Source organism: Contarinia nasturtii, unplaced genomic scaffold, assembly GCF_009176525.2.
Source record: "Contarinia nasturtii isolate CC-2019 unplaced genomic scaffold, AAFC_CNas_1.1 Cnas_scaffold_1037, whole genome shotgun sequence".
In the NCBI taxonomy this organism is placed as follows: Eukaryota; Metazoa; Arthropoda; class Insecta; order Diptera; family Cecidomyiidae; genus Contarinia; species Contarinia nasturtii.
In genome coordinates this window covers 6,038,140-6,160,035 of record NW_022198383.1, presented here as the reverse complement: position 1 = coordinate 6,160,035, position 121,896 = coordinate 6,038,140, and the positions used below count along the sequence as shown (strand labels likewise).

Genomic DNA, 121,896 nt, shown 5'->3' with positions numbered 1-121,896 from the left:
TTTGGTAAATGAGTGTTTTTTTATTGAGAAATCATTTCAATTAGCTCAGCGATCCGTACATAATTTCGGTCTTTCGATTTGTTTGCTTACTGAATTACATTGTTACTGGTCGAGTTCCTTCGGAGTTTTCCCCTCAAATGATTCATCGATTATTTATGTATATATCATTTCAATTAGCCGGGGCTCGTGTTCGATTAGTCTCTAAGTGATAATTAATCATTGTGTGGTTTTTATGTATTATTCTTTTTTCTTGTTTTCGTTACGAAGTTGAAAATAATATTTTTCAATGATTTGCAATAAAAGTTAACATTTGATAAACATCGATTTTTTTTTAGAATAAGCGAATCAAAACAAAAAATTGGTTTAATTATTTTTTTCATTTCGATTTTGTTTCAATTGAATAAAAATAAATGTAGAACGTTTTCAAAATTAATCTCCCTTTCGCTCACCTAACAAGCCCTGGAAATATACGTTAATTCTATTTGATACATATACTTTTGATTATTTTAACTAACTTTTCCATTTCTTTTAAATATATTATTTTTTTTTTGCACTACAAAACAAATCAAAAACGTCAAAGAATCAAAAACAAAATCGCTATTTACATAGATCTCTCAAAAGTTATTTTTCATTTCACGCGCCCAAATTCACAATAAAAGCAGTTTTTATTTCGAAACACACACTTGCCTTTTCTTTGAGAATATCGATTTAAAATGTGGTGCAAAAGGAAACCTGGGCTTCGACTGTTGGCGCTTTTTTTATTCGAATATTTTGATTTTTGAGAATGAAGTGATCTGTTAACTTACCTGAGCAAATATATTTGGATCTTTTATACTATTTAATGTGTGCATTTCAGATCTTGCTTCTTTAAGCTTGTGACGGCCCCGATTGCGGAGCGGACCGCCACCAAACAGAAATCGTACAAGATTAACAATTGGCAATTTCTTTTCTTTGGCAATTGGATTCAGTATTTGATAACATCATTTCTTTTTTTGGTTGGTGACTATTTTATCTTATAAACCTAAACACAGTGTGGTTGTTGTGGTTATTATTTCGTTACTTGTGCATGCCATCTAGAAATTGTATTATTTGTTTAACTACATTCCGCTACATGAGTTAACTTCTTATTTACAATACATAAAATAGGGTTTTGTTTTGCATAAATATTTGTTAGTTGGTAATTGTGTGTGTTTATTGTGTGAGCTCATTTATGCGTGTGTGTTCATTTTAGGCTAATAACAAAGAAATTAATGATTATGTCATTGCAATTGTTAAAATACTTAAAATTATCAGAATTCGGAATTTTTCGAAGGTGCTGATTGATTGCGACACTCTTTGCACGCCATTAATAACCGAGGCGCCACCTTCAGAAATTGAAAAAAGAAAAACCAACGATGTTTTAAACCAAAATATTGAAAAGGAAGCAAATCGTTGATAAATTGCGAATAAAAAAGAATTTAATCTGAAAATATTGTAGTATAGTTTGAAAAAAAAAAAAAAAAAAAAAACAAAATTGATCACTCACTGTCAACATTTGCTTCATCTTTTGAAGGCCATTCGAATACTTTACTCGAACTGTCCACTTGTGACTTTTGTTCGGATTTATCGATTTCGTTAAGATTCGATTGATATTTTAAACCTGTTAATGAATATAAAACGATGGAATACGGATTTTTTTTGTGTCAAAAAAATGTCGAATTACAAATCTAGCGTAATTACGATTAATCATGAATAATGAAACATGACCGCGGTAAAATTGTTTTATAATGGTTACCTTTGTCGGTGAATTGAATGGTATTGTTATCCCTATCCCTTTGGCGGAAAATCGGCGCTTCGAAAATATTTTTCGGTTGATTTTCGTGCAATGGCCGCTCTGATGTGGTAGTTGACGGTGGTGCCATTGTGGTCGGCGGACTCGATGCTATCATACAGAATTAAAATACAACAACAATAAAAAATTATAGAATACAACTCAATTACTAACAAATCATTTGTTTCAATTAGCTTTCGCCACGATGGTTCACCTCCACTTCGTTCATTGGTCATAGGTAAATCGATTGAAATTACAATGTGCAGACAAATAATATTTGTTGTTCTTTTTTTTCAATCAAAATCATTTTGGCTTATTAGTCGATAATGTGTGATTGAGGGGACACGGGTGCGCATCAAAATCATTCAATATTTATTCGACTTCGATTTGTTGACGCATTAATGTAATTACATATTGTTTTGGCTGAGAAAAAATACATTCCAACCTTGTGTTTGTTTGCTTGATTTTTGTTGGCCTTCTTTTCGTTGAGCATTTTTACAAACATCTTATGTTGTTTATACATTTGAAAAAGGACATTTCTTCTTTCGGGATTTTGTTGAAATTAAAGATAAATACGGCTTTTGAGCCCAGAATTCTCTTGCTGATTTTTTACATACGTATTGGTTCTCGATGTATACATCCAAATGGGATTCCAACATCAACCAACGATAACAAACTTTAAATTCTCGGTTAAACAAATCCCGATCCAATTTTAAACATGAGCCCAAATCGACGGGAGCAAAAAAATAGCAGAAGATTTTACAAAGCACGTCATTTCCAAACATATGTCATGGAGTATATGTAGATTTAACTCGCGTTGAATTTGTATACGGAAGTATCTTTACATTTGAAATCAATTGCTTAAACATGTTTATTTTTCATATGATGGATTTCGGATTCAATCGATATTTTGCGTTATTTGAAGAATCAAAATGATAAAAGAAAGAAGACAAAATAAAGGATATGGATATTAATTATAACACACATCAATCAACAAGCTGTTATGCATAACATGGAAACAGTAGGAGCTTGCAAGAAATCGGATTCATTTTTTTTATTTGATCAAACAAAAATAAAATTTGCCCGAAGAATGATTCGTCAACTTTAAAATAAATAAAGAAAAGCATCATTTTGAATAAAAAAAGAACTTTGTTCAAGAGAGATACAGAGAGTTAGAATGGTTTGGAAAAGGAGCATTGAATACGTAGTGTCAAGGTAGGTGATAATCTTGGCTTATTCGGTTGTCAAATCCATGGATAATAACAGGGATTTCAAGACATACACATATGTTGGCTGTTTTTGGGTGAATTCACAACAGAAAATTTACAATAGAAAATTCATTCAATGAATGCAAAATGATTTTGTATTTTCTGACAAATTTCATTAACCCTCAAACGCACACGTGGGGTCTCTTAGGCCCTAAGAGTTAGTTTTTTGAAAAAATCACAAAAATATAAAAAAAAATTGGAAAATTTCGCTGAGCGTTTTCTTTTTTAATATCATATCTATGTGATAAAATCAAAGATTTCAATGTTTGGTGCATAGATGAAGTTTTGGGAAGTCTTATACAAAATACTAACGTAAAAGCACAACGGGGTCTTTTGGACCCCAAATTATTTTGTATGGGAAATGATGTATTCTGTATGGGCCAATATGAAACTCATGGAGATTTGTTGACACAACAATTTACATTTCATCAAACAACAACACAGTAAATTGTTTTGTCCGTGACGTATACTGTTCATCGCAAATCAAATGGCATTTGCCATTATATTATATATTCATACATTGTTTTTTTTTGGATAGGATAGATCCGTAAGATCTCCACAAGAGCTTGATCTAAGCGTGCATACGCCGCCGCATGATATATCCGTTCGTTTTTCTGTGTTGCTTCGACGCGCAAATCAAAGCAGGCGTGCCAATCAAAGTATGTATCATGCGGCGGCCTACGCACGCTTAGATCCAGCTCTTGCGGAGATCTTACGGATCTATCCTATCCAAAACACAAAGTATGGGCATATTTCGTGAATTTGGTGAACGTTGCTGGTGTGGCAGGGTTTGCCTTGTTGCGAACGTCTAACAACATGTTTGCCAAGTATGGAGGAAGAACGGAAGCAGCGCAATCTCATGCGATCGCCCTTCGGGAAGCATTCTCTATATCGATCTCACATATCGAGAGGTAGTTCGGCGCAGTACACGAAGCACATAACCTGGCCAACGACTGTCGATTAGCGATATTAGTGAAAGACACGACTGTCTGAAAGTCGTACATATCAATAACTACCAAGAATTTTGGCTATAATTGATTTTTTTTTCCATAAAAATCAATATTAAATTGTGATGCTGTATTGGAAAGTAAGGAATAAGCTATGTTTTAACTATAAAATGACATATTTTACTCATTGGATACCATTTTGCATAAGTTTTGTATGAAATTTCTCATGGGTCCAAAAAGACCCCACCTGTGCGCTTACGTTACTGTTTTAGCCTGTGCGGTTAAGGGTTAAAAGAGAGTCCCTAGTTGAATTTTATTTATTCAAAACGCACGTAAATAATGAATACTCACAATAAAGACGAATTGTGCCATCTGTTTCACCACGCGGATTTTTCGCAACACCTGAAAAAATACCAAGTATTTTTGTATAGTTGTATTTTTTTATGAAATAAATTTTTTATAAATAGATTTATATAGATGGAAATAGTACATCTATCAGTAGATGTGATGAAGAAAACACTCACATTTGTACATTCCATAGTCATCCTTTTTAACATTGGTGATAGTTAGGCGCATCGTTGACTTGTACGATGGCCGATTGATAACGGTTTCAGTTCTGCGAAGTGAGAAAATTAAAAATACCATTATAATGAAAAGTGGAACATGTACAAAATTCAACTTTAATCGAATTGTATGTGCCAAACAAAAAAAAATTCATTGAAAACTATTACATGAAATATTTTCGGAAATATGAGCACTCCTAAGATTAGGTTAGCAATGTAAATAATATGGGAGAAAATTGGCCTAATTTGGCTGAACACTTACTTGTACTTGCTGGAATCGTGTATCATATCGCTGTCATCCTTTGACCAATAATTTAACGATATTGGATATGCTTCAATGAAACATTCAAGCGAAATGTTGTATCCAACGGGTGTCCCGACGAGTTGCTGTGGGAAATCAAAAATATCTATCATCCTCTTTCAACATTTTCTTTGACAATTCACAGTATTCATGTGTGCGCTAAAACTTACTTGGGGAATCCACACCATCGGCGGAACTAAAATGAAAATGGAAAGGGTAAAAAAGAGTATATGTAAAATTGATATTGAAATAAAAAAATGATCGGATGGCATGGAGCCAAAGAGTCATTGCACATATACATATTGCATACTTACAATCGACGCTTAACTTTATACGTTTGGAAACGCTTGGCGGTACCCCGTTACTTGCAATACACAGATACGCACTCATGTCGAGACGCGATATTCGAGCTATTTCCAAAACTTCACCTTCCCATTCGGTCACTGTAAATACAAACATATACACGCACACGACATTTATCATCATGTGAAAGTGGATGCATAAAAGTTTGGGACGATAAATTGATACTTTTATGTGAAATATGATAATGCGAATAGGGTAATCGATACTCACCACTTAAGCCTTTGCTAATTGATATTTTATTGTTGTCGTCTCTCTTCCATTTTATCATTGGTTCAGGACTGCCCGATGCTTTACGAAAAAACAAACAAAAAACGACAAATAAACCAAGAGAACGAGAGAGCGAGAGAATCGAATACGTACCTTTGCATTTTAGAGTCACATTCGACCCTTCCCGGGCTACAACATCGGTTGATGTAAGTGAATCTTCGATATTTGGCGGCACTGCAATAAAAACGAAGAGCATATTTTCAACATCTTCTGGAATTGCTTATTAGACATTGTGTTAGTTATTTTTGTGTCAAACAAACAAAAAAACTTTCATAAATCCTAATTTTTTGGAGCAAAAAGTTTGGTATTCGTACATTTTGGTATGCCAAAAAAAACATGCTCATTTTTATGTGCACCAACTGAACAAATAATCATAATTTTTGATTTCATATAATGTACGATGATTCGTAATGTAAATAACCAATGTCATCCCAAAAAAGCACCAAATGTTTAGGAACAAAGAACGACAATCATAGTCCGAAAGCATTGAACATTGTGTACGAAATTTTTGCCATTGGCGATGTTTGAGCTCATTCCCATAAATTTTCATAATCGAAATCAATAAATAAAATAGAACGAAGAGTTGAATTATTCTTCGACTAGCGTTGGTAGACAAGCGTTTGCTCTCAACACCAATCGAGTGTACGAGTTTTTTCTCGTTATTTCTCATTCTCTATCTGTCTCTGCCTCTCTCATCTGTCTCAACAAAGCGGCAAAATCGATTGTTCACCAAATCAAATGGCACCATTAATGTTTTCATTGCATGTGTTTTGTTTTACACTCTAGTGTTGCAAATTCAGGGAATTTCGTACAAAATAACACAATCGATTGGTTGACAGTCATCCGAAAACTACCAATCGTCTAACCTACTAACTGAACAATCGAAAAAAATAAACTTTTTTAATAGAAAAGTTTGATTAAACTAATGTAATTTTGAAAATTATTATGCTGTCAAATGTCGAACGAGTCGCGGCGACACAATGACTTTTTTTGGTTTGTCCAGTCGGTCGGTTGGTCGTTTGGTGCACATAACACTTCCTCATTTTCAATGCTGTGCTGTATGTGTGTATGGAAAACATTTGGAATTTTCGTCGTATGTCGATTTCTCTCCGTGTGCACTATTTTTTTTTGAAAATGTTCGACGGCTTTGAATACACATGAACATTGGGTTAAATTGAATTCTGCCAGTAATTTCTCTTTTGGGTCTGGTGAAAGTTTCGGAGTCTTGGTCCGTTTCCATAAATTTGTATCAGCGCGCGACACACAGAACATACAAGCAAGAAAAAAGCACAACGACCGAAACTGATGCGAGAGTGTGTTCCATTGTATTGAAACAACAAATCTCCGTTTTGTTGAATTCGAAATCATCGAGCGGGAGAGACAAACAGAGTACAAAAACGAAACGCCATGGGACCAAATGCAGTACGTGCAATTCGACATTGATGGCCATTAGTTATTAAACGTAAGTTAGTCATTGTGTTTTGCACTTGGTGACAGTCAGTTTTGGTCACAAAACCACGATTTATCGAGATTAGTTTTCCATTATTTCCACAATTATGCATTGTTTTTGCTGACACGCTCATCGACTCGATCGCTATTTCACCGAATAATTCAATTAGTTTTTGCCCTTTTTTTCTATCTTTTTTCTACATTGTGCATGTCAACACGTTTGCAAATTTTAACGTTCAGAGAGAGAAAAAATCGAATTTTTCCCCTACAAAGGAAGATGGTTAGTTTTAAATCATTATAATGCGAAAAAAACGAACGACGACAAGAGTCATCACTTGTTTAATTGAGGAGACGTTTATACTCATCGGAATTTTCTCTCTCTTCAACCTGACTTCATTAACTCGATGCGCCGAGAAATTGCATTTTTTGTATTCACATTTTTTTGTTCGGTTTTGTTTTCATTCCCATTCACTCTCGCTCCATAAACTTCATTGAATGAAAACAACTTTGTATGAAAAATACAGCTGAGCGAAAAAAAGAGGTTTTTCTTCTCTGACGCTTCGTAGAGTGCGATGGTGAATGAAAAATATGCCGTGTTTCAGCGATGATAAATGATAATTGCGACATTGAGTCCACAAAAATGTAATTTATTTATATTAAAATGGTTTTCCATACGCCGCGATGAAACATGGAAAGAAAAGCACGACACTGTTAAGATTTTATGTTGTATAATGTATACAATGATGGTGATATTACTCGATTACACCAGCGGAGTCACCAAAGCAGCGACACAACCACACACACATTGACAAGAAAATGGAGAAACAGAAGTTGCAGAAGCAGAAAGAAAAACAAAACAACAACCTGACCCAATAAAAGGTCTGTTTGTCCTGAGTGAGAGCGAGTGAATGAAAAATATGTTTATTGGTAAAAGTTTTTTGAGCAGAGTGAATGTTTGTTGTAAGTCGTTTTCTTTCATTTCAATTGACTCTCTCTCTCTCTCTGCATGCGTACTTTTTTTTTGTTATTTTTGTTATGCACATAATTCATTTCGGAGTTTTTGATGGAGTTGAACGTTGTAAAAATGAGTTTATGCACAAAGATGTTGCTTGAGCACCTATTAAACAAATTATCATCTTCATCGGTGAAAATGCGATGACAAGAGCGAGAGCGACCCGAAAATGTGGAAAATCGTGCATTTTAACGCTGCATGGAATGTGAAGTGAGAGATGATGCGCCACGGTGTAGCGTGAATTGCATGGTACAACAATCATAATAACAAAACTGTAATAACGTAATGCTTTCAGAGCGACGTGTCTACCGCGACTGTGGTGCTGCTTTTAATCACAACAATACATGTTGGTCGTGCTTTGTCTTTTGTGTCTCATTTCGGCATTTGGATCCCATTTTCATTTCGCCATTTTGATTCTCCGTCATTTTCTCGTTTAATAGAACAAGCAGTATTTTTTATTGAGTTTTGAGTGTTGGCAGTTTTTTTGTTCAGAAGTGCTTTTTGGCTTTGTTTTAAAATTTATTAAAAATTAATTAGCAGCCAAATTATGGAAGAGTAAAATGCAGCTTTCGACGTAAGTAGCTTTCAAAATTGAACAAGTATTTATTCGAATTACAGTACGATTAACAGTAATTTGAAAGGAAAGTTGCAGAAAAATGTGAAACGAATGAGCTAGAATAAAGACCCCACTTTAAATAAAAATTTAAACACTGCCATAGGTTATGACGAGGGTTCCTAGGGGTTGGATGACCCCCCCTAAAATATTTTTAGGAACCCTCAACAATTTTGGAAATGAGGACCTTTTTTTTGCTCTTCACTTTTTTTGGCCGAGAAAATTCTTCCGATTTGCTAGGGATTTTCGTCTCCAAAAGTGACTTCCAAAAAAAAAACGATTTTATCCTCATTTTGTACAAATTGTTGACATCGTCAGGGACCCCCCATGGATTTTTCCATCACCCCCCCCTAAAAAATTTTACGTCATCATCTATGAAACACAGCAGTTTTTAAATGTCATTTTTTCAAGTCTACTTTTTATTCTAACCGAATCAAATCATTTAATTAGTCTACAGTAGAATTATGTTCATTTTGTTTTGATAAAAAAAAAACATGAACAAATCCGGTTTGCAGACAGAAAAATTATCAAACAATAAAAACACTCAAACTGTACATTTTTTTTGTAAAAATGTTATGGTATTGGTTTCGCTTTTTTTTGTCCTTGTTAACTAATAAATTGGTATAGCCGCTGCCGACAAAAGCGGATACACTAAAAGTGGAGTTTATTTTCTAAATGGCTTTGTAAGTTTTGCAATGGCGTTGCATTTTGTCGAGTCAGTTTTTTTCGATTTGTACAAAAAGATTGCAATTGTTGGTTGGAATTGTGCGGAAGAGGAAAAGCTTGAGTATCCGGTTGCATACCAGTGGTTGGCAATGTATATTTCTGAATACTTTTTATTTCGCCTTTATTCCAAATAAAAAGATACGCTTCATTTCGACTGAAGCGACCACGTCTCGGCCACAAATCTATTGACGCATAGAAAATGATTTGTAACAAGATACCGACTGAAAAGGGGTTGCTCTTCGCTATGGTAATACGAATAAAAGAAACAAATGACCACATACCTACAACATGAACGAAGCCGAATTGCGTCTTCGCTGTTACGGTGTTTATTTGGCACTGCAAATAAAATAAGAAGAAAAGATTTTCAGCGTCAGATTGTATTGCTTGTTAGTTATGTTATCAAACCATGTATCGGCCGTGATCCTCCTCTTTGACATTGTTTATGTGTAAAAACCATGTACGATGCTTATCGTGTTTATCATGCGTCACACTGATCCGTGGATTTCGGGTGATTACATGGTTGTGTACTGTCAAAATAGCCTAAATGCAAAAAAATTAGAAGGACAGAGAAACAGTTGTGTTTGATTGTGAATTGGAAATGCCGACTTGCAGATGTCAATATTGAGATGGCATACCGATTGTTCAAAGTGGATCCATGCGACCTAGGTACAGAGAGAGAGAAAGAGAAAGAGAGTAAATAATTTGTATTAAAAATAAAAATCGATTTATCTTTGGATTTTATCAACTACATATCGTTCTACATAATGACGATGATTTGATGGGGGATGGTGATGAAATTCGATATATGCATGAGAAAATGCGTCAAATAAAGTGGGAACTTGTTATTCGAAGCAGCATTTGAATGCGATAACACATTCACGATATTGTATGCATGTGGAAAAACCACATAAAAGTGGATACACCTGGTCAAATTTTGTAACAAGAGCATTAAATATCCATCAGTATCGTTTAGTTAGGTCGTTTGGTTGGAACGTCCCGAATTTTAACCAAATAAACGGGTATACTAAATTTGTAATATGATTGGAATTACCAAACCGATTTGTCAATATATGTGTATGTGCGCTGTACACAGCACCAATTCATGAAGCCGCCTGTCCTTTCTGCACGTTTCTGTTCATCTTTATCGAGCATGAAATCACACGTTCAATCTCAAACACATACACATACAAATCCTTCGCTCATTTTGCCATGTTAAGAAGATCGAAAAAGCAAACTGTTTAAATTCCGAGCAATTTTGGCTTTTCGATGTAACTGTGTGCTTTTACACCTCTCTCTCTCTCTCTATCTATCTCTCTCTTTCTTTCTCATTCGAATTGAGTTGAAATGTGTTCGTCGTTCATCGTCAATAATTTATCATGCTTACGGTGCACGTGAATAGTATTTATTCAACATGCAGTTCGTCTTTCTATTCATCGAGTGAAACGGTGTCGGTTTATTTGTGTGTAGGTGTATATTTGCGCCCATTCTTCAAGCCATTCATCATTATCTGCTTTTCGAAGGAAATACAGCCGACAATCTCTTTTTCTCTTAAAACGAAATAAGAACTCCACTGTTATGCTTTTCATTACGGTAGAAAGACGTGTTACCACTTGTGACATATTGATTTTCATTTTCAACGACAAGAACATTGGAAACAATTCGCATTCGGCCGATTTGTTGTTATTGCAAATGCTTTTCGACATTTTTATGCACACAAAAAAAAGAAGAAGGATAAACGAAAAAGAATCGAATGAATAAAAAGAAATGGAACAATGGAAAAGAAATCTTATCAAGTTCAATGTACACTTGTGTATGTTTCATCCTTTGAATCATCGTGATCCAGAGCACACACATCCACATACATATAACAATCTGTTGACAACAGTAGTATTAGTAGCGACAGCAGCAGTAGCAATAACAAACGGTGAAAATGCAAATTTGCATCTTTATTCATACTAAACAGTGAAATGAAGATAAATCGAAATCGTATTCAAAATAGTTGTGCATATTTTAGTTGTGAGTGTGTTTTTTGTGTCTCTGTCGTCTATTTTCGTCGAAGCACGTTTACCATTTCGACAGGAGTTTTGACAAATCGCTGTTGCGTTGAATGTACACTCAACCATCATGTCATCACTGTTTCCACATTCACATCAACACACAACAATCCGAAAATCCGGATTTTTCGGTCGATTGTTTGGATTTCATCATTTTCAATTATTATGGACTCAGTCCAATGTTAATCGGCCAGATGCGCTTCACTTGCTTCATCTCGTTGAATGCATTGAACTTGAAGGAGATTTCTCGAAAAATCGTTCGTCTTAAAGTTATCATCGTTCGAGTATATTTATATAAATTGTCCATCAAATCACAGTTTGTACAGCTTTTCAACAGTCGATGCATGTGTGTTGACGTTTCCAAAATAACTCAAACGAGAGAGAGAGCGAGAGAGAGAGAGAACGAGAGAGAGAGAGAGAGAGAGAGAGAAAAGAATTTGTGTTAAACGTAACGAAAATCCCTAATTTGAATGTTTTATTCGGTGAGATAATAATGGAAGCGCAATTTTGCAACTAAAAATGTTCTCTCTTTCTCGCAATGTGTACACATCGAACTCGTTAAAACGGCGAACCTGCTCTATCTCGCCCGGCAATCGGCTTAAATATTTTGTGTATATATGTGAACTCGTGCAACAGAATACATTTAACTTCATTTGAAAAGCATATTTTTCGGTGGTGAGACCGTCGCGTGTGTACACATGCACATACAATGAGAGACAAATCGCAATGATGATTGCAAAAATGAGTAGTTTCTTCGGGGCAGGCATTCGGTACGAGAAATGCTTGAGCTTGAATATGAGAAATTGCACCACATTTTCATAAGCAAAAAACACACAAAACCTTAGAAACACCCGAAGCCAATTTGAGAGGCGAGACACCAGGACCAACAAACAAACCTTTAAAAACCAAAGTAGATTTTTAAAACGACACAAAGTAGAGAGTGAAAGAGAGACACTCAGACATAAAGAGAGATAGAGAAAGAGACACATTTTTGATGCGAAAAAACTCCGAATACGAACAACAAATGATGAACCGAAGTAATGATGTTTCAGAGGCGAGTGTATGATTAGCATAACAAAGTATCTATAATGTGACTTTTGTACACATAATGTTACGCGAGAAAAGAAGAGAGACAGAGAGCGACAGTGACTTTGTGAGTACGCGAAACAGTATCATTACATTATATCTGAGCTGGGTGCGCGTCTCGTGCATGACGAGAGTGAGATGCATCTCGCTCGCTCGTGTCCCAAAACACTATATTGTTGAAATTGCAAAAAAAGAAAATCAAGCAAAATCCCGCAGTACGAAGAAGAAAAAAAAGTTAAAATAAACCGACATTTTTCAACAATAGATGAATTGCGAAAAATTACATTGTGAAAGCGTCAGCGCGGAGTGGCGCGGCTCACAATGAACCACCAGAGTCAACCACGATGACGTTTACTTTGCGACACACGAATTATATCAACACAAACGACAAAAAGGAAAATTAATGAAGTTCATTTTTTTTCTCTGCTTGCTTCAACAATATTGTTCCATGGTGTCTCTCTTTTTTACCATCGTTTCATCAATTCACTTTGTTCGCAATTTTTTTTTTTTCGTGTACCGAATTTTTCCTGTCATTTATTTTCCATTCGTTGTCTCGTGAATGTTTCTACACTCTTTTTCGGGCATTTTTTCCCTTAAATTCCAATGTTGACATTTCTCAGGTGCTGTATGGTGTATGTGATTTGAACATGTTGTTTCTTTCTTTTTTCCCGTGAAAATAAAAAAAATGCGCACCCGAATTTGGGCTACAATAATGATGCTGCTACTGGTACTATTCCACTCTTTGTGTTATAACTTGTATGCATAATAACTTTTGCTTTTACTTGATTTTCCCACAAAATTCGCTTCATTTGCAGGTAAATTTTTTTGGCGAAGAGAGATGAATAGCAGCGGTTGTGACACCAAAGTGATAAAATGAAGTATACATTTCGCATCCATCTCTTGTTTGTCGTCGACTAACAACACATACACACACACACAGTTTATTTAGCCGAAAATCTACTCGAAAGAGGAAGACAGGAATGAAAAGAGACAGAGACAGAGAGATGGAAGAAGACAATGTATGCGGCGTTCATCGACCGCACTCACAGAAGACGTCAGTTGTAATATTTGTGAACTCTGGTAGTAATTTACTAAATTACCACCATTACAATGTGCGGCATGGTGATTTTTGTATGTATTGTATTTGCTTTGCTGTGACAGCGCTGTACAGTATTACAACCAACACTGCGTTGAGCGATAGTAATATTGCTCAGCAAAGCACATACAATACATACAAAAATCACCATGCCACACATTGTAATGGTGGTAATTTAGTAAATCACCACCAGAGTTCGCAAATATTACAATTGACGTCTTCTGTGAGCATGTATGTGTGTACAAAATGGGATAATTTTTATTCTATTGTAGCTGCTGTGTCATGTCATAATATGTTCTTAATGATTATGAATCATCCATTGTCATTTTTTGGCTCGCGCACACACTGAAATTTTTAATGAAATGAGGGACACGCACGAAGACTTATTATTGTGTAGAAAGTGAAAATGAGTTTTTGTGTGCTTGACTTCCAGTAAAATCGATGGTTTTTTTGTCTTCCGAAAAAAATGCTGCTTACACGTTCGATTTTTGTTATTGTTTTTTTTTTTGTTTTCTTTTAGACTTCTAATCGAATTCAGTTCACATTCACCCCACACAGATTAAAAGTCTTTTCATTTAGCATCATGTACATGATCTCCGCGTGTACACACTCGACATGCATTTGAATGAGCGAACATTGTTTGCATGGAGATGAAATCAACACGAAAACAAACGAAAACGACGAGCAAACAAACAATCTGCTTTTTTTTCGTTCACAGTTTTGCTGCCAAAATATATAGGTGTCGAAAGAAAGAAATGCAGGAAGTGAAATATCGAGAGAAAAAAGTAGCATATTTGTCGTGTGTAAGTAATATTAAATGCTGACACCGTAAGGATCGTTGTCTTTGTTTGTAATTGGCTTGGGTGCGAGAGTGGCAACATGTCAAACATTCAAAATGCGCCTTTTTAAATATTTAATGATGATTCTGTTTCATAAGCGCTTGCACACGCTTTTTTAACATCAATTCATCAAGTGGAGCTATCAATTTATCGTTGCCGCAAACCGAGCAAAACTAAACAATATTGATTGACTGGCGGCTGGCAATTCACACCACAAAAATGACATGTTAAATTAGTTGGTTGATTGGCTCACTTATTTTTATGGTGGTAAACGAACGTGACTTCTCGTCACATATACATCATGATACCGTTCATTTTTTCCACCACAAGTGCTAATATTATGCATATTATCCACGAATTTATGGGACTTTAAATGAAATTGCTGTGATTTATATACTTGTCAGATTCAAGATATGTTGTGGTAAAACGATTTCAGACAGAAAACTAAAGGAACAAATCGATGGATGTTTCACAAAAACTCGGTTGGTATAACAAATTTTCAATTCTCTGTGCTGTGATTTGGATCCTCGGTTGAAACTCAAATATTTCAACACATACTCTGGGAAAATGTTCATATAAACTGTTAAGCTTTACAAACATCTACCTTTTTAATACCGAAAATAGTCAAGAGAGGGTGAAGAAAAAAACCTTGAAACCATTTGGGATGTCTGATGTAAACCGGTGAACAAAATCCGTTTTACACACACACACATAACCGCACATGGTGGAAAAAGGTGTCTGGCTTAAAATATTAAAACAATTTTAGAGAATCATAAAGACAAAACCGTCGCCCGAAAAATGCGTCAACTTCGGATGTTATTTGTTTGTATTTTTTTCCAAAAGTTAATTGGATTTCAATACATCGAAGCATTTGGCAACAGTTCGATGCTTCCCAGATACACTGATCTGAATTGAAAATGCAAATGACTCGGGGGTTGATGGGTGGCAATGTATATGTAACTGTACGCATCTACCATTTTCAACCACAATGATTGATTAAAGTAAATAATAGCGGATGCTTTGCAGCCGTTGATCATTTCCCATTTTTTGATCTCGATTCGTTCCGAATGAAGTAGAAAATTGTTCAATTCCTAAATGAAAATTACGTATTCATATCATGATTCCTGCATCCTTTGATTCGGGGCCACGGCTACAGGCTAGACGATGCATATGTGTACCTGTTTTAACTCTGCTGCCAATTTGCTCTCCGTACAATATGTACAAAAGTATATATTTGAGTTCGAAGTCGATGGTTTTTGCAATGCTCTTTTATTAATTCCAACATCGACCCTGATATATATAACAATAACAAAACACTGTCAAGAATTCCTGTGGCAGAAGATGTTTGCAAACATGTGCCAGTTTCCATTGGCAAAATGAAATCACACACGAGAATGAATGAAAACGACTGCCGGTGTATGTACAAAGGCAACAAAAAACGAAGCGTGTGTGTTTTCTTCTCGTACGCACGCACACACACACATACTATTCTCGTGTATACACATCCCCATTCGGTTAATCTATTTATCTGCCATATTTTTATGATTAGATGATTGCGGTAGCTCGTGATGATTTTGGCGTTTGGATTTAATTTCATTTTTTTTTTTTCATGTGAGTCGGTTTTGTTTTTAATTCACTTTTGTTATTATGGAAACATTGTGTGATATGAAAGGAAGAATGAAGTTATTTAATTTCTCTGTGTTTGAAGTTTGCAGCGAGCGGGTTAACATGTGTCGAATTTGGGGTTGAGTGAGTGAATGAATGAGTGAAACTTTGTTCATTTGAAGTAATGATGATAATAATAATGAAATAATTTTCTATCTTTTCTTTTCTAAAATAAGACCGAATAGATGAAGTGAATGCTCATTTGAACAACGCAACAACAAACTTTGCATTGTTTGATGCGGTTCGAGAAAACTCCTCAAGTTTTGAGTTCTTTATTTTTTCTTCTGCGATGCGCTTTGGGCCAATTTTGGCAAATATTCGATGTGAATTCGATAAGGAATATGGCAAACACAATTTTCCACCTTACTTTTTTTCCTATGCTCTGCTCATGATGAGCATTGAATAACCAATCGATGTCGTTGGCCGCTCAGATCTCGATACGAAGAACTTCGAATGTATTGTTGTCGTTTAGCTTAAATAGTTAAGATAAAATAGTAGTGAAAAAACAGGGAGGCAGGGGTTGTTCGGCAACGACAACAAACTTACAATATAAAAATCCAAACAAGGGATTGACAATGAAAATCGAATCGGTTGGGAATCGTGATAAAAACAATTGCTAAAGACTGGTTTGAATATTGTGTTTTTGACTTTGACATTTTATGCGAAAGAAGACTTCGTGTGCTTGTCAGAATTGGAGAGTGAGAAAGGAAAGGAGTGATTGCAAAATGAAAATCAGAGATCTAATCAAAACTCGAGACCGAAATCATGATAATAAAAACGCAGCATCACGTCGTTTTCGATTGGTTGCCGCTGTTGTTAAGCGCCAATAAGATTTTAACAAATAACTTGCACACACACACATAATTCTAATGAAAGTCTTAAATGTAGAGAAGATGCTTTTTATTCTTAATGGAACAATTTGTCCGATTGGATTACATCGGTGTTATTTCTTGCGACATGTCCGTTCGTCGATGAATATTTTTGTGGTCCGATCAACATCAATTTATTTTAAAATTCATGAGATATTTTTCATCTTTTTTCGCTTCTACTACGTACCTTGTATGATCCCAAATTTTTCACGGAGCAAGCTAATTTTATATTGCGTCCTGCCGGCACAGTGATGTTTTCTATGACATCTGTAAATTCAGGATCCTCGGGTAGTGCTGTGAACGAGAAGAGAGAGAAAAAAAAATTGGAAAATTTAACGAAATGAATTAGTCAATTTGTTGTGAATTGTGAACAAAAGGTTATGTTGCCGGGCTTAAGTTGTTTGCTTCGTTCGTGAAAAAAAGAAGAAGAGCTCAACTTGAATAATGTAATAGATGAAAAGAAAATGAACATGAAATATGCTGAAAAAGATAGATGAAAAATAAATTCCATCGATAAATTACCTACACAGCATTTCGATTGTAAAGAGAGCGAGCGAGAGAGAGAGATAGACTCTGTTCGACGGCACATTGAAAAGAATGGGAAAAAAAGATGAGTACGTGACCGATTACGTAAGCAAAATTGGAAAAATCGACTCGAACATTTATTCAACCAAAAATGAAGATTTATGCTTTTTTATGTGACTAATGGAAAACTACGGATGCAAATGTAATCAGTCTTAAGAAACGGTCGTTCGCGTATTTTTTCGTCCCATTATTGTTGCTCATTGGCAAATGCTGAATTTGCATTCGAAGCGAGAAAAAAGGGTAATATAATTCTCATATTTGTCACATACAAACGAAAAACTTTTTTTTTTGCGCTGAAAATTTATTTCGGTTTGATTGGTCGATTTAAATAAAATCATGGTTATAATTTACCAATTTAAAATGTGGGATTTTCTTCAAGGACATCCATTGCCTCTGCATTGTGATTCTTAATGCAATGGGGGACACGATGTGGGAATATATTGCTGAATTTTAATATGACTCTGTGATGGCATTCATAAGACTTGTAATTTTTTCTCCGAAGCTTATTGAAGAAATTTGATTAATATGCAAACTTTCCAATTGAGTTTGAAAATGAACATAATAGGCACGCTGATGAATGAATTATTCCGGATCACACTTTATTAGTGATTCTACATATCATAATACGTTCACTGTGCATATTGCAGAGAACAAAAGAAAATCAGCACAAAAAAAATGAAGAGAATTGGAATTGGAATGGTTGAATTAACTTGTTTGCTTCTTCTTTTCATTGGTTAAGTAATCTCTGGATGCCGAAGAAAAATTGTGTGTATGTGTGCATATTATCTTTGGCAAAATCATTTTTGAATGATGCCGAAGGCTTGTTTTGTATGCGTGCACAATCACGAAACGATTCGAATTTTATTGTTATTCTGTAGACAATCGTGTCTCATTATCATTAGCAAAATACATGCGAGTGCTAAACGAACCAATAAATTTAATTAAACTTTGTGCTTGCCATTCATTGGAAGTGAGTTCATCTCCCTCTCTCTCTCTATCCCACTCTCTGGTTGCCGTCAACTCAATATATTCGAATTTATGGTTTTCTTTTTCATTTATTCTTTTCGTTCACCTTTATGATTTCAAGTTTGGCATGAAAATCACATTCGGCTCACAATAAAAATAAAAACGACTTCCAAGTTCCAACATCACCGACGACACATCCAATAATAATAGATGCAACGTGCAAACTCACACACATAAAACTAAGTCTCGATCTGTGTCGGATTTGGGTTTTTCGTACGATTGTTCGATAACAATAATGTAAGATGTGCGCCAATATGTTCGCATTTTTTATGTGATACTCATTCCCAATTAGATGCGTATTTCATTATCAGATTTCGAAACGGAAACAGTCTCATCGCACATTTCCTATATGCATATAGTGGCGGCTCTATCTTCCTTTTATTTTGGCGACGCTGTGCGTGTTTTGGGCGACTCGCATCACTCTCTGTGTGTATTCGTGCGAGAATATTCGGTTGTTATCGGTATTGTTTAACATCCGCATCAGATTGCGAAAATGTAATGACGGCATATTATGATCATTGCTGTCGAAAATTAGCCAAGGACTTGAAATGTGATAATTTACGTTTGGTTCGAATTTTGTTGTTGCTTTTGCATTGATTACATTTTTGTCGACAATTGTCGCTTTATCACATTTCTGAATCTCTATTTTCTCACTCGCACACGCACATCACAAGTTAACCAAGAGACATCAATGAAATCAAATAAACTGAATCACATCGACAATATGTTGGACACTGTTACAAATCGAAGAATCAAACAGTGAACTGAAAAAGTAATGACATTCTAGTTGGAAACTATTATCTCACTCTATGACACAAACGCAGTTTTGGTGATAATTTCATAATATTAAGTGACGAAATTTAAACACAAATAAAGTTGTCAATGAATAAATTCACTCAGAATTTAACAACATTTTGGATTTATACATTTGAAAGTTTTCATAATCAAAAAATGATTTAAAGTGAATCGAACAAAAATTTCATCACTAAATCTTCCGTTCATTCAATGGAAATTCGTTGACAACTCATGTGATTCATTCGTTACAATTCCGTATCAGTCAAATGAGAATGCCATTGAGGATGTTGTAAGCGTACTATTCTAACCGTAGTGATGATTTTGGTTCCGGTTTTTTTTTTCTCTCATCAAGTTCCATATATTCTTTCCGCGTCGAAACATATTTGTGATAATATAAAAGTGCGCGCTGTTTGAAAAAAGTTCATTCTTTTGGTTCCATAAAAAAGAGCGAGATTATCGTTCAAACGATACGGAAATGGTGAAACATTTCCCTTAATTCATTTGTGCGATTCGAATTTGGTGGCATTTTTGTTGTAATTGTTTGTGTCACAATTGTCATGCACACATACAAAAATATGAAACGAAACGAATTGAATATTCGATGTGCGCGCGCGCGTGCCACAACGATTATGTGGGTGCATGCAATAAAATTATTGGGATGAGGGGAGAAGCGTGAAATATAGAGAAAAACGTAATAATTTTTAGCCACAGGCATTTTTTTCATATGTTTTACCAATTTCCCGAATAAATTGCTCGACTAAATACGCAACTCTCGCCAGAGATACACTCTCTGGATGTACGACATCATACAGTACTAAATGCTGATAAAACGGCAACATTATATGTAGCTCGCTGTGTTTTTTTCTGTTTATGTGTTTGATGCTATTATTCATGTTGCCATACCAACTGAATTTTTTCTAACTTCCGCTTCAGCATTCGTGGTGGCGTTTTTTTTTGGTTGATGCTGTTAAACGAGTGTATTTCATTGAACTTATTACCTCCCATTAAAACGGAATTGTGATAATGGTTTTGACTAATTTTTTTCAAGATTTTTACGAATATAATTCCCATCAACTCATGAACGAAATCACATGATTCTATTTTGCGAGTAATCATTTTCGGTCTTTTTTCTGACTGCGGATAACAGAACAAGGGGATTTTTAAATATCAAACTTGCGCACGTCTGAACGAAAACATTTTCAAGCAATTGCGATTCTCATTCGCTCGTATTCAAACATGTTTGAAAGTTTGAAAATCCTTTTTACGAATGTTTTCACGAAGTACTGAACACACCAATCGCTACATTTGAAATTTGCATTGAGCCTTTCACATTTTAGAAAATGTGCCTATAAAATTTTATTTTATTATTTTATTAATTTCATTAATGAGGCTCGTGAATTATTGATACGAAATAAGTTATAGTTTTTCTGCATTTTTATTTTAGTACAAAACATTTTGAAGAAAGTCCAAATTTAATTGAAAATCCAAAATTCTCATTAATTTCATAACAATTTTGTGAGTATTTATGATTTTGCTAAAAAAAATGTGCAGAAAGTTGATTCCCCCTTGTCCCCCGGCAATATTATTATCCCGGCATTTTGTCTCACATTTCATTTGTTTCTTTGTTAAACGTTTCTCTTCCACTCACTTTTTTGGACTGTAGAATATAGATGCAATGAATAAATTTATAAAAATGCGATTTCATTTCCGTCAAACTGAAGCGAACAGTAAAAGTCAATAACATTTATTGAAATGCAATTGATGTGGGTTTGAGACACAAATACCACATTTGTATCATTCATCCCTCGCCGTCCCCTCTCAGTGACATTATGAATGAAGGGAGGAGTGTGCAGTACTTTGTTAAATTGCATTGGCATAAATCAAATGGTAAAATTAGCTCAAAAATCATGTACCGACTTTGTACCACTACTCAATGTATTTAATTTGTGGGGCGGTTATATTGTGTAGTTAATGTATCATTTTTGTGCGGCCATGGGCATTATTTTACGATGATAACCATCTGTTGTCATTGTTGGATTCGGTTGCATGTTCGCGAAGTAAGTGCGTAGTAAATGCGATTTAAAAATGCATAATTCAAAAATTCGTTTTCATTATTCAAATTAAAAGCAATTTTTCACGCTCTTCTCCCAAAAAACATCTCCTAATATATTATATTTAATATGATGAGTTTTTTGTGTGTTCGCTTCATCGAAAGACGCATAAGATGGAATAATACATTAGTTTGGCATGTGGTGAACTTTTGCGATGATTGAAGGGGCGTGATTCGAACGCGCATTTTTCGTAAAAAGTCTAGTCATATTCGGTGACTGTTAAGTGATGTTTGTTATTTATTATGTATGACATAATGTGAAACTTGTGCAAAAATCGAATCGATAAGTGGTTGGGACTCACCATTCAAGTAGCCGAAGTTGGCGCATGAATGAATAAAAAAATATGATTGGTTTCGCAACTACAAAACAAAGAGCACAAGAAAGTCAAAAAGCAATCAAAAATCATTTGATCATGTATATCTCTTGCTGTTTTAGTTTCGCCGTTGACTCGGTTTTATTAACGAGCGCTGAAATACAACCGAATATAAGAAACAAAAAACAACAGCGTCGATCACAAAGAAATTACCCAAAATACATTTTGTCGAGATAAGAAATAATAAATAGTTTTATGTCGTTATGTTGCCATTTTGGCATCGCGGGCTACATCAACAGAGAATTTAGGAATCCAATGAAGAAATTCCTTGATTTCACACTTTTCAAATGCTTTTTTTGTGTATATGTGGGTAATGAGATTGCTTTTAGATGCCAATCGGAGAACCCCCATAATATTCTATTGTGCGAACACAGACACACACACATGTCGGGTGAGAAGGAGCAAAAAAATCTTGACAAAAACGGGAAATATATTGCAAATATTTCCATTAAATTGCAAGGCAAATAGTCGATGCTATGTTTTTTCTCTTCATTTTCTTGTTTTTTTTTTTTTTTTTTTTTTGGCTGAGTAAAAGCAAAAAATCGAGAGAGACCAAGCGAGCGAATGAGAGATAGATCCAAGTGTGATGGTGAGTTAAACATTCAACGATAAGATAAACTAAGTGTCTGCGTGCGAACGAGCGTGTTTTGTATGCATGATGATAGAGAGCCACAACAACAGCATCTCGACGTATTATAGACAATCTGACTTTTATTTTCTTCGATAACAAAAACAAAAACCCTAAAACTAGAGCGTTAGCATAGCAAGAAAAGAATAAGGAATAGTGAGCGAGAGCGAGAGAGAGTTATGCAGCGATAGAGCATACATATTTAATATATAAAACACATCGTGAAAACCATGATTGAATATATTGGGCGAAAATGAAAAAGTTTTTTTTTCCTCATAGTTTTGATATAGTGGCGAAGAGCGCGCACACGCGACATAAGAACGAGCACATCAACATTGTGACGATAAAAATGACATGAAGCGCACCAAAAAAACAACAAGAACAAACAGCAATAAAAGTCTTCATTGTCAAAACGTTTGGTGCACTTGATTTTTCACAATGCCAAGCACGTGTGTTTCGCCTTTATCCGTATTGTAGCGCGATGTTTTGACGAAAATCCCCGAGTTAAAGTTTTGAATTCGTGTCCGACATGTGTAAATGTGTTTAAAGACGAAGTTTCGAATCGATGTACTCAGAATAGTGATGCCAACTAAAGCGGTGTGCATATGTGTGTGTGAAGAAATGAAGTTTTCCCGTCAAAATTCGACCACTTTTCGTTTAAATTCCAGATTCGAACGACCGAATGAAGAAATAAAATTTTGGAGTATTGATTTGGCTCTCTATCTTTCTGTTTTCTTATACGTCGTTTTCGCAATAATCATAAATAGCAAGACGAATTTGGTACAAATTGGGATCATTTTCATTTGTCTGATAAGAGTCAACCAATATTGCAATGGCTTGGTGACATCGGTTACCCACAAAAAACAACCATACTTATCTTCTTTGCAAAGCAAAAGAAAAAAATCGAAGAGATGAGGCACTTTTTTCGAAACAATATGGCAATAGGGGGTTGTTTTTTGTAGCCTTTTGTTTGTAATCGAAGCGAGAGAAGAGAGAAAGAATTGAGATGGGAAAATAGACAATAACATATACATGAACCCGAACAAAAAAACGTAAGAAACAAAGGAAGATCGGCCAAAGTGGATAACAAAGACAAGCCACTCCAGCCAACAATTGAAAAAACGCAACACAAACAACAGCCACATCTTCTTAGACATTCATTTCGGTATACGCGGAGAGTGAGAGCGATATTCGTCGTTGAATTTTAAGATGCGAATCGAATTGATGTGTAGTATTTTGCTGGATGCTGCCACTGTTATTGCTGCGATGAATGAATGTGTTTTTGATTTTACTGTGTTTTTTGCCGATGTACGTTATCTATAAACCGAAACGAAGCGCATGAATAAAAAAAACGCACATGAAAGCAGCAGCAGCAGCAACGAAGAGCAAGGGAAAACAAGATTACATACATTTGTGGTTAATGCAAAACAAATGTCGAATCTCGCATAGCTACCGATTTCAAAGGGGGTTCGATTTGGTTTTTCATTCGCTCAAAACTATACGAAAATAGATTAAAGGGCCGAAAAAAAGGGGAAATAGTTGGTTTAACTGTCGATGACTTTGTGAATTTGCTGTCGTTTCACAATGATTAACAGCCGCACCAATACAACCACAATTTCTGCGATATTGAATATATCCAATATATAAATGGAAACAACATATGATAACATCAACTAATGGCCATCATTATTGACATCTGTGTTATACATATTCGAAAATCACAAATGCTCGATCGCACCACCACCGCATCGGATGAAGAGTGCCGGTAGTTTTGTGATGAGCCAGCCATTGTTATCATAAACTAATCAAAAATAGTGCAACACGCGGAGCATGAATGATTAAAAAGTGGGCATTAATTAAAATCGTGCCCGGATATATTTTATTAATATCCATCGAGGTCGATGCTGTGTTGCGTGTTGCGCCATTTTCCATTTTCCATTTTCGTCGGATCAAAAATTGAAAAATAACTTCCAAATTGAAATTAGTTTAACGCCGTTCACTAAGTGTTGTTGTAAGCATGGACCGAACACAAGTCACTCAACATTTTTTTCCAAAACATGTCATGTACTCAAACAATCGTGAATGAGAGAGAAACTCGTTGTACAAATATTGTAGCTTCGTTATAATACATATGATTAGATAAATATGAAATGTACACACACACATAAGCACACATTGAAAATTCGGTGAAAAAGAGGAAATGAAGATATATTTGGTCGCACATTTTTTTTGTATTCTCTTCATTTTTTCCATCCTGTAAAATATGTTTTAGTTTGCTTTTTTCTCTTATCCGAGGATGCGATGTGTGTGTCTATACTTTTTCGACAGTGGCACGAAAAATAGACGAAAATATGATGAACAAACAAATCCGAACGGATTCAAATAGAATACAAAATAATAACCATTCGGAATGGGAATGGATGAAAGGCGACGAGTGAACATGAAACGGAATCGCTGGTATTTGCACAGTGTGCAGAATACGAAAAAAAGCATTGTATTGGCTCAGACTGATGCAGAAAATAAAGAGATGAAACGGATGCAAATATAAAAAAACCCTATCTACATTTTTCACTTTTTCCACGTTAACCTTCAGCCTTCGTTACTCCTCCGCCAAATATATCAGCACATTTGGTCAATTGTATACATCAAATGAAATCGTTTTCAGCCAAATGTGAATGTTGAAATCAGTCGAATTTGGTCAAAACACATGCACCAAAATGATTCTTTAAACTCATAAACGATGAAAATGAAATAAAAAGAATGACAACAGACGTTTCTCGGCCGGAATATTGAGAGACTATTGCAATGAGTCTTTAATAGATAAAGTAACATAAATAACTGGATTCATTATTGCATTCGATCGGTGTGCGTTCGATTCGGGATTGTGTGAGTGTGAGTTTGAGGAAGCGTAGATGACTAAAATAAAATGCAAAAAACAGTGTGAGAATAAGTGAGCTGTTGTTTGATTTACAAACCATTGGAATTTTCCGTTCCGGCTTTAGCTCTATCAAACCGTATACATATGCTATACATATATAATATTTTCTATATTTGTTGTGCCCATTCTGCGAATTTTATGTGCAAAGAACGGACAGTACTATTCGAACGTAATCATTTTATATTTTTGCCTTTTTTTCTGTTGATTCATTTTGCAGTTCGTTTTTTTTATTTCAGCATTGTGGGCCATATTTTCCCTTTTGGGGCTTCCAATGTTTGAACTGTTGTGAACTGCCTCTCGTTACTGCACACACATGGTTGGTAGTGGTTGGCTCAAGCTGAAATGAACGTATCCTAACTGGATTTGTGTGTTTGTGATTATGTATTCGTTGTCAATTTGATAAACAAATATTTGAGCCAAATGACAGGGAAAAAAAGGAGAATCGAATGTATATTCAAAAAATGTGAATGTACCACGGCATACGTTTGACATACGAATACAAGAGATAGAGAGTGAGTGATATGTGCACGGTTTTTTTTATTCGGCTCTCTTTCGTGTCACAAACATTTCTTTCTCGGAATTTAAATTTTTTTTTGCTGCTCATCGTATGCATCTTTAATGTTATTATCCCTCATTTGTTTTGGAAGTTCGTTTCGATGATATTTGAATTGTGTTAAGTTTCATCTCCGGTCGTTTTATGCCAAAGCGCATTTCCCTCTTTGAAATACCACAATTTAGCAGTAATTTCTGCTTTTAATCCAAATGCCATTGAATTGTGGTAGCGTATCATACGCGTATTATATATGCGTATGCACGCGAATCAACCACACACATTTGTCGGTCCAAAGTCATGAATTCTTGTGCTTTCATGAATGATTTTGAGTTTTAATAAAAAATTAATATTATTTATCAGTGCTCTCGTATCAGGCATTTTAAATTGTTCTTCACATATATGGAAAAAAAGAGAACAAACTCATATATTTGCGATTATTTATATTTGTTTTTTATCACTGAGCATCAAACAGCAACAAGGAAAAAACATACTTAATGACTGCTGAACATTTGAAAATTGAAACATTTTGACAGTCATCATGTTCGACTGAACAAATGTGAATCATCAATGATTGGCATTTGAATAACAATATATTAAATTGCGAAAGGTTTGGGAACAATGCTCATTCTCTTCCTTTCCTTTATTTTATTCATTTGTGCTGTCGTAGGAAGTAATAGTCAGGCTCTCTCAATAACTATTTGCATTTATGATGCTAATAAAGTGGATGCAATGATGGTTTCAGAATTCAAGTCGTATTAAACTTTCGCTGCACGTGCCATTATCGTGATATTCTCACAATAAATTTGAATAGTTGAATTTGACAGATCCAACAGAATGATGTGTATCATGTGGTGTGCATTAAATCATTAATATATGATCAATTCTAATTGAATGAACTGGGCGCTAGTGGAAGGAAGAAGTAAAGCGAATAGCGGTGACTAATTCATGAATGAATTCATCTCTTTATTCACTCTGTCGGTTAGTCAAAACAGGAAAGAAAAAAACTACTATCGCACAATGTTCTAGTAATGACTTCAGAGAGACGCTAGAGAGCAACGGCAGTAGAGGCAACAACACAAATAAGACAGATAGAAACTGGCTCATGTAGAAAACAACGACAACGACGACGACAACGAAAATAATTCCATCAAGAGCACCGCATGTGATAATCGTATATTGTTGATGGCCTTATTAAATCTATATCGCGCTCCCTTTCCGCCCTATACACACGTTGGATCTAGCGCGGACGCTTTTGTATGCCTCGTCAGCATACAATGCAATGATAATGCATAATAATGATTTGCTTCGTTATCACGTTCAGAGTTCAAGGTCAATTTACAATAAATACAAAAAAAAAATATATATACAGCATGTAAATTACAGTCAGCAAACGTTAAACTGATATCATTATTCACGCCGTCAACATAGAAACAATATAAACTGTATGTCTTTGATCCATTGACTCTATTCTTGACAAACTATTTTGTTTCAATTAAACTTACACGTATATACACACTCATGTGCGCACAATGTGAATGAACAAGCGATCGTATTCGCGCACTCTCCGAATTAATGATAAAGCCACATATGTGTATTATTAAATTTATGTGTGCGCCTGGCTTTGGTCGCTTTGACGAGTCTCATACTTTTAATCCTGAACTAACGAACTTTTACACAAAGATCAAAAGCAGTTCGTAGCGGTGATAGCCAGAAAGAGATGCAGCCAAGTGGTTGCGTGCGCTATCATCGTGTACTCGTGTATGCCGATCGTTCACTGCCTTGTGCCCGTATATATGTCTTCGTGTGTCGCTCATATTTGCTCACTATGCTACTGCATACAAATACACATTGAGAGCCAAGAACTCGTCTCACTTTTTTTTTGTTCGGTATTTTGCGATCAACAAAAAGCTTTCTCTCTCACACACGCAATTGCACACATTTCTGAACGTCGTAGACACATCGTCTTCAATCTACGATTTAGTAGTGCTCAGCCATTCAAGCCAATCATAACAAATAATAAGACGCGGTAACATAACAAACAAATCGGCAACAACACGACGTGCATTTCGTACGTAGCAAAAAATATCAAGAGATAACATTGGATGATGAATTCAATAAAACAATTTTCCAGCCACTCAAATAACAAATCGTAAGTGTACCTATCCAATCGCTTAGTTTTTTTGTTGTTTGTATTCGCCGACTCAAGATTCAATTTACTATTTGAAAATATCGCATTTTTCCTGCGATGGAAGTTTTGCTGGGTCTTTTGGTTTGGCATCAATAATATTATTAGTCGTGAATAGATGCATGTTATTCGAATTTTCCGTCATTGCGGCGGTGCTGGGGAGAGAAAGAGAAAGAGAGATAGGGAAATAGTGAACATATCAATGAACAATTTTCATCATGTTTGTTTATTTTCTCGTTTGTTTTGCAGGGCGACACAATGTCTACGCTGGTGTGGTGGCGTCAGCGGCTGCAGCTGGTGGTGGTTAGTTTGTATAATATGGTGCTTACAAACGGTGAATGCAGCGAATATAACGTGTGAATTATGTGAAAATGAAAACTATCAAATTGAAATCGATGCTTGCTATGTGACCAAGCCAATAACATTAGTCAAGGATGAGCCATTAATATTCACCGTAACGAGTACAAGTGCATCGAATATAACGTCTGTTCTATTTACACCAAAGAACGGTCAATTACAATCGAACATTACGGAAGTGCCACGGGAAATATTTCGCATATTTCCGCAACTACGCAAATTGGAGATTCGAGGCAATGTACAAAGTATAAGCAGTGATGATTTTACGGATGCAAAAAATCTACGCCATTTAACATTGAACAATCAATTGGAATGCCTGTCGAGCCATGTATTTACGTACGCATCGAATTTGTCCAGCATAACATTATCACGGAATCGTATTAGCCGCATCGAAGACAATGCATTCGATGGTTTGTTTGTATTGGAACAATTAACGCTATCAAAAAATGAGTTAAAATCGTTGAGTCGCTTAATGTTTGCCGGCCTCACAAAATTGAATTATTTGAATTTACGCGATAATGATATCGATACCATTGAAGATGGAACATTCGATTTACCCGAACTTAGTGAGTTGATTTTATCGAAAAATCATCTGAAAACGTTGTCCGATCACATTTTTCAGGGTGCACCATTGTTGCAACGCTTGACCATCGATAATAATAATTTGGAAACGATTGGTAGATCCATGTACAATTTGAAGCACGCAAATCGAATTATTATGTATCAGAATAAAATTCGGGACATTGATATTATTGAATTTGCAAAATTACCCGAATTATGTGCATTATGGTTGCGTGACAGTGGATTCACATTTCGCAATCGAACGATCGACCAATACCAACCATCCAATTCAAAAGTTAATTACCTCGACATATCGTACAATCACCTATCCGATCCAAACGATTTACAACGCTTGCAAATTTTCAAAGAACTAAAAACCATTACGCTCGACGACAACGAATATGTACACATTGAATTGGGAAATCAAACCATTCATGAAATATTTCCCGTGCTAGAAACATTTCACATGTCACGAAATAAGTGGAATTGCACTTGGCTAAAACCGGTCGTTGAACAAGCAACAAAGGATCGAATACGAACGGTTCTTAATACAGCGGAATGCGAGTAATTTACTTTGATTGATAAGATGCAGATGGGAGACCGCAAAATTAAAAGAAAATAAAAAAGAAAATACCAAACGTTCACTCGAGTGAAGAAATTGAGTGAATATATACATTAATAAGACGAAAATCGGATATTGTGTGTGTGTGTGTGTGTGTCGTTGACTGTGCATGTGTGGCGTGATTGTGTGTGTGAATGTTGGTTTTTGTGCCTCAATTATATTAATGTGCATTTTTGGATTAGGAAATTTTAGTCGATTTAACATTTATATAATAGCGTCGAATTTTTCTATTCTCTATTCATTTTGTATACTTACGCTTAGATTTTTAGAAACATGATAAGAGAGACTTTACGAAACTTTTGTACGACTTTCAGCTAATATAGTATGTAATTCATTTTGTGTGTACGGTGAAGACATTTAGTGAAGCAAATTTATCAATTCATCAGAAAATTAATCACTCGAGTGAAATATATAAACAATTCATTTTTGAGATGTAATTGCTTGCATTTTTCAAATCCGGATTTCTAAACAAAAAACATCTCTTGTCGGTCAACTGATTTTTTATGGTATTTGAAATATCGGATATGACACCATTTCATGTAACCATTTCATCAAATGTGTGCCAACGAACGACAAAGAAAAATGTTCGACAAATATTCGGACTGAACAAAATTTTTTTTCTTATTTAAAGTGATTACATCAGCATCAACGGAAGAAACACTTATCAGCGATTAGTTCAATAAACTCCCCTCGTTTCTTAGATGAAAAGAAAAAAAAATTCTGAAGCGCTTTAGAGAATCTATCAATATCAATTTTATTTTGTGTGATCATTTACTCATACTCGCATTAAGCTTATATTTGCCATGAGAAAAACGAGAATCGCTTATATATTATCGTATGTAGATTAAACCAAAAATATTGTAATAAAACGAGCACCATTTTTGCTGTGTGTTGAAAAAAATATGTGTGTGTTTTTTTTTTCTACTTTTACCATTTAAGCCATTTTGCTGTTTTTCAAACTACTATTAGGTCATACTTGGCAAAATCAGTTATGAATTTGCGTATTAGACAAAGGTCAATTCGAATGAAGATTCATCTGTTTCGGTACATGTATTTTTTGCAAAACCTGAATACGTGCAAAACGTAACGTTCGATGTTTTTCTTTTACTGTGTCACAAACGAGATGTAATGCCGGAAATGCAAGCGAAATTTTCTCAAGAATTTTTCTCATTAATATACATATCCGGCACACAAAAAAGTTAGTGAACATGAAAAAGTTGTTGTGCATCGAGATGCACAACCGAATAAAATAGACGGAAAAATAATAAAGAGTCTTACGGGAGTAAGACGAACTTTTCCGCACGGTGGTAGTTGCGTATTTTATTAAGTCAATTCAAAATAATATTTGTTCGATTTTTCAAGCCTTTTAAGCGGCGTAAAGTTCGAGACCAAAATATGTTTCAACTTTGGCAACAAAATATTCTTTAATTTAATAGCAGAAGTAGCCAAGAAAAGATTTTTCACACTTTCATGATGAACTCATTTGTACGACATTTGAAATTATTCTATTTTCTAACAAAACACTATAAAAAATATATCTGACGTTAATTTTGCCATAAAAATTATTTTTGAAACACTTTTCATAACTAAAGTTACAAAAAATTTGGATTTCTGTATGGGAGCCATGTCTGTATGCTACCTTAATGGCGTGAAACTTTGCAGAGGTTATTTTTTTCATAAAAAAATAACTTTCGGAGGGTTTGGAGAAATTTCAACCAAAATTAAGGGTACCTCCCATACAAAATTTTCGTTTTTGAGCCAAAAATTGAAAATTTTGTATGGGAGGTACCCCTAATTTTGATTGAAATCTCTTCAAACTTTCAGAATGTTATTTTTTTGTGTAAAAAATAGTCTGTGCAAAGTTTCACGTCATTAAGGTAGCATACAGGCATGGCTCCCATACAAAAATGCCATTTTTTTGTGATTTTTTCAAGGAAACTGTATCAAAAATTGATTGTATCTCAAAACTAACGTCGGATTCGGTTTTCTCGTGCCAAAAAACCCCCCAATACATATTTTTGAGTGTTTAAGTCTACATTAAGTATGACTTTTGGGCGAAAATTGGACTCTTTTTCATAGGTATCACTCCAGGCATGACATTTTTTTCCATCAACCAAAGTCGCTCAAAAGCTAATGATTTCTATTCCTCGGGACCCCCAATCATCCTGTAAAGTCAGATTTTGAATTAAGTTTCTACGATGAGCGCAATCTTGCTAACAAATTTTGCGTACGACGTACAACGTACGACGTACAACGTACAACGTACGACGTACAGACTAACATAAACCATGCTCAAAACGGATTGATTCGGGTTCCCTGACCTCAGAAACGTCCAGAAAACATGTTTCTGAAGTTTTCAAAATTTTGACCGATTACAATACTTTTCACCTTACACTATGTGTGCGGAAAAGTAAAACCGTCACCAAAAATGCCAAATCTGAATAAATTATTATGAAAAAAAACAGAGAGAATAAGGAACGGCGAGTGATACGAGGGTTGCTCCATAATTTTTTTTAAAAACATATATAACACAGTTGTTTTTTGTCGAAAATGGTTTTATTGTTTTTCAAAATATTCCCCGAGATGATCGATACACTTTTGCATTCGATGAAACCATTTGTCATAGCATTCGTGCCACTCCGAAACTGATATCTCCAAAACGTGTGTTTTGAACGCTTCAACTGCTTCTTCTGGTGTCGAAAATCGTTGACCACGTAGTTTTTTCTTCACGCTTGGGAACAAAAAAAAGTCATTGGGTGCCAGGTCAGGACTGTACGGTGGATGACCCATCAGTTCGATGTTTTGACCGGTCAAAAATCGAGTAGTTTGAAAAGATGTGTGAGAGCTCGCATTATCGTGATGAAGAATTATTTTGCGACGGTGGTTGTTTTTTCTTATTTCACCAAACACTTCGGGCAAACAAATGGTGGTATACCAATCAGAATTGACGGTCTTACGATCCTCTAGTGGAACGGTTGCCACATGACCACTTCTCCCGAAAAAACAGGCGACCATTCGCTTCGAAGTGCATCTTGCTCGAACAACTTTCGTTGGGTTATCTTCATTTTGGAAGACCCATACAGTCGACTGCTGTTTCGTTTCGGGCTCATAGGCATATATCCACGATTCGTCACCAGTGACGATTTTATTAACGTCTTTTGAAGCACCACGATTGAATTTCTTGAGCATTTCTTTACACCAACTCACACGAGCCATTTTTTGTTCATCGGTCAATTTATGTGGGATCCAACGAGAGCAAATCTTTTTTACGGCTAAATGTTCATGCAAAATTGTATGTATGCTGTGGGATGAAATGCCCAAAGATGCCTCAATCTCACGGTAGGTCACATGACGATCTTCCATAATCAGTTTTCTGACAGCATCGATGTTTTGTGGCACAACAGCCGATTTTGGACGACCTGTATGAAACTCGTCTTTGAGCGAACTACGACCGCAACGGAATTCTCGGTACCAGTTATAAATTGTCTGAAGGGTTGGTGCTTCATTGCCAAAGGCCAAATGAAGTCGATCGAAACACTGTTGTTGAGATAATTTACTTCGAAAATCGTAGTAAATCATTTTACGAAAATCTTCACGTGTAAAATTCATTTTTTTGTTGAGTCGCAGTTTACCAGTCACTGTAAACAATACAAATAGCGTTCGTACGACAAAAGGTTCAGGGCACGAATACATACCAAAACATCAAACTTTACGAATATGACAATGGTTTACATCGGGCAACACTATAAGTACCATTTTAAAAAAAATTATGGAGCAACCTACGTAATACAAAGCGATAGAATGTGTGAGACGAAGGAGAACGAAATAGAGTTTGAGAGTTGATCTCAATGCCATGACGACTGCCGCAATTTCAAATAAAACGATGACGACAACTACACAGCTGAATGATTATTATTACTGTTGTTGCTCTTTCATCGTCATTGTTCGCATACCATGAATTTTCACGCGACAACTTTACAACGCTCACTCTTGCACACTCGCAAATACATGCACATTCTCTTCATACACGGTGTGGCAGCGCGCACGCACATTTACCCAAAAATCGTACACTTTGACTGAATCTATGTTGTGTGAATAATCGAAATTTATGTTCGTTTGCGGGAAAATAGTTTGCGAGTTAAACATTTTTGTTTTCATTCGACAAAATTTTCAAATCCGGTACGCTCAACCATATAAACCATACAGCACGACGAGATTGGGTATTTGTGTGTGTGTCTGTGCGTTTGATACAATTATATAAAACGTAAAGTATATTTTGGCTGTGTATACAAATTCAACAAAAAAACCTAATGTTTTTGAAGGTTTCATTTCACAATTTTTACACGATTTTCACCAACTTACATTCGTTACAACTCCTTGTGTGGCAGCTGATGTTTGCGTGTGCTATTCATGCAAAAAAGTAGTGCGCAAAAGTAATATTTGAGACTATAAACATTTGCGTATGCGATAGGAGTCGTAATATTTTTACAGGGTACTGACTACTAAACATTTCGCACTATTTTGAGTGATTACACATGCCACACATTCATTCGAAGTGTGTAGCTATATTGTCTTCGACTGATGTGTGGAAAATGCGCTCTACCGATGACGACTGTACTACACATGTATTACATTTTCATTGCGTTTGAACTTACTTTATGATGGCTGTTTTTTTTTTTGGTCTTTTATTTTTCTGCGCATTAATTTTGAATTGCACGAAGTTATTATTGGTGATGAAAACATCACATTTGAAATGCTCCCGCTGATTTTCAATTTATTCGCCAATAACAATGTTTGCACTATATTACAGCTATGTGTTTGTACTCATTTTAGATTTTCAGGATACTTTGAAACTCACCAAAAATCTGCTTGTCCTATGTCAACACATACTCAATTCAGCAGTTGTCTAGTCAATAAAGCAAAAAAAAGAGCACCATTTACCATCAACATGCTTTGCTTTAAAGTTTGCGGTTTTTAAGTTTGTATATCTCTCTCGCACTCTCTTTTTCTCACACTTGTTATGGAATCCCGGACACATTAGCTCAGTCAGTCGCCTCTTTTTTCTCTGTTCCAAAAAATCAAATGTGTTTTTGTTCGTGAAATGAAAACACACGGTAAAATCCATTTGGTGTGGTTTTGCATACGTAAATATTTGCAACGAGATGTGAGTGTGTGTGTGTGGGGTCGGTCACTGGAGTTGTAACTGTGCCGAGATTTCTGTTCAAACTGTTATCTCTCGTGCTAGGCAATAGTGTCATTCACGGACATGGCTCGAATGGGGATTCCTTTTTGTTCTCGCATTCGATTATGTGTAAAACAACTGGGGTCGACCGAGAGAGCGACTATCAAACGTATCTTTTACATGCACCGATAAACGGAACACATGTAAAATCATGAGTAAATTAATTAACCAAAGGTTTTTCCTCTAATTCAGGCTTTCGAAAATATTTTGTATTTAAATAGATGTAACTTATATGTTTCCATAGCAATACGAGAAGTAGAAAATGTGTGAAATGTATATAATTTCGGAAACTGAAAATATTTACAATGAATACGATAGCTCATCGTATTCCTCCTTTTCCATCTTCCTTGTTGGATCAATACAGTCAGCTATCAGTGAATTCGAATGAAAAATTGCATGAATTAAAGAATATGAAGAATAAAAAAACAAATGCCCGCGCGTATCTTTGCCTGCACTCAAAACAAATAAACAGAGTAACGATAATTTGCTCCAATAAAAGTTCACAATAAAAATCAAATTATTTGACCTTTTCAATGCAGTTTTGGTGTCATTTTGTTTTTCACACTGTGCATATACAATTTACAGGCGGCGCGCGCGAGAGATGCAATGCTCGAATATGAGATAAACGAAATGGAGCAAAGAACACAAATAGCAAAATATAAAATCAAATCAAGACAAAAACGATGGAAGAAAACGAAACGAGAGTGAGAGGGAAAACAGAGTGATATTTGTGTGACGGCAAGTGAGATTGGGTGTATTGCAAATTTACATCGACATCGAATCGCTTATCATGCTGCAGGCATGAAAATTGTTCGAGAATGTGGCACCAAACTGACTGGTGTATATATAAACTTTTTTCCGTTTTTTGCATCGAAGCATGTAGAGTTCTCTCGGTGGCTGAGTGAGTGAGTGAGAGAGAGAGAGAGAGCAAAAGAGATGAAATACCAGTTATGAGAATATTTTTCCCGTTATTTTCCAGTCCAGTATGTCTGTATCGTTTCACTTGTAGTCAATGCGTACACCCTCTGCCTGCCGCATCTCTATCGCTTAAACCAATATTTTTATTTCCTTTTCGAATTTTCGTGAAACGCACAACGAAGAAAAAATTGAATGCATAAATAAATAAAGTGAGAAAAAAAAATCAAGTGAATTATCGTGTATTTGTCGCTCATCGCAAGGCAAACACATGTTTCACTCTCCTCGGGGAGACAAAATCTGATTTGTAATTTTTGCAGTGCACAAAATAGAGAGAGTTTGAGATGAAACATGAGACTGTGTTGCATAGCTGCATTGACACCCAGCACCACAATAACCTCGGAAATGTAATTTACAGTCAACAAACAACCCTTGTACTGCTATTCGACCATTGCAACATCAATTCACAATTATATGCACGTGCGTTAGCAGTTTGCACACATTCATATTTTCGATTTGCACATTGGCGTGTACACTATTTTTTTCTCTCTTTGCTCATCCGGCTTATTGTCTATTTAATCAAATGCAATACATTTTAATATTGGCATTGAGATTGTAAGCATTTTATTTGCATCATTCGCAACTCTGATTCATGTCATACCTTAAATCCTGTCGTCACATTACTTACATAATCCAGTTGCTGTGTAATTTTTCGGTTCGAGAAATACTGTCGTGTGTCTCACTCCCTCGTTCTCTTTCTGTGTATTTTTTTCATGGCCAACAATGTATGTAATAAAACCGATGCCTGAAATAGTTTTCGAGCGAGAAGTTTTTCAGCTCAGCAGAGCCGCAAGCACAAGCCAACACAAATCGGACAAACAAAGTGCAACCGCTAAAAAGTCACATGTTTTAATTGTTCAGTGAGTTTTGTACATAGACCCCTTGCGGCCATATTATTAACAGCTCTGGTTAAAACTTTAGTACTTTCTTCTTTGCGCCTTCCTTCCTATTCGCACACTTTTTACAACAACAAAAAAATCTCTCGTTTTTTCATCTCTTTCACTGTCTCTTTTGTTTCTCTCTTTCTCTATCTCATTCACTGCTTGTTGTTTCACTTTCGAATCGGTTAGTTATTGTTCGTTGCCGTTACTGCCTTTTTTCTCTCGTCTGTTTTCGGTATGCATTTTTTGCGGATAAGAATTTATTCGAAACAGGCGCTTGCTGAAGCATTTTTTCCACTCTGATGATCTTTCTATTTTATGAAAATTATTTAAATTTTAATAATAGCATATGGATGTCATTTATTTTTTATTTTTACTTATTTTTTTTCAGCCAGGCGACAGTACACTTTTTCCCAATATGACATTATTCAGATTGTTTAATCTCTTCAGCAACTTAACGAATTTAAAGCGTGATTCTGATGGTTTGGATGCTAACTTGGTTTATGTTCCAATGATTTATCTAACCACACATTCTCTTACTCAAAATCTCCCTCTTCAGTGAGAGAAAAAACTCAAAAATCTGTTTGCAGGCATATATTTTATTGCTTTTTATCCACAATTCATTTTTTACTGTTTTGTTATTTGTCGGTTTCATCAAAATCAATGGCAACACATAAAGATTGGCAGTGGAGAAAAGTAATTTCCTCTTTCCCTACACGTCGATTTCAAACAAAAAAAAAACGTTTTGGTAGAAAAACGCTTATAGCACAAACATTTCACTTCTTGTTCAATGGAATATTTTTCCTATGCATTAGCATACAGATGGGCAATTACATGCCACGAATTCGCAAACAAAATGCACAAAATAAAAATAAAAAAAAATCTCCCACAGAACATCCATGTCAATAGCGGCGAATGGCAATGAAACAACGACGATAACAACAACAACAAAAAACTCGGTGAGTTTCGTCAAAAAATCGAAATACAAAACCGCCATAAAATAATAACAAAAACATTTTTTTTCTCGAATGAGTAAATGCATATTTGGTTGAACTTTTGTGCATCAGCCTCGAAATGCACATCGCTTATTTACTTGAAAAAGTAACAAAGCAGGGTAGATACTGTACACACAAAAAATCATCTCATTGCATTGCAACAACAATAACAAATAACAAAAAATCGTAAAATCAACACAACATTGTTGTACATACGTATGTTGGAAAGCACCGCGCGTGAAATATTATCATTGTAACAGAGATCATTTTAATAAATATTATCGTCATCACTGTATACGGAAGCCCATGCTCGCCAACGTCACAATGATATTATTGTGTGAAATAATAACATTTTCACTCAGATCCCGAAACACACCCCACACACACGGACACACGTTTGATGGACGTTTAATTCTTGACTTTTTCGAGCTACATAAATTTAAATCGTGAATTTCATCGTTTGCATCCGTTTTTACATATCCATGCCATCCGGCAAATGCGTTTGTTCAAATGGTGTCGCATTGTAATTGTAGCAGCGGGTCACCCGTTCATACAGATTTTTTATGTGACATTTATGAGTGTCATTTTTTTAATTATTATTATTTGTTAATTACACACGATCCATTGTCGATATCAAATGACCAAACATTGACTCACTTCTTTCAACCGAAATGTATTTTTATGGTGATTAAAAACACTTGAATAATTATTTGACTTCATGACGTTAAACATATAAAATAATTACGATTGTGATTCGATAAAATGAGAAAATTAAAGGTCAAATGTGATTTCGATGAATTGGTGTCGTATTATTGTTATCATCGTAACTGTGCTTGATAAGAGTTGAAGGCGGCATTACGAAATGCATTTCAATGTGACATTTTTTTTATGAATTTCTTGGAAATGAGGAAGAGAAATAACGAGAAAAACAACGCTCGAAAAATATACACTCAAGCAAATGTAAATTCGCATTTAATTTCTTCAATTCCCTGCAAACAACAACAACATGCACACATACACTGCACATGGGAATTGCGCTTGGGAAAGCAGCATGAATTAAAGACGAAAAAATGGGTTAGTAGCAAACGGTGATGGGCAAAAATGTCCTGTAAATCTGTGCCAACAAAATCAATGGTGTTTTCTCACTCCCTCTCCTTCTTTGGCACTTCCGCGCACTCAGCACTGCCACCCAGAGAAGTTGTTTTTATTTGGCTTTTTAATTTAGTGTCGGTTTTGTATTTGTTGTTTGGAGTTGGTGCATTCATTCACTAGACTTTTTTTCTTTCGTAAAGTGTATTTAAAAATTACAGCCGAAAGAAAAGAGGGAATAACTCGCTGATTCATAATTTAAATCATTTCAACTGGATGTGTTGAACGGGGTTTGCTCAAGTTGGTGAGCGGTCTTCTGTTTAAAAAACTGTTGTTCCTCGTTGAATTAAAAGTGGAACAGTTCTTATTAGTATTATTTGTTAAGTTTACACCTTTGGCCTGTTCAACTGCATATAACAATGAATCACGAAGCTAATAAAGGAACAAACGACCAACACAAAGACATTCCTGAGATGAATAGAGCATTGACGTTGCTGCTGCCACCACCATCGCAATGAATGCCACACAACGAACAAAATCGAAATGTTGAGCAGAGAATGCGAGAGGGTAAAGAAGAAAAGAAGAAAAAAAACTATTGCATCGCAGTTTGGATGGCATTTTTCTGCCGATTTCTAATGTAGTTGCTGCTGTGTGAGGAAAAAAAATCGCATTTGAAATGGTAAATGGTTTATTTGGAGAGCGCAATGCGACTCTCTAGCTAATGAAATATAGCGTAAACCGGAAATCATCTCAATACACATATTGTAAATATGTGTTGCTGTAATGCTATAAATCGTGTGCTGATAACTCCATCTATTTTTTCTCTTTCTTTTTTCTTTCTCGCTCTCTCTTCCTCCTCATTGCCCATGTTACATTTCTTGCCATGGTATTTGCTGCCATTTCGACATGCCATTTCAACGGCAGCGCACCGGCAACATTCGAATGCAATGAAGAGAGAGAGAGAAGTTTTTTTATGTAACATCAGCCGCAACAACACAAACGAGCAATCGGCAACTTTTCGATGCGAACATTGAATTTGCTAAGTCACAAAAGAACGAGTCTCTCGTGTTCTCATTTTCTTCTATGTGGCTGCAGAGCCCAAACTCGAAATATTTATGTGAATTTGTTAATTTTTTGCTATTTCGGTTGCACTGTTTCGTTTTTGCCAATCCATTCGACACACACGAAATGCCAAATCTGATATTTAGTAAAGAGAATCAAATGAAATCCAAGTGAGTGAAAAAAAAAATGTCTAACAACTACGAAACAATTTGATTCGATTTAGTTCAACTGGCAGCGTATGTTTGTTACAACGCGACACGGAAAAGTCTCGCCAAACGACGATTTTTCCCATTCGGCAATCAATGCGACCAATTTCATTGTAATCGCTTTAGTTTTCTCATACCTTTTCACTTAATTTGCTGCTCATTCTTGATTCACATTCGAAGTTTTTTCCTTTCACTTCACTTTAACGCTCTCCGGAGGGAGTACATTGAATGAACGACGAAGCAAAAATACTTGTGAAAATGAGAGATACTGTGCCGACTTAATACAAGCGATAAATTGTTTGGAATTTATCAATGGTCTCACAATTGACGTGATTATAAATAACGTGCTTGAAACACTCTCTCTTTCTTTCTCTCTCTCTCTCTCTCTCTCTAGTTCTTGCCGCCGATGTTGAAATTCTGCTTTGCTCACCGATTTTATGTGATAATGCAATTAATGCTCATGTGTTTAGTTTCGGTCGTTAGACTTTTCGACAGAGTCGTTTAAGGAACATTTGCCAATAGAATCTCATTCTCACACTCTCCAATTCCAACACTACTCTTTCAGGGTATGACAATTTTTCGATGTAGGTCTTGAATTCAATTGATTCCATTGAAAATCACTTAATTAGGTGCTCTTTAATTAGCTAGGATGATTCAAATGATTCAAACGTTTGATTGAAAATGCAATATGGACTCAATAAAAACAGCAGAAAATACATTGATTTGTTCCGCACTGAAGGAGGTTCACTTGGCAAAATCACCTATTTTGGTTTATTTTATTCATCGAAACGCCTCGTTGAAGTTAATCAAAGACTACTTTCCAATACGATTAATTAAACATTTATTCATTAAAACAAGTGTGATTTTTGTGAATTCCTTTCAAGAGTCTTCCTGATGTAGGTTGCTTGAACTTTTGAATTAAAAATAAGTCATTCACAAATGGAGATGAAAGATAGCTCTCTGGTACAAGTAACCCCTCGTTTCGTTTGTCCTTTCAAAAAAAAGCAGCAAAAAAAAATCGAACATATGTGCCATTGATGCTGAGCATTGTTTGTGTAAACATGAAGCAAGAGATGTCATCGATTGTGTGTGGGTGCATGAATAGTTTGTGACATTTCAAAATCACGTTACGGCCAAACAAGTTACCACAAACAGACGTAAATAGAAACTTTACCGTTTACCGAACCACGCACATATAAATGGTACTGAACGTGCCCTCCGATATTGGCATTCGGTACGAAGCAACATTGGCAAATGCGATGAATGTGCTTTTAATATTAGACAATATATTCGATAAGAAGTGACTGAATCGTGTGGTAAAAACGATGCTCATATATATATATATATTTGAAAGACGAAACGATGAGGTTCGTGAGTATATATGTTTATTAAGTCATTCGTTGTGGCTATACAAAATACAAGTAATGTTCTGTGTTCAGTTGTCGAAGAGAGACCACGTTCAGCCGGCTGCTTGTTGGTGTTGCTTGCACACATATATATGTATTTTAGCATTGAAGAGGGTCAGATTAGATAAAATAGGCAGAGAATTGCCTTCGAGCTAGTCAATTTGTTCGATGTACGGACAACGGTGACAAAGACGAAGAAGACGACGGGGAGACACGTTATTTGTATGTTCATAAGTGAACATGTGTTCATCGAAAATTTAATTTCGTAATTTCCGTAATTTCGGAAACAAACTCTCCGTTACCGTGCACCGCAATCGAATAATGTTCACGCATCAACCAAAAATGGAAATATGAAAAACAGCATCACAAAAAAAAAACTTTTCATCTTCAACATTTTCCATCGTTCACGTCATTTTTCTTCAGTGTCTTGATTTCATTTGGCAATAAATTTGGCGTGGCCCATGCAAACCAATTTCCAGTCTTTGATGTATATATGCATTTAGTACTTACACTATGCTTATCTACTTCACAAAAACTTTATATTTACCAAATTTATTCCGGCAAACACGAAAAGTGATAGAGACAAGGCCGAAAAAAATGCAAAATTAAATACAAACACTGGGTTTCCCTCTGTTTTTTCGACGACGCGAATAACTTTTTTTTGTATTTCGCTGCGGTTTTCATTATTATATTTACATGAGAGCCATAACCCCCTGGCGGAGGTTGTCTCGTAAACATTTCGACGATGATTAAATTATGCCTCGTTTTCGTTTGCTTCATCCACTTTGGAAGTCTGCATTGCTTTTTGTATGCAAGGAAAAACACGACATTTTGTACTTCTTGTCGATTCGCAGCGCATTTCTATGCACACATACACAAAAATAACGAACTTTCACTTTAGACGTAAAAGATGTTTCGTATTAGACTAAAAGCAGAGACAAAATCATGTCTAGGATTTAGTGAGCGCAGTTTGGGCTGGCTCAATAAGCTGCTCGCAGCATTGATTCTTTTCTAATCCGATTTTTCCATGACATACAATTAGGCGATGCTCACAACGGCTCTTATATACTCTATTATGAGTTTTATGTTTGAATTTTTCGCTCAGTTGTTCTTTTTTCTCAGCAGACATAAACATGTTTTAATTGTGTATACGGTAATTTATAAAAACCTCTCATTAAACAAAGAAAAAATTAATCGTTTCCAAAGCCAATGCTTCATCGTTTTATTAGAATTTAAATAACATACCTTAATTCGATACAATTTGGAACTAAATATGAACGAATGAATTTGAAATCGATTGTTAAACTTTCCCATTCTACACAATTTTTGTTCTCTACTTTCTCTCGTTCACCAATTATTTGTTCATCAATATAAAGTTTATCTCTCAAGTCACGTATATTACTATTCATGATAGTTTTTCACATTGCTTAATTGATGCATGTTTTGATTATGACTTGACATTTCGACATGATTTTTGCATTGCATAACAAAACAGAGGTACGCGGTTCCTGTGTCAATTCCACTGAATTCGGTTTTGAATCATGTTCAAAGCTTTAATAAGCACATTGAAATCATAAAACCGCAAAAGTGTTCACGTATGCAAATGAGTGAGTATTGAAACCGCCAATGAGCGGAACATTTTATTGATTGACAGTTTCATGTGTTGTCGAAAAACGGAAAATGAGAGCGAGTTTATGCAAGTTTTTGGTCATTAAAATCAGAAAAGGTTATGCATTTTCAAACCAAGATCAAAAGGATCAAATGGATGTGGTATTTTGAAAATCCACACAAAACTGCCCCCCCCTCTCTCTCTCTCTGTCGCAAGGTTTCTCATCAAAACGTCGAAATGAATTTGGCGCTAGTTTTACAATATAAAGTTCACACAAAGAAAAACACAGAAAGTGCGTCGATGTATGTTCGTGTTTGTGGTAACAGCAGCAGTTACCACCATACAAACAGACAACAACATTACGATTATAACACCAAACGAATTGACACTGTGTAAATGGTTACGCGTGTCTACATATGTTTGCAATCATTAAACAACATGCCAAAGTGTAAACGTAAATTGTGAAACTACATTCACTATATGTCTCTTCGTTCTTTGTGCAATGGATAGATAAATAAAGAGATAGAGAGACAGAGAGAGGGGGGGAGAGAGAGAGAGAGAGCAATCGAATATACCAAATAGACAACACCACTCACATACACACACACACCCATTGCAACGCATATAAAACCAAAAACTCAATTCCAATGATATTGGATGTCATTTAACCGAGAATACATAATTTATGTGAGCACGTAACATGGGGCTAAAGTGCTTTTGGATTCACTCTCTGATTTAGTTTGGTGATAAAATTAAAATGTTCATTTCCAAATGTTGCAACAAAATTTTGAAATATCTTTGGTCGTGGCCGCGCTCCCATGCGTTCACCACCAGTTCTTTTGCACTGTTGTCAGCACGCATTGCTGTTCAATAGCTAAAAATTCGGTGAAAATGATAATGTCATCTGTGTGAAACGAACAACATATACACCCATATACAACATATCGTGTTAATTCAACGCACAAAATATGGAATCGAGTCGAACATGAAAATTCGAATATGTTTGTTCGAATTCTGTAATTTTCTCATTTGCGATAACACGTTTTCAAGTTTTCACGAAAACATACAATTCGCTCGCGACAGAATGAAACGCATTCAAACCAAAATGTGGTGAATCGATCTCGAATTGGGATGGGTTGGTGTGTGCCTTCGGATGAACGATGTTTTAAATTTTCGACAAACATCAAAACCGAACTAAAATAGTTTGCATATTGTGATGATGACGCTGAAAATGAGAACAACGATGCGAGGGAATTTTCGGTGTGGCTTACAACCGCACTGCTTTCAGCAGGTGGCTTTGATAAGATACACAACACAATCACTCTTTCTCTGCCATTATATTTTCGTGTGCATTGTATCCCACATTTTCGACTTTTCGGATTAAAACATTACAAAATAATAACATGTTTTTTTTCTTGTAGAGGGGGCGTGATGTTTCTCTTCAACCTCCAATCCGGGCTGTGTTCAATTAGATTGAAGATTCAACAGTGTGCGTCATTGTTTTGTATGTATTAGGCGTTAATGTATTTTTCTTAGCTTATAAATTCAAAATCCACCGTATGCACTGAAGCGTATTGTCCTAGGTAATTTTTATGTTATTTTAATCTCAAGCTCAAAACTCATAAATCTCTTGTTTATTATTCGGAACGTGATCATATATCAATTTTATATTTATGCAAACTATAAAATTAAATAATTCTTTGAATTATTTCAATTTGTCAAAAAAAAAAATCACACTTTTTCAATTTCAATAAAAATAAATCGTTTTGTTACGCATAAATTTCGAACCGAGTGAAAATTGTAATAGATTAATCAAATTCATTTATTCGTTAGTGAACCGGAATAAATATTATCGTTTTGAGTGTAAATCAACCATAGAAAAAGTAAATTTCAAAATACACACACCGAGCCGGAAAACTGTCGATGCGATGCATATCGGATTGGAAATAAAGTTTATTAAATTGGTTGAAAGAATTGAGCTCAATATTTTCACGGTACCATGAGTGTGTGTGTGCGGTGAATGTTTGTTTGTTTAAAGGCCCAAATTGATTATCGGCTGGTTTTGACAATTCAATCGATGGTAACATTTTTTTTGTCCAACAAACAAACAATGCCACGGCTAAAAGCCAAAGCACTTCCAATTATGAATTTGTTCCATGGCGATAATGAAAATGTGCGATTCAAACGAGCACAAATAAGCGCTGAGAGGCGGCATTTTAAAGTACTTATTTAAAATATGTTGACCATGACCACAACGACTGAATGAGAGTGAGCCGAGTCAATGCTTGATCGAAACATGCAGTAATTTAATTCGCTAATATTTATCGACTACTGGCATGGCTTGCTGTTTGCCACAAATATTTTTCAATCGCCACCGATTCAGTTCACCACATGTACAGACACGAAAACAGACATACACCGTCGAACAAAAAAAAATCCACCGAATAATAACATTTATGGGTTTGCGTTTTTTTTAATCCCTTTTTACCGATCTCGATAATTGTAAATTACGAAATACAAATTGACATGAAACCAAAATGGTTTATCCTTTTGGCTTTTTTCCATTTGATTTAATTTATGTGGCCCCGACTATAATCAGACGCTTTTGAACGATATAGCGCTTGTCTTTCCATAATTATGTCATTTGCAGTTGTTTTGATATATTCATTTATTTCAATTAGCAAAAGTGTCACCTAAAATGAGGAACATAATGCATGAACAATGCGGTGGCACTCTCTCAATATGTCGATATTATATTTCAATTGGAGAATACATTTTTTTGCAATTTCGAATCGAGATTCACTTATCACCGAATTTAGGTCATCAAATTAAGGCCATTTACCAAAAATGTAATTGACATAGTTCATTGTTTTGTTTTTTAGTAAATTGAACTAATTGTTTATGCATTTTATATTTGAAAACAAAAAAAATCTATTACTGTAGCACTCATCACGAATGCTGTCTGACTTTTTTAGCGAGTAGATTTTTCCTTTATGCAAATGTAAAAAATATCAAAATGGTAATTAATTCCTTAGTACGTTGTATGAGAGCAACTTTTTCTACCAATGAATTTCATGCGAATTTTATCCCATAGCACGTTGAACGCTGTGTGTATCGTTCAAACCGAGCACATCCTCATTGTCGTTGTCATCGTCGCTGCAACACCAAACCAAATTATTAACATAAAAACCATGACGAGTTTTAAATTGGAAATTAACGGGTTGGCCAAGGATTAAACGAAAGTTTTTTTTATCACTCGCATAATTTTAAGAACGCATGTGAACAATTAAGCCGCACAAATGAATTGTTTTTGTATGGGTGCACATCATATAAAACTCGGACTTAATAAAAATGCGTGTTAATTGACTAAACTTAAGAGCACCAATTAAAATTAATTAATGTGTTCACTTTGAGTTTTATGGAAATTGCTTGTCGTTTTTTCTGTCATCTTCCGCATTTAACGAAAATGTATCTAACTTTCTATTTATGGATAATTGACACGTTTTGATCAATATACACTCAAATGGAATGGGCACAATAAAAAAAACATGAAGTCGGCTCGTTTTATATCGTACGAATCGTGGGAAATGAAATGGGGGAAAGAACAATGGCGAATAAAAAAAAACTTACCGTTTGAATTAATTCCATTGCTTGATGTGGGGGATGCATAAATGCATTCTATTGACATTAAAACGGCTAATGTCAAGATGGCCCCAATGTAACCATAATAACATGGGACCATCGCCGTTTGCTTTTGAATTTCTCGCGTTATTTTTACGTATTCACTTCACTTTTCTCTCTTGTTTTTTTGTTTGTGTGTGTTTTTTAAGTGCGTGCTATATGCGCGAGTTGTTTGCTATAATCTCGAGTGTATCGGCTGTCGTATTCTTCTTGTTACTTTGTTTATCGCTTACGCTGTATATTTATGAGTATTTTCGTTGTTTTCGGGCGGTTTTATTTATGATACACAATCAGATTGTGGCCGCAAAAAAATAGTAGAAAACACACCGAACACAGAAACACGATAAAAAGTGTAGCTAAAATATATAAGTGTGTCTATATTGGAACATTTGTTATGATTGCTCGCGAGCACTCTGCTCTCCCTTTCTCTCTCTCTCTCCCTCTTGCTGTATTTTTGTGTTGTTGCTAAGCATATACAATATACAATAATTTACAGTCACATATATGCCGATTTATTTGGTGGCCATTATGTTGGGTTTATTTTATTTATTGTGAATATTCGAGGTGCTTGATTTGTCAAACAAGGAGTCAATCACTAAGCAGACATAAATAAGTGGAAATCTCCCGAATGTGTAAATTAATAGAAGTAATTTTTTCACGTATCTCGATAGACTGATATAACGGAAGAAAGATTTCTAAAGCACACCCGACAAGCAAAAAAACCGTTCAGGCATCAAACACGAATATGAAACAAAAAATTGGATCAGGCATTACGCGAGTGTGCATTTATTTTCTGTGTCACATCAACATTAGGGTAATGAATAAAATTGGTCAATTAGGTATCGAATAAATTTATGGAACCCGCTCAGTGGGCCAGTCAGCAAAACCATTTTACTACAAAACACGGAACGATCAACGAGTTAAATAAACAAAACGGACAACAATAGACAATTTGTCAACACTTCATTTCAATGGCAGTTGAGCGGCTCATTTATTCACTCGCTTTGGTACTATATGTGTGCCATTCAAATGCGCTTGAATTGTTGATGCGAAGCATTCACTTATCCAAATGGAAAGCGCAAACAAAACAGTTTCGATGAGAGAGAGAGAGATAAAGAGAGATAGATAGAATTTAGATTTTTGGTTGTTAAACATGTGGTAACACACGCACTCTCATGGTGTAAATTAACCAATTTGTCACTTATTTACACTTAATTATCTTGTCTACCGATTTAACCGATATTGTCAACACTGCTAGATCAAACAAAAAAAATTGTCTTTATCGATGATGATTCAACGGCAATGAAAAAAAAAAACGATTCACAATTCATTTGTGCTGTGTACCTTCATTGATGACTAACAATCGTTGCGATATGTTCTAGCGAATGCATTAGCTGTATATGTATGTAGCTTGCTTTTCCATCCAAACGGTTTCGCTATCAAAACAAAACTAAGCGATTCGATTGCATTGCATTCATTCTATATAGAGCGGAAGATGTTGAAGATCAACAGCAATGTGCGCGCACAACCATCATACAACACATAACACAGTGAGTATCCGAGAGTATAAAACGTTCGGTCGATGTTGTTTGCACTGCATGTGTACCCGATACACATGGATTGACTGCCTGCCTGCTACTACTGCTGCTGTTGGAATGTATGTGACGAGGGAAAATATGCTACTGATGCTAACTCTTCGTTCAGCTCTCAATTCGAGGTGTTGTGTGTTTTTTTATCCTTCGTGAGGCGCGCGCGACACCAAATGCGTACTGTATTGTGTCCAACCAACGTGTGCAGTTTTCAGTGGTGCAAAGCAGACAAAGCAACATCGAATAAAAATAGCAACGGCCAGTTGGAAAGAGGACCAACATTTGCCAGCTCAAATCACCGTCGAAATAGTCGTCGGATGGTTTCCGGTCGACGAAGAGCAGATACAAAGAGAAAGAGAGATATTATGGAAAATGCACGAAAATGAGCGCGTTTGCGGTGATGATGCAACACAAATTCAGTACACGAAAATAATATAAATTTAATTTTGGCTAGACGACAAGTGTGTCGCAAATGATCGATGGAACGAGACATTCGAAATGAAAATTAGAGACATTGAGAGAGTGGTCACAAGCGCATATGTAAACCAACAAAAGACAACAATACAATGCGATGACAATAACATTTGGGCCCTTGTTAATCAATCTTCGACAGCCGCATCATGGTGGTGCTGATCGAAAACTTACCGATGACATCCAGTTCGCTGAACTTTTGATGTGTAAATAATTTCCGTTCGTGCATATAATTTCAAACAAATAGGTGGTTACCAAAAACATTACGTGCAACCGTTTACGCATTTTATTTGTTGTTGTTGTTGATGATGCACGCACTTTTGTTTACACACGGAGTTGTGAATTTGAATTTATTTTTTCCCGTCTTTTCCTTCGCTTTCAAACTAAAGAACAACAATATCCTTCCAGCCGAAATAAAATCACAGTCTATGCGATTTGTCATTATAAAGAATTATATTTGTGAAATCAGACGCCTTGAATATGCTTTTTTTTCTTTTTAGACGGTTTTTTTCGCGTTTCCGACAGCACATTTTCTGAGGGGGTGGTTTCGCAATCACATTGTCGTCTTCAATGTTTGCTCTTTTTATTTATCCTCCGTGAATGTGGAGTGCCGTTACTGTCGACATCGACGTCTGACTTCGTAAAATGTTTTGCGCAAAAATACACTTTTTTACTTAAAAAAAAACCGCATACTTGCTCGAGATCGAGTCTTTTATGTGTGTGCGATGTTTGGCCAATCAGCAGCTAATATGTACGAGAAATGGGAAGTATTCTTTGAGCAATTTGGTGGATAATGTGCTTGTGTGTGTGAGTGCCTCGGTGGTGGGAAAAAAGTAAAGGCACTTTTTTGTCACACGTACAATGACGCCAATGATTGTAAACACAAGGAGAAATGTTATTAATTGAAAAATACCAAATAGTTCAACGCACGGACAAAAGATGGCATTCAATTTGGTTGTAAGAGGAGATTCAATAAATTATAAGAGTTTTTCTTGATTTGATTTTGTTTTCGCGATAGAGAAGTTTTAACATAAAATTCTGAATGCGCGAAAAAAATACTTTTTAGATTCAATGAAAAAAAAAATGAAATTCATTTATTCGATGAATCTTCTTTCAATTTCACAGTTCAACTCATGTTCAAAGTGAATCAAAATATTGAAACTGACTTTCCATTTCCAGTGGAAATGGAGACATGCGCATTTGACCAGCAAATATTTCCCTTATCAGCTGTTTGATGTCAAATCATTTTTTATCCACTGTCGCCGAAATTTTATTTGTCTGATTCATCTGTCGCTTTCTATCGTAAGAATTGTAGTTTGTAGTAACGAGTTGCTTGCAATTGAAAGAAACCAAAGATTTTCGCGGTATTTTCAATGATCAAATTCATCTGTCGATGACAAGCAATAATAAATGACTTTTAAACTTGTGCAAGTAATGTGTTTTTATTATAGAAATGATGATAGAACAAACGACGAAAAGAATATTGCAACTGTGTAAATAAAAACGACAAAAATCATCAAGCAACGCAAATCATGTCAATTATAACATTTTAATGTATTATTCTCCCTCAAATTCATTATGGGATTATGCTCAGGACGTTGTTTTTCGCGAGAAAGCTTAAATTTGTAAGTGTTGCATTACTTCTTCTTTTTTCATTTTTTTACGTGATGCATATGAGGTGCAATGAAAAGAGTAAATACATGTGAATTTCCAACGTAAATAGAAACTTAATCGATTTTAATCCATTTTAATTCAATTAAATGCACATTTCATTTCAACTATTTCGATAAACAGTACTTCCATGGAATCGGATGGCCAAGACATCGTAAGTGAATCTAATAACATATATGTATATTGAATGAATTTGATAAATGATTCAATTTTGTATCTGTAGAGCTTTATGGATTGTGACACAACGACTGAAAATCAAACATCGCCGTCGCCGTCATTATTTGGTATATTAAAATTTAAAACGAAACATCATTCAAAGTTTTTGAATCGATTCTGGCGGCGACATAAACGGCAACAGCAATCGGCTGTATCACAAACGGCCGTTGGCGGTCCATCATATGCAAGACTGAATACATCACGTCGAAATACTGTGTCAACACTTGAAAATCAAAACTATGGCAAAATGGTTCTTCCAAAGGATGTAATACAGCTGCAATGTCTCGATGTTGGTTCATTGTTGAAAATGAACGAACGACGTGACTATAAGCGGTTGCAATGTGATTCGCTAACAGAAGGAACTTTATCATTTGCCGGTTCATCGTTGGACTTGGAATGGGAGCATGAATACGATGCAATCGAACGGCAACAGAGTCAAGACGAGGCACAGAATTCATGGTATAACTCTGACGAAGAGTCGTCGAGCAGTTCGAGCGATGGAAAAGGTCATTCAATTGAATTATCACAATTTTCATCGCCAACAAATCGATTAAATCGACAAAATAATAACTATCAACCAATCAGTATGAATACAAATTCCATGCGATGGCACAGCCGACAAAGGAGAAAAAATTTAAATCGGTCTACGTCAACGACAAAACTTGATCATAACATCAAAATGAAAAAGACCAAAAATTTGTCACACACATCGACACCGGACTCACTGGAATGGGACGTACATGAAGACGACCATAAATTCAAATCTGAAGAGGATTCACTTGACCAAGAAACGGTGGAATTGCTTAACGAAATTGAATGGCTCAAGAATCGAGCACTCATCGAAACCGGCGACACACAATGGAACACAAATACACATCACGACGAAAGTTGATTTTAAACTCAACGTCAAATGATCGAACAACAAACAAAACGATTCAATCATTAAACAATGAAAATAGGCCGAAATTTGACTTTCTTTTGCCTCATTTTTAAAAATATGCTTTTAGTGATTTTTTAAACAGCAATAACAAAACAAATAGAAACAATCGCAAATGATTCGATTGACTTTATTTTTTATGATTAATACATAGTTCAATTTATGAAGGGAAAAACCAGCTAGCAAATCGATTAGAAAGTGCCTGAGTGTGAAATTGGTTTATTTTTCTTATTAGCAAAGATTTCATTGTGATGCGATGTTTCCTCTGTTCATGTTGAATTATTTAATCTATCTATATAATTAGCTCATTTAAGAACATGTGAAAAGAGAAAACAATGTTCCCAATATATGTTAGCGTTTATCTTTCTTCTTAACTTTACATTATTAGAATATAGAAGATTCCTATGTAGAAAAATTATAAATCGCTTTTTATTTGGTCGTAAGGTTAATTCCAAATTTTAAATTTGAGAAAAAAAATATTAAATCAAAAACTACGTAAATGAATTTATTAAACAAAATGAAACATTATCAAAAATATAATATACAAAAACAAACGTCAAGTACAATGTGGAAAACATATGGAAAAATATAGATGAACTAAATGATATGTTATTTTCGTTAAATTGTTAAACTGTAAGAATTAAAGAAAAGCAATTTTGATGAATAAAATCCGCCGACCCTTTCTTACTAAATTGGTTAAGTTTTTTTATTGTACTGCTTTTATACATCAAGAGAAAAGATTTCCAATTTGACGAAAATCTCTGAATCCTTGTCGGAACTCATTAAGTCCTCTTCCAAAGTGTTGAAAAGCTGGGAAGGAATTACCATTGAAAAAACGTCGGAAGCCAAACTGTGGCGCTGCAATGATAACATGTTGACTTAAAATGCTCAATATTCCAAATAGCAAAATTAATCCAATCGCAGTCTGTAAAAAAAATATTCAATTAATTTGTTTTACTTTACAATTTGATTGAATACATTTTGCCAATTTTACCTTGAACATTTTGATTTTCTATCAAAATTACTGATTTACACGAAGAAATGAAGAATCGCGTTTCTTAATCTCGGCCGAAATTTGAAATGCATCTGTTTGGTTTGAATGAAGTTTCCTTGTTTATATATCCTCTTAAAAAGTCATTTGACTTAACAATAAAAATCCTTCAGACACTCAAGGTTATTAATCCATAATTTTTTGTAACGTTTGGAATTACCGAAAATCAATAAACATATTATTAAATCAGGAATGAATAATATAAAATACAATACATCAACAACGAATACACCTGGAACTGTAAAAATGGAAGAACAGAATGCAGAAAGAATTTGCTGCTATCGACATTATGTAAATGACTTGCAGGCGCTCGGCCGAAAACTGGTTTAATTTATGTCCCTCTGTTATTTGTTTTCTTTGCAGTACATCGAACCAATCTTAACGTCATCGAACGTCGCTGATCAATATTCCAGTACAGGTGAATTTTGTTGGTATTTTTGATATAAATTAATAATTTAAAAATAAACTTATGATTTCAAACGAATATTCCATTTTTTTCACACAAATCATTTTATTGAATTTTTTTACAATCTTTTTTAGCATACACTTTTGCACGAGAGTAAAAACGTAATCATATTTATATCAAATTTGAAACGAATTCCAAAAATGTTCAGAATTTTGTTTTAACCAAAACGACGTAAACCTCTTCTACCAATTCTGCGAAAAACTCGTCTGAATCCAAATTGTGGATTTGGTGCTGCATGTTGGCTTAACATCACCAAAATTGCAAAAACGACAATCATTAGCACCAAAATCTAAAAGTAAATTTAAAATTTTATTTTTCACTTTAACATTTGATATCAGTTCAAAATCAAAACACACCTTGAACATTTTGATTAAAATTGTTTCAAATTAATTAAATCACACGAAAGATGAAGCAATGACGATTAATTTCAACCAAAATCTTTAATGCATCTACATCTTTTAGCGAATCTGTCTGCTTATTTATACCTTCATTCAGACAACTCAAGTACGTAAACATTTTTAAGTCAACATTATAAAAATAGAAATCCTTAAAACGTCCGAGGATATTATTTTCGATTATTTTGATAGTCGATGATTTTTTGCGACGTAAATCTCTCGGAATCTCCAGAAGTCTATGAATATTTTAAATTTATCTCAAACCACACATACTATAAATGAAATAAAAAAATCATCAATAATTCAAAATAAGAGCATTTGCGGGACAACTTCAACCATACGATAGAACCAATTGAATAATAGGTAATGAAGTACTTTAAATTTATAATTTCTTTATTGGCTTTTGGTAACATTTTTTTATTTATAATTATTAATAAAAAAAGTGATTTTTAACATATTTAAAAGTAAAGTGGACGATAGCCAAAACCTGGCCCATATCCAAACGGGCCAAAACCTCTTCCAAAACCGCCGAAGCCAGGTCTGTAGCCATAGAAACCAGGTCCAAATCCTCCACCGAAGCGTCTAATTCCATAGCCTCGGCCGAACTGTGCATCCACAATATTCTGGCTCACAATCATCAACACTCCAAGAAGTACCAGAATTCCAATCACGTTCTGCAATTAGAAAAAAAGTCAAATTTTAAAATGTTCACTTCAATATTTTCTATTTAATCACACCTTGAACATTTTTATTGAGAGTTATTCGGCTGACACGAAAAAAATAGAGAATATTTTGTCAAGTGGTTTCAATGAAATCTGAAATGATTCTGTTTGATTTAGAAGTTTCGGACATTCAATTTATACTCTCAGAAATAGAAACAACATTAAAAGAATGGAAATTCTTCAAACACGTCATCTAATCTGATCAAAATGTATGCTTTTTGGTACGATTTCTTGTTTTTTTCTTCAATGTTTGTAAACATTGGAAATCCCAAAAATAATTAGATAATTATTCTGTTTTAACCGCTAACCAGGAAGGAAACTAGTCTAAAAGCTGTACAAATGGATTTACCGATATTTATTTGAAACTAGTCGTTGCCCAAACTTGTTCAATGAGTCAAAAAAAAATTGGATCAAAACACAACGAAGTATTTATCGTATTTGAATTTTGTGACGTGATGGTGCTGCAGAGAATTAAAGCGCGGACGCGACGTCAATAACTGGTTTTTTGTTTATGTTATTATTATAGTAGCACCGTATACAAATGAAATGTAAATTATGTTGAATTTCAACGGAATTTCTTTGAAATTGTTGTGAATTTCCACTGAATTCTTGTTTTGCATCTGGTAATTTTAAATCAACATGTTTAAAGTGTCAAGTAGTTGACAGTTGATATTCAATCGAAATAAAAAAGGGAAAAAACAGATGAAACAAAAACAAACAATCATTTATCAACATTTAATGGCACTCCACCGTTGAAAATATTATGATATTGTACATTATCTGTACAAATGTTGATTACCCTTTTTTGCGCTGCTACTGCTGTTATAAACTTTCGTCACCTTTGGAATGAGAGAGTTTGTGTCGGCAATCTTATCAGCAGACGCCTATAAACTTTGGAATGGCTATAAGTGACTTTCTTTTTGTATTCTTGTTTGTCAATTTAATGGCAGTTTAGTTGAGAAAGTTTCGAGACTTGTTATATTTTGCTAGTTCATCATAAATACTTTTTAATAACATTCAACAGAATGATTACGTTTCAATCAGAGGAATTGTTTGGTGCATTTTTAGTCTTTGTTGTTGTTTTTATAATCATTTTACTACTCGATTTATTTTACCGCCAGTATTATTCACGCGATGTAGAGAAAACGGTCTATGTAAAACATTATACAGTTCGTTTTCATTTGAAAAAACTATTGGCTCGATTGCTTTTGAAATTGAACAGACGAGAAGCGACACCAGATAATGTTGTCGATAAGTTACAAATTTTTTCAGACACCGATCCCATGGTAAGCGTTTATTATTAGAGAAAATATGAAAGATATGAAAATGAAAACCATAATTAATAAGGAAAGTGGCATAATAATTTAGTATAAAAGTTAGATAGGTCTTGAAACTTTTCTTTTATCAAACTTGATACTTGAAAAAATTAAACTACAAACAGTGTTATAAATATTCTTCTCTCCCTTCTCTTAAAAAAATCTCTATCAATTTATATTCTGCGTAGCCAGTTGATGCGGTATTTTTCAATACAAGTTCAATGAGCCGACAAATTGTTGTATTTTCTGCTGCAAAACGAAGAAATGGACTCGTAAATTCAATGGGTTTCTTAAGAGTGCCAGATTTCAGTGATAATTTGCTAACATTTCCATCATTTCCCGATACATCCCTCTATCAGACTGAATCAGAACAGAAGGATCTCAGTTGCTATGGCGTGGCTGGATTAAAAATAACACCAGTTGTACCGAATAGAGAATATCATCTCGAGTACAATGGAAAAATGCGATTGGAATCGGCACCGTACAAAGAAGTCGACATTGAATTGAATGTATTTTGGCGTTCAAAGTTACCCGCATTCAATTTTAGTACCGGTTTAAGTAAAATTGCAATGTCAACAGCAATGGCCCTTCAACCATGGTCGAGAAAATATTTTGAACATTTGAAAAGGTAAAACATCATGTTCGATAGCATTTTAATAATAATGAAAACTTCCATTGATGACGACAGACATCATCAAACACATTTCGAGCAATACGGCGATGTCGACGGTGTTGCAAAGATAAATGGCAAAGATTACCCGATAAATACAAGTGGCTTGCGTGATCGTACATTTGGTGCTATACGAGATTGGAATCAATATCATCGATACGCCATCCATATGTTTCGCTTGGACAATGGCGATGCAATAACCGTCGGTGTAATATGTGTCCCGATCATGTTTACAAGGTAAAATTATATTTATTTATTTTTGCTACAAATTAATTTTCAACTTTTTTTTAAATTAGACTTGTTATCGGTTTTGTGACAAAGGCAAATGATAACGTTAACATTCCAATCGATAATTGTTCATTTGATTTGAACGAATACCAAAGATACAACCCACCCGAGAATTATGAGTTTGATTTCATTGCAAGTGAGTATTGAAATGGAACTGTGAGTTTATTTTATATTGCTATTTTTGCGTCGTTGTTTTTATTTAATCCATCAGACAACGATTCATATCGAGTACATGTGAAACGGCATACAAAGGCGAAAATTTATATGGGAGAACAATCGGAATGCTGTTTGGTTGAGACATGGTGCGATTTCAAAGTGAATGGCATTAAAGGTAATTATAATTTTTATTTAAATTTTCTGATTATTTTATCTATAATTATTGGATTGATTTCAGGATGGGGAGCTTGCGAATGGCAATATAAACATGATAATGAACAACAAAAGTGATTTATCTTTTGCGAATTCTTACATTTCTTACATTTATTTTTTACAATTATGAATAACGAGATAACATCTATTGTTTACTGAAATATATAAATATCACGAAAATAGAATTGACTGATTAGTGTGTAATATTTGGTGTTGTGAAAGTTTGTTGCTGCATTTAAAGGTATCCACGACGGAATCGTCCGAAACCTCGTCGGAATCGACCAAAGCGACCTGGAAATGCGCCCCCATAGCCTATACGTGAAAAATTCGAGATTTTTTTTTAGATTATTTTGTCGAAAATTTGATTTTACTTCAATTTGGTTCATAATCATTTTTGAATAAGTACCTCCATAGCCGCCTGGATATCCTCCGGATAAGCCAGGTCCACCGAAACTAGAACCACCAAAACCAGGACCGCCAAATGAACCAGGACCCCCGAAACCGGCTCCGCCGGGATATCCACCATAGACGCCGGGTGCACCACCAAAGGACTGCCCTCCCAAACCACCAAAACCAGGACCGCCAATACCATTACCAAATGCAGTACCGCGGAAAGCTTCACGAGCAAATCCCCCAACCGCTCCTCCCAACGCCGAACCGGCAATTTGACCGAGTCCACGTTGCGGTTCTGCATTGGCAGAAAATTGATTACTTAAAATCGACAGCACCACAAATAGCACAATTGTTTCAACCAAACTCTGTAAAAAAAATATCGTTAAACATCGAATATATTGAAACTGATGATTAAAACAAACCTTAAACATTTTTACAAAAAAAAATAATCCAAAATAAAAGAATGGTATGAAGATGGTATGCACCAAATCGAATCTAAAAAGCTAATGTTTATTTTCAAACATACAGCGCTGAATTTATACTATTGTGGCTAGAATATTCGCACATTGCGTCAGATCGAATCGCTTGAACAACAATAGACCAAAAGAAAACAAACCAGTTCTATGCTTGCTTCAATTTTATTCCAACAAATAAGCGGTTGCTTTTTGTGAGGTAAACAACATTTAAATCTTATTATATCTTCTTGTTAGAAACGCCCGCAGTTGAAAACCACAAAATAATAATATAAAAGAATCTCTTCCGACAGAGTCAGATCCGCAATAAATACATAAATTCTTTTTCCGGTGCACATTTCCTACACATTTTAGTCACTGAATTTATGGTTTAGTTAATACTACGAAAGAACCATATAAGCGTGTGCCAAAATTATGAAAATTCGCCGCCGAAATTCAAATGAATGATAGCGACAGTACAAATGAAGAAACCGGTTTTCTATTTATAATATTTTCGGTAAAAAAAACACACCTTTTTATTTTAATGCGATATGTTTGATTGACAGGTAAACAGTGTTTACTAAACACATAAAAACGATATTAATTGCTTAAGCACTTGTTATTAAACTTTTTTATTTTCAAAAAGAAGATTTCGAGCCATAATGCCTCATGGAATTTTTTTTTCATGCAGCGGGTCTCGCTTTCAATTGATATGATCTTCGAAGTCGACCTATAAAATGGAATCAAACAGAAGTTTGATCATTAAAATGAATATCTGAAGTGCAATTTTGTTTAAACCTACCATAGTAACCATCATCAAATCCATTGTATCCATTATATCTATTGACTCCATTATATCTATTGGGTCCATTATAGTAACGCATTCGATCAAAATTTCGTTCGATCGCTCTTTCGGCAACATCATCAATAACGTCTTCAATGCCTCTATTAATTCCACGATCGATGTCATCGAAGTATTGCGCACTTGCATAAGCAACCAAAATTGTAAGCACCAACAGAAAAGACTGAAATTTCCGAATATTTTTCATTCAATTTTAAGTAAAACAAAACATCTACACATTTTTCGACAATACGTTTATATAAAATTTGAAAACAGCAACTACCTTAAACATTTTGACACAGTCTAAAAAATAAATTAAATATTTCAACAACGATAGTTGATGTGATTGAAGTCAAGAGAATAATTAAGAATTATGAAAGTTTCGACCGTTCTTTTATACGTTCTCAACTCATAGGAAATACTGCTTTTATGCGCTTAATATTTATTCAAAAAAAATTCAACGTTACACGTAAATGTAAAATTAATTTAAACACAGAATAAAAGCGGTGCATGAAGAACGTAGTGTCATCGTTACGGATGATATAGCAATTAATATTGTGCGGAAAGTGTATGGTTCGCTAACATTTAGACTTTTTGTGATAATTGGTTTCACACGAGGTAACTTAAAAGCACCAGAAAAAAATATACTAATTGATTGGAATAATACATTGTATGAACAGTTAATTGTTCATATGGTTGAGGTTGATGGCTATATTTATAGTATAAATGAGATTGATGAAGTTTTGAAAACAAATTAGCACGGCCTGATATTATTTATATCTATAACACTGTCGACGGACATGATCCAGATAGTTTTTATGTTGCTTGCGTACGTTCTATTCACAAAAAGTTGTTTACGTCCATCGAAATTATGAAAAATTCCCGCTGAAATGCAAAGGTGATAGCTGGAATTTGAGTGACTTTCAAAACCTGTTTAAAATACTTTCGGTAGAATTGAATACTCTTTTTTATTGGCATACACACAAATTGAATCGATATGATAATGAGTAGGCTATTTATTTTCAAATTTAGCTTAAAATAATAAATTCACGGATGTTTCTTTATTCATCGGGTCTCGCGTTTAAAGATGATCTTCGGAAACGACCTTTTGGAATCAAACATAAGTGTTATTAGTATGTAAAATGAATATGATTTGAAATAATTTAATTTCTTTTAAACTCACCATAGTAACCATCGCCAAATCCATTGTAATCATTATATCGATCGTATCTATTGTAGTCATTATATCCATCGTATCTATTGTAGTAATTTCCACCAGTCAACCGTTCGCCCAAATTTTCAATGACGTCTTCTACACCTCTTTCTATTCCACGTTCTATACCATATCCGATGTTATCAAAGAATTGCGCACTTGCATGAGCAACCAAAATGGTTAACACCAATATTATCTGGAAATTTTTGGGAAATTCCATAAAAAAAATCTTATCACGTTTAAATAAAACACTAAGTTCACAACTACCTTGACCTTGATCATTTTGACGCAGAATTTTTTTTATTAAGAACTTCGAACTGCTTCGATCGAACTTGAAAGAATAATTGAGTGCGGTCCGAAGTTTAGGCGCACTTTTATACATGCTTACGATGCGAAAAAAATGCTTGTTTTTCTGCGACGTATATTTATTTCAGACATTATTTCAAACTCTTGAGCCCGGCTGGCGCCAACAATTTGGTATATTTCGATTTAATTGTGAATTTATGTTCAATTTATTATAGATTTTTTCATCGAAACACAGAATAAATCCAGCTCATGAAGAGCAAAGTGTCGTCGTCATATTTGAAGATTGGTAAGATAACAACTAATTAACGGTGTGAAAAATATATGGTTCGCTTAACAAAACTTTATATCTATATATGTTTGCGCATGTTCGCATTTTTTTAAAATATTTCATTGAAGTACGTGTTTGAATCATGAATCGTATGATTGAGGTTTTCGACTGTAAATTATCTTGAAAAAACGTCTGGAATAACAGCAACAAACTAACTTCGGATGACGAATATTACACCTATTGTAAATTGATTGATACAGACACCATACATATTTAATGTTTCGCTTCAATCAACTCAGTTCCGTCATTGAATAAAAAATAGAAAAATGTTTTAAATCTTGAAATATCAAGTTTTTTGTTTTGCAAAACAATTCATTTTATGATAAATTATCACTGATGGCATATGTCGCCGACATACTTGAAATGAAGGAAAATTTCATCGGAATTTTTTCAATACTAACTAATAACAAATTTGTAAAAGTATTGTTTGATTGCTAAGCTCAATGTTAAAAAAAAACGTTTATTTGTGTGCAAGCGCACGATGATTTTATTAAAGCACAACAAATCTAGATGAAATACAATTTATACAAAATGGTTAAGGTTTTTTCGCATCGTTATTGCGGGAAAGTCTTCGGCTCCTGCACGGCCAACTTTATTTCAAGTAAAGCATTTTCCTCAAAAATGAATTTATTTTCTGGGTTCTTAAAATCATCCATTTTGATGAAATTAACTGCTCCAAAAAGCGAAGATCTCCAGTGATAATCGTAAGCAAAACTATATGTTTTGTCTTTGCTTCCACCTTTTTCGTTTGACAACAGTTTGATAGTTGCTTTAACATTGTAGGTGCTATTGATATCCATGTCACTCGCATTACCACCAACAAAAACTGAAAACATCTCCACCTGATCATGGGTATATGGAACTGCCCAAACATACCATTTTACTCCACGAAGTACTATATTTGGCGATTTTGTACCTTTAGTATTAAGAGCATCAAACACTCGAAGCTGAAATGTTGTTGAAACATGTTCCAAAGTTTGCACCAGCACTGGCCGCTTGACAGACAATGAAAATTTAAACGTTGCTATACCATCCTTTACATATTTATCGGTGAAATCTGACCATTTTACATCAAATAAAGAAATTTCTAGATTTGCTTTCTCAAATTCAACATCGTTTAATTCCATTTTTAAAGATTCCTGTCCTGTTTCCTTATGTTCGATTTGGATTTTTCCATTGACAATGGATGATGACTTGGATAAATCACCGTCAAATACAGACTGTAAAGAGACCTTTAATTTTTCACTATCTTCTTTTACATCTTTGCACAGTTGAACTTTCCATGGAATTCTGTACAATTCCACTTCAGAAGAATTGTAGCATGATTCGGTTTTAATATCCTGTACTTTCACTTTAAGTTCAAGTTCACTCTGGAAAGTGTCGTCTACTTTTCGAAAATAATTATCGCCCTTTGGTTCTAATGTATATCCACTTCTGGCCAACACTATGCCTGAAATATGCATAAAACATTTTCGATTTTTTAAGAAGAGAAGCAAAAAAACTCACCAGCTAAACAGCCAACTAATAACATTAACTTATATTCCATCATTGTGCTATGACTTTTTCTTGAATGATTTGAGTCGCAAATTACGTACTGAATTTATACGGTAGGCTCCTTAATTTATCAATTCAAGTAATTCGAACTGATAAAAATTGATATTATTTTATTGAATCACTTTTCAAATCAAAATCATACTTTTTATCGATTCGAGTTCGAAACCATTCGTGTCTGATAAGATAAACTGACAAAATGAACTTTAATCATGGAAATGCTTACACAATGCCATAAAATGTGTTGAAATTAATAATTTCAAATTATTGAATCATTCTTTTCAGTGACACAGTTTTGCTACTGTGAGGTAGTGATGTCAATTGGTGTTAGATTTCGCATATATAAAAGCCAAATTTTATCATTTATTTGTAATCATACCTAATTGAAAAGACAAACGTCCTGTAAAAAAAGGAAACGATTAAAATCAATTGAGTGTATTATAAATAAAAGTCGCATCATACTTTTTTATATTTGCTTACGACATTTATTTCTTGAACATTTTATTGGTCACAGTAGAATTTTTTTACATCAATGCCATAATGTCTGATCGGATATGAGCTTCATGATGAAATTACATATACTGAAGTTAGAATATACTGTGTTTAACCATTTTAAGCATGGATTTAATTAATCTGTTCTCTTAAGTTTAATTTTTCGATTAATGATGTGAAGAAAAAAATTGAAAAAGCTGCTATATGTTTAAAAATATCTTTTTGAAATAAATATTTCTTCTAATAATATTGTTGCAGCTGTGCTTGGTTGAAAATGCATATAAATTTCAATAAAAATCATCATATTGTAATTATACACAGACATTTAAGCTAGGAAAATATTTTCCAAATTTGAAAGAATGATTTTTTTTAAGATGAAAAACATCTCCCTTTTAAAAATGACATTTTAGTAACATTTAGATTGAGAAGAACAACAAAAATAAGACATTTTAAATTTCCTTATTGAATTTTTTCTGTTTTTCAAAATATATTTTAAAAAATTCCCATCAATGTGTTTCTTTGGTATTTTGCAAAGCAAAGAATTAATACTAAAACGATAAAATGTAAATTTGATTCATAGATGTCGTGATTTGTTAGCGAAGACACGATAAAATAACAAAATCAGATTGAATGTGTGTTGCCACATGTGTCATATTTGTGCTGTCATATAGCACATGACAGACCGATACTTATATTTGACGCGGGAAATAGCTTCAGTCGTATATTGAGCGCAATTTGAATGGACAGTGAATAAAAACGCAATTTATGCGAAAATAATATCAATATAATTCAGTTTGACAAATAAAATAGAACATTAAAAAATATTAAGCAATTAATTTGCGGCAGTTTATTTCGCGACTAAAACTTTTGTGTTTGTTAATTAATTTTGTTGAATCGTTGCTAAATATGTCCAATGTTAAAGGAACCGATGTGAAACCATCACAGGCACTGAACTTAGGTATATCCCTCTTTTCCATATTACTGATGTACATTTTGTTTATGTTACTATTGAGGCTATGTGAATTTTGTGTGATTTCAGATGCGAATCAGCAGAAAAAGTTCATTCGATTTTACAAGAGTCTGGGTGACGTAAGTAGTAAACAATACATTTCAATTTACATAAACTATTTACGAATCATTTGAAAGTGATCAGTTTGCGGCTTAATTTCGGCTTTTTTCCTTCGAACGTATCAAAAAATCTGATGCTAACTCCGGCGATTTCTGTGTAATGGAACCAGAAACATAAACAATTTATTTGCATGTCGAGTGTATTGAAGTTGAAATTATTATACCTTGGTATTTATAATTTGTGTGGTTGAGTCGAAAAACGCAGATAAACTTTTTCGACCAGAGAACCGTGTTCTTGTTGGTTTTTCATCAGTATTGAGTTCTATCGGTGCTTCTTCTAATTTTCCAATTTTTTGCTGTTCCATCGGTTGAACAATGTTCGTTTTTGTCACTTCGATTTGATTTTCTGGAGACGACTGTACAAAATCAAACAGTCAAAATGAATCGCATGAGATCAACAAATAGTGAAGGAAGATATAAGAAAAAAATTGAAAAAAATCACAAAATGATTATAAAATTGAAATGAGATTTTGACTTTTTCGATTACATTTATCAGTTTTCACTTTTTTTAAGTTTTACATAAATTCATTGTATTCATTTGACACATCTTTTTCTCTTTATTCTACTTACTGTCTCATTGGCTTCAAAGCCAGTGTCACCGGATTTTCGTGCACGGCTCAAAATCTCTTGATTGACTGGTATCTGAAAATCAGAATCACATTCACTCATCAAAACCACGCAAAATGAAAACCAATTGTATGTGACTTACTAATCCGGATCTTTGGGTATATGTGGTTTTTTTGTGATGATATCGTTGCTCGTATTCGGTTTCTGGTGGTGGAACGGTATATTGAACAATGCGTTGATTTTCAACGCGTCGATTGTAGTCACTTGAAACGGTCGATACAACGAATGGTGTTGGTGTTGTAATTTGTGGCAAGGGTTGTGGTGGCGGTGGTGGTGGTCTTGAGCGTTGAGTGGTTGGTTGTATTGGTCTCTGTGTTACTTCAATCGATTCATCGTAGTCTTCTTCGAATGTTTGTGGTGGTTGATCGCCACGATTTTTGCTAATAATTTCTTTTGGTCGTTTATGCTTATCAACTTTATCGATGTCAAAGGCTTCTGTCGGTGTAATATCGTCTTTTTTCGACGATTCATAATGTGTGCTATCCAAATCGATTGTATTGAAATAATTATCATCGACAATGCCACTTTCTTTGTCCGACACTTTTCCCATTTCATATCGTCCACTTTGATAACTGTAAACCCATTCATGACCACCATAATAGAAAATACCACTGCTTATTGTTTTTCGACATTCCGAATCGGTCATTGTATGGCCATAGCCAATTTGTTGCAATTGCTCTAGCAGCTGACGTTTTCGTTCCTGATATTCATCTTCGGTCATTTGGACTTGAACGAATGAACCACTTGTTGTGTCATATTCATATCGATGGCCATCATGATAGAAATTACCACGATAAATAATATCGCGTTGTTCATTGGTGGTTTTTTCAATGCCCAATGTCCTTAGAATGTCCAACAAACGATTTATACGGAAATTATACTCACTTTCGGTCAATTCAATGCGTTCAAATTCACCCGATGCCGGTTGATACACCCATTGATTTCCACCACGTGAAAATGAACCACGAGTTATTGCATTACTACATTCCGTTTCACTCATACGCGAAAAACCTAATTTTTTGATTAGCGCTTGTAGTCGACGGTAAATCGATTGATATTCCGTTTCGGATAATTCTTCAAATGCTGACGCTACGCGTACGGCATTTGCTTCACCAGTTTCTGTATTGTATGTCCACTGATATCCGCCACGAATAAATGTTCCTTTTGCAATTGTTTCATTCATTTCCTGTTCGCTCATTTGACGATAATTCAAGCGCTGTAATGTCTCCTTCAATTTGGTTACAATCTTATGGTATTCTTCTTCGGAAATTTCAACATGTTCATAACGCCCAATGTCTGCATTGTATCGATATTTCTGACCGTCACGCACAAAATAGCCAGAGTTTATGGTTTGATTATATTCCTTTTCGGTCATTTGTTCGAAACCTAAAATAAAAATTAAAAATTTGATTTGAATTGAAAAACAAATCCAAAAAAGTTATACCCAAGCGTGCCAATTGATCTTGGAGTCTTCTTAAAATCGTGCGGTACTCTTGTTCGCTGATTTGCACCTCTTGTCCTTCCATCAAAACACCTGTTTGTTTGTCCAAATGATATCGGTGACCGTTGATATTCAAATAACCCGTTGCTATTGTTTGATTTATTTCATGTTCTGTTAATGTCCATCCGTGTCGACTTGACACATCCAAAATTTGCTGTCTCAACGCATTGTACTGTTGATCGGACACATCTTGACGATGATATGCACGCGTTTCCGAATCAAAAACATATCGTACACCATTTTGTGTGAAATAACCATCTTCGATTGTTTGATTGTATTCATTTTCGGTCATCTGAAGGCCCAATTGTTGTAGCTGTGATTGTAAACTGCGCAACAACGAATGATATTCTTCTTCGTTGATTTCGATTTTTTCGGTTTTTTCATAACGACCGCGATCGGTGTTGTACAAATATTTATAGCCATTATGAATGAAACCACCGGATGCAATTGTTGCATTATACTCATCTTCGGTCAGTGTTCCATAGCCCAAACGACGTAATTCCTGTTGTATACGATTCAAACGTTCGTTATACTCTTCTTCGGTATATTGATAGGTGTATTGATTGGCTGGCTGTGGCAAAACGTTTACATAGTGTGATTCTTTGATCGTTGTCACCGTTTGACCACCACCGTATGGCTGTTGATAGATTGTTTTTGTGTTTGTATTTTGGTTTTCATTGACAGTTTTAACATTTGTTGTGTGCGAAAAGATTGGATACTGTGGCCGTGTTTGGTGTTGAATCGTTTGTACTTCTTCGTTTTCGGTGCGTGAGATTGTACTTTGTGTTGGATAAATATAAGCCGGTTTCTGTGTAACTTGACGATTAAATTCAGTTTCTTCGTTGGTTTCAACGTGCGTTGTAATTTGTGGACGATACACTGGTCGCTGTTGATATTGTCGATCGATTTGCTCTTCTTCTTTTTCAATGTGTGTTCGAGTGGTGGCCGTCGGTATTACGATCGGTCGTTCATATTCTTGTCGATTATGAACTTCAAGCTCGTGAAATTGTGTATTCTGATCGATTGTAACGCGTGGCTTATAATTTGGCACCACTTCGGATTCATAAAAATGATCGTAAACATCTTGACGAGTGATGGTTGGTGCGGGTGTTACGATTTCAACATTATGAATGCGTTGTTGTGTTTCAACTTTGTGTGATGTATGATTTTGTTGATTGATTCCATAAAACTGTGGCCTTGGTTGCGGACGATGAATTTGACGTTGTTCCTCTTCGTATTCATGGGTGTAGGAATTTTGTGTTGGAATCACAATCGGCACTTGTGGCACATGGTGCTCGTTTCGTTCAATCGTTTTTGTTATGTGATACGACGATTCGCCACCGATTGGTGTAATAAATGTTGGAGCCGTGTGAATTTGTTGACGATTGCTTTCAACGCGATGATTAAATTGATTTTGAGCATTGAAATACGGATAGGTTCCGTGATGAATTTGATCGGTGCAATTGTTACGATGAACAATTGTTGAGCCATGGTATACATTGATTGGCACCACCGTTGGATATGCTGTATTTCGATTCACCTCTTTATGATGCTCTTCGACAATGCGTTGATATGAATTTCCGGTGGTGATCGGTTGAATGTATCCATAGCTTTGTTGACTTTGTGATTGTTGTTGAAATTGGTTGCTTTGTTGTTGTTGTTGCTGTTGTTGGCTATGAAAATTATTTGATACTGAATGCAAATTTCTATCAAATTCGATGCGATGTTGTTGCTCTAATTCGGTCAATTTATCAGCTACCCGATTTTCAAACCAATTTTGCGATTTAATTTCACCACGTTGAATCTTTCCCGTACGCAAATCATGAACAATTTGATTTGTCATATCACGGGCAATGCTGTCAATTTCCGCCTGTGATCGACCACTGAATCCAGACATTATACGACATTGCGTTGTACATGTTACACCATTCGCTGTATTTGTTGCTGAATAACGGCCCAATTCACGACGAACACGTTCAAGCAATTTTGCGTTGCCCTGTTGTGCTCTAGTCCCGTTTGATTGTTGTGAATATAATGGGCGAGCGTTTTTCAATAACGACAACAGAAAAAAAAAATGAAACAAAGATGAAAACAATTAAAGGGAAAATCAATATTGCTAGTGATTTAGGTCATGAACAATTTTAAGGTCCTATCAATGAGCGGCACTTATACACACACGCACCAAACGAGTATTGTGCGATATAAATTTCAATAAATCATGACAAACACAAACTCATTTATTATGAAAAATGAAAAAAAAACTACCTATTTGATGATAGTTGTGCTTCCTCGATCGCATTCGGTGCGGACGCGATTCCATCACATAGCAAGAGAATATTCAGGAGAGCAAATAAAATGTTCATTATCTGTTTTCTGTTGCGTTTTGACCTCATTTTAATTTAAATTCCAATTGAAATGAAAGCAGTTTTTTTTCGCTGCTTCTGATCTAAAGATCGCAGCAAACGATGTTTTAATCTCGTTCTTTTGCAAGTATTCTTTGATTTTCGAGTGTTTCGTTGACGATTGTCTGAAAAATTGCGAAATCTTTTTAAAAAAATGTAATCTCATACAGTAAGTTGTAGGTTTTCAAGGCACTTTTCCAAGAAATTTATAGAATTATATTTATTTTTAAAAGTTCTATTTCAAGCAAGAAAAAAATAATTTTCCACCTTCACGGCAAATTGAAAACGACACTCACTGTTCAAAAGAACGAAAAACAATGAGCAGAGACTCAAATATCAGAACTTTGTTTTTGAACTAAATTACTTACTTTACACGCTAACTATTCTGAATTATGAAAATTGGCGCACCATTTGCGAATACATACGGAAAAATGTTGGTTCGAACCGAATCGACACACACTTCAGAACCGACTGAACTCCATTATGTTATCGCTTCGAAAAAATTATTTATAATCCCGAAACACACACATATTCGTTTCAATGCCGAGAGAGAGAGAGAGGGAGAGAGCACACGGTAAGCGATGTAAAAAAGTCAATTTTGCAGCATCTTGAATCGAATCTTGTGCGTGTGTTGATTATTATGTTAAATATGAAACGATGTTCTTTTCTACATTTTTTTCCTCCTTGACAGGGTAATTCAAAAACTCACTCAACCAAATCATTTTGTGAAATAAAAACTATGTCCAAAATAAAATTGAAAGTAGTGGGCGCACGCTATTTTTACTCGATTCGATTTGTTGTTGTTTTCATTCAAGTGTTGATTAAATTGGTTTGTAAAAATAAAAAAAAACGCGTTTGATATGCATCTCACCAGTTTACAATAACAGACGCTCGTTCTATTCATTTTTATTGCTCGTTTTGAAAGCGGTCGCGGAAATGTCAAAAATGTCGATAGAAGCACACATTCATTAGTTATCTCTTGCGTTGATTTAAGAGATTCACTCTCCGAATCGGACGTGCGTTTACAATCAGGCAAATACTGAGAAAATGTTTGTGTCATCAGCATTTTAGTTTGTTTTCTTCGTCTACTCTTTTCACAAATTATTATGAAAATAAACAGTCAACCGATGAATTTTATGCGCGCAAATACTATTCGGTCAGGCTTAACGTTGTGATGCCGAAATGACAAAAATAAATCACCGCAATTAACTCGGAGTTAAATGAATGGACTCGAGAGATGAGTCGACGGTCGTTGTCGTTTGTGTGGAAAATTATTTAGAGACAATTTATGAAATGATTCGGATTTCAAATGTGACACGACAGTAACGTAAATTATTGAGTGACATGATAAATGAAGCTCTTAAAGAAAATATTGAAATGACTAAGACTTCAACTGATTCACAAATGATTTTGTTTTGTTTTTTTCACAGTATTTTGTTGATGCTTCAACATGAATTTTAATCTAATTAAATGTTTTTTTTTTAAACAGAAACCAGCATCGACCGTTCGTTTTTTTGATCGAAACGACTATTACAGTTTGCACGGTGAAGATGCTTACTTGGCTGCCAAAGAGGTATTCAAATCAACGGCCAATGTTAAAACCATGGCACCTGATGGCGCCACGCAACTCGATTACATCTGTTTGAACAAAGGCAATTTTGAAGTTCTCTTGCGTGAATTATTGCTGGTCAAAAACTATCGTGTCGAAGTTTTCACAAAGGAGCAAACCGGCGAATTTTCGATAGAATTTAAAGGATCACCCGGCAATTTAATCCAATTCGAATCAATGCTCTTCAACAACGTAGACATGGTGGTTGGCTCGTCGATTCTATCCGTCAACATGAAACAGAATGGACCGCAGAAGGTAACATATATTTTTTTCAAAATCATTTTATTCTTAAATGCACAACATTTTAAAATTTCGAACAGACCATCGGTGTGGCGTGCGTTGAACAAAATGAGCAAACATTCTCCGTGATTGAATTTGACGATAATGATTTTTATTCGGAATTAGAAGCGACAATTGTTTTACTCGGGCCAAAAGAAGCTATATTGCCATCGATTGATGGTGAATACGAACGAATCAATCAATTGTTGGAACGGAATTCCGTTATGGTAACGGTACGTAAAAAGAGCGAGTTTACACATGAAAAATCGAATTTGGAACAAGATCTCAACACATTACTGCAATTCAAAGACGGACAACAGGCAAATGCAAACTCATTGAAAGAGCTAAAATTGACTGTGGCAATGGCATCGTTGAACGCAGCCATTCAGTATTTAGATTTAGTATCTGATGCTTGTAATCATGGTCACTACAAGATGAATATGATGAACCTGAATCGTTATGTTCATTTGGATGCGGCCGCTGTATCGGCGTTGAATTTATTACCGAAACCAGGCACTGCCGTCAATTCGCAGGCGTACAAGTGGCAAAGCATTTTGGGCGTTTTGGATCGCTGCCAGACACCACAAGGACATCGATTGATGGCACAATGGGTTAAGGTGAGAGTTTAAAAATCGACAAGAAATACTAAGTTATTGTAAAAACGTGAATTTTTTCAACTAAAAGATGTTAAATTTCCTATTGAATTGTAATATAACAATTGGTTTAATTGCAGCAACCTCTTCAAAGTAAGGAATTGATCAAGGATCGTCATGATATTGTTGAATGTTTCATCGATGCAAGTACGGCCCGTGCAGACTTGTATGAAGACTACATGAAACGTATGCCAGATGTTTTGGTAAATTGATTCTTTTTTTCTTTATTTCGATTTGCATCAGATTACATGATATTCACATGTTTTTCAGATGTTAAGCAAAAAATTGCTACGTAAACGTGCCACACTGCAAGACATTTATCGTTTGTATCAAGTTGTGATTCGGACACCGAAAATCGTTGAAGTTCTCAAGGATTTGGATTGCAAAACAATTGACAAGTCTCTATGCGAACCAATTAAGGATACGCTCGATGTGAGTATTACATTTTGATGCTAGATTTTTTAAAATTCAAGTTGCAAAGCATCCAACCGCAATTCAAATGGAAATTAATTTTACACTGTTTTATTAGGAGCTTGGCAACTACAAGAGCATGGTCGAACAAATCATTGATAGAGATGAGGTGGAAAAGGGTGAATTTATGGTGCGTCCATCATTCGACGAAGAGCTTGGCGAGTTGAAAAAGACAATGGACGAGTTTGAGTCGAAAATCGCAAAGGTTCGATCAAAGGCGGTTGATGATTTGAATAATGATTCCGTCAAATTGGAATATGTATCACACTTGGGCTATCATTTCCGTTTGACATTGAAAGAAGAGTCTGCATTGCGTAATAATAAAAAATACCGAACTATCGACACCCTTAAAGGCGGCATTCGGTTCACAAATGATGCGTTGGAAAAATTGAACAAAGATTTCATGGAAGCTCGAGTACAATATGAAACACAACAGCAATCGATCGTTGAGGAAGTTATCAAAACGGCATTGAGCTATTTAGGTTCGTTTACTAGATTAAACAATCATATCGCTGAATTGGATTGTCTGTTGAGCTTTGCCATAGCTGCTGTGTCGGCTCCAATACCATACGTTAAACCAAAAATGTCAGATGAATCACCGCGAATTCTCAATCTCCAAGGAATGCGACATCCGTAAGTTACCACACGTTTTCTTACAAACATATCCAAATAATAATTCTCTCTTTTATAATTTAAGGTGTCTTGAATTGCAAGAAGATATAACCTTCATTGCAAACGACGTTGCATTCAAAGAAGACGAAACTAACATGTACATCATTACAGGTGAGGAGACATTTTTAAAATGAAAGATATAGAATTTGTATAAATTACATTGAATTTGTGTGTAATAGGGCCAAATATGGGTGGAAAGTCAACGTACATTCGTAGCGTTGGTGCAGCTGTGCTTATGGCACACATTGGATCGTTTGTTGCGTGTGAAGAAGCCCAAATACCATACGTTGACTCAATTCTTGGTCGCATTGGTGCAGACGACAATATTTCGAAGGGACTATCTACTTTTATGGTTGAAATGATCGAAACAGCTGGCATTGTTCGCGTAAGAGTTCGCAGTCATTTCTGAACAATTTTAATATACGTTTGAATTATGAAAATAAAAATTGAAAAAATAATTTCAGACGGCGACATCAAAATCGTTGGTTGTAATTGACGAATTGGGCCGTGGCACGTCTACATATGAAGGATGCGGAATTGCGTGGTCAATTGCCGAGTGAGTACAATCAAATTGAAATGAATTTTTTAACAATTGTTAACATTTTCTCTTGTATTTAAATCAATTTTAGGCATTTAGCCAAGGAGACAAAGTGCTTCACACTGTTCGCCACACATTTCCATGAAATCACCGATTTGGCCAATACATTGAGCACTGTCAAGAACAGTCACATGGTTGCTATCTCAGATAAGGACACATTCACGTTGTTGTATCAAGTTCGAGCCGGCGTCATGGACAAAAGTTTCGGTATTCACGTGGCAAAATTGGCCAACTTCCCGGATGAAGTCGTGGATTTGGCGCAAAAAATCTATGATGAAAGCGAAGATCATTATTCGCAATTGAAATCACAGGATGATGAAGATGCGGCCAAAATTTTTTTGGAAGCCATTGAAAAACTCACAGCCATCGATCCGGAACTGGTTGACGATTCGAAAATCAATGAACTTGCCAAAAATATCAATATCAAAGTCAAAAACTCCAACAACACGTATTTCCGAGAGCAGTTCCCACAGCTATTCCACTAATCTTCAGCCGAACCATTTTTACAGATTTTCTTGATTTTTTGAAAATTTCTTTGTGATATTTCAAATGCTCACAGTATACTTTATATATATTTCGATAATCCAATTTAAGACAATGGCATTCCAATTCCGATCTAATCAGACATTTTAAAATGTACAAAAGAATTTTCGTTCCGTTCAAACAAACTGTATTTCATTTTCTTTGTAAAGCAGAGAGATAACGTTTAAATATCATTCATCCATTCTGCGTATAAATATTATGATAAATAAATATCGTCAAAGTTCAAACGGTTAAAATGGACTAATTTCTCAGAAAATAACAATTTTGGCATTTTCAATCAAAGCAATATATAATTCTATTTTTATTTTTTTGACCGTATTTAGTCGCAATTACAGACAACAAATGGTGTAGGCTTACGACGTGTTCTAATCCTCGTTTTTTGAATTGGGGGAAGTGGACAATTGAAGGATATGATGTGCTCCGTTAGAAAATACGGATAAAAATTCGAAGAAGAAAAGATTTATTTCATCAAAATAATCTTGAACTTTTATTTTGTGTTAATTACACATTAAAAAAAATTAATTATATGAGTGTTGCTGATGTTAAGTGAATGCTTGAGTGAATGTGATTTCATATTTTCATTGTTGAAAATTTTTGCACGATTTTCGATTGGAAGCAACAAGGGGAAAAGTACTAAATACATTTAATACCAGTAATACGATCTAGTACAATAAAAATACCGAAAAATACCATGTAATACACTTTAGTACTACACATTTTTAGAGCATTCACAAGCGATCTAATATTCATCTGTGTGAAAGAAAAATAAATTGAAAACAATATTTTTTGTATCACTCTTGCTTACAATTTTAATATTACAAAATATTAATTTAACAAAATAACTGAATCAATGTCATAAAAAAATGCCAACGCACAAGATTTTATATATATTTCTTCTACACACAAAATTTGTTAGTTTTGACATGTAAAAATTCTAACCTAACTTCGGTCCAATATATTTTTCATCTTCTGATTTGTGTAGAGATTTTGTTTAAATATGAAATTGTGTCAGCTTCTTAGAACACTTTTCAAAAATGTAAAAAATATTTAACAAAATCAACAAAAATGTGTGCATTGAATTTTAATTATTTCGGTTTGCATGTGTCTCGTTTCTCTCAGTCAGTGCTTTAAAAATTCCTCATTACTAAATCGTATTACTTGGTATTTTTTGGTATTTTTATTGTACTAGATCGTATTACTGGTATTAGACGTATTTAGTACTTTCCCCCTTGGGAAGCAAGGATAATCTATTTGAATCTTTTCTTTTTAATATAAAGAAATTCCATATTTAATCTGGAAGATATAAAAAGAATCATTTTTGCGAATATGTTTTATGTTTCATGGAGCATGAAGCGGCATAAGCAACAATGGATTTAATTTGATATTACATGAATGAAGATGTGCCACTTTTCATTATATTTGAAACATTGTGTGAATCTATTTTAAAATTAGAATACTTACTTCAGAATAAGAGCTTTCGGTCTCCATCTCCAGAAGAAAATCATTTCTCATTCACCAAAAATTCTGTATAAAATAAAAAAGGAATATAAAATTTGGATTGTGGTTTTGTTGAAATTACACAGTTTAATTCTTACCGTCTTTTAAATGTTTACCCATTCATTTGTATATTAAAGGTAAGAGACTATATATAGATTTGTATAGTGTATTGAAACAGATGTGGATGGTGATGTGTAAACAGTCATTGTATCTTATATATCTTATGGTTTGTATCGTCCATTTCTCGTATAGTTTAATCTAAAAAAAGCAATTTAAGTGTTACTTCATCAGCATCATCAATCGACCGGCTGAATTTAAACTACGACAACTACTCAAGGAATTGCATATATCGGCTTCAATCCATAAAATACCAGAATGGTATCAAAATAAGGAATTCGCACACAAAACGGAAACATTCTGAAATTGTTCACAAACAATGGCGATATCGACGGAATTGATATCTCTGATGAGGACATAAATCAATCGAAACTGTATATGCAAGGGTAATTTCCAAAAAAAAAACATTCATATTTGCATACAATAGTGATATTGGTAAAGGTGTCAACCGGACAAAACTTGTCCGTCCGTCTGGTCCGAAAGCCTTAGCAAATTCCCGGACGTCCGATCCGATGTTCGTACAGTTTACATTGGATTTCGGACGTCCGGTCCGACTGTCCGAAAATGAGAACGGACTTTCGGATTTTTGCTCGGATTGTGATGGAACACATTTTCGAAAGCCTTAGCAAATTCCCGGACGTCGGATCGGACGTCCGGGAATTTGCTAAGGCTTTCGTATCGGACGGACGGACAAAATTGGACAAATTTCTGTCCGTCTGTATCCGGTTGACACCTTTAGATATTGGTATAAATATTCCTCAGATGTGTCGTGATTGTAACATTGTGACGTAAACAATAAAAAAGTATAGTATTTTCTTAAACGTATAAATGTTTAATGTTTCCGAAAATAAGTCATGGGGATCTCCATAATATGCAGATTGGAGTCATCGCAAAAAATTATGTGGTTTGACTTGTTCTTATAGGAACATAATGAATAAATTTAAAGAATTGTCAAGAAAATTATACGGTCAGTGGCCCTCACATGACACATGGAGATGAGAAAAATTTTGTCTCTTTTAAATGCCAGTAAAACAACAAAATAGTTGCCCTGAAGTCTCCAAAATTGAAACAAATATAGAAAATTCTACAACAACGACGAGCAGAGACGTGAACAAAAAAGTACTACTTGCAAATATAAATGAGACTTACTTGAATAAAAAAAAACACCAACATGCGATACCACTTTAATTATATTTTGTAAAACACTTATGCACAATGAAACACTACACAAATGCACATCAAATCGTATGTCACTTTATTCAAATTTTGCCATGATTCTTCGATATTTTTTCTTCATTTGGTTAAACATTTGTTGTATCGTGAAAAGCCACACGACGAATAAGATTCGGATTGTGCACTTTGAATTTTCGCCCATAATGTTTATCATAGAAGTCATAGCTGTGAATCGCCATCAAATACAGTGTACAAAGACAGACAATAATGAACAAGATGAAAAATGCACATAAGCAATTCTTATCAACAAAAACCGGGCTCTGGCTAACTGTCGGTGCAGTTTCGTTTTGAAATGATGTTTGCTCATATGGGTTATAAAGCAGAACTTTGTTTGGGCACATTTTAACTTTTTTTTCTTCTTGGTGAATGCTAAAGTTACAATTGTATTATTAATAACCGAACAGAATGAAATTCAAATCACGAATGACCAAGTGAATAATGTTTCACTTGCTTTTATACTTAATGGAAGGCAGCATTTTTAATTTCAGAAATGGAAAATTATCCACATCTTCTGCATATTGAAATTTGGATAACACCGAGAAAGAAAAGATTTATTTAATCATGAAAAATAAAGCTGTACAAAGGATGCGAAACACTTACATTAATTCATGCCATTTGACCGAATTAAAAAGACAAACAGTAAGATGCACATAATACTACCAATTGGTTTCCTATGTGTTTTCTTTTTATCTTTTTTCCATTACATCATCCACATTTCCTTTTTTGTGGTTTGGACTGTGAATACGAGACATCTATAAGCAGCCCACGCGCAATTACGCGTTGCTAAAGTAAAATACCAAATGAAAAGAAAAATATCGTTTATTTTTCTGACAAAATTCGCGCTTGATTATGATGTTTATCCTCATGGTGACCAGTTTTTCGGTTACTCATACCAAATTGAAAAAATCGTCATCATGCTTTGTATCGAAAATAATGTAGGGTAGAAAAATGTCTGTAAATACGATGAAAACCGGTATCAGCAAATTTTGTGTTATTTAAGAAAATGTGAATCTGTTATTTCAGAGTCGAAAGAAGTTCGATGAAAATGGAGAATAAAGAAAACTAAAACCAACATTTCAAACTGTTACAAATTGTCACGATTTGCCTGCAAAAATAAAAACAGAAAGTATTCTCCAATGATTTGTGTGTTTTGAATATATTTAGCATGAAAACTGTCTATTTTGTTGTGGCAATAATGTTTATTAGATAATAACCTTGACGAATCTGAACACATTTAACTATTTCAAATATTGTTGAAATTTAAACGTAAAAACGAACTCAATAATTAATTTTATGTGTTAAACTTACATCTTAAAATCGTGTACATGCATTCGCTATAAATTTGACTCATATTCACAGACAAAATAAATTTCATTGCTTTACAGTCGGTGAAACATATAACAAAAAAATAGCTGAAGATCTAGAATTATACAATTTTATAAGAAAGAATGATTAATTATTTAAATTTCTGCGTAAATTATCGCTATTTAAACAGATGACAAACCACAGTATAAATTCTGTAAATTAATCTATCTTTACAGAGAACAAATCCAAATGAAGTTAACATACAACTGAGTTCATACTAAACGCTTTAAAACTTCCGAACATTTTGCTTAAAAAAATTGATAAAGAGTGAAAATAAAAATCAGTGGCAAGAGATGGTATTCATAAATTTATTTGTAGCTTACTTAGTTCTACTTCAACATGCGGATGGCTGTACGAATGGATTTAAAAATACAAATTTTACGCCCGGACGAAGTGTAATAGTTCACTTATTCGAATGGAAATGGAATGATATTGCGTTGGAATGCGAACGATTTTTGGGACCAAATGGATTCGCTGGCGTACAAGTATAACAATTTTTTTAATTTTCAATTGTTTGAATTTCAAAAACATTTATTTGTCTTCTTTTGTTCAGGTGTCTCCAGTTACGGAAAATATAATTGTTCCAAATAGACCATGGTATGAACGTTATCAGCCCATTTCCTATAAACTTATCACACGTTCAGGCAACGAAAAAGAATTCGCTGATATGGTGGGACGATGCAATGATGTTGGTGTTCGTATTTATGTTGATGTTGTTTTCAATCATATGACCGGTGCGCATAACGTTAATGTTGGCACTGGCGGGTCAACTGCTGAACCAGAGCACAGATATTATCCGGCAGTCGGTTTCAATGATAGCCATTTCAATAGACCGTGTGGTATCTCTAACTATAACGATCCAAATGAAGTAAGGAATTGTGAATTGGTCGGATTACGCGATTTAAATCAAGTGAATCCTTTCGTTCGAGATAAAATCGTCGAACTTCTGAACCATTTAATCGATTTGGGTGTGGCTGGATTTCGCGTGGATGCCGCAAAACATATGTGGCCAGATGCATTGAAAGACATTTACAATGGCTTGAAAACATTGAACACTGCGCATGGATTCGAAGAAGGTGCAAAACCATACATTGTACAAGAAGTTATTGATCTTGGTGGTGAAGGAATCTCACGTGATGACTACACCCCATTGGTAAATCAAAGGTTTAAAAATTGAATTTAGAGATAATTTAGTGAATTTTTTTTCTTGAATTTCAGGGTGCAATAACCGAATTTCGTTATTCCGCTGAAATTGGTCGTGTTTTTCGTGGTCACGATCAATTGCGTTGGTTAAGAAATTGGGGTACCGGCTGGGGATTCGTCGAAAGTTCGAATGCATTGGTTTTCGTTGACAATCATGACAATCAGCGTGGTCACGGTGCTGGCGGTGATAACATTCTTACGTATCGCGATCGAAGAAATTATTGTATGGCAAGTGCATTTGCTTTAGCACATCCCTATGGAAACGTTCGCATAATGAGTTCATTCGATTTTCCGAAGGGAGCCAACGATGTTGGTCCACCTCGTGACAAACAAGATAACATTCTGTCACCGATTATCAAAAAAGATGAGTTATGCGGAAATGGCTGGGTGTGTGAACATCGATGGCATTTAATGAAAAATATGGTTAGCTTTAGAATCGCCGCCGACGATGCACCAATTACTTCGTGGTATGATAATGGGAATAATCAAATAGCATTTAGCCGTGGCAGTCGCGCATTCATAGCATTCAATCGTGAAGACACCGATTTCAGTAGAGTTTTGAATACTAAATTACCGCCAGGTGTATACTGTGACATTATATCGGGTCAACGTGATGGTGAAAAGTGCACTGGTTCCAAAGTAACTGTCAATGTTTATGGTTATGGTCATATCTTTCTTCCAGCCAATTCAACGTATGGAGTTTTTGCTATTCATATTGGATCACTGTCTAAACTTAATGAACTAAATATTAAAAGCAAGCCAATCAAAAAACATTGATCATTTTTGGGAATCTTTTCCAAATATTCTTAATAAAAACAAATATATCATCTACTCATCTTTGCAATTTCAAACAAATATATCATCTTGGCAATAGTGTTGATGTATTCGAATAATCTTAAATAATATTTTGAATGAAAATAAAAAGGTATGCTTGATATATACTATTTTTAGTTGCCTTGAAAAATGCACAGCCATGAAATAAATCATTTTTTCTTAAATTTTCTTAAATCGTTATTTTGATATATGATTCATAGTATTTGTGATTAGAATAGCGTGTAGTCCTTCGGTTGTGAGCTCAATAAAAATGAAGAAGCCAATTCAACAAACTGCAAAAAGATATTACAAAATGGAACTTAAATTCTGTTTACTAATTAAAATTTGAAAAACAAAAAAAAAATTAAAAAAATATTAAGGATCAAAACTAAAAATAATTGCTTACTTTGCCCATAACTGTGATGAGAGCCGTAACAAGGAAAATGTATACAGGCGATTTAAAGAAATCGTTAACGATATTTGTACACTTCAGTATTCTGAAATTGCACGCAATTTGCATAACTGTCAACTTTTCCTCAATTTGATGCATTTCGCCAAAGGTGTAACTATTTTCAAAGTCTCCGCAGCAATTAAACTAAATAAATTGTTTACAATTAGTTTCATTGAAACGTTTCCATTTCAAGCCTTACCTTTGTCTCGATAAAATCATTAAATTGTTCGTTTTCACTTTCAATCATCTGGAGTGTTTCTTCCAGACGTTTGAAAAATATTTGATCATTTAGATAAATTATTGCTCCATATGAAAACACTAGTACGATCAATATTGTGCTTAAAATGGATAACTAAAACAAAAAATCCTGAATTAATACAAAGATCGAACTGCGATGATTATGAAGAAAAAGCAAACTTACAAACAGAGTTAACTGTAAATTATCTTTCGCCAGAACGAAAATGGTCAATAATGCAAACATAGAAAGTGTTCCACAAAAGACCACTGGAACAATTGCATTATGATACAATGTTTGAATCACAGTCACTACATCATAATAAGAATAGTTGGCATTATTTGGAAAAAAATCGTTAGACATTATAAAAAGAAATTACCCGTCAGAAAACCTCCTGCAATTTCTTTATGATAATAAATTAAATATAATAAGAGTCCACATACAGCCATTGAAGTCAACTAAAATAATGAAAAATCTAAAATTGGTGTGCTTGGTCTTGACGATGTGCAACTTACCAGAAAAAAAGTATTAAAAGCAAAAATATAGCATCTTGCAAAATTCACACAGCCACCACTCATTTTGCAACAGCCTTTAAAACATGAAATATTGCTCATTTCTCGCTAGTTAACATTAATTTCAATATAATTACCATCACTTTTAACTGAATAATTGTCTCCCATTGTTACACAGGTTTTCTTCCGGTTTTATTTCAATAATTTTGCTAAATTGTGTGTTTGAAAATTTAACTTAAAAAAATCGTGCAAATATATTTTGAATGATCTTCTCGCCGAGCTTCACAATAAAATGTTCTATGCAAACAATGTCCAGAAACAAACTGACAACAGGCAAAAAATGAAAACGTATCAATCACGCAAGCATACAGAACTTAACATTTGATCGAACTAAATAGAAACTACGAGAGCACACAAAGCTGATTCAATATCAAATAAGCGACAATTGATAGACAGAATTATGTGGTCAAAATATCATCTTTTCATTACAATTCATTAAAATAAATTAAAACGGTGAACTTTGAGACCTCGATACATTCAAAATGGAAATTGCTAACCGCAAAAAAAACTATAGAATTAATAAATAAACAAACATATACACATATCGATATGATTCTAGAATTTACAATTGATTATCAAAATTGCACTTTTCAGTGAAATCTCACAGATTTTCGATATCACGTATGTGTGTGATTCAAGTTTGTTTCGCTCAATATAAGAATATACTTATTTGGCATCACTTTTCTTTTCAATCGATAATGATTCATTCTCCTCATCTAAACTCATATTAATATTTGGACAGGTCAAGGAATGAACGGTTTGTGCCCTTACGACTGCCAGTACTCTGAATCTCCATACCTTTATGAGTTACTCTAAAAAATAAAAATATTATTCAACATTCAAAAGAAGACATTTGTTTACTAGGTTTAATTCGACAGCGTTTTGGAAATAATCAACATTTATTCGGTAATTACTAATTGGCACTTAATGCCATTCTTACGATTTATAAATCATGTTGAATTTTTTTTCCAAACAGGAAACAAATAATGCAATAGTAATAATTCATTTCGATTTTGTTTGAAAATTTATTTTGATCGAGTTTTTTTTTAATTGAAAATAGCCACAGGGAGCTGATTTTTTAAACAAGTAAAAAATACACCTGAAACATATAAAAATATTTTTGGAAGATTTTATGATATTGAAAATCGTTTTCTATTAAAGTGATAAATTTGCAATGGCTTGGTTCAATGATGCAAAATATTCGTCTTCACCGAGCTGATTTTGAGCATCATTCTTGAGCTGTCGTTCTTTCCGTTTTTCTTCCAGATCCTTCTGAATGTCATAAATTTTTTTGGCCACCACATAGTAGTATTCAGCTCTTGTTTTGGCAACGTTGTACATTTTCTGCTCAATATTTGTTGCAAATTCGACCACCTTTCCATGGAATTCATCATTTATCGTCAGACCTGTTGACCCAAGCATGCCATCTATCAAAATTTGAACCATTTTTTCTCGAAACTGTGGTGTAACTGAAGTTTGCCAACACTTTTCATCGTTCATGGTTATGGTTTATGTTGTATGTCTGATTTCAACAACAAACACTATCGCAGAAAAATGTTTGAAGCTGTAGTTAAACGGAATGTTGACCGTTAAACGTTCTTTGCGGTTTAGTTGAAAATCAATAATTTTTTCAAGTCATATGATAAACCAAAGAGAAACTTTATAGAGAAAAAAAGTCTAGTAACTCTATGGAGAATACTTTGTCAAATGTCATGCTTCATATTTTCATTATTATTTTGGATTTTTGTTGCAGTACATACAATTACATAAACATTACATCCAACAAATTGTGACAGATTCAGATGTCTCTGTCATTCAGTCTTAATATGGCAACACTGACTAATGCACTTTTAATACAACAAAGCCCACATTAAGAGAGAAATTACCTTGCAAAGAAACAAACGAGATCAAAAAATGATATGAATGTTGGGTATGGACAATTTTTTTATTATAAAACATATTTATATAGATTTCTACAATTTCAACTAAAATTATATAAAGAAACTAAACAAAAAAAAATGACTAATCAATTCGATGAATCATGTGCCAATTCTTGATTTAATTGCAATAATGTGTCAATCCTTGATTTAATTTCGCCAATTTTTTTGCCCAGTAAATTGTAATATTCAGCTCTTGAAATGGCCATTTCGTATGCCACAACTTCACAACGTGCGGCAAGCATGAGTAATCGTTGTTCGGATTCGTCTAACAAAGAGGAACGTTCACCGGTTGGAATAACTTCTTCGACAAATGTAGATATGATTGTTTTTCGTAAATCAGATGAGAACGATTGATGCCATGGCTTTGTATTTGGATGACCAATTAGGTATAAATTACGTCGCCGTTCTTCTTTGTATTGTGTGAAATTTGCTTTCAATTCCGTTTTTGTTTTGCCCAAATACATGTTCATTGAGTGAAAATAATTTTCACGTGATGTTGCTATTACGAATGATTGGCATTCAACCCACTTCGACAGTTCATAAAGTTCGGAAAAATCGTGTTGTATGGCAGAATCGTCACTGCTTGTTGTCATTTTTCGTAGCAGCGTTGTAAAGACACGTTCAAGTATATTTTCACGTAAATCTCTCGAAATCTGATTATGCCAATCACGGGGGTCTGTCCAATATAACGTCTGAAGAGAATCTACATATGATATTTCAGGCATATTTTTTTAACTTTCACTTTGTATTGCTATAGATCGGGAAATGTTTCGCAAAAAATGCGTTTAACAAATTAATTTCAAGCAAAAAATCACGGTCAGCAAATTAACTAAATCACTTTATTTGCTGCAAGCTATTTGGTGCAGCAAAAGCCCTACTTTCACATGCATTTAAACTTTTACACCTCAAAAAATGCATTTGCACGACAAAATATGTGTATCGTTGTATAATTATAAAATGTAGAATAAACATAAACAAAAGCAATTGTCGGCTTGTTCGTCGATAATCATGACACATGACACATGCGAAGTTCAAGTGAAGTGAGGGCGCTAGCAAACACGAAGAAGTTTTTTCAGAAATCGGCAACACTTTAAGAAAAACGAAACCCAAATGTAAGGAAATTTAAATAGAAACACTTTTGTAATACATTTTTGATATCTTTATTTTTCAAAGTAATCCCTGTATGTTGTATGTTTTTGAAGAAAAAAAAATGTTTACTAAAAAAACTATTCACAAAAAGTAGAATTTCGTTTAGTGAAGCCTTTTGAAGCCTCTTATCTAAATGCTGTTGTTGAATTCTCAATGATATAATTAATCTAATTTGTTTTGTATTGTTGGGAAAATATTTAAAAAAAACTCAATATTTCTATTACCCAGAGAGGTATAAAAGGTGAAAAAAAAGTTTTTGATTTAGGTTATGAATCAATCTGTTGTATTTGCCGACATGAAATTCCGTTAGTCTGTCCATATTGTCAAGTAGCAGCCGCGCATCATGCAGTAGCGTTTGGTTCTCCTTCAATTTCTAAATCTTTAAATAAATTTTGTAGTTCCCTTATGAATTCGTATTTTTCATTTTCCAAATATTGAAAGTATGAGTCACGAGATTCAGACCTTCTGAATGCAAGTTTTTCATGTGCGACTACACCAATTCTCAGTCCCTGTATGTATCCATGCATGTGTTGAAGCGGAACTTTAACTTCGAAAAGTATTTCTTGAATGAGTGTATCCACTATAACTTCACGAAGTTTTACTGAATAAAATGCACGCCATCCACGTTTAGATTCTGGTATAGGTTCCATCACTTGTAGACTGCGTTTTTCGAATTCACTTTTGATGTCTGCAATCTTTTCCATTATCATACTGCAATAATCATTTTTTGAATCGGTCGCATCGTATACTTCTTCTTCGATGGCTCTTGTATGTTCTTCAAGATTATATTTAAGCGTGTCGCATAGTTGCGATGGAAGCACTTGCCCCATTAAAGCCTTCTTGATTTTACGAACTGCTCGATCTCTAGTGGCGCACTCGTCATTATCACAGCATCGCTCAGCATGGCTTGAATTTTCGAAGTTCATCGACATTTTTTGAAATCTTTTGCTGTCTTTTTCTTTAAAATAAAAACGATTTACTACGTCACAAAACTCACAAACTTCGTTCAAATTTAATAAAAAAAACTTGATATTCAGAATTTAAATATACAAAAAAAAATACACCCGCAAATGCGAATAGTCAGAAAGCAAGTGTTTCATTTTCTAAAAAAGGCAATATCCAACAAGAAAAAAGTACAGAAGAAAAGAACAGTAGTAGTAGAATTGTTTAAATGTATTGGTATGTTGCAAATTTACATTTGGTCCATCGCGCCAAAATAAGTGTCAACTGCGCTATTGTAGTGATTGATTCTATGAAAATACCAATAGAGATTTTAACAATGGTAAATTTGCAATTTACCAATACATCTAAATAATTCTTCTACTACTCTTTTGTTCGTAATTGCAAAAACTAATTAGAATCTATCTCCGTGTCACAAAGATGAATGATAACATTGTTTTTCAGTACAAGATTGTTTTTTTTATTTCATTTAATATTTTTTTATAGAATGAATATAAATGTTAATGAGGGTACATTTACTATAATTCGGAAGTTTTTCTATAAATGCCAAATTTACTTGACGAAATTTAAGAAAAAAATATGAATTACAATTACAGCACGTCTTTTTTAATCCTCAACAACTTTGATGACTACAAAAATAACCAAAATCCAATCTAATCCAAAATGACTCGAAACTCATAAACATTCGTTGGTTTTTTCAAACTAACACTCCATGTAGTAGATCATTATTTTGATCATAGATGGCACTTCACTTTGAGTATTATTTTGAGTGTGAGTTATATTTTCAAATGTAAACAAATATGATTGCAAATCACCGTTGTACAAAACAGGCACGCGAAATGCTTTGAGTTTCATGGTAATTTCTATTTGTAAAAAGTAAGTTGATGTGAGAAAGGATTATTTTAAAAGAGGTCAAAATGTGTAATTTGTTTAAATTTCAAAATCGATGAGCATATATTGCTTCCGACTAATCCTCTTTCCCCGGTCATAAATGCTGACCTTGTCACCTCTTGTAACATTGCACTTTTAAGTCATCCAAAGAAAACCATTGAACAAGGATTCGTTTGGGTAAAGTACACATACCGAAGAAGCATCGTTGAATTCCAAAGTGCAGAGAAATAATCAAATCCAAATGTGTCTCTTCACATTTTTGTGCGCATAATTTCACGATTTTTTTTGCATATAACTTCAATTTGGCGTACGATATTGGTAATTATATTACATGTCGCATATACTCATTTCTAGTGCATATGAAATAATGAATTTGCGTTCCGAACCGTGTTGTGTGTATGCGCGCCTGTGTATATTAGAGAACATGTGTGCCGCTACATTTGTTCCTTGCTGTGCAATAAGATAGAGACGAATGAGTGTGTATGTTGATCGCATAATAAATAGTGTGTCTGTCTGGTTGTAATTCGACGCTGTGCGCGACTCGCATGTGCTTTGCGATGTTCAGTCTTAGCAAAGCCGTGCTCGAAAGAGCAGTGCACATCAACAACTGGCTGCCGCCGAATAGATTCGTGAATTTCGTCTGATACACACATAACACTTTAGTGTTATTACTTACGAAAGATTTTTTTTCGACATTCAAATATCAATTTTAAATCGATTTGAGTTTAAACAGAGACTGTGTATGATATCATCAATTTTGATTTGCCTCATATTTTTATCGATTTTAATAAATTTTTGGTAAATTCGTTGTTTTTGAATTCTTTTCGCTGCCGTTACGAAAATATTTGTTTAGCTGGAAAGTGTGAAAAAAGGCGAGAACCCACACAAATTTTCGCTTTGTTATACGTTTTTTTTGGCAATGTTCTATTTATGATTTGCGTGTACAAATGCGAATATTGTTTTCCATTCTTTTCTTTTTTTGTAACGGGAATATTCAGTTCAAAGTTGATGCAAATTAATGAGTGCGCTTAAAATGGATTGTCAACTAAATTCATGGCCGCGAGTAAAATTGTTCAATTTCTGAAGAGAAAATACGTGTGAAAATGTGTGGTGTTCCGTTCGCTATAAACATCGAACTTTTATTTTTAGATGTGATGAACACAATTTAATTATGTAATTTTTGCTAGTGTGAGCGAAGAGAAAAACAAAAAAATTTCGTGTATTTGTGATATTTCGTCAATCAAAAGAAAAGAAGAAAGAAAGACAGAATAAAGACAGTGTGAATAATAAATTTGCATCTTTTGCGTATCGTAAAAATGTGTTATTTTTTGTTGATAAATTTGATAATGTGCGACTTGTTGTGATCGCATATCGTTTTCTGCGCAAAATGATGCTTGATAAATTTCAGCTCTGTTCTTCTTTATAACCGGTGCGCGAGCGCAGTGTGAAATGATTGCCATTCTGACTGTGATAAAGGTGCTGCAATATTAATTAGCCGGATGGCAAATTAATTTCGTTCACTCGCGCTCAACCAACAGATCACATTTCAAGCGCAAACTTGCCATACACGACACAATCGACAACAACAACAACATTTTATTTGCACATTCAACTGCGTTTTATTCACTTGTTTATTACATGTTCTATGCTAAATATACTGCGGTTATTGCATCAAACAGAATAAATAATCGGCCGATTATTCATAGCCGTTTGACTCTGTGATTTTTTGCTTTTTTCGCTACTTATTCATTCTCACATTCAATATTGCCTCAAGAAATTGACTAAATGAATGGGTATCCGCCGTGTGTTTACCTCCATTAATCAAGAGCTGTGCTCGGTTTTATCTTGTAATTTTGTTCGTTCGAATTTCAATTCCAAGTGGGACGTTTCAAGAGATTGTCGTGGGTGCGTTTCATAGCTATTTTCACTCCAATGTTGTTGTTGTCGTGTTTCTCAGTTTGGAACTATATGTGAGTGATTCAAATGTTATTGAAGTATTGAGCTGAAAACCCGCATTCATTTTGTGGTCATTAGAAAACGATATTTTTTTTAAAAGACGATACATTTCAAATTCCGAATGGCCAAATATCGTTCGACCAACTGGTGAAATCAACGAATCATAACTAAAATCAATTCATACAATTTCAGATCAACCAACGAATGAATGGATAACAAATATGCGTTGAATCGCAAAGTAGTTCTATTTGATTTTGAGCAATCAAAAATTGTGCAGTTCATGCGAATGACAAGCCGATTAGCTCTACAGTAGCTGGCGCCTGTGAGTGAATGAATTTTGATGCAACAGTGAAGTTAATTTTGTTCGAAACATTCATAATCGCAATTATAAAAACAGCAAAGCGATAAGAAAATATACAATTACGAAAATGCATCATTTTATTAGAACTGATTGTGCACTGTTGCACGCAGTGTGGATTGTTGGTATTATAATCGTTAGTGTTATTGTGCCATCGACAAATACATTTAATTTGGATACCTTCAATTACATTCTATACAATGGTGAATCCGATACGATGTTCGGATTCAGTGTGGCTTTACACAGAGAGGCGCAAAGAAGTTGGTAAGTAAAAACACTGAACTTTGTTCGAAAATAATAATATAACGAAATCCTTGTGCAAACTCATCAAGAAAAAAAAAATCATTGATATCAATGCGATTAAGCTATCAAAAACAAATTTGACAAAAATGACAAGCCCAAAAGAGAGAAGTGACTTAACGATAAGAGGACACAAAAAAAATAATTCCAGTGTTAGCACTCCTCCTTTTTGAACAAACAACAAAAATATGGAAAAAATGTACACGTGCGCTGCTTCTGTGCCTTTTTTTCTCTGCCTGCTCATTGATGATTGAATCTCAGTTTTCTGTTCTGCTTGGTTCCGGTCTTTAACACAAAACATATGCATATAAACATTCACTTTCGGACCGGGGAAATTCCTTCTTCATTTTTCCAGCGACAACGTCATAAAATGCATTTTTGGCAATTTTAGCGTTGCACATGGTTGGAGAAGCGCCTGTTTCCTTCTCTATCTCTTTTACTCTCTCAAATTTCCTCATTTATCTTCTGAATGTCTGTTTTCCGTTTTCATGTTACTCTTCGTTCAGACCCTTTGGCAATATACGCTCAGTCTTTACATATGTTTTGTTGTGCATTGCACACTTTCCGCACACTCTCATTCAATATTCATATATTTCGTTTGTGCCATCTATTTCTCCGTACAAAGTCGCATTCGACTTGTGGTAGGTCAATCAAAGTGCAGAAGCCGAAGAGTGTATTCAAAAAAAGATAACAGATTTATGTTCCGACAAACGACTTACGAGGAAAAAAACATTTAGCCGAAATGTTGTACTTCGCTGTATATGGGTTCATCTACAATTTGCTGCTACGGCATTTTGTGAATGAGGTTTCGAAAAAATATGTCAATGTCTTGAGATTTGTAATCGGTTGACGACATTTTTTTTTCACGATGACACAAAAAAATTGCGAAAAACTCACCAAAATCATCCGAATTTAGCGTAAAAATGATTGAACGATATGTTTAAGCGTATTTCAAAGTGAACAGTATGCATTTGCATTAGAATCATTCATTGCATTTTCCTATAAATAGAAAAATATGCACCATGTGTTTGCAATTTAAGTCAAAGATTTTATGTTGATCCGCACACTGATTTCCATATATTACAAACACACATATACCATTCGTTTACATTTGCTTGACTTGTTGTTATTTTCTCTCTCTTTTTCTGTTGTCGTTCCGTTTTTTTTTGCATTGGACATAATATTTGTTCCCACACAAAAACAACAACAATGCCAGCGAAATTGTTTTACGACACATTCACATTAGCTGTCCCAATACAATCATAAAAACATATTGCCGTTTTGATCGGTTGTCGTATTCGTTACTGCTGCCGTCGTCGCCGCCGACATCTGTTCGCGACTGACACCGAAAAAAGAATTCAAACTCAATTCAGAAAAAAAAAACATTAATAATAAACCGCGCAAATTGATTCGATGTGTTTGCTGAATACAAACATACGTGTATCGATGACATGCGTACGCGCAAGCGTGTATAAGGCCAGCTAGTGATCGTACAGAAGTAAGAATATAAAAAAAGAAATACGCGATCTTAAGGTTTCTGTGTGTAACACTCTGGTTTGGTTTGTTTTCGTTTCATTAAAATGCGATATTGGTTATTTGTTCGAGAGAAGAAGAAGAAAACACGATAGAAGAAATACGTCAGCTTGCTCGGCTGCCTACACACATCAAACGATCTCGCTCGCTCTCTTTACTCTGAAATGTCTTAATGAAACGAGACGAGCGCCCAGTTCTTGTATCAAAGAAATAGAAAAGTTCTTGATTGAGAAATTTAATTTTTTTTTTGTGATACATTTGATGTTCCATTTATCGTGATATCATTTGCATCTGTGACTGCATTTGTGGACCAAATTGCTATAAGTTTGCTTGTTGTTTGAACGGTCGATTTGATGTGCATATAATGTGACATTTTCGGATATTCGATCGTTTTCATTGTGGTTTAACAGCGGCGGGCGCCTTCTCTCCTCTCTCTCTTTTTCTCGCTCTCCGTTTTTATTTCACATGTTCCAATAATACTCAATAAAATTTATTCGATGATGATTCGTTTGTCTATTTGGCTGTCATTTGGTTGCAGTTTTAAATGCCATGTACCCGTTTAATGTATTAATTATGTAAATTTGTGCATTTCAGCTTTGAATGAAACCCCATTGTATATGCACACAAGTCTATCTTCATAATAGCCACAATCGCATATTTATATCTATTACGAATTGGTTTGTTTTTTTTTTTATTCGAGAGACTGAGACAAACACACACATCGACTAAAACCGAAATGAACAAAGTTCGATTTACCATATGCATGAATGTATCAATTTTCTTGGTATTTAGGCCCGGCATAAAATGCACACTGCTGTTGCATGCATATGGTTTAATCGCACATAGAAAATGTTCAGTTTTTTTTTTGTCTTCAATAAACACGCTACCATCTGTTGAACTGTGCAAAATATTCGATGTGGTAATGGTGTGAGTGTGTGAGTGTTTTAAGCATGTTGGTGTTGTGTCCGGACCGAATTCCATGTGTGGAGGTGTAAAATAGTCATTTTCGATACAAGAAGCTACACAAAATATTATTTTGACGTGTGATGATGATCGCATCGCACTAACGAAAATTGACCATATGATTGGATTTTGACGAGTGTGAATCATTTGTTGCGGTCGATATGTTAAAGTGTGAAAAATGAGCCAGCAACATCAAAAAATCAATTTGGTTTATCGAAATGCTTTGCGTTCTATTTAGGTTTCCATATGGGATCCATAAAACTCAGACGCACAAAACTCGTATCTCATTTTCTAAAGTTATTATTATCCAACTTGGTTGAAAGCGCAAAATTGTAAGCCGAGAACGAAATTATCATATATTTTTTTCGCTCTGACATCGTTGAACGCTTGAAAACGTCGATGACCTACATAATTTTCCTTTCGTTCATCGGTTGATTTAGTTTTGCGCGCACGCGGGTCGCTTGGCTTAGTTTTATACGTTTCTCAGTGATTTCATCGGCGCGATGTCAGTTCCATCGGCATGCACGCGTTCACATTTACACACATATACGTTTCTTCTCTTGTTTTTAAGATCCAGTCACAAAAAAAAATGAAAAACAGGCAAATTATTGTGCAATGCGAAAAACGACAGAAATCAAACTTGAATTTTATAAATCCGAGAGAGAGCATTGCGCGCCTGTGGATGCCAAATCAATGATTTTATTATTAGCATAAAACGAGCTAGTATGCTCGCCGACTACATGTTTTGCCTACACATTCATTCATGAAAATTATAAAATGTCGTATTTAAATCAGACGCGATGGAGTATGTCGACAAGAAATGAAGAAAGAAAAAAACCAACGGCATATGTGGTTTTGATGTGTGTACACATAAATTGACTCAAAGTGTGTGAGTGCACACGGTATCTGCCGATCTGATTGAAATGACAATTTTCCATTTAGCAATTTATCGTTGGTGTTTTGTGTTCGCGCCGAAATGTGATGCAAAAACTGAAATGGAAAGTAATTACGGAAATGTGGTTTGCATTCATTTTTCACCATATTTGGAATTGATGTTTAAATAATTTATGCTCAAACACAATCGTTGCCCTTTCACTCAAATTCGAGCGGTTCGCAACGGTTTGCTAATTGAGTTGTTAACGCATAAATCTTTTTCTCGATTGTTTTTCGATTAGTTAAGACGGTTTCGAGAAATTCATTAGAACAACGGCCACGACGGCGGCGGTGTGAGTTCATTTCAAAATCAATCGAAGCCAAACTTTTGTTTTTTTCACATATAAATTGACGCCTAATGGATATGAATTAGGGATCGGAACAATAACAATTCTATTGATAGATATATTTCAGAAAATCGACTCAAGAAAAAAGGTGCGTCTTATGCTATCAGTTTGATTGCTGTGAACACGCGCATTCAAATGGCTACATTTTTTTTGTTCGATGTACACAATGTCGAATTCAAGCTCAATCAAATTAAGTTGATGGAGAAGCGCGTGATTTGACAATGATTTGATCAATGCTATTAAGGCCATTACAGCAGCATTTTCTATTTCTTTACGCTTTGATTCGCCCAGAAATGTGAATCATTTCTTCTGTTTACAGAAAATTCCACAAACTTTATCACGACCAAAACCATTTTCAATCTAATACCATGTGTATTGGAATTTTGGTGAAAAGGAAAATGTAAACTATACAAATTGACTGCAATCTTCTGGCCACACACACGGTACCGTGCTCCGAACGGTGAAAAGTCAAACTGCCATCAATTTGTATTGGGTTCGTTTGTTTGTTTCTCTTTCCTTTTGCTGCGTCATTTATTTGATTTGGGCATCTATTAGACACTGCAACACATTGGTGTGCATCGATGGTATGTCATAACATTGATTTCTATCAATCAAAATATGTATCGGTTTTCCGTCCATAAACAAATAAGTTCCAGATTTAAATCGGCTTTAAAATGTGAGAAAAAGAACAACGACAACAAAATACAGTCGTGGATACATGGAACATTTTAAATCCCCGTTGACCTCAATTACACATAAGAACGATGCTGAGTTGCAAATTGCCAATTGTTTCATTTGATGCATGAAATTTGCTTCAGCCACGATCGTTCGTTAGCATTTGTCAAACACATTTATCGAATCCGCAGTGTAAAAATCCATAAACAATAACCATATGCTGTATGCGCACCGCACACAATAATACAAATACATTTAAACATAATTCCAATTGCCAAGTATGGTATAATATGCGCACAGAGACTTAAAGAGAAACGGATAGAAGAAACATTCGAAATGGTGGTTTTGTTCATTGAAAATGCCTTCATTTTTTTGTGTCATTGAATCGGTGTACCATATAAGGTGTTACGATTACGTGAACCAACTTGAAAATATTTAAAATGCAAGTATGTGGGCTAAGAAAGAAAAAAAACACCACTAAGATGAGATTGAGAGAAAACGGCATGGAAGAATAATCCGTTAAATTGGTTTTCGCTTATCGTTCGATTGTTATGCGATCAAAGTGCATCAAATGGTTTGGGAAAAGACCGTCATTTTACACTTACTCTATTCTTTCATTCCACTGTCTATGAGAATATTTAACAATGAATAAATCTAGATCAGATACATAAAAAACGAAATTAATCTGCGTGTGTAACGAAATCGATGGAATATTTTTCCTTTCGCTCTGTTCGCATGTTGATGTATTCGGTATTTATCATCTGGGTGTGCTAATGTTCCGCCGACACATTCCATAATCAGGTGCGAAGGAAATAATAAGTGAAGAATTACACGACAAATTAAATTGAATCGTAATTCAAAAAAGGCGAAGGTATCAAATGAAGACCCATTAAAATGGTCATTAATTTCCGCATATAATTTTTTTTATTTCCCATCAACGGACAGTGGTCTTTGTGCCATGCAAATCTTCTTTCATCATCGATATTTTTGTATACACCGTGCATTCGGACAAATGCAATTCCGATGATGAGTAATTTCAATAAAACTGAACAAGAAACACTGAGAAATCATAAAAAGAACTATACGAATATAGACTTTATCTGGGTGTAAATTCACCATATGCTTTATAGATGCGCTCGTGCCACACCAGGTTTTATATTCATACATTTGATGACGACGACAAATGTGCCGCCTTGCCGTTTCTCCACTTTTGTCTCCATCTCATTCGGATTACATCATTGTGGCATTCAAAAAAGTTGTAATAGCATTGGAAGAATGAGAAAGAGACGGTTTGTTCGTCGTTCATTTTAATATGTAAATGTGATTTTGTACCAAAAATAATATGATTAAGTTATGGTTTGCGCTCGGTTAGTTTTTCATGAGCCTTTAAAGCCGCCGTGAACACATTTCATTTCGATTCGATTGTTTATTGTCGTCATTTGACACTCCAAAATTGGCAGTTTGGTGTGTCTTAATCAAAATTTATTTCGTTTAAATTGGTTGCAGATGACCCCGAGTGCACAAAACTGCTATTGTCATCACTTAAAAAACGGTTTCTTTCAATGCACTCCGCACCTGATGTCATTTTGCTGCTTATTCAAAACAACCGACAACGCCGCCCAAATGAGTCAAACGCCAATTTTAATTTTAAACCCGACGAAGAATAAAGAAAACATTCACAGTTCTATTTTTGTTGACGGGATTTAAAAAAAAAAAACGTCAGAAATTCGTCACTCTTGTTTGACACGACATTATTTAACATTTCAAAAATATCGCGTTTGGACACTTTACGCCATGCGCCGACTGACTTTTTTAATTATGAAAATTTCAAATCTCAAAAATAACGATCCACACAAATATTATTCAAAAATGAAGGAAGAAAAAAGAAATAGTCGATAAAGACGACCCAAATGACACTATTTTGGAATAAATCACCATTTTTTTCAAATGCTTATGAGAATACGCGAAGTGATTAGGAGATAAGCAATTGAGATGATAGACAAAACTGATTGGTAGTAAAAACTTGTGAACTAGAAGTTTTTTTTAATAAGAAAAAGGGTTAAATACATGTTAAACAGATGATTAGACAAATGCGTTTTACATGACAAATGACTTTTGTGTTCTCGAAATGAGCAATTTCAACAAAAAAAGAAGCGTCGAATAATCTAAAGTGGCGACAAACTAAAAATCGGGAGCTTCATTTTTCGTTGAAACCGAAATTATTGTTGACATCCATTGCTATAAATTAGACCATTTTTTTCTTTGCTTTATTTTATTGACCAAACCGTCTTTGCTTTGTTCAGTTGTTATTTCATGCTCGTCTATTGTTGAAAGTCCCAAAAGGTGTTTCTTGTAAAACACATTGTTTGTCAAGATGAAATGTACCTGTGTGTACTCAATATACGGTAGTTATGAGGCGCTTCGTTGAATGTTTACATAAATTATTGAGTGAGTAATACTCCGACTTTTCTTCGATTCGAAAACAGAAATAGAAACACAGCGGCGACGATGTATTTATTTATTTTTCTTTCTCTTCCTCGAAATAATAGTATGTGTTGTTTTGTCTCGATGGGCCAAACGTTTTCGTCTTTTTTTTTCGTGTACGTATACGACTCACGATATTTGCATCGTTTGAATGAGTAATTGACGGTTTTTATTCGCAAAACAACGAGAAAAAAAGTGTCGGAACACAACATATGATGGTGCAATATTATGTTTTTGCTTAAAGTAGGCCACATAAGAAGCGCTTTTATATTTTCAAAAGTAAAAAGTGTATTTGCTCAAACAAGAAAACGTTCAAACATTGCGCTCATTTGTTATGTTTATACTAAACACTTTTTTGTTCGTACCATTTTTGTGCGCAAGAAAATTGGCAGGAAGTTTTTTTCGAATTGTAAAATACACCTATGCGGTGTGTAAAACATATAAAAAGAGGTTGAACGTAAAAAGTGATTTACTGGTGGAGAAACGTACTCATTATTATTAAAGATCATGTGCGAGTACGCGTACGGGAAAAATTGTATGGCAAAAAAGATCCAATAATTTGCGGATAATAATAATAATTGATCAATCTTCGGTTATTTTGATTAATTTTTGGGATAACAGTACACACCTTAAAGTTAAATGCCGTTTTTGCTCATTCGTTTTTTTGCCTTTTACTCTCTTTATCCATATGTAATATTGTATTTGTTTACCGACATACATTCTAATATATTGCCGGCAAATACTTTATCATTTCACCATAATTGATTTTGACCACTGCACAGATATTCATGAACTTGTTGATTTTTTTTTTTTTTTTTTGAAATCATAAAAAGACTTTCAATTTCAACTAAATTGTGATTTTTTTTCGAATTTCCAGGGTAATTGTTGGTGCACCGAGAGCAAATCTATCACGAATTCAGAGCGGAGTGTCACGAGGTGGTGCTGTGTATCGCTGTGATATTTATGCTGATGATCGATGCCATCTTATACCATTTGATTCGGCTGGTGAGTATTTTGGATATGAATTCCTCAACTAAATAATCCACTAATGAACAATTAATGAAAAAAATGATATAATCTCTTCGTGCTTTTGTTCGACTTATTCTAACAAAAATTGCATTTAATGCCAATTTCTATTCCTTGCTTAACTCATTGCCAGTTTATCCATAATCATCTATAAATATAAGACCATCTTTAAAAAAATCGTTCGTTTTCACGACTCTTCAAGTATAAATGTCGTGGGTGTCATCTTCACCTATATCATATAATTTTAAAATCGGTTTTTATAAGTGAAAGCACGTTCGATCGATTTACATTGATGATTTTCATAGAAAAATCTCCATGTAATTGTTCTCATGCATCTTTTCTATTGAACGAAACAATAAACACGATTTGAATGCATAAAATGTAAACAATGGTCCTTCCTGTAAGCATATATGGTACCAGTCATTGTGCAGTAAAAGTACGTGTAATTAATGAAATTAAATTAATGGGCCTTTCAACAAAGTGCATGACAAAAATGTTGAAGAAGTACAGATTTGAGCGCCAACGAAGGGAATTACAGTTGAATTCAATGAAAGTATGTACATTTCCGGATATTGCAGCCTGTGTGTCATAAGGTTATCGAAACATGATGATATGTCATATACTTGAATCAAACATCCAACACAAATATTATTTATGATTGATAGTAAAATGTTATTTCTTTTATTTATTGACTGTTGAGCGAATGTGTTATTATGTGATCAAATGCAATGGTCGTGTCAGCCGCAAGCGTTAATTTAAAATTTAGAATCCAACGATAGACGATGATTGCATACACTTGATTGGCGATAGTGTCAATGAATGAAATCATAAAAGATGCTCCATTCATCATATCTACATTTGTTCGAGCTACAAATACGGATTAACAGTATAGCCAACATTTCGAAATTTATTTGAATTCAGCTCTATAACATCAGTGGTGATATGACCACAATTCCGTCGTTTTTAATGTTAAGAAGATTTCAATTCTTTCTTTTCCCTTAGATACAATTTACATAAAACGCAAAAATTGCTTAATTAATCTGCGCCATTCGGAAGCGTCAAAAGTGATAGCAAGTTTTTGTATGATTTGATAAACAAAAATTTCCTTTATGAACTTTGTTATAAAGTGATAAAAAGAGACTTTAATTCATTCTTTCGCCCTTTAGATACAATTTTCATAAAACGCAAAAATTGCTTAATTTATTTTCGCTATTCGAAAGCGTCAAAAGTGATAGCAAGTTTTCGTACGATTTGATAAACAAACCATAAATTGTGATAAAGTAATAAAAAGAGATTTTAATTGCGCAAATGGTATGCAATTTTGAAATGAGTGACCGTATAATGCCAATCACCAGCATACAAATTACCCGTTTGAAATCTCAAATACAAAAAAAAAAAACACATACAAACGGAAAAATGTTCTTTAATCCAAACGAAATGCCGATAGATTCATCATGTAGATTTACGTAAGCAAAAGTAAGAAATGAATGTGTCTGTGATGAGATATGTTTTATTGTAAAAATCACCTCGATTGGATTTACAGACAGAAAGAGAGAGAGAGAGAATCAAACGGAACAAAAGAGAGCGAATACGTACAATGCGCTCTGTTCAGAATCGCATAATAGTTCACCTTGAGCTCTGTGCGCATACAAGTGAAACGGACTGGTTTCGTCTATTTCTAATTTGGTGATAAAACTGATATCGAGATAGAGTTTACCGAAAGGAACTTGCATAAAATGGAAATAAACGGAACAAACGACTTCGATACATATGTAGCTGGTTGGGCTGATTGAGCGCACAACATACCATAAACTTGTAACTGGTTTTGTTTACCTTTTTGATTTTGGTTAGATGCTTGTTTCTTTTTTCTTCTTGCAATAAAATCGAACACCAATTGCTCGTATAATGTTGTTCTAATAAACACGGCATACAAACGATTCAACTTACTGTTTACGAGCTCAGATTTTCTTTTCTTCTGCTTCATGCAATGCTTGCAATAAGCGTGCATGCAGTTAACATTTTTATTTAACGCTCAAACCACAACATAAACCACAACATGAAATTGATCATCGTACATTTAATAATTCTACGACTTTATCGCGTCAACATTTCTATATAGTTTATAATGAAAAAATGCGTTCATTTCTCGCTTCTCTTTGCTCAATCACCAGTTGTGCCAATTAACAATGATTTGTTCAAAAGTTAAGAGATTTGTTCCATTCAAAAAAAGGTATGCCATCATTCAGATCGTGGGTGACACTTCTTACACCACAAAAAAAGAGAAGTAGTGAATAGGCGAACCTGTTTTGTTTCGAATTCTTACACCATTTTTCGACAGTTTTTTTTGTTTTTGTTCGCGGTCGGTTCCCTGTTGACAAATCTAACATCATAAATTTGGCTCGTGTCAATTGCGGATATAAAAGGCATTGCGTTGATTTCAATAAACAAACTGAATAAACCGAGAATTTATGTTCGATCGATAGAGAAGAGGCTGCCGGTTAAAATTGAATCACAATACTTTTGCTGGGGCGTTAACACAATTCCAGTGAATTCTTTGCACAAGAATGTAAGCATTTAACTACAATAAAACGCAGACGTTTACTTCGAATCACCTACACATCACTGTTGTTTTGAAAGAAAACAAAACAAAAATGGTACAACACATTCATTGGCCTTTCTTAAAATCACCGTGCAGCCATCGATTGTTCGTGAAAGTATGAATCGACACGGTGTTAAATGAATGAGCACACACTATCGTCGAAAGCAGTAAAGAAACATACATACACAATTTTGATAATCCTTTCCTTACGATTGCGCATCATCCGGTTATTATTATTTTGTTTTTGTGTTTCGTCCGTTTGTTTTAATATGCCCGATTTCATTCATCCGATTTCATTCACAAAGAATAATATCAAAAGCAAACTACGTATCGATATACGCATCCATCTATTAGCATTGCAGCAGCGTATTTCTCCTTATTAAAAATTCCATTCACGATGCGTTTTGTTCTTTCGTTTCGATCGAAAAGTAGAATTCAAATGTGCGAATAGATTGAAAAAGGAGCCGGCGCTTTGTAATCATCGACATTCACACAAGTGATCAGATATCCAAAACAATGAACAACAATACACACAGGCAAATTATCGTAATATATATTCCAATGAAAGCAATTATGATAAATATAAATGCACTTGCGCATTTCAACATCAATTCTTTTCAATTGGCCCCTTTTGATTTCCACTTTCAATTGAATCTAGACATGTCATAGAATATGACACAATAAAACACGACCCACACTGGAACATTGAACAAAATAGAAAAATGTAAACAACAAAAAAATAAGAAAAAAATGAACAGAAATTATCATCCGAAGTGTAAGTAAACACTCGAAGTAAACAAGCACTTTCGTTTTTTTGTATTTCAATATTGTTCGATCACCAATTATTCCGTTCAAACAATTTGAACTGATTGGCTCGCTTGGTCACAGTCTAACTTAGCACTTTCATTTAGTAAATAGATTCCAATTGAGCGTTGTGCACAATCTCAAACAAATGAAAATTCAATGAATAAAAAACACAAGCATCAAAGTACAAATTGTTTTGCGATCGTTATTATTATTAATGCAACACTTTGATTGTGCTTGTGAATGTTTAGCTCAACGACACATTCAATCGAATTCGGTATTTTACTCTCTCAATCAAATGGGCACGTGATTTTTTTTATTGTTATATTTGCTCATTCAAATTCACTCGATTCGATTTTTGTATTTTAATTCATTTCGAATCGCCAGGTTTAATGGTTTTGTGTCAATAACCGACACTAATCAATATAAAACCATTTGTCGCGCATTCTATTCAAATATTGTGCGTTTGACGCTGATGATGTTTCAGTCACGATAAATTGGCTACTGTTTTACGAATTTGTTTTTCCACGGCCGTCGTTTTTGTTGCAAAGCCGTTTTTTCGTATGAAATAGTTAACACTGACCAAATTTGAGGTAGTTGTTAATCAAACACAGATTCATACGTAATATTTGCGATTGGCCTAACATAATATCGATTCAAGAGTCTCAACAATCGTCAAAAAATGACATCATTATTGAATATTTTAATAACGACGATATAATAGCCTAACGAAGTGGCCTTTAAAACCATTTTTAAATGTGAAAAGTCAATTCAAAACAGTTTATTTTTCAATGTATGTAGATTTTTCTCTCGGAACTCAGTGACATTTTTTTGCTTTCTTTACATCAAGTACTTAATTAATGTCATTTCAAGAGAAAAATTCCGCTTATGAAATACATAAAATGGAAAAACAAATTTCAATAATCGCAAAGTTTAATGGTTCTGTAATCTCAATTCGAATCACGACCGAATGTGTTTTCTTTCACTTCACTCACTGTGTTCCTCTTCATTGTGACTTGTTAAATCAAGTGGTCGGCCGTGTTTCAATTGAAATAGTGCACTCGTAAAATTTTACGGTCGCAATGTCGATAAGTACTCTTATTTATTTTCGTGTTTTTTTTTTTCCTTAATTATCGCCTCATTTTGATCTCTCACTCGTTGGCCTGAAAATAGCATTTACGTAAATGTGCAATAATTGTTTGGAAACGGACGCAACAAGGAAACTCTCGATGCACTTAGACATTGAGTCTACATTTGAGTCGAGAAAAACTTCAAGTGAATGAATTCCCATAAAGTATTGTATTTATTGTGACTTTTATTTTGTGATTAGTCGACAAATCTATGCCTTTGCCTAACTGTTTGAATACAGTTAATCGAAACGTTTTTTGCGAATGCAAATTAAACTGCATTTGCTTTCGAATGACATCCACGCGGTCACTTTGAAATCACGCCGATAATCTATTTCTTTGCCGGTCCAAAACGATAACTGTCATTCGAAATGGCGTTTTCATACTTGTCGTTGGTGTCGCAATGCTTACCCATTTTACAATGAAACACACTGAATGTGGATGTAAGATTTTATGTATTCGAAATCATCGAAGAAAAAAAACCGTAATAAATTTCGCATTCGATTCAACCGAATAGCTGACAAAACAAACAAATCTTTGGTCTTTCTTTAATTTTAGGTAAAAACAAATGTTACATGCAATTGAAAGGTGGGTGTATTCAAATGTGCGCTTTTATAAGTTGTTGTTGTCGTTATTCATTTAGGTGTGCTTAGAACTGTGGCATACACCAAACAGCAACAATCAAGCAACACCAAGAAAACACACACTTCAACAAAATACATTCATTCATCTTGTCCACATACACACAATTCATATTTCAATAGCCATACATTTCATTTTTAACATACTCCATCATTATATTCACACATTTAACATCGACATATCACCTATATTTCTCTTTCTCTTTGTTGTCCATCGCTAGGAATGTATAGAGCATTTCTTGAATTGCACAAGCCATTTACTTGGAAAGTAGTTCGAAGCATCAAAACATCTTCAGATACTTGTCATTTTTTTCGAATTATTTCTTTTGTTAAAATCATCAGATCATGTAATATGAAATTCACATTTTTCTGGTTTTTTGTAATTTTATTTTACAATGTTGTCACTTTTTTTTCATCTGTTTTTTTTTTTTTTGTGAAGAAATTTTTTTCTCATACCGCTTAACTTTATTAACTAATCATTGTAAATTCTCCATTTGTTTATAGTCTTGAAATCTTCAATTTCTAATTCTTCTTCTAATCCCGCTTATAGGTAATCAAGAAAACGAAAAAGGTGAACAAATCGATACAAAAGATAATCAATGGTTTGGAGCGACAGTTGCAAGTGCTGGTATAGATGGTCCGCTAGTGGTAAGTAAAACACATTCAAGCTAAAAAAAAAACTTATAAAAATCAATGATTTCAAGGTCATATTTACAATTGGGAATTAAGCATTTCAATGGAATACAAAGCCATATTTAAATTGGTTCGCTTGTTCGCACACCAATTATCTGAAATTTGATATATTGTCGACTGTCTGACAAACGACGAGTAAAGAAAACATTTTGTATGTTCATTGGCAAATTTCGTGTATCTTGGGTTGATTTAGTGGATCCGAACAAAAAATATATATGCCCAAACCATATTTAGTATGCTGTGGAATTTTTATTGATGTTATGTGCCGCATTCGCATAATTGCCGAATGAACGTTGAAAAGTGCGCGATCCACCGCAATTATTCAATTGAATTTAATTTCGTTGGCCATAGTTGGGCATCAACATTTTAAACTGTCGCATTTTTTCATGCCTGATTATTCGTTTCCATTGTCGCAACGGCGATGCATCTCCTTTAATGCTGTACATCACGCAATTTCGTCGTCTCAAAAAGATTCCTTGGCGCAAGAAAGAAGCGACACAGAATGGGAAAAAAAGAATGCGCACAGTGATTTGAATTCGCAGAAATAGTAATTAACACAATGATGATAAACATTGTTAATGGCCGCTTAAAATCATTCCATTTTGCTTGTGATTCTAATGAAATGGCCAGTTAAAAATAAAAAAACAAACCAATACAACGATTGCATGATATAAACACTTAACGATGATGAACTTACTTGTTTAATATATAGAATGAAATGCCGATTTAAACGAAGACGTTGGTCGACTTAACGGGATTATGTGGCTGAAAATGACGTCGAAATGGGCAAATAAAAATCGGGCTTGGCCACATTCAAAATGATTAGCCTTTGCCACATTCTGCCCCCATCCCCTCTATCTGTGTATGAATCGCGCTAAACGCGTACATGGAATGATGTTTGTTTGACCTCGACGTCGTCATCTATCGTGCGAAAATTACTTGGATAGAACATTAAAGCAATGATGGTTTTGTCGGTTTGCAAGCACATATCGCTTGTTATACCGTTTGATGTTTATCGTTTATTGGTTTTCTATTAAGCATGAGGTTTTTAATTTCACGTAAAGTGCAACGTGTTTTAAGGTGTTCTCAACACTCGTATGGAAATCCATGGGGCCGCTTTTTTTTACTGAGGCAATAAAATCATCGATTAAATTTCCAAGCCATTTATTTCGAGTTTAATGAGGAGTCGAAGCGGACAATTGCTCTACAGAACTAGTTCCGGCAAATTTTTCATACAAACAAAATTAACACTCTGACCTAAATAGATAGTATAAACATTTTCACACACATTTGTTAATGGGTGTCGTATAAAAAATCGATTCACAATTAATTTAGGGCACATTTTTGAAGGACGCAAATGAAATTGGAGACATGAATTCAGACGGATGCGACACATGAACATCTATTTTGCTCTGATTGATTATGATTAGAAATCATAACAAAAAAAATTATGACATTATGTGTGTGTCCGCAATGCCAAGCTGTTTTCCTGCTCGCCCATATGCGTTGAACATTGTTCAACCATTTTAGGTGCGAACTTGTTCTTTCTTAACAATTATTCTGTTGTTGTATCAGACAACAACAGTATCACATTACTGTTTATTTTGCCATTGTGTACACCGATGTCACACAATGTGCATTGAAATTGATGCGATATGATACAAAATATCATTGGAGTTCATCAATAAAGTCAGTGCATTTGTTGTTCGACCGAAGGAAAATGCACGCAATGATGGCCTAGAAAACTAACATCGTCGATAACTTTAGTAAAACGAAGCCGGCCACTTGCACATCGGAAAGGTGTTGAGCAAATCAACAACGATGTGCGTATTTTGTAATCGAATTGGCAAACACACAAACCAACAAACTCAAGAAATGTTATGTGTACGCTTTTCTTAAATGGCAGTCATACTGAATCAGGTTCTATGCATTTTCAATATGCCCTCTCTTCGACATCGATCGATACGATATGTATAAGATTGTATGTTTGTCTAATTCGAAATAAAATCTAACTGGCGCAAATATTTCTTGACATCGTACAATATTCGAATCAAAGTTCAATGATGTAGAAACAATCAAGATTGCAATGTTCGGCAAGGATTTTGGCGAAAGATACATATATTTTTCGATTGCAATAAATTTGCAGCGGAATGTATACCAAGAGAGAAATTGAAGAAAAAAAACGTCACTTGAGTGAAAAATCTAAGAGATATATTCCTTTATGCACCGAAAAAGGCCGTGGTACATTATTGAATTACACTTGATAAGCATCGATATAAAAAAAGACCAGCGTTTAATATCATATTGGCTATCAATCAATGCCAATTGAAGTTTAATCCATGTAGTACAATCGTTGCGACATGGTATATTGTTGTCAGTTTCAATTCTTCCAAACAAAAAACCGAGTCATTTAAAATGTTAAAAGTGCTTTTTGCCATCGATGTCTGCATAAATTTGCTGATACAGAAATAAAATTTATTGAAGCGATTTCACGAAAGATGCAAAAAAAAAACTAGCAACAATGACACGACGGTAGTTCGGTCCATCGGGCTACTTGTGGAAATAATATTTTAGTCGAGCATTGTTGTGCGCAATGCGTGATCAGTGTGTGTACCTTGCAATGTCAAATCGATTTGTGAGATGTGCACCACAGCGAAAGGACAATCGAAAACTGACCACAGATCGTTTACTGTATTCGGTTTTTTTCTCTTTCGTCGATGGCATTTACGCGTGTGCATTATCTCTCTATTTTCATGAATGTTGATGAATAATTTCAATGGCCACTTAACCATTTCATTTACATACAAATGTACGAATAATTTTATTGTGATCATATTCGGTGTATGGCTTTTTTGTCGCTCTAGCATCTTCTCTCGTTCAGCGTTGGCCTGTCGGAATTCGACACAACAAACAATAAATGTTATTTTTATGGCAAAAAACGACTTATTCGGAATGAAATGATTAGCATAAAAATGTTTTACTACTTGTTGCGATTCAATTGTGTACGAAGTACAAGACTTTATCTGCACGGCACAAACAAATGCCATACGCATGCCAAAAATGCACAGCATTCCAATTTTTTTTTGTTCGTTCGAAGCCATTTCTGAAAAAGTCTCCATCGAAGCTACGCGACACATTCAAATGCATATGGGAACAGACAAAGCCACACAAAATGTGCACGTTTTCTTATTTGAGCTTATTCGTTCGCCATGCGAATCCAAAATTCACCGAATATGGTCAAAACATATTATGGTGAAAATTGCACGCATAAATATCGGAATTCTTATGGATTACAATTCTTCTGGATCTTTTGAAACGGGAATGAAATCAATTCAATATGGTGCCGCCACAAAAATTGAAGGAATGCAACGAAAATTGTTAGCCACTCGTTGGACCAAATAGTTTAATCCATTTCGAACAATAAAATCAACTCGATCGCAAATGTGTTGTTATCACAGTGTTGAAAATTCTATCGGAATGGTTAGAACAGGTTGAAGAATCTGAAAACTTTTTCATTTTTTTTTTCAATTTCAACATTTGTTTTGCATCGTTCACGATGAAATATTCGTTTTAATCAATGCACTTACATTTATCACGGTAACCATGTAGTATAAATTGCAAACAAATCATATGTACGCGACCACATTCTGTGACAGCGAAAAATCGTGCTTCTGGATGCTTGTTTTTCATGACTGAATTTGCCTGTTAAAACTTGATCAACTACCGAGCACAGCACACAGAATTCGCTTCAAACGATGAAAAAAAAGAGAAAAAGAAAAAAAAATGACAACAAAACAGTGCAGCAGCAAGAAAAAGAAACTCAAAACTGAAACATTCAATTGACTACCCGAAACTAATAGCGGCGATAAGTTATTTCACTTCACTCTTGTTATATTGAATCGTTTCGTTTTGTACGAGTAATTTGTTTAGTTTGCGGACAACATGAACGAGATATGACAAAAATGGAAGAACACAAAACCCGAAAGAAAATTGCAATGCTTTACACAAGCTGAAGAAGAAGCAGATTGTGATTTGCTCGCTGGAAATTTGTATTCGACTTTGGCACACGAATAAAAACATACTGACTGAACAGAAGCGAAAAAGATCTCGCTACGATATCCACATTATCAAGATGTACACATGCACAGACGGGAAAAAAAATGCCTTGCTATCCCAACAAATTGCGCCCATTCCATTAAAATGCTTTCGAATAGACAACTAATTGAAGCGATCGCGTCTCATAGCTTGACTCTTCACATTCAAGAAAAGCACTCAGAATGGGTGAGTGGCGCAGAGAGGAAGGGAGATCATGTTTGGAAATAAAATTGCGTCGAGAATATTAGACACTTTGTGAAAAATGATCGAAGCTAGTAATATTTAGATGCTACTGTATCACATATTTTAAAGCCACTGACTGTTCGACATCGGTTACTTTGCATGCGACAACGACTTACGCTTCAAAACCGGCAAAATAATAAATCTCACTGTTAATGCACATCAATTTTTGTGTCATTTCAATGAGCCAAAACGATTTCAAAATGAGACTAAAAGAAAATGGTAGATCACTTTTTATGTTTACCGGCATTACACGCAATCAATGTTATACCAAAACGACTAAATGCACACGCCGTCAAACGACAACGATGGTCGGTAGCTATCGTTTGAATTCCATAACCTTTGGCTTTTAAAGTAGACTTGTGTGGAGATGAGCAAACTATTTGAATGCAGATTGATATTCATTTGTGTACACTTTATTTATGATCACAGCTGTCCAATTGGAGTGTCACTATTCAATTTTTGTTTATTATATGTTTGCCCGACTCTTTGCTACTTTAGAATTCATTTGCTATCAATGAAAGGGGATTGTACCAATAAAACTATAACGTATTTTTTTCTGCAATGACAAGAAGCCCCGCATTCAGTGTATGAATTGACGACAAAATGCATTTAGTCACAATGCGAATTCACGCCAATTTTTGTTCAAAAAGGAATTTGCGTAAATCGTTGCTTGTTGTGCGGTTTATGGATGTGTGGTTCGTTTGTGTTTTGTCTGTCTGCAAAAATTATCGAATGGTTAAGCAAAGGTAAAAGGATTTATACGAGTGACTGCGTTGGTTTAAATGTTAAATAATGCTAAATGAAACATTACCACTGAAATTGAATGCCACAATGGCACTATTGAATTTCAGAATAAAATGTGTGAGTGTTTTTGTGCGTCCAAGGAATCAAAATCGCCTGCTTCAATGGCATGCCGGTTTATTTGCCTGTCGTTTTTTCGCTTGGGTGGTTCATGTGCAAAATGGATAAGCGCAATTTGTTGACATGTGTCTTGCGTCTATTCATTGAGCCATTCATTTTTTTTTTCAGGTGCAACAACAAGAAAGCGTCTGCGATAAATCAATCCAATAGACAGTCTGAACAGATTTTGTGTCGGCTATTCAAATGCTTGTTACGAATGTGATTTTGCTATGGCTCTGCAAAGCAAAAACCTCGTTATCGTTCAAGCAAAACCATGAACACTATAAAATAAGGAGCTATTTTATGCGTGTCATTCAGACATTTTACGTATTTTTCCGATTTTAAATATGACCAGAAATTTTACAATTTCTGAAATGATTATTATAAGTTATGTTTTGTCTTCAATCAGTAATGCAACATTGTATTGAAATTAAACAAACTCAACTTTTATTTTAAGTGTGTTTCATCTAAATTTGGATTTTCTTATACATTTCGTTTTTTTTTTTTTTCATTTTTGCAGGCATGTGCACCACGATATGTATTCCATACGATGCAACCGAGGAAAGTAGTGCGCGTTGAGCCGGTCGGAACGTGTTACATGGCCAAGAAAAATTTCCAAGAATACACCGAATACTCACCGTGTCGAACAAGTAAGTGAAATTTGCATTTGCGACTTGTTGTACTGTAGTAGAACCATTTTGCTCTTATGCATCAAACGGGAATGTATTAATTGACGCCATTGCCTATATCGTTTTTCCCTTCTCTTTCTCTGCCATATTCCCATGCTCATTTTTCTTCAACGCTATTTTTAACTAATGAAGACGATACAGAGAGGAACAAACGAAAGAAAAGAAAAAAAGAGAAGAGAATCAAACCGTACTAGAATTCGATTCGAATGCCGTACATTTGAAAGTCTAATGAATGATACTGTATACACACCAAGTTGTCAAAATGGGAAATTCTAACCAAATGTGTTGCAAACTGTGTGAAATTGTGTGTTTGCTTTGAGCCGAGCAAAATTCGAGAATATAATTTCACAATGTACAAAATCATTAACACGGCAACGGGATGCCATCGACAAAAACCTAATGAATATTACACTGTCTATTTTTAAATCACACAGACAAACACCAATACAGGCGAACGATCGCGCATTTGTCTGTGCACAAATTCATTTCGACGGGCATGTATATGTCATTTCAACATACAGCATAGTCACATATTCGTGGCACGTACCATTCCCAGCTTCGATCATCGCACTTTTCGATTCGTCGTATCCTACTGCCTGTGTGTGTGTGTATGCTTTATGTATAGGATTTTTTTTAGAATACATTTTGTACAAGATCACACCGCAAATGCACGACAGACTTAGAAGTCTCCAAAAATGAATAACAACATTATTCGATGTACGAACACGACTTGCATGTGATCTGGCAGAACGAAGCCAGATGAACGGAAGGAACATATGTGCTTCTTCTTCTTATTACCTATGTTTATCGGTTGTGTTTTTTTTTATTCGTTCGACAAATGTTTCTCTTTTGAGTCTGTTCAAAAAACGACACGAAAAAAAATGCCTCATACAATCAGTCGCCAAACCAAAGCAATGTATGTGTATCTCATGTGCAACATATATCAATAAATTTATATGTGCATTCTTTTTTGACAAATTAAAATGGCAACACATTTTTTTATATGGTCAACAGCCTGAAAATTGTCAAAAACGAAAGAACAACGAAATTGACGTTGAACTTCGAATCGAAGTTACATCGATTGAAGGAATGTTACACAGGAATAAGTATATAAGAAAAGAAAAAAACGAATCAATCGCTTGTGATGTATGCGCTCGATAAAGACGTGATGAATTGTGTCCATATTCGTATCGCAGGCTTCCGGTTATTTCGCCAATTGTGTTTGCGTTATTGGCATATAAATTGGATTTTGTTCAAGTTTTTTGACATAAAGTGAACAACGACAGAAGATTTAATCGAAGACTAAAAATGGCATGCCTTCAACATATTTGTTGATTGCACATGGGAACACAGAATTTATTGCATCTCGATGGTTTTTTCCTAAAACGATTAAGACAAAAACAATTTGTTGTTTATTTTTTTCGTCGTTTATTCACTTCACGGTTGATTCATGTTTATTAAATCCGATGTGAGTTGAAAATGTCACCAAAGTCATTGATTGGATGAGTAGCGAGATTTAGGCGCTTGGCGTTGATTCTAAATTGAACATTTTCTTGATTCGAATGCATCTAACTCAATTAAATTTCGACCAATACCGAAATAGACCGATGTGTGTTTACAAATTAACCCACAATAAATCCATCGAAAGAATGTGTCAGCTAAAGAAACGTGAATTATAGTGTTCATTTTCGAAAGTTACGTGTGAGTTAAGATAAAATGTCCAATCCACATTGATTTGGAAAAAATTGTCGGTTTGAATGTTGTTGCTGCTTTTTTCGTTCTTCAAAATTGATGCATAATCTACAAAAATATGTACGATGCCAAAGATCCGTATCTATTTCGAGGTCCAATTTTTTTTTTCAAGAATGCGTGCCATGTGCTTCGCGTTTTGCCTTGCACTTGTACCATGAACGAACGTGCCACATTTCAACGAATGAATAAATACATACCACATAATGATTGGTGCGCGATTTTCTTCGGTTGAATCAGGCACGGCCAAACTAATGTATGACCGGCTAAATTGCCATGCTATTAAGCGTAATCAGTGATGTTCAGAGTCGGCGGCGGCGAGAGTGCATTTCAATTTAATTCATCATTTACAGCACCATTCACAATGAGAGAAATGTTTCGAAATGCTCGAGCTGCAGAATTAATACAGAGGAACGAAAAAAAAATTCGGTCAAACCGAAGTACATTGTGGAGTATTCCATTTCAAACGGTTTTCTATTTGTTGTACACAATTGTTTGTGAATGAATTCAAGAATTCCCCGCTGTATTTTCTATTCGTAAAATAATATTTATTTTACAATGCTTCAAGTTATTCGCTTATGAGATGTAATGCCATTCATTAGATTATTATTATCCTTCACTCGCTTCAAATACGAAAATTTGTGTGTTGATGCTAAATTACGCGACCAAACTATATACACTTTTTGTTGATTGTTCTTGTCTTTGATGCAATTCACAGCCAAACAGATAAACTGCAAGTGCTTTGCGCCGTTTTCAACTCCATTCGATGAGAGTGTATCGCTAAATCAAATCTAACAAATTGCATTCACTGATGCGCACAGCGATATCGGTACGTGAACAAGAGCTAGGCGCAGCAACTATATGTTCTTATTATTTGTTCAGTAAACATGTTGAAGTGTTGCTTGAAGCAATCTTGAAAGCGTTGAAAATAGAATGATCTTTGGCGAAAACAGTCAATTGAATCGTACTCAGCATTCGGGGTGTAGTTGTGTTCAATTGAATGATGCATCTTCTTCAAAAAGACAAAGTGAAAAAGAAGAAGCAGCCGCAGAAGTAAGCAGAGAGAAAAAAATGAATTCTTTAGATTCGATTACAAAAGCCATACATCATGCATTTACACCGCGTGTTATGTCTATTTGCCATCATAAATCCAAAACGATTCAATGTGAATTGTGGCGGTGATTGCGATGGCAATGGCAGTGAACAGCCGAAGAAATACCGTGTACGAAAGGCCTTTAAATAAATAATCATGGGAATAGGTTTCAGTTGATTCGTAAAAAAATGTATGTATAAAGCGAATTTATTGAAATTGCACTGAACTGAATAGAAGATCTGTACATTTGAGTAGAAAATGCATCACGGAAATGAGATGCTCACAATATGTGTGTGTATGTCATAAAAATGCGAATTTCTCTTTTTTTAATCGAAACGGAAAATTTATACGTTGCGATGTCGTTGTCATCGAAAGAATGACAGAGAACTGGCGACAATGTCTTTTTAATAGATTTTCTTTTTCGTTTGTACTTTGAATTGGATGACCAACGAAAACCGTTCGCATGCATCATTAAAATAGACAAACATATGGAAACCGTTGCTTGTGTCTCGTATACCACGGTTGACTGGTTTTCTGCAAAAATAGGATCTTGATGGCATTGTCCCTTTTCTTACTGTCATAAATTGATAATTTGTTGCAGTGGCAACTCGAATAAAGACGTTAAATTGAAGATTTGTTCATTCCATCGTTTATTGCTATATTGAATTGTTTACGACATTTGTCACAAGTTCTAGTGCTTCGCCGCATGAAATTTATTACGGAAATTGCAGTTGAGCGCACAAAAGAAAGAGAGAGAGAGAAGCACAAAGAAATCCGTTGTGCGAATGATTTGTTTTGTCTTAAATCAAGAGAATGTTTTTCGGGTTGTAACAAATTGGAAACGATCTCTGGTCAAGTTGGAAGTTTTTTATTTCTTTCTTACGCTCTTTCTTGGGCTCTGTAATTACACATTCAAAACACGAGAATGCGTTTTGAAAAAGGAAAACGCCAAACATTCATTTGAATATTTATCACTTTCAACATATAATGTTGATGTGTTTATAGTGAGAAAATAGCTTTACCGAAGCAAAATCGATCGATACACGGTTATCACGTTCATTTCGAACGGTTGTTCTGTGCACAACCAACAAGTTAGATGGAAGAGAGAGCGAAAAGGGTTGCATTTGTTATTTCTGGAAATCATTTAACGTAACACATGTCGAAGATAGAGAGATAAACACTGGCAATCTTCATCATACATTCGTCGAGAATGTGTTGTTTGTTTTCGTCATATACCAACTACACGTAATCAATGCCTTCCAGGCACATGTACTTCATATTTACATTAATAAATTTTGTGTTTTTCAACAAAAATTAGGATGTTGAGTTAATTAAATTTGACGTGTTTGCTTCTTATTCTTCGTTTATCGGTGCAACACGTACACGCCCGAACTGAAAAGATTTATACTATTTTTTTGTTCCGTTTTACCAACTTGCTGTTGATACACTTCACGCCAATCTTTGACGGATTTACAACAACAAAAATAACATAAATAAATAGAAACAAATACACTGCCAGACGCGTCTCAATCCCCCTCCAGCTATCCAGCTAAATAACAGGATTTATTATTTAAACAACGGACTTGTTCAAAACGGATCACTATTGTAATCCAAGGATGTCTAAAAATGACTCCTTAATAGACAAATATGATTGCATCATGTTCTATTTCGAAATAAGTAAAGACTGAAATTCAATCACTCTCGTCAAAACCGATCGAGACAACTCAAAGGTTACATTTCATCTTTTTTGTTTCATTCTTCCGTTTTTTTTGCTTCGACTTTCATTCATTGCGTTTGTTTTCCCTATTCGGCACCATTAACGCATATCTTATCATTTTTCTCACAGTTTATTTATTCTGCTACCGATCTTGACGTCACTTAGTTGATGTTGCACATATGCACTCTCATCGCTTTGCCTTTTTTGTGGTTGTGTGCCTTGAATTTTGATGAAAGAAACTAACCATTATCAGATCATTTAACTCACTTGCTTCCTCGTTTTTTTTGATCAGATTCCATACAAACGGGGCAAAAAAGTGTTAAAACATAAAAAAAGGAAAGAAAAGAATGGAGTTAAAAAGGAAGGGAATCAATTGAATGTGAATTGAATCAAATTGGTGTTTATTTCAGTCAGTGTCTGATGTTACAACAGGTCTGTTGTATGCAAAGTGTTTATTACAAGCAATCAATGCAATTCCCTACACTCTGTCACAATTTTCCCTTTTGTAAAATGCACTTCTTGTAAAATTCAAATTTCACTAATGTTTCGCAAAACAATTGAATGTAAATCGGAGTTTTGTGCTCTTGTTATTGCCACAAAATGTGCAACGTCCAATTGTGTGGCAACATATAGTACAGTTGGTGAAAAGATTTTTGCCATCGAAAAATATGCAAAGAAGGTAGAACATTGTCAATATTGTTGTTCCATTGTTTTTCGCGTTTTGCGTGTGTGTGCCTCGTATTGTTCGAACTGAAATCGTAATTTGATATTCATGACGGTAATTCAATTTAACCATATACAAAAAGGAAAGAAAAAAAAATGTTTTACATTTTAAAAACAATCTGCGGTGCATTTGCCGACAAACGATTGTTGTTGTTTTTTTTTGTTGTGTGTAAGATTCGAATTCGTGTTTCTTTGACCGCTACAAGAATAACTGATCCGATCGATTTCAATCGATATACACTCTTTTTCGCATCGATTTTTTTATACAAATATCTCGATTGAGAAATCGATTTGAAGAAAAGCCAAAATGCAAACCGTAGTTGTCGTGCAAAAGTGCACCTTTCGCTTCGTATCAAATGATCATATAAATTCGTTTGCCGTTCATTTAAATATGCAAAATGCATAAATTAAAGTTGAACACACAAAAACGACGACGAAAAACATGAGCATATGGCAAATATGCACAAAACTATGCGTCCTTTCAATGCATTTTTGCTTCATTTGGACGTCGCTCAAGCGAGAAACGCACGAAATAGCTGTTGCGCGCAAAAGAAGACAACATGCACCGAAAAACAAACAACACTCGATCTATTTTCAGCCATCAACATTGTAATAAATTCGCATATTTTTTTATTTGTTTATTTATTTTTATCAGACGGGAGTTGGTTACTCTTTGAAATGGGTTTCAGATGTAGAAAAAGAAGACACATTCACCAGTTCGAAAAAAAAACCAACTGTCTGTATATTTTTTCCATACGATTTCAATAAGTAATCCGGTTGATTATGAAGGAAAAAAACCGCTTGGTGGCTCCTTCTTTTTCGGTGGCTGGTTGTTTACATTGCTCGTCAAACGTCGTCTCAACGATGATGAACATATCACATTCGGTCGGAACGCGGAATGGTTATTATAAACCGCGTACCGTATACAGGAAACTCATAATATTTTTGATGATTTTTTGTTTGTTTTGTGGGTCGTTCTCTCTTTCCACCGGATTCATGGTTATTCCCCCGTTTTCTTCAGCGAAATTTGTTGGCATTGACTTTTGCCGACACACGTGATTTTCATTAGGTGTTGCGATGAATGCTACATTTAACCGAACGATTTTGGTGATTTCATTCATTTCCGATGCGGAAAAAGGATCGAAATTTAGTGCCAAATGACAAATGCGATTTGAGCCACACTTCAAATGGAACATAAAAGAATTAGAATCAAATGCATTCCAGAGCAATTCTATGAAAATAACGAGTCATTGCAAATAGTACTCAGAGACGATAAATATTCTTCCTTTCTTTGGTTTCTAATGAGCTATCAACTTTCATTGTGGAAAAATATGTTTAGATGTTTTTCTTTTGTTACGCATTACTCTGTTGTCATTTGTCATGCAATCCAAATGGATTATGATTTTTCATTTATGACAATTATGCATCGCATTTTTTTACGATCCAAATACGCATGGGATATTTCTTTAGAAAAGTGTGGGCTGTCGTTTATTCAAGAAAACAAAATGAAACGCATGAATTTTCTTTTTTATGATCAATTATCTAATAGCTAAGCTACTGCGGTGCATTTTGAATGAAGACGACGGGGTTTTTACGATTTCACGCGCAACACAATCATTAACATTTTCCAACACACAGTTTTGTTGTAAAGCTATAAACGGTGAAATACGCATGACAAACCAAACAAATGTTACATTTAAAAAAAAATAATAAATAAATCCAATTCCAAGAGAATCGCTTTTGTTTTGAAAAGATGTCATTAAAGCCATTATGTGTGTGTGATTAAAATGGAACTGTTGCGCTGGTGTGACAAATCGCTTAGTGAATTGGGAGAAATGGGAATTAACAATTATGGTTATTTGCTTGAAATGTTTTTCTTTTGATCTGTTTCTATTTGCAAAAGATAAATCGTTGAGTGTTTTTTCTTTTTTTTTCTTGTTTCTATTTTCAGTGTTCTGGGGATACCACAAACAAGGCTCATGTCAAGCTGGAATGAGTGCAGCTATCACAAAGGTAAATATTACATTTATTCTTCTCTTCATCCGAATCTCAAAATTGAGTAGGATAAAAGGCAAGCAAAATAGTTTTAAAATAGGAAATTGGTACAACCTACACATCGATCAAATTTGCGATCATTGGACAGGTGTACAATGTATTGCCCCGTGTGATTTGCATGTCCGTAAGCATTATCGAATGCGCTCTTGTGCGCAGTTGGAATGTATGCCGTCATCATTATCGCACTCAACCATCAATTGCTCATACACTCCGGAATTCATACGCTCGGGCTTAATTGTATGTGAAAGATTCACTGAATACGATCGATTATTGTGAAAATCGAGAAAAAAAAGATTGAATCTCTTGAACATCGCAGAAGAATCGGCTGGGATATTCAAATGAGAGCCACAAATCGCTGCATTCTTTGTGTGTGCATTTCACTGCAGCCGATGGTGTTTGTTTATTTTAATATCGCTTTGATTACTTGAATAAAGTAAAATGAAGTACGCTCATCGACTGCAATCGAATATGTACTAATGTTGTATGGCATTTTATTTCCATCGGAGAATTTGAATTTAGCACGATTTTCGTTGTGGTACATTAAAATACAGATGAATGGAATAAACAGAAAAAAAATCACATAAACATCGCAAAAATTATACGAACTGTGAACATTTGCTCTCTCTCTCTCTTTCCATTTCAAATGAACCAACGATGCGAATGGGCGACAATACTAAATAAAAAGCATAACTCTGCGAGAGATAGATTGAGTTAGTGCTAGAGCGCACTATATTTAAGTCTAAACGACTTAAATTGTCTTCGATCGGCAAACATTCGACGCAATCCAAAAAGTACAGAGCCTATCTTTCTCTTTCTGTGGCAGGAAAAGGTATAAAAAAAGCAACGACAACCGAACAAGAAAAATAGGTACGATGCAAAAACAAATTAAAAATGCCATGCGCGCAAGCATGGAATCGAGCCGGTGCATTTTTATAAGATTTGTGCGAAAGCAACGAATAATAAATTATTGTTTTCAATTTGTGTTCTGCATTTCTTTCTACATACCGATATATTGGCCAAACAAAATACATATATCGAATCGAGCGCATACGTTGTTACGGTAGAAAAGTTTAAAAATTAGTAATAAGTGCACTATCGGACATACAATTTTCCACATGTGCATAACACTGTGCGAAAGATGCTGCGTTGTGGTAATACGTCTTCAGTTTGAATCATGTATTTCATTCACACACACACACATACTGTGCATTCGCTTCGATTTGGAGAGTGTGGCCACATAAATTTGCAAGTAAGCATCTTTCCATCTATCGGCCCGAGTTGACGGCCTCTTTCTCTTGTCCTGCATCGGTTCTTCTTGCTCGACACAGGGAGTTAGAAGAGCCAAGTTTATGAGGTTATGTAACGTTCTGACCTCAAGACAATCGCGTTTGGTACGGTGAAAAATTTCCCATATTCACATTCAATAACGGCACACGTCTTTTCAAATTGTTGTTGTTTTTTCGTTCCTGTTTCGTTAACACTCGATATCGTTCGCGCCATGTTTGTGGGCCTTGATTTGAATATATGCGCCGAAAAAATAAAAATATTTGAACACATTTTGTATATATGTTAATCTTCGTCGAAATCATAGCAGAAAATCTGGGCGCATATCTATTTAAATGCAGCATGTCTCACGATTATGTTCGTGCGATCAAACAAAGTGTGTTTTTTTTTCGTGGCCGTTCATTGTTTGCAAAGACGATATTTATTGCATATTTTTGTCTGAGTTGAATATTTTATGGCCGCAACGATTTCGGCGAAAAACCATGCCAGAAAATCATCAAATATGCATTTTTTTTATTCAACTGTCATCGCATATGTTGTCACCATTCTTCTGTTGCCCCTTTTTTAGAAATGTTTTATGATTCAGTCGATACATTATCATTTTTATAATGTACGCAATATAAATTCAATGGCCGAAAAAGGCATTGCATCCACATCGATCTTAATGTGCTTCCACATTTGCTGCCGAATTACAAATGCGTTCATCGACAAACTGTCAATACTTCACATACCTTTTGCACGAATTTTTATTGATCTTCTTTTTTATCATCGAATTCAATTGACTTCTTGTATCACAAAACGAATGCGAACTGCAATCCAAATCACTTGTAAATGAAACAATTCCATTGTAAATGCGAAAAGGGAGAAAAAAATACGCACATTAAATAACGTTAAATTTTATTGCTGCAACAGCAACAACAAAAACCTGCAAAGAAAAACGCGCAAAGTCAAACTAATTTTTCAAATCGGGCAAAAACAAAAGGAATGAGAAATGAAATGAACAACAAAAAAAAACCACATGATCAGATATGCTTCATACATTCATCGCTGTTCTTCAACATTTCAACTGTTCGGACGCGCGATGAAATCGGAGTATACGATTTAATGTATCTATGTGCCCTTCATCGCATAAAATCGTTTCGTCATTTACGGCATTTAGTCATATTGCATTGTATATCAACAAGGAACACCATACCTTTTGTAATGCAGTTTTTTTTCGGTATTCTTCAGTGCGATGAGTCCAAATGTGGAAAATGCTTGACATCAGGCATACAGTGTAATTCGAAAAGCCGAAAAAAAACCTCAAAGCAATAAATATAATATGACGGCATTGAATTATATACAGAAGCCGATTTCGCCAAAACGAATTTGACCATAAATAAAACAGTGCGCAAAGCAATCGGCCAGGATGCGTGTGCGTGCTTGTGTTCAGAATAAAAAATGCGCTGCTATGAAAAAAAAAAACGATGTATCCAGACCAATTGAAATTGGTGCAAACATTGAGAGCTATATTACAAATGACAAACGAATTATTTCACAGTTGATTTGCCGTAAATCGTTTTAGTTTTTTCCCTGCCATTGCATTTATCTCACGAAGTAACTTTAATTTTATGCGCGCATAAGATTCATTTCACACAAACACACACACAGCATCATGGCTACTGATTTCAACGCGATCGCTCGCACGAATGGACATCGAATAAAAGCCGATTGTGTGAGATGATAAATTTGGTATCCCGCGATGACAAAGTCTTTTCTTCCCTACACAACGAAATAATATCATATTTTTTTTGTTTGTGAAACCCGAGAAATTCCGATATTATTTATAACCACGTGTTAGCATTATGTGCACAATCGGATTAAATTCTTTTAGTTGTACATACGCAGTGTACACACGCACTCAAATTCCAATATCAAATCAAGCGAACGACATCCAACACGAATTTGTACGATGTCATCCAATGTTATCCGAGATTCGGATCAAATAAAATTTATTGCTTTAATTCGATTCACTCAAACGTTTTGATATAGTATGCTTGAACTTGATTAATTGCCGCATTCGGTTAATTACCGGCACGGAATGGAACACGGTCAAAATGTTGATATTTAAACTAGATAAGTACACTACCATATCTGAAATGGATAATATTGACGAATCATGTGACTTCGTTTAAATTTGATACTTTTGTATAAACTCCCGCGCTCTCTCTCTGCCCAAATTGTCCATCGAAAATCGATTCCCAAACATTGTTCAAGGTTCAATGCTTCTCATCAAATGTAACATTATACTTAAGTCAATGCAAAGAAATGACGGCGAAGCAAAGTATCGACAAAAAAGTGACTGTGAAGAAAAAAAAAAGTGAATACAAAATATATGTTTTCTTTTTGTGAAACAAGTTCATTGGTCTGTCATTTGTTTATGCTGATTCATGTTGTTTGTTTATGCATTATTTCTTGGCGTTTGTGCATGACTTTTTCTTTTGCACACACTGATGCACCCACATTTGGAATTCTCTCTTACTCGTATTTGTCGAATAATCATTTTCTAATTAAAACTCATTTTCGATGGCAATGAAGGAGGGAAAGAGAGGGAGAGAATACCACAAAGTGCATTCACAATTATGGCAGCATTAAATATAGAAAAATACACACATACGAATGTGTAATTTGAATGTTTTTTGCAGATCAGAAGCGCACAGGAAAATAAAAAGAATTTGAAAATCATCAGGCGAATCAAGGAAAAGTCCATACTCATGATGGCTAATGAAAGAATCAAATGTATGTTTTTTGTGTAGGTTGAATGAACATGAAGAGAAGAAACGAAAAAAAATGTGAAGGGAATCGTTTGGCCTTTGAGCTGCGACCGTGTCGGCATATATCCAAAGGAACCAAACAGTTACCAGTTTGGTCGACTCGAATGCAGCAGTCGATAAAATTCAGACACTAAGCAGATTACCACCAACAATATCGGTGCTGTGGAATGCAAAAGAAGCAAAAAACCTACTTTTGAACATAACAATTACATTTGGGTCGATTGTTTTGATGCTGCTGCTAAAACCACAACAATTCATCCGATAACAACAAATCTGAACAATATTGTTTTTCGCGCTAATTCTAATCTCACCAACATGAGATTGTGCTTTACCATTTTGAACGGCCGGATGTCGTTACAATATGAAATTTCTTGAATCGTAGATTCTCGCATCTAGCTTCTGTATCATAAAATTCTCTGTTTGCAACAACCGCCAAACATACACGCTCAAAAGCAATGAAGTTTATATTTTCAACAAGCAAATAATATGTTTTCGATTAAAAGCACTTAAAACGAACACATGTTAAATTGGACAACGGACAAAAGAAATGTCGATACGCATTCGGCTGTGTGGTGTGTATGCCTGTGCCGGTCAAAATCCTTCGCATTCGATTTTGAGAATTTATTTGCTGCCTGTATGGAGATAACAAGATAATTAATTGTGTGTGTACATCTCTCTGTGCGTTTTCCATCTTTTACATTTATTTCGTTCTCTTTAGCACACCAACATGCATTTGCGTGCAGGTAATGGTGCATATACAATCGGCCGAACGAACGATGGAAGAGAGTGAGAAAAAAAATCAACACATAAGGAGCTGATAATTTTATGTTTACACAGTCTTTGCATTGAAAATGGATTGGCCAATGTTTGCCGCTTCATTTGTGCCAATATTGTTTTGTATGCATTTGCTCGTTTTCTGTCGGAATTGTGCCGGAAAGTGTTTATTCTTCTTTCAATCAAAGCCATAAATTGTTGTTTGCATTTCGAAATTCCAATTCACTTAAAAGCATCGCACTTTATGTATGCCGTCTTAAAAAAATGTTTTTTTTTTCTTCTTTTGGGTCCTTTTGAACCAAAATTTTATGGCCTTTTTTCCGATTAATTTAAAGTGATTTTGTTAAAACGAAAATGAAAAAAAATCATCGAGCGTACTTAATTTTGAAAGTGTATGCGAATTTTATCGTTAATTTATTCATGAAAATGTGTTTGCTCTCAATAAGATCACAAAATGCTCGTTCCAAGAATAAGTATCAATTTACGCAATTTGTATATGTTGACGTTAATTTACACCTCGAGAGATTGGCTTTGAAAGCAAATTTATATGTGAGATTGTGAATTGTAATTGATTTTATTTCACATGTTAATTCTTGTTGATTCATTGACCAAAAGTGTGCAGCGCGAACGCCAATTGAAACATTTGCATTGACTTCAATTAAGCAATACATTTAAATGTATAACACGATGCATAAAGAGTGTTTAGTGGCCGACGGCAAAGAAAAATTGTAAATAATATGCACGGCAATGAAGAAATTGATTTTCTTTTAATGTTCAATTCGATTATAGCATATATAATTGATAGTAATTTTCTGTGGTGTTATCTAATCTGCAAAGATGAGATTCAGATTTATGGTCAAGTCATTTTTTTTGGTCATTTTCTCTTTTCTCTCTCTTTACTCTGTCTTCCTTGGCCTCTCTTGTAACTCGTCTGATTTGAATTAAACGCAAAGAAGCGAAATGAAATGATGTCTGTGAGCGATTGAAAATGGCGTAAAGTTGATTTATTGGTAGTTTTTCAAATGGCATGTTTTTAAAGACTTGAATTTGGATCAATGCTTTACATTACAAAAAAATACCCTTCACAATCGTAATGGTAAAGTGAATGTTTATGAAAATGGTTTATTTCCTTTCGAAACAGCATACTTCTGTTTTAACGTTTATATTTTGCCTTTTTTTGCACAACAACCAAAAGTAAAATATGCGAAATGCTAATATTGTGTCTCATCTCGCTGCAAACAAGATTATTATCGTCTCTGGTCCATTTCGATATGAACGTTGTCATCAGTGGCGAATGGTTTTATACTTTTCGAATGTTTGTTGCTTCAACTGTTCGGTTATAAATTATGATTGTTTATGTGTCCAGTTCATTACGTCTTTTTTGTGTTTGTACATACAGCATACATGAAGTTTGCATCGATTCCACTAAGTCAGTGCAAGACTATCAAAGCGAAAAATATGAAATGCATCGTCTTCAACATTAAACGCAATGACTTTGAATGTACATTCGTACATCAACATCGAACGCATAAAACATCGAACGTTTGGATTGTACAGTCTCATATTTTGAGTGTTCGAAACATTTGAAATGTGCGCAACAACTCACAAAATCTATCAAACATAAATTATGCATTTGCGTTCACTGTGTGCATTGGCCGAACTATCGTCAACATCTTTAACGATATGAAAACCTCCCGGCACAAATCCCATTCGCAACACATTAAATATGTGTGTGTCTTTTTTCCATTCGCCTGTTGTGCGCAAGATGGATACGACAATAAAATTCAATGTCACAAAAGGTCAGAATCAAATAACAAATGGTCAAACTGCATTCACTTCTAGATCATTTTTCTACTTGTTGCAAATTC

The 121,896-nt window shown here is 34.7% G+C and overlaps 12 protein-coding genes and 1 long non-coding RNA gene across 20 annotated transcripts in view; 6 read left to right on the top strand and 7 right to left on the bottom strand.

Moving 5' to 3' along the window:
- Nucleotides 1–334: 334 nt before the first annotated feature.
- LOC116343968 (lachesin-like) lies at nt 335–48,316 on the bottom strand. 5 transcript variants are annotated; one of them, XM_031772307.1, is made up of 17 exons: nt 48,153–48,316; nt 47,980–48,059; nt 46,758–47,164; nt 17,116–17,222; nt 9,955–9,981; nt 9,725–9,859; nt 9,601–9,655; nt 5,613–5,693; nt 5,463–5,540; nt 5,204–5,332; nt 5,060–5,085; nt 4,851–4,975; nt 4,550–4,641; nt 4,377–4,427; nt 1,775–1,921; nt 1,526–1,639; nt 335–1,364 (listed from the first exon to the last, which is right to left on the bottom strand). In XM_031772307.1, the coding sequence occupies exons 3-17, from the start codon at nt 46,867–46,869 to the stop codon at nt 1,255–1,257; spliced, it is 1,389 nt and encodes a 462-aa protein (XP_031628167.1). In that variant the 5' UTR covers nt 46,870–47,164; nt 47,980–48,059; nt 48,153–48,316; the 3' UTR covers nt 335–1,254. The 5 variants fall into 5 exon arrangements, with proteins under 5 accessions (XP_031628167.1, XP_031628168.1, XP_031628166.1 ...); XM_031772308.1 differs by lacking the exon at nt 47,980–48,059 and having other exon boundaries at nt 46,758–47,183; XM_031772306.1 differs by lacking the exon at nt 47,980–48,059.
- LOC116343969 (slit homolog 3 protein-like) lies at nt 27,796–30,557 on the top strand. The gene is made up of 2 exons (XM_031772311.1): nt 27,796–28,086; nt 28,372–30,557. The coding sequence occupies exons 1-2, from the start codon at nt 28,040–28,042 to the stop codon at nt 29,606–29,608; spliced, it is 1,284 nt and encodes a 427-aa protein (XP_031628171.1). The 5' UTR covers nt 27,796–28,039; the 3' UTR covers nt 29,609–30,557.
- Nucleotides 48,317–50,175: 1,859 nt separating the features above from the next.
- Nucleotides 50,176–52,126, top strand: LOC116344109. Its single transcript, XM_031772519.1, has 3 exons — nt 50,176–50,493; nt 50,663–50,693; nt 50,763–52,126. Exons 1-3 carry the CDS (start codon nt 50,447–50,449, stop codon nt 51,645–51,647), a joined length of 963 nt encoding a protein of 320 aa, XP_031628379.1. The 5' UTR covers nt 50,176–50,446; the 3' UTR covers nt 51,648–52,126.
- Nucleotides 52,127–52,372: 246 nt separating this feature from the next.
- Nucleotides 52,373–52,797, bottom strand: LOC116344110. The gene is made up of 2 exons (XR_004201378.1): nt 52,687–52,797; nt 52,373–52,617 (listed from the first exon to the last, which is right to left on the bottom strand). It is a non-coding gene; the product is annotated as an uncharacterized LOC116344110 (long non-coding RNA).
- A 1,179-nt stretch (nt 52,798–53,976) lies between these two features.
- Nucleotides 53,977–54,435, bottom strand: LOC116344384 (keratin-associated protein 16-3-like). Its single transcript, XM_031772888.1, has 2 exons — nt 54,342–54,435; nt 53,977–54,278 (listed from the first exon to the last, which is right to left on the bottom strand). Exons 1-2 carry the CDS (start codon nt 54,348–54,350, stop codon nt 54,063–54,065), a joined length of 225 nt encoding a protein of 74 aa, XP_031628748.1. The 5' UTR covers nt 54,351–54,435; the 3' UTR covers nt 53,977–54,062.
- A 755-nt stretch (nt 54,436–55,190) lies between these two features.
- Nucleotides 55,191–57,783, top strand: LOC116344172. Its single transcript, XM_031772604.1, has 6 exons — nt 55,191–55,612; nt 55,831–56,270; nt 56,331–56,549; nt 56,609–56,736; nt 56,812–56,931; nt 56,995–57,783. Exons 1-6 carry the CDS (start codon nt 55,352–55,354, stop codon nt 57,045–57,047), a joined length of 1,221 nt encoding a protein of 406 aa, XP_031628464.1. The 5' UTR covers nt 55,191–55,351; the 3' UTR covers nt 57,048–57,783.
- LOC116344173 (glycine-rich cell wall structural protein-like) lies at nt 57,048–58,564 on the bottom strand. Of its 2 annotated transcripts, XM_031772606.1 has the most exons (3): nt 57,785–57,880; nt 57,376–57,727; nt 57,048–57,281 (listed from the first exon to the last, which is right to left on the bottom strand). In XM_031772606.1, the coding sequence occupies exons 1-3, from the start codon at nt 57,791–57,793 to the stop codon at nt 57,205–57,207; spliced, it is 438 nt and encodes a 145-aa protein (XP_031628466.1). In that variant the 5' UTR covers nt 57,794–57,880; the 3' UTR covers nt 57,048–57,204. The 2 variants fall into 2 exon arrangements, with proteins under 2 accessions (XP_031628466.1, XP_031628465.1); XM_031772605.1 differs by having other exon boundaries at nt 57,048–57,727; nt 57,785–58,564.
- Nucleotides 58,565–61,037: 2,473 nt separating this feature from the next.
- LOC116344137 lies at nt 61,038–62,087 on the bottom strand. Its single transcript, XM_031772556.1, has 2 exons — nt 62,009–62,087; nt 61,038–61,952 (listed from the first exon to the last, which is right to left on the bottom strand). The coding sequence occupies exons 1-2, from the start codon at nt 62,049–62,051 to the stop codon at nt 61,057–61,059; spliced, it is 939 nt and encodes a 312-aa protein (XP_031628416.1). The 5' UTR covers nt 62,052–62,087; the 3' UTR covers nt 61,038–61,056.
- Nucleotides 62,088–63,256: 1,169 nt separating this feature from the next.
- LOC116343551 (DNA mismatch repair protein spellchecker 1) lies at nt 63,257–73,290 on the top strand. Its single transcript, XM_031771678.1, has 11 exons — nt 63,257–63,503; nt 63,585–63,634; nt 69,693–70,067; nt 70,133–70,708; nt 70,825–70,947; nt 71,015–71,176; nt 71,274–71,848; nt 71,913–71,998; nt 72,067–72,272; nt 72,352–72,443; nt 72,517–73,290. The coding sequence occupies exons 1-11, from the start codon at nt 63,452–63,454 to the stop codon at nt 72,968–72,970; spliced, it is 2,751 nt and encodes a 916-aa protein (XP_031627538.1). The 5' UTR covers nt 63,257–63,451; the 3' UTR covers nt 72,971–73,290.
- LOC116343550 lies at nt 63,312–68,675 on the bottom strand. Its single transcript, XM_031771677.1, has 7 exons — nt 68,572–68,675; nt 68,067–68,328; nt 65,745–67,807; nt 64,383–65,686; nt 64,244–64,315; nt 63,838–64,029; nt 63,312–63,766 (listed from the first exon to the last, which is right to left on the bottom strand). The coding sequence occupies exons 2-7, from the start codon at nt 68,192–68,194 to the stop codon at nt 63,707–63,709; spliced, it is 3,819 nt and encodes a 1,272-aa protein (XP_031627537.1). The 5' UTR covers nt 68,195–68,328; nt 68,572–68,675; the 3' UTR covers nt 63,312–63,706.
- Nucleotides 73,291–77,474: 4,184 nt separating the features above from the next.
- On the top strand, nt 77,475–79,285 carry LOC116343992 (alpha-amylase 4N-like). The gene is made up of 3 exons (XM_031772345.1): nt 77,475–77,725; nt 77,794–78,393; nt 78,459–79,285. Exons 1-3 carry the CDS (start codon nt 77,534–77,536, stop codon nt 79,218–79,220), a joined length of 1,554 nt encoding a protein of 517 aa, XP_031628205.1. The 5' UTR covers nt 77,475–77,533; the 3' UTR covers nt 79,221–79,285.
- An 84-nt stretch (nt 79,286–79,369) lies between these two features.
- LOC116343993 lies at nt 79,370–80,788 on the bottom strand. Its single transcript, XM_031772346.1, has 7 exons — nt 80,592–80,788; nt 80,458–80,531; nt 80,322–80,400; nt 80,129–80,253; nt 79,907–80,059; nt 79,663–79,851; nt 79,370–79,549 (listed from the first exon to the last, which is right to left on the bottom strand). The coding sequence occupies exons 1-7, from the start codon at nt 80,620–80,622 to the stop codon at nt 79,487–79,489; spliced, it is 714 nt and encodes a 237-aa protein (XP_031628206.1). The 5' UTR covers nt 80,623–80,788; the 3' UTR covers nt 79,370–79,486.
- A 5,245-nt stretch (nt 80,789–86,033) lies between these two features.
- Nucleotides 86,034–121,896, top strand: part of LOC116343702 (integrin alpha-PS2) — a 44,845-nt gene continuing 8,982 nt past the window's right edge. For 2 of the 3 annotated variants that reach the window (XM_031771913.1, XM_031771910.1), the window contains exons 1-6: nt 86,034–86,194; nt 87,603–88,032; nt 95,881–96,008; nt 101,751–101,848; nt 107,652–107,781; nt 115,054–115,115. In XM_031771913.1, coding sequence (XP_031627773.1) covers nt 87,839–88,032; nt 95,881–96,008; nt 101,751–101,848; nt 107,652–107,781; nt 115,054–115,115 — 612 coding nt within the window. In that variant the 5' untranslated portion in view covers nt 86,034–86,194; nt 87,603–87,838. Of the gene's footprint in view, nt 86,253–87,602; nt 88,033–95,880; nt 96,009–101,750; nt 101,849–107,651; nt 107,782–115,053; nt 115,116–121,896 lie in introns of all 3 variants that reach the window. The other variant, XM_031771911.1, reaches the window with a different exon arrangement.

Excerpts from the sequence above, each read along its gene's own strand:
- LOC116343969 (XM_031772311.1), top strand. The coding sequence starts at position 28,040 with ATGATGAATTCAATAAAACAATTTTCCAGCCACTCAAATAACAAATC. Across the intron at positions 28,087-28,371 it reads AGCCACTCAAATAACAAATC|GGCGACACAATGTCTACGCT; the intron begins GTAAGTGTACCT and ends TTTGTTTTGCAG.
- LOC116343968 (XM_031772307.1), bottom strand. The coding sequence starts at position 46,869 with ATGGTCCCATGTTATTATGGTTACATTGGGGCCATCTTGACATTAGCC. Across the intron at positions 5,694-9,600 it reads CGGCTTCGTTCATGTTGTAG|TGCCGCCAAATATCGAAGAT; the intron begins GTATGTGGTCAT and ends TTTTTATTGCAG. Across the intron at positions 4,642-4,850 it reads CACGATTCCAGCAAGTACAA|AACTGAAACCGTTATCAATC; the intron begins GTAAGTGTTCAG and ends CTCACTTCGCAG.
- LOC116344109 (XM_031772519.1), top strand. The coding sequence starts at position 50,447 with ATGGGATTATGCTCAGGACGTTGTTTTTCGCGAGAAAGCTTAAATTT. Across the intron at positions 50,494-50,662 it reads TCGCGAGAAAGCTTAAATTT|TACTTCCATGGAATCGGATG; the intron begins GTAAGTGTTGCA and ends TTCGATAAACAG. Across the intron at positions 50,694-50,762 it reads AATCGGATGGCCAAGACATC|AGCTTTATGGATTGTGACAC; the intron begins GTAAGTGAATCT and ends TTGTATCTGTAG.
- LOC116344172 (XM_031772604.1), top strand. The coding sequence starts at position 55,352 with ATGATTACGTTTCAATCAGAGGAATTGTTTGGTGCATTTTTAGTCTTT. Across the intron at positions 56,271-56,330 it reads TATTTTGAACATTTGAAAAG|ACATCATCAAACACATTTCG; the intron begins GTAAAACATCAT and ends TGATGACGACAG. Across the intron at positions 56,550-56,608 it reads GTCCCGATCATGTTTACAAG|ACTTGTTATCGGTTTTGTGA; the intron begins GTAAAATTATAT and ends TTTTTAAATTAG.
- LOC116344137 (XM_031772556.1), bottom strand. The coding sequence starts at position 62,051 with ATGATGGAATATAAGTTAATGTTATTAGTTGGCTGTTTAGCTG. Across the intron at positions 61,953-62,008 it reads ATTAGTTGGCTGTTTAGCTG|GCATAGTGTTGGCCAGAAGT; the intron begins GTGAGTTTTTTT and ends TGCATATTTCAG.
- LOC116343551 (XM_031771678.1), top strand. The coding sequence starts at position 63,452 with ATGTCCAATGTTAAAGGAACCGATGTGAAACCATCACAGGCACTGAAC. Across the intron at positions 70,068-70,132 it reads AACAGAATGGACCGCAGAAG|ACCATCGGTGTGGCGTGCGT; the intron begins GTAACATATATT and ends AATTTCGAACAG. Across the intron at positions 70,948-71,014 it reads AACGTATGCCAGATGTTTTG|ATGTTAAGCAAAAAATTGCT; the intron begins GTAAATTGATTC and ends CATGTTTTTCAG.
- LOC116343550 (XM_031771677.1), bottom strand. The coding sequence starts at position 68,194 with ATGAGGTCAAAACGCAACAGAAAACAGATAATGAACATTTTATTTGCT. Across the intron at positions 65,687-65,744 it reads AGATCAATTGGCACGCTTGG|GTTTCGAACAAATGACCGAA; the intron begins GTATAACTTTTT and ends TTTTTATTTTAG. Across the intron at positions 64,316-64,382 it reads ATACCCAAAGATCCGGATTA|ATACCAGTCAATCAAGAGAT; the intron begins GTAAGTCACATA and ends TCTGATTTTCAG.
- LOC116343992 (XM_031772345.1), top strand. The coding sequence starts at position 77,534 with ATGGTATTCATAAATTTATTTGTAGCTTACTTAGTTCTACTTCAACAT. Across the intron at positions 77,726-77,793 it reads ATGGATTCGCTGGCGTACAA|GTGTCTCCAGTTACGGAAAA; the intron begins GTATAACAATTT and ends TCTTTTGTTCAG. Across the intron at positions 78,394-78,458 it reads GTGATGACTACACCCCATTG|GGTGCAATAACCGAATTTCG; the intron begins GTAAATCAAAGG and ends CTTGAATTTCAG.
- LOC116343993 (XM_031772346.1), bottom strand. The coding sequence starts at position 80,622 with ATGGGAGACAATTATTCAGTTAAAAGTGATG. Across the intron at positions 80,532-80,591 it reads TTATTCAGTTAAAAGTGATG|GCTGTTGCAAAATGAGTGGT; the intron begins GTAATTATATTG and ends CATGTTTTAAAG. Across the intron at positions 80,401-80,457 it reads CTTTTAATACTTTTTTTCTG|TTGACTTCAATGGCTGTATG; the intron begins GTAAGTTGCACA and ends TCATTATTTTAG.